At 43.2% G+C, this 144,179-nt stretch overlaps 1 protein-coding gene across 1 annotated transcript; it reads right to left on the minus strand.

Moving 5' to 3' along the window:
• Nucleotides 1–6,173: 6,173 nt before the first annotated feature.
• Nucleotides 6,174–108,698, minus strand: ptprsa (protein tyrosine phosphatase receptor type Sa). The gene is made up of 37 exons (XM_030791177.1): nucleotides 108,605–108,698; nucleotides 98,644–98,789; nucleotides 97,554–97,695; nucleotides 82,784–82,972; nucleotides 80,610–80,618; nucleotides 75,880–75,897; nucleotides 69,696–69,806; nucleotides 67,158–67,169; nucleotides 58,686–58,955; nucleotides 57,883–58,464; nucleotides 57,548–57,684; nucleotides 57,143–57,287; nucleotides 49,408–49,716; nucleotides 47,025–47,218; nucleotides 45,472–45,498; nucleotides 43,946–44,063; nucleotides 38,305–38,898; nucleotides 37,141–37,235; nucleotides 36,500–36,753; nucleotides 36,031–36,118; nucleotides 35,148–35,375; nucleotides 34,875–35,035; nucleotides 34,157–34,171; nucleotides 33,454–33,569; nucleotides 30,485–30,532; nucleotides 26,719–26,816; nucleotides 24,191–24,314; nucleotides 21,815–21,990; nucleotides 20,276–20,395; nucleotides 18,154–18,308; nucleotides 17,500–17,785; nucleotides 14,757–14,935; nucleotides 14,419–14,545; nucleotides 13,956–14,081; nucleotides 11,187–11,341; nucleotides 6,719–6,854; nucleotides 6,174–6,401 (listed from the first exon to the last, which is right to left on the minus strand). Exons 1-37 carry the CDS (start codon nucleotides 108,696–108,698, stop codon nucleotides 6,333–6,335), a joined length of 5,853 nt encoding a protein of 1,950 aa, XP_030647037.1. The 3' UTR covers nucleotides 6,174–6,332.
• Between the last annotated feature and the right edge of the window lie 35,481 nt (nucleotides 108,699–144,179).

A 144,179-nucleotide genomic window follows, 5' to 3' on the forward strand; every position in this document is an offset into this window, starting at 1 on the left:
GATTGTCAGCACTAATTTTAGGATTCCTGACGTGATATTAAATACCCAGGTGTGCGTTGCTTTGCTCCTCTGACACATTCAACAGCTCTTGGTCTGTCTCTCTAGACTGTCTGCCCACACCTTGGGCTGAAGCACAGGAGTCCAAACATGGGTAATTCAATAAGAAAAAAAAGACTTCCAGTTGGTAGCGGTAAAACTGTGGCCTTCCTTCCCTATCAGCCCTTGGATACTTGACAGCTGCAATAAAGCCAAGGGTGGAAAAGGGCCCATGTTCAAATAGCCTGAAATCAAAAGCATTATAAATAAATATCCTCCTTACCGCCCACCCCCCCCAAAAAAAGAGATTTTATGCCTTTTTTCTGGTATTAGTTTTCAGAGGCTTGATTCGATTGATTTGTCATTTGCAACACAGTCCAGCCAAAGGGCTGTGGAAAATCCAATTTATTGCTTTGCTATTTATTACGAATTTTCACTGGGTTTTGGAAACTTTGTCACAGCCATCCTCTGATCGTTTCCTTTTCTTTGGCCCTAACAAGCCGGCGACTGATTGGTGTGTAATTAGGTCCACAGACTCCCCTGTTTTCCTCTCTCCCCTCTTTTTTCTCTCACCTCTCTCTCAAACAACAACAACAACAACAACAACAAAAAGGTAGTTGGTAGTTAGATTATGATAGCTTTTTTTTGTCACATCTCTACTTCAAGACAAAGTGTGTGAAAATGTTATATGCTGTTTAGTGACAACAGAAGAAAACAAATGACAGAAAATGAGGATTGCTGAGATTTAACTGAACTTGTGCTTGGACCGGATAACTATTACACTTAGTGAATGAAAGAGCTGCATTCAGCAAGGCAGCGCGCCCGTTAAATCCCATAGAAAACGAACCAGATGCTAACAAAAAAAGGGAATCCTTTGCATGGGTCGTAGTTATTGTGGCAGTCCCCAAATCTAAAGCAGTACTGTTTGTCAACATTAAAAACAAAAGAGTTTCATTTAGCTTATCCAAGAATCATAAAGCTCTAAAAAAACTTTCTTTTTTTTTAGTGGATATCGTCTTTGTACTGAGTGTTTCAGCTTTAATGGTCCGTGTAATTGCATATAAAAACAATCACATGAACACTTTTTCTGCCTCTTGAACATTGTTTTTCTAACAAATAAAATGAACTTGGCTTTTAATGGGGGGGGTGGGTGGGGGGGGACTCATAAACAGTTTGGAACAGTTTCGGCCGGAGAACAGAAATTTAAAGTCCATTTATGTCTTTACTGAAACTTCACAAGTTTCCGTTAGAACAGAACGCTGACAACAAGCAAACATGAGACTATCGAAAAATTCAAAATACCCCATCAGCTGTTTGGACGACTGAACATATATTTCTCCGAGTATGTGTGTTTGTGTTGAATCCCACTCATAACTCGTAGTTTCATTACAATGTTTGACCACTCTAAGCTGTCTGTTTGCACTGGTAGACTGTTATGAGGTTCAACGCTTGAGTATTCTGATCCATGTGGTATATATGAATATGAAGAACGAAGAACACTCAATAACTGCTTGCAATAATTGCTTCAGATTAATTCTGCAAATTTCATTATCAGAACTGCTGATGTTTCACATGTTCAGTATGTATGCTCTTTCTCATTCGTTCCTTTTATAATTGGCTCTACACAGTTCAGGAATTTTCATCTTATCTTTGGGTTAATCTCAATATCATTTAAGTGGGTAAACTGGGTGTGAAAGAAAAATGTATAAAATGATCAATGAAGCACAGTTTCAGACAACATTTCTTTAATACAAAGTCAACATATCTACATACACAGTGGTTTTAAACCAATTATTGTCTCATTAGAAGTAACAGTTTGAAAGCGATAGCACTCGGCCCTCGTACAAAGAAAAACTATTTCGCGATTGGAGTTTGGATTTTTTTTTTTTAAACATTTTTTTTTTGTTGGCTGTTTTATTTATATATTCATTCTTTTGTATCTGTTTTGTTTTCCGCAACGGTAAAGTATTTCATAAGGTTCGACCGCAGTGGTCAAGGTCCGGCATCCTCATATAGAGTCCAAGGGTCAAACAATGTCAAACAAACTTCCACAGACTTCCATTATCATAATCATGTTGATATGGGTTTTTTTTTGTATTGATCCAGTCCAAAAAGCTTCATTGTTACCTCCAGTAAGTTCATATGAAATGTCTCCACAGTTCAAAAGGCAACACTGGAATTTCCAGATTCCAGATTCACTCCACTCCAATATTCGCTCTCTATCCCTTAACAAAATCCCAAAGTAATAGTAATAAAAATTGATACTGCATCCATACATATCAAAAACATGGTATATTAGGCTACAACTTAAAAAAAAGAAAAAAAAGAAGAAGAATGTTATATTGGGGAAGTGGTGAGAGAGAAGCCATGCATAATGTCAAAAAATATGGAGTCTAATGTTAACACCAAAAATCATCTGGCACATAACCATTCATGGAAATGTGGCACCATTCATGTAAAAATCTACATTTTGGCTTTATAGGCACTGGGCAAACTAGCCCTTGATGTTTTTGTTTTTTTTTTTTTTTTGGATCAAAGACAATGGTGAAAAATTTTGTTAGGAGAAGAATGCGAAATTGAAAGCCTCAGATGTGCAGATCAAGACAAGTGAGCCAAATCTTTTAGAGGACAGTATTAAATCTGGGATTAGTCAGTCCAATCCTTTAGGCTTGTTAAAAGCCGGGCTAAGGGCAGCATTGTGAACAGGTAACTATGGGAAAGAAAAGACCTTTGTGACTTCTCTCACCACTGTACTTGCAGTGGGCGGCTGTCAGAAAAAAAAATGGAAAGAGGGATCAGAGATGAACAGAGAGGTGTTACTGAGAGGTTAAACTCCTCCTTGAATGCCAGCAGGTTTTGTTGTTTAAAAGAAATATTTACTGATTTTTTTTTTTTCTTTTGAATATCAGTTTTGCTCAAAGACAGAAAACTTGAGGGTCAAATTATACAAATACATACAATATATATTTGTTTTATTTACAAGTATTATATTCAGGATCATAGCTGGTCCGTAACAAACGAATGATCTAACTGTGGCTGAAAGCTGAAATGACATAAATCAATAAAAAAAATTCAAAAAGAAAACAGCCAAACACAAAAACAGAAAAACAAAACAGCCTAAGACAGAAGAGGGCTCTAACATTCTGTACCATATCAAGATGTAAAGAAGTTGATTAGTCTATCAAATTTTTGGAGACAACAGATTATTTTATAGTTTTGTCTTAAAGTCAGCGTTTAGTAAACCAATTCTATGGCCTCTTTATCAAAAAAAAGTAACACTGGAATCCTAACGCTAATTCAGTACACTTGATGATAACGAATAATGCTCAAAATGGCATCCTATCTGCACGCATCTATTGGGTGGTAAAAAAAAAAAGAAAAAAGAAAAAAGAAAAAAGAAAGAAAGAGGCTGCGGTCCTGGCATTTGGACCCTACCTTTCCCCTGGCTGTTTTTTTTGTTTTAAAGAAACACACTACATTACCCCCAATTCATAATTATAAAAACAAGATTAAAAAAAAATCAGCATATTTTTTACACAAGCAATTACATGTTTATGGGTGGTATGAAAAAATGAGACAAAAAAAGAGGAATAAGGGGGGAAAAAAAGCCTATTTATCATACTAAGATTTTGGATACATCTTTATATTCTGCATTTAAATATATATGCGAGTGTGTATCTATATATATATACTGTACATATATATACATACACACAAACACATCTTACTCATCATTTCTACAGTGAAAAAATAGAATGTCTTTAAACATAATACGAACAAAGAAGCATATCTTTTTTCTCGCTAACTTAAAAAAAAAAAAAATGGCTAGGGTACTTCTGTTCAAAAATGAAACCAAGAAAATAAAAAGTCTGCCAACTAAAGTAAAATAACAAGAATTATAAGAATACAACACCAATGTTTCATAATGTTACAATAACAATAAGGCTTTTTTGGAAATAAGAAAGACCACACACATCTCCCTCTGTCACATGGGTTAGTGTGCCCGCTTAATAAGTGGTTCTTGGCAGAATCCATTGCTTGAGAATTCCACTGTTCAAGCATGCTCTGGTAAATCCCAAAAGCACTGACCTCTGGAGAGAACTGAGGATGAGAAACTGCTTCCTCATATACCTATACATTTTTTTTCATTTCATTTCATTTCATTTCATTTTTTTTTTTTTTTTTGGAGTGAATAGAGTAGTTCTGCCAACAACAGCGGAAACAGAGTTCCAAAATTGGTAATGGCCAAGTCAGTTTAATTTGTTGTTTTTTTTTATTTGTTGTTTTTTTTTTTTTTTTTAACTTGTATTTTTTTTTTTTTCACATCACAAAAATCCACATTGAACATGATTGCCTGCTCCTTGCTCATTCACAGCTCAGTACCTGCTGATGATGGGACTTAAAAAAAGAATTAGAAGAAGAGGAAAAAAAAAAGAAAAAGAAAAAAGAAACAAACAGAAGGTAAGAACATTTGAACACATTAAGGGTGAGGGTAGTGTTCCTGGAGCAGGTAGGCATGAAGAGGAACCGTTTTTTCCTCACCAAGAACCTTCCACAGCTGAAGGGAACAAAGACCTTCTAGAATGTTCCAGATTGTTCCTCCTTTTATCAGCCAGAGTGGGGTGTTAGTAGAAATGATACTAGAACCAGATAGGAGGTCAAAGAGGGAGGACTAGGACATCTTACGAGGGCTTGTAATCTCATTTACTGTCATATGGCCTTCGGCTAGCTCCGCTTCTGACTGTCCTTTCTGGCAAGATCATAATCTCATCACATTCGACCTACAGCGTGACGGAGATAAGCAGCATGTTTGGTATCGAAAGCAAAAAACAAAGACAAAAGTTGTGAAAGATGGTAATAAGTATGGGTCACTGTAAGACGGCACACAGCAGATGGCAGATGTTCCCTCCCTCCACTACCTGTTACAATCCACTCTGAGGCCCAAGTCGACTTGTATTACTGTTACTGGCAGCATTAAAAGTTCAAAAGTTATGAGTTTAACCATAAGAAAAGAACGACACTTTATTTGGATTTCCATATGAAAGGTGCTGATGTTGAAGCTGCCACAGTTCAGCAGAATGAAGGAAATGCTCCTGTTACCATGGAGATGAAAACAGTGCAACACTGAGGGGTAAAAAAAAAAAAAGAAAAAGAAAAAAAAGTTTGGGGCCTGTTCTCGAAAGCACTTCGGAAACTGTCCGTACCTCAACCGCTCAAGCAACTGTCACAGTAAGAGTAGATCTGATTGGTGTTTTTGGTAAACAACCCTTTTTCGGATGGGTTTCGCTCCCTCAAGACAATTTCACTTTCCCATGTCTTTGCCAAACTGCCAAGCATTCTTGTCAGCTCCAGGAGTGAAGAGTGGAGAGGAGCTGCCTTTTCAAATTGAGAAACACTTCACGGCTGCATTTCAAGTGATACCAAAAGTTTAAGTGGATCACAAGATGTCACAGGTTTGTGTGGGTTGGGGTGGGATCAAATGCAAATAGTCATTTCATTTCATCAGTCTCAGGACTTGCTGTCGTTTCAGTACAGACCTTGTTTTTGCTGTTGGCAAAGTATGTTGGGAGGACAGAGTTAGAGGACCAGTTGCATCACTATGTTGAAATCTTCAAACTCCCCTAAATCATAGGAGACAGCGAAGATCTTGGAACTCCCTCCACATCTCAGTGAGTTAAACTCGGAAAGATCTAAGTTACAGCCGACCCATACTCTTCTTCCTCTTTTTTTTTCTTCCACATTCAGGTCATCGCATCTACTCTTACTTCACAAAGGACGACTCGTGTCCCCCTCCGATTATGACCTTGACTTTTTGTCCGCTGGCTTTTCCTTCACTCCACTATACGTTCCGTTTTATGTTTTAACAGTTAGTTTGGAAACAAGACTCTCCACAAATGTTTCATACTGTAACATCCTCCACATCAGAACACTTGAGGTAAGGTTAGCAGTCTGACATATACACCATTTCCCGCCCCACAGCCTGAGCCGCTGCATTTGGTTGGTCTCATGAGTGAGAGTGTACATACGGTTACTTTGTATCTGGTGGAATCCTTCTCGCTCTCTTATCGAGCGCTTGTGTCGAATCGGAATTGCACGCTTGTTGGATTTTTTTTTTTTTTTTTTTTTGAATGACTTTGAGGGACGAAGATTGATTTCATATTCCCGTTGATGGTTTACATATAGATTTTCTTTTTCCTGTTGTTGATTTTAGATGTCATCGGCCCAATTTTTCAAGCTAGTTTGTATGGCTCAGTAGGCTGCTGAGGGGGTGCAGGGTAGGGGGAGGAGATGGCTTTTTACGTTGCATAGTGATCAAAGCTTCCTAGATATTCCAGAGCTGCCTGGTAGCAAAACTGGTATTCATCCTGGAAATGACAAAAAAAAAAAAAAAAAAAAAAAAGAATTTTAAAGTCATTATTTATCTTATATATCTTGTACTTATTTTTGGGGAAATGGACATTTACTTGTCCTAAAACTGTATAGGTAGCTCTGCTAATCCAGTGAAAGTTTCTGTAGCTTGGTTTAAAATAAATATAAGGGTGTTTGTGTGTGTGTACAAGTTAACATTTAATAGGAATTTAATAATTTTGTAAGAATGTGAGAGTGTGCTAAATCTTCAGTATGGGGGTGTGTAACAATACGTATTGGATGGAAGTAAATGTGAAGGAAAAGTCTGTCTCACCTCTGTCTGCACCATAGCAGGCCGCTGCGTTCGCAGCATTTTGACTGTTTGGAAAATGTCCACCACTCCCTCATAGCGCATTCTCTCCAACACAATGCTGAGGGTGATGAAGACTCCAGTCCGTCCTACTCCAGCACTGCAACATTGGAGAGAGAGAGAATTGACCAATCAGAGAGAGACAGAGAGAGAGAGAGAGAGAGAGAGAGAGTTAGAATTCTTTCAGAGCGCTGGAAGAGAGCTGGAGGTTACCATCTCTTAGCCCTAAAAATTCTTGCTTTATATAAGCCTCAGTTCTGGAGGTACCAGACACCGGATCATCATGAATTCCTGGTGTCTAGTCAGTGTCTGGCTTTAAAGTGGGACATTTTCTGTGGTGTAGCTCGGATCTTTAAAAAGGTAATTGTGCTGTACAAAATGTTGAGGATTCACAGGATCCATCAGGATTCACTTCCAAAAATAATCATAGTAATATTCACAGTAATACTCACTCTCTCTCTCTCTCTCTCTCTCACACGCACACACACACACTCACACACACTCACGCACATAAACACACACACTCTAAGCTCCTTGAAAACCCTTTCTCTGTGTGACAGTACCCAAAATAGGAGGAGTCTTAACTGGGCTCCTGCAATACTCCAGGGGCTGTCTCTGTAAGCAGCTTTGGTGTGAAATGACTCCCTCTTCACCAATGGAACAATAATTGATATGACAACAGATTTATTTTTCCCCGCTTACGCTTGGCAAGATTGAAAGTGAAGACAGGGCTTGCCAAAGTCAAGTCAAGTCTTTAAAGAAAAGAACGGACGAACTCATACAACAACTTGCCTGGTCCTCCATTTTCAAAAAAAAAAAAAAGAAAAAAAGAAATTTGTTGATTTGGTTACCGTGGTGCTGACAGGTTAAAATCCTTTTAATTTCTTTTTTATTGAAAGAAGAAGAAGCTGTTTGTGACCCTCCGAGGACAGATAGTGTCAGAAAATTTTGCTCTCCTGTCTTTATCCATCCCACAATCCTCTATTCGCAGCATGCGCACAGAGAATGTGGAGAAAGCTCTTTTCTGGAAGCTGGTCACAACCTGTCATATGGCTTTTAGACTTCATCACAAACCGTTTTAAATAGATAGACTTTCAAATCCGACAGCCATGGTGCCCCCACTGAATGAGAGGATTTACATTCTCATTCAGCGCAAGTAATGAGGCAATTAATGACAAAATCGTGTGTCTCTATTAGATATGAATTTGGGAAGAGATGGAGATAGAATGGTGGAGAGAAAGAAACACACAAAGACAGAGAGGGAGAAACAGAGGGAGAGTGAGAGAGAGAGAGAGAGGGAGAGAGAGAGAGAGAGAGAGGGAGAGTGAGTAAGAGATAGAGAGAGAGAGAGAGGGAGAGATAGGGAGAGTGAGAGAGATGGAGAGAGAGAGAGAGAGAGGGAGAGAGAGAGAGAGGGAGAGTGAGTAAGAGATAGAGAGAGAGAGAGAGAGAGGGAGAGATAGGGAGAGTGAGAGAGATGGAGAGAGAGAGAGAGAGAGGGAGAGTGAGTAAGAGATAGAGAGAGAGAGAGAGAGAGAGAGAGAGAGAGGGAGAGATAGGGAGAGTGAGAGAGATGGAGAGGGAGGGGGGGGGGGAGAGAGAGAGAGAGAGAGAGATACACAGTGGAGAAAAAGAGACAATAACAGACAGAAAAACAGGATGAAAGATGAGACGGGAGACACGGAGTCTAAAAGGGGGAGAGAACAGGAAAAAGGGAGAGTGGATGAAGAAGAAGAATGTGTGTGTGTGTGTTTGTGAGTGTGTGTGTGCGTGTTGGCTGTATTAACGTCGGCGTGTTGGAGTGGAGCTGCAGGGTTGGTGTGAAAGTGGAGTGATTAGAGAGATAACAGAGCTTCCAGCTGAGGAAACGTCACTTCTGTCCTCACAATCCTGCAGCACTATTCAGCCCATCAGGACTTGGGTGACTCAGGGTTTCTTTTTTTCTTTTTTTCTTTTCATCACAGACAAGAGGCCGTCAACACTGTCTCCTACACAAAGCTATACACTTCCATCTGGCTCCAGGGTCACTTTCCGTTCAACAGTCTACTCATAGGTGCTATTCAGCCCGGGGGCTGCTGGGAATGGAACTTTCTATTCCTTGTTTTTTTGTGAATCATAATGTTAGTGTTAAAACAAAACAAAACAAAACAAAACAAAACTAATATGCATGAGTCCACGGACCCAGAGTGTACTCTATACCGAGAGGCACTGTTTCTGTCAGCGACAAACACAAAAGTGACTCAGCTCAGTTACACGGAGTACAAAAAACCCCGACCGCATAAGTATTAAAGACGACAGACAAACTCACCTCAGCTAGTCTTTTATACCCTCCATATAAAAGCTTAACAAAGCCCTGACGCACTGCCATATCGTTTTTTTTTTAAATGAATATTTTATATTTGTTGTGGGTGATATAAAGTCCTTTATGTGAACTAGACTCCATAACTGCTGTGGTCAATGCATTTTTCGCACGCTTTCGTGCCGGTTGAGCCCATTACATGTGAGAAAGTAAATATGATACTGTTTCATCAACAATAACTCAGGCCAAAGACTTTCCCCTCCCAACAATATTTCCTACACCACTGAAATAAAACATATCTGGTCTGTTTTTGGTCCACTGTCCGCTAAGCAGCAGTGATGTTACGTCTGCATCATTATCCACTAACACAGCCTAGCCAATATGCCAAAGCCATGCAGGGACACTGGCTGTGAGCACCTGTGAGGCTGAGGAGATTAACTTAACCATCCAAGCCTCTCAGACAAGTGATTATTTTTCTTAAACTGGATGACATGTTCTTTTGAGGAATAATGATTTGCTTATTAAATGTGCTTCTCTCTCCCTCTTAAGGGGAGACACTGGACTGTCTGCTGTTATTTATAACGACAGAGACTGGCCAATGGAGCAGTAATGGAGCCACATGCATCATGCCTGCTAATGCCATTAGGCTGCGTTAAGGGTGCAGGCAGTGTCTTGGAGAGGGAAGCTTTCTCTTACTCAGGCCACACAAGTCCCTCTAATCAGAGTGGTTATTACTCCTCTTACGCTGGGCTGTGAGTTGTGTTCAAACACGGGACAGAGTACAAAGCTTTGGTCCTTAATATCACTAACATAGCCAAACCAGAGGGTTTAGAACTATGAAAATACGACCAAAAAAAAAAAAGAACTGAAATGAGCCCACATAGTTATACACATACTTTTAAATTAGAGGCTCATTAGATATATCTATCTATCTTGTTGCCAATACAGCAGGGCTCGTAAAACTTCTAAATCCCTGGTAGCCCTTCGGGCAGGCATTCTTCAGATTTTAGTAGCCTGAAATGAATTTTGACTAGCCCAAATAAAAAAGACCATTTTCATGCAGATATATTTGAGAAAGCAATAAAAGAAAAATTATTTACCAGGCACAAACTGCAGTAATCATCATACATAAATCAATCAACAATCAATCAACAATCATCAAAATAAATATTCATTTAGATCTAGAGATCTTAGATTTAGATTTAAAATCACTAAAATTAGATTTAGATCGTAGATTTATATTTAGAGCAGTACTAAAGTAACAAATAAAATGTTAGATGCAGCTTGCAAAGCACTTTTCCCTAGCTAGCATAGCTGGACACAAAAAAGTTCAGGCAAATGTTCATATAAACTATAGACTTTCCAACACTGCATCCAGAACTGTATTATTATTCATTTTTGCCAACATTGTCCTCCAAATCTGTTACGATATGCTTGTTATAACGTTATCTTGGGGCTGGGACTCACTGTAGTTTACAACTGGCGTCGTTCGATTGGATTGTAATCATCTTTGTGATTTAAAAAAACTGTTTCAAGCTTCAACCGCCCCCCCCCCCCCCCCCCCCCCCCCAAAAAGAAAATTCCACACACTCCCTCCCTACGTAGTGCACTACATCGTATTCACTATATAGTAAATAGTGAGTGAGTAGGTGAAGAAATGAGCGATACCGAACACAGCCTTCTTCTTTCTCAGACTAAATATGGTCGAGCACATTGCTGTCTTGCACTGGTATAGTTATATCATTGCCACTTTAGACCTGTGAGGACTCTACAGGTCAGAACGGTATAGTCAAAATCCATACCGAAGGACAAATTCATACCAGTGTACTTTCTATACTGTTTATACCGTTCAGCCCTACAAGGAGGGAATTTTATTTCACTTAAGGGATAATTTCTGATAGCCCGTTGGGCAGGGTGTTGTTTTTTTTTTTTTTGGCAGCCTGACGGGAAAACTTGATTGCGATTTTGCGAACCCTGAACAGATTCCTGCTATATAAAACAATACCTTCAGGCCATTAACATAATGATTACAGCATGTCAGTACATCAGATATGAGGAGTTGCAACGCTGTATGCTATTTGGTTGTGTGTGCGCGCGTGTGTGTGTGTGTGTGTGTGTGAAACGTGTGCTCACCTGCAGTGGACAGAAATGGGCCCATCTTGACCAAACTGCTCCTTGGTTTTGTGGACCTGCCCAATAAAGTCAATAAAGCCCTCCCCGGATTTGGGAACACCCTGTTCCGGCCAATCAGTAAACTGGAACTGTCGAACAGTTCGGGACTGCCCATCCTGATTGAGAGAGAGAGAGAGAGAGCGCGCGCGAGAGAGAGAGAGAGAGAGAGAGAGAGAGAGAGAGAGAGAGAGAGAGAGAAAGAAGTTTAGGTAATACTGCACCAGTAAATTTTATCAGCCATTGAACGAAAGTATGGTTGGTTTGACCTCAGCAGCAGAGGACTGTGATCTCAGTGGTTTGGTCTGAAAAGATATTTGAGATAATATTCCTTGGAGGTTTTATAATTTGTTGTTCCTAAAAAATCGCTGCCAGAGAGGGCAGGGACTGTCAAAAACAAAAAAAAGGTTTGAACTCCAGATTACTGTGAGCATGTAACGCACAAAAAAAGAGAAGCCATAAGTTCCACAGCTTTACTGTATGAAACAACAACAGTCTCCAGGTTAACCTGAGTCCAGATCCCAACAAACAGCAGGTACAAAAACACACCACTGCAATCTGTTTGTTTGGAAAGATACAACCTAAGCACCATGGAAGGTTTTTGCATTTCTCTGAACATATATTTGACTAGCAATCCTTTTTCTGTTTTTTTTTTCTTCCTTGTCTTTGTGCTTGTTTTAGCTCTGTAGATCATTCATTTATTTAATTCTTTTCGCTGGAATAACTCTTAGTTAAAGGAAATCAATGGTGCATCTGCCGTGACAAGCATCTTCTTCTGGAGACAGTGTTAAATGGGATAATCTTGGGGGCTTGATCAATGGGAGGACGTGGCTTTGGAGAACCCCAGTGGGATGGCTTGATGGATGAGTGAAGCGGGGGTGAGGGGAGGGTGAGGGGTGGGGTTGGGGGGGGGGGGCGGTAGCTGCTTGCCACAGAACTACAGAATATCTCTGTGGAATGCCTGAGAGAGTCATGCTGAGAAACCAAAGAAAAGCATAACAGACCACTGCCCAGAGAGAGAGAGAGAGAGAGAGAGAGAGAGAGGCTGAGAATGAAAGAGAGAAAGAGAGAGAGACAGAAAGAGAGAGAGAGGGGCAGAGAATGAAAGACAGAAGGAGAGAGAGTGAAAGAGAGAGGCAGATGAAGAGAGAGAGGTACAGAGAGAGAGAGAGAGGGAGGCTGAGAATGAAAGAGAGAAAGAGAGAGAGAGAAAGAGAGAGGCAGAGGAAGAGAGAGAGGTACAGAGAGAGAGAGAGAGAGAGAGAGAGAGAGAAAGAGAGAGAGAGAGAGAGAGAGAGAGAGAGAGAGAGAGAGAGGAGTAAAGAGTAAAGAGTAAAGAGGAAGTATTTTTAGCTTGGGCAGAAGAAGGCCCAATTAATGTTTCTGTGGGCAGAGAAGGGGAAGAGTGCACCATTCCCTCAGCCTCCCCAAATGAGAGCCTATGAACACGCTCCAGAGATCAAACAGAATTCGTTTCAGCTCCATCTCCTTTCCCCACAGCCAAAGCCTCTTATATCTCCCTCCAAACAGTGACCTCTCACCACCACAGTTTCCCAGCATTTACACCCAGAGCCTGCGTTTCTCCATGCTCTCTCTCTCTCTCTACTTCCACCCATTGACTTGGGAGGCAAACATTTTGCTTCGATGCAAATGATTAAAAATTAAAAGGAACCAGTAAATGAACCAAGGAGAGAGAGAGAGAGAAAAAAAAAAGAGACAGGAAATTATAAAGAGCAAATTTCGCACACAACCTGGAAGCTGTATGGTGTGTCGAATTGTGTGATTGAATACGTGACTGGCTCTCTCTCTCTATCTTTCTCTCTCAGTGAGGAAGTTGAGGCGAGTAGCTGTCATAACTACACACTCCTCTGGCAACCTCTCCTCATCTCTCTCTCTCGTTTTCCTTACTACACCTCACATATGTGCGCAAACACACACACACACACACACACGCACACACATTCCAGTCACTTCTGATTTTAGTTGCCTTTCATTTCTCAGGCAGTACTAGTTCTCCACTGTCTAACTGATTGTGGAAGGGAGATGGCGCTTTGATGATTCAATCAGAGTGAAGGTTTCTGGCTATCAAGTATGCAGCTTAGATGCCTTCACCTTTCCCACGTGCACCAAAGTGTATGTGTATGTGTATGTGTATGTGTATGTGTGTGTGTGTGTGTGTGTGTGTGTGGTGTGTGTGTGTGTTTTAAAGTGCGTGTGGTAACGGGCTGTGGCTAAAGGGAGTATTTACTCTTAATCCTTCCACAGGGGGGTCTAGACTGACTAACTAAAAGGATTTTATGAGGTCAGCCTGTCCTATGGAGAATTCTCGCGATGTCGATGCATATGTGAGCAGCTCTGCCCGCAGCACCTGACTCCGTTCGGCAGAGCCCGTGTTTCGGGTCATTCTCCTCATGCACGTGAAAACGTTTTGCACGTGACCGGTTCTGAGCCGCCCCGTCATGCGCAATCTTAGGTCGTCTCTTTACGTTTTCTCAATGAGAACCACCGGCAGGAGAGTCAATCATCAGCCACAGCTGCTTTAGAAGCTCAGGTAGACACCAAACAACTGAAGGGACTTTACATTTCACAGGCCGGATGGCTAACGCAGGCTTGACCTATGATGAATTAATCTATTTATCATTATCGTAGGTTCGGGGAGTAAAAGACTGAGCTGATGTCATGGGGTGAGGTTGAGTTTGTAGTGTGTGAGGAGGTGTGCTGATCTCTGCTCACCCTGGCGTCGGTGACTTTAAATTCTCTCAGGATGTACTGGGGCATGTTATATTCTGCCATGGGATCCACCACGAAGTACTGGTATCTGGCCGAGCGCTCCGCGGGCCAGTACTGGTGACACTTTTCCTGTGGGATGGGAGGGGCACACACATAGATAGGAGGGGGGGAAAGAAAAGAAAGAGGGTTGGGTTGGGGTATTGGAGGAATGTAGAGAGAGAGAGAGAGAGAGAGAGAGAGAGAAAAAAAAAAGAAAAACGCATTAATCCACTTCTTCAATTCACTGACCCGTGTCTATGACATGTTTTTTTAGCAGCTGCTGCAGACAGAGTATCAAAGTTCAAAAATGTTCAAAGCGCTGCATTTAACTTCAGCAGATAAAGGTCAAATGTAAGGCTGAGTAGTCGCCGGGGTCTGGAGAACGAACAAACAAACAAAAAAAAAACCCCATCTGCTTGACACTCACTCTACCCATCTCCCTCAGTTTGGTCAACATCACCACAATGGTGGAGTTATTCTCCCACAACATCCTCCAAAAGTCCTCTGTGGTCTCTGCTAGTGGGCCCTGTGTTGCGATGTAGGCCTTCTGTTGCCTGTGAAACAAGAAAAACAAAACACAGTCCGTAACTTCGCTGCTAAAAGAACGCCCAGAAAGAATGCTCTAGAAACGCTTGTTTTAAGAGAGCACATATACAGCACATATACAGACATGACTACTGTCAGTCATTGTCAGAGAAACCCACCCCAAAACCCCAAAAAACCTCAGTGATTGGTCTGAGGATAGAGTGGTGGGTGATAGCCTACCTGTAGCCATCGATGAAGCTGGCGTTGATGTAGTCGGAGCCCTCCAGACCTCGGATAGGCTGCAGACACACTCTTGTTGTCTCGTAGGGCATGATGTTAACAAGGCGGTTTTTAAACTTGTTACAGGGCAGGTTGGCACTTATGAACCTGGACGTGTGGGCTTTGGAGTTAGCCAGCCGCTGCAGCACAGAGGGGGACAATAAAATGAACAATGATTCTCGTGTATACTGGCCGAACGATACTTAAAACTCCTCAGTGATAGAATATAATCTTAATTAAAAAATATGATTCAAGTCACACATGAGATAACAAATATTAGTCCTTTAAATAGCTCCTTCTCTTCATTTGCCTCTTCTTTTTAAAATTGTCATTTGATATTACTTGTGACATTTTTTGATAAAACAACAACAACAACAACAACAACAACAACAACAACAACAACAAAACAGACAACGAATTGAAACTTCTTTGAAATACAATCAGCAGGTGCTCTAAATACAGCACAAATGTGTCAGGTTTTGAAAACTCTTCTTCCTAAATCTATTTGATACATTTTTCAAAAGCACCTTCTCGGCTGTGAGTTATTAGTGTAGGAGAAGACCTGGTGACCCAGTTTGTCCCTGTTAGCATGAAAACTGTCAGTGCGAGTCACTTTCATAATCACACACAATCCATCAATTATCCATTTCAGTGTTCCAAACACTGGTCCAAATTCCTCTGAAGGAGAACAAACTCTCGAAAAACTGGTTAAATAGGTCAGTGTCGTCTCTAATATTAGAAGGCCAGTGTATGCACTGCCTTGTCTACACACACTTACACGCAGACACACACACACACACACACACACACACACACACGTTCTCACACTGGGTGCTTGCCCTCGTGGCTCCCATGTCATGATCCAAATTAGAGCCTGTGCCCATCAATTAACATCAGAGCTGTTACAATAGCTGCCATTCATCTTGCTTTCTGGCTCAGATGCCTGAAAGGATTGTCTTCTGTTACCAGGCCAGTCCCAAACACACGCAGTCATACAAGAAGTGTGTCATGTTCAGCTTCACCCTCTCCTATCCAGCGAGCCGCCAGTTCAGCTACCCTTACCATGCTCTGTCTTTCTCTATTCTCTTATTCACTCCATTCCACCGAGCCCCGCCCCAATTCACACTCATTCTCATATAGGTCTACTGTCTCTTTATACTCTCTCTCTGTCTGTCTCTCTCTCTCTATCTTTCTGCATGCGTTAATGCCTGTCTGTCTGTCTCTCTGTCCGTCTCTCTCTATCTCTCTCTCGCTCTGCACCAGTGGCTCCACCTGTGCCGGCTGTTGGCTGCCTGCCTGCTCTCCCTTTTGACTCCCTTTTCAAAGCCGACGCTGGAAGAGCATGAAACAGACTGGTGGAGAGCACCAGCCGAGTGCCGAGCTGCTAGAATAATAATATATAAACACACGCGGTCAAGGCCAGTTGGCTGGCAGCCCTCAAGGTGGAGAGTGTGAGAGTGTGAGAGGGAGAGAAAGAGAGAGACAGAGAGAGAGAGAGAGAAAGCAAGAGTGAGAGAGAGAGAGAGAGGGAGAGAGGAGACGTTAAAAGGAGGGCACAGGCGTAGATATGTTCTGCTATAGACGAATGCCCGGCGCTCATCCTCTATCACCTCCATAATGCTTAGCTCCCGTCGGCTTGTCAGACTGTTAGCTTATGTGTGTGGCTGTGTGTGTACAGACAGATCTGGGCTAATGGACCCTCAGCGGTGTCGGGAGAGTATCACAGCTTAGCCCGGAGCCGGAGAATGAGGAAAAAATAGAGGCATAGAGAAAGGGACAGCAAAGTAGAAGGGTGGGGTAGAGAGAAAAGAGAGACAGATGGAGATCTGTGAGGAGGAGGGAATAGGAGACAGGATGAAAGACAGAGAAAGCAGGGGAAAAGGGGAGAGACACAGAGAAAGACAGTTCAACAGAGAGAAAGAGTTGGTAAGAAATGGTGAGATGTTAGACAGACAGACAGACAAATAGATAGATAGATAGATAGATAGATAGATAGATAGATAGATAGATAGATAGATAGATAGATAGCGAGTTTGGTCTGATTGAGTGCTGTGACAAGTCAGATGGTGGGTAAAATGGTTTTGTTAGATGGTGTAATCCCTTCCTGTTCATTAGCGAACACCCGTGTGTTTGGCCTCTTTGCTCCCGCCATTTGTCATCATCAAGAATTAATTACCGCTCCCCAGAGTTCGAACACATTACTGCTATTCTTGTTGTTATTAATTCTGTGGTAACTTTAGGGCTTAACCGATACTGGAGTCACACAGGCAGAGTTTACGATGGAAATATATTCTTCCCAAGAGATGATAACTGGTATTAGTTACTTTGCTTAGCAGATGCTCATCTCCAAGGCAACAAGCACTTTGCAAATGACTACATAGCATGATACAACACAATGGGAATACAGGTCAAATGCTTCTCTCTGATGAGAAAGGAATAGAAAAACTTTTAATCATTCTCAATTGTTCTCGTCTGGCACTCTTGAACACACACACACACACACACACACACACACACACACACACACGTACACACATTGTTACACACACAGTTAATCTTCGTGCTGCTTTGCTTTGTGCAATACAACAGTCACTCCTTATTCATCAACAAACACACTGTCCTTGGGTTTCATTCTCTGGAGACTCTTTCGTTGTGATTGTTGGCGCGTCAAGAACAACGAGGACGAATGTTGCGGTGGTTGTACCTTAAACTCGAGCTCCATCCCGGTGACGTGTTCTCCGCTCTCCACTTGTGATAGTTTCTGAATGTAGGAGTAGAGACTGCGGGCAGCCACCTCCGTGTTACCACAGGCGACCGCCTCTAGCAGAGCGTCATGGATGAAGCTGTACTGGTCCTCTGTCTGTACCATGTAGTTCCTCTGCGAACGCATGAGCGTCACGTGACCGTAGATATCCACTGTTTTCTCGTGCTTGATGCGCTCAAGCATAGCATCAATGACAATGAAACAACCTGTTCTGCCCACACCAGCACTGAGGTCAGAAAGAGAGAGAGAGAAAGAGAGAGAGAGAGAGAGAGAGAGGCAAAGAATAGACTTTGAATCACAGTTCCAAAAGCTTCACAATACTTCAATACACACCTTGTTTTGATTGACTGCGTGTGATTGTCTAAGCTAGTTCTGAGCATGACTCTAATGATGTAAAGCAAACAGCACAAAACCTAAGAAGTTCAATAAACCACGCTTTTTTAAAATGTTAGTCTGGAGGTGCTAGAAACAATAATTATTAATGATAAAACTAATAAAAACAAACACACCGTCAGGCATCATGGTGCTATTAGAAGCGAGCACCCTTAAGGACAGTAAGGGGATGGAATCCAGAAGAGGGAATCCAGCACTGACCTGCAGTGAGCAATGATAGGCCCTGCATCTGGAGGGTTACAAGTCTTCACCCTCCGCAGGAAAGCCAGGAATGGGGTCGGATACTCTGGAACGCCGTGATCTGGCCATGCCGTGAACTGGAATTGACGCACCTCTCGTTTTTCACTGGAGCCATTCTGGGAACACGACAGAAGAGACAAACATATGGGTCACCATCTAAATATGGACAGCACAGCCAGGGATCTGAGACTGGGTTTGAGTCTGAACTCCAACCTGACCCAGCCCGACTGCTACAATCATTAGTCACGCAAAAATAGTTCATAAATTTGTTGATGTTGGTGTTCGGCCATATTTTGTTAAGTTAATACCCATAAAAGGGCAGACGAACTGTCAGAGCAACATGGCTGTTGAGTTTTAGGGGGGCTAGACACTTCTGAAGACATTGAACTGAAAACTGAAAAAAGAATTTGTGAGAGAGAGAGGAGAAGCGGCGGGGGGGGGGGGGGGGCAATTGCAGTCAGTATGATCAGCCTGTAGCAGTGGTCTAGACGCACAGTAATGATTCTAATCAATGCGCGAATGAAATTGTCACGCTGACACAATTCAATGTTGATGACACAGTGCCGGCGAGGGAATACTGAGGCCTTATACGCTTGGTATTCCGACGCCTAGTTCTGTCACCGTGCCGACAGTCACTATGCAGCAACTGTGCAAAGACACACAGGAGACATAAACAGAACTCTGAAGATGGGTTTGAAGCCTGACACAGAGAAGAAGAAGAAGAAGAAGAAGAAGAAGAAGAAGAAGAAAAAAGACTTCTCTCAGCCTAAAAAAAAGAAAAAAAGAAAAAAAAACCTCACATTGTCCTGCCCTCTGGTTTTTTTTTTTCTCTTCATCCTGGAAGCTCTTTAGAGGAAGGTTTTTGCATTTCAATGCAGTGTTGCTGCTTTTCTGACAGAGGGTTCTTGGAATAAATGAATAAATAAACGACGTAATTAGGAATAAACTGACCTAGTTTCTGGGCGTTTTTTTTTTTTTTTTTCTCGTTTTTGAGTTTCTTTTGCAATCTGGTTTTCTCAGTGGATGATGTAGTTTGCAGGAAAATTTGGACCCAGATGATTTTTAAGAATTCATCACTACGGATGGGCTTGTGTCACCGTTAGACATGAACGCGTATGATTCCAGCTTCTTTGTTTCAACCAGGAATGTTACCGTGTGGTACATCGTTAAAATGAACAACATTGTGTAGTGTAACCTTTGTATTGTCTCAATGGATTTTCAAGACATCTGAAAATAAACCATTGGATGATTTACAATGAAAAAAGAAAAAATGGGAGGAAAGAAACTGTAATTTCCGCTATCTAAGATGTACGCTGTATCAGTGAACTAGCCCAGGGGAAATGAAATACTAGGAGGGATCTGCTAATTACATCAACTAGCATTCACAGTAAATCAATTTAAATCCAACAAAAGGGTGTTACAGGCAAGGCCGCTGAAACCAGACAACAGATATTTAAAATAGTATGACTGAAAAGATTCGTTCTTCTGCATGTTATACATTTAGAAACAAGATCAGAAGCAGCAAATGCTTCAACTGCAGTCGTCTCTTTGATAGCGACATCATTAGCAGAGTGTTAAGTTGACCAAGGGAAAGTCTTTCAGAAAGCAGTTTGCTGAAACTAAAACTCAATACATTATATTTCGACAGCGAAGGCAAACATAACTCCTTTCCTCCCACAGGTTTCTAACAGACTTGACCGTTAAGTGTCTGGCACACACAATCTGCCAATTATGCATGTAGCATTTCCTTTCCACTCACTTAGCTAAGTGCTTGTCTTTGGCAAAGCAATATTAAAAGATGATGGATTGGGATTACAGATGGCATGGTTAAAAGGGGAGAGGAAGATGGAGAAAGAAATCATCTTAAGAGAACAAGACTTAAGAAAATTGTCCACTTCCAAAAACTGCTCCAAATTGCTTGATTCTTTTTTTTCTCTATTAAAGGAGGTGGATCCATTGCGCTTTCTAAAAAAGAACCGTCAGAAGGGCTTGTAACTGAGCAATGGTTAACGGTTGTCATGGTGAAATACTGATTAATTAAGTCATTAGCCAACAGAAATACAGCTGTTTGGAGAAGAGCTACCTTGTGCAGGGAGAAGGTGCGGACACAGAAGGTGGCGAGCTCAATGGTGTCCAGCAGTGTAACCTGGGTCATCCCGTAAGTCTCTGTGCCGCGGCTTGGCCAGTACTGGTCGCACTTGATCTGAAGAGAGAGAAACAACATCATCATACAGTCCTCTCAGTCCCTCAGTACCCCTCTCCAAAAAGAATACGAGTTCCATCTGTAAAAAGGCTTTCTTGAAGAAATATGTGTCCTGCGGTCTAACAGAACAGAGTTGGACTTCAGTTAATCAGGGCAGTGGACAGCAGTGACTCCATATGGAGCACAGAGAGAGAGAGAGAGAGAGAGAGAGAGAGCGGGAGAAAGACAGAGAGAAGGAGAGAGAGGAAGAATCGACTCTGGCCTTGAGGGCTTCACCTACAATCACACGCTATAACCCCTGGACCCCCCGTTTTCAGTGCCTCCCTAGCCAGCTCGATCAATCAGCTCCAGCAAAATGTTTTCCTTCCCTCAGACCTCCAAGCATCCGTCAGGCCTCCTGCGCTGCGGCTGCCTAATAAAGATTCATTCAATACTGTTCACAGCGGCGTCAACCCCCGGCCGCACCCCCAAATGCTCTGATGCGATGTGACAGCCGGCGCTGGAAATGTGCAGGTTTAACGCTTTCTTTTGGCTTAACTGCAGTCGATGCTCGTCACTCTGATCACATCTGACAGGATCCTAATGCGCCATGTGGAACCAGCACAGACAGAGAGTAAGAGTGAGTGTAAGTGTGTGAGAGAGAGGAGGGGAGAGAGAGAGAGAGAGAGAGAGAGAGAGAGAGAGAGAGAGAGAGAGAGAGAGAAGCACCAGGAGGGAAAAATCTGGAATTACGGCAGTGCATTTTCAAAGTGCAGGGTATGACAGGCCTAAAGATTGCTGGATGCAGGTGAAAAGGAAGTTTCCAACTGTGGAATTCTCCATTCTCTCTCTCTCTCTCTCTTTCTCTCTCTGGCATCCCTGCTAAATGGGCCGTGCTGCCCAGATGGAGAGGGGAGATAATTGCAGCCTGCTATTGAAGAGTCTTCTTTCTTCCTCTCTGGTCTATCTTCATTTTTCTTCTTCACTCAGCCAGTAATGGTATTTCAACTGGAATAATGCCTATTTGTGAAGGGTGAGCCCTGGTCATCTTAGTTCTTTTTTTTATATAAAAGAAATCCTCTCTGTCATTCAAGGTTTTCACTTAAACTTTACTGGAGCAATTTAAACTGCACTGTACCTGGTCACTTAAACACATCCTGTGGAGAATGACTGTTACTTAGAAGCCAGTTATTTCCCTTGAAAACAAATGTATAGTCTGGATTTCAAACGACGTAAGCTGAATGTATGTTCAGAGATTTTACATTCTGGTCATGACTCGGCAAAACCCAACTTTTAAGAAAGGCTAACGGCCGCTGTTTTCACAAAAAAGAAACGACAGGTGAAACTGTTAAAACTACGCGACTCGACAGAATCACATCTTTAAAGTGCTCCGTGTGGTAACATTTGGAAGGCCCTGTTAACCCTGCCAGGGGTGCTCACCCTTGACTTCTCCTCCAAACGGGTCATCATCACCACAGTAGCAGCCCTCTGCTCCCACACCATCCTCCAGAAATCCCCGAATGTCTCGGGCAGTGGACCCTGTGTGGCAATGTAAGCGTTCTGCTTTCGGTAGCCATCGATGTAGTTGGCGTTAATGTAGTCGCTCCCTGCGATACCTGCAAGGGAATGCAAAGGAAAACACCAGTGAGAACAGAGAGCCAAAATGGTACGTGTAGTTACATATAAACACCATGTATTTCCTGGAAACAGCTAATGCCTGTGTTCTGCTTGGCTAATATGATACGTGGCTGAGCTTTTGTGAGGCCCTGTTGAAGGTCTGGTGATGGAAATCCATCACTGGAATAATCCCAGGGAAAGAAAATCACCAAGCCCCTGGTCTTTGCTTTCTCTCGCTCTCCTTTTCTTTTCGGTTCTGCAGGCTGGCGATAGCGAGCAGCCGACTGATTTAGTGGAGGCTGCCGAATGCGCTACAAGATGGAATTAGGCCGGGCGAGGCGTAAATCAGACGGTTGGCCAGCCTGCGGTCATCTCTCTCTGCCATCGCTCTGCGCCCTGACGACAGGCTGACAGCCCAACCCCTCACTAAATCTCCCTTAAAGTAGCCCTCTCCTCCCTCTGGGCTTCTGCAGTGCGTTGGACAATGCAAGAAAGTTGGCAAACCTTCCTCTTGAAAAGCTGCGCTCATACATAACGTTACTCCAGTCCCAATCCGACATACCCTCTGCTTCTCAGAGGATTCTTGCAACTGTGCAGATTAACAGGGAGGCCTTCACAGGGCGAGGCGAAAAAGCTAACATACGTTGTTTGTGGCTTTCAAGGAGTATGGCTGACCGCCCTTTTGTTTGGGGTCATCTCTTGCAACTCAAATGATCATGTACTCAAATATTTTGATGGTTCATAGTAACCAACCAAAGCTTTTCTCAGGTCCAGAGGAAGCTGTTTTGAACATTTGGGATGACGTTCTTCCCTGAAAAGGCCTTTCAGTGAAGGACTGGGGATGGTCTAGGTCAGTAAGACGGGGTTATAGTGTCGTTACGAAGATGAATTATTTTTAAAAGCTGTTTAAAAACACCTTCATAATATTTAGGGGCTAGACATTCCTCTAACAAACTTTGTAACAACTTTGAAACAGCCACTGGTTGTCAAGATTTTGCAAAGCCACTAGCATGGAAGACAACACTAAATGTTTGTTTTTGTGTTTTAACAAGTAATGAAACACTCAGTTTGTGCTCATACGATAAAGAGAAGGAGAAATTAGCAATCAGAGTGGAAGAAGAATGTCATTAAAACAACTTCCTCTTAGCGAAATTGCGACTGCGACTTTGGTTTTAGTCATAGCTAACTGCACAGAGAGAGAGAGAGAGACACAGACTGAGTGCATGAATTGTTCCACTGCTGTGACTAATGGCAAAAATCACTGCACTGTAAAATGGGAAATTTCCAACTTGATTAATTTATGTATTTATGTACGGTGTTTTACGATGATTTTTGTTAGGCATGTCATTGCTTTCCCAAAATTGACCTAGTGTGAACTATCAGGAGCATCAAGGTGAAATGAATGAAAGACAGAGAGAGAGAGGGAAAGAATCAAATCCTATAAATGAAAGGAAAAAAACCCTTACGCCACAACTATTGAAGGCAGCACTGCTGAGGGACGCAAGCCTTTTCTGTGCAGCAAACATTTTGAGGAGAAACATTTTGTCATTGTTAAGGCAACTGGGTTTTTGTTTTTTTGTTTTTTTACACCTGTGGTTCAGTCCACTAACAGCAAGACGTCAGTACAACAACAGAAAAAATAAGGAAAGTTCTAGACCAGGTTTCCTAAAGTCTGGTTCTTCGGGTCTAGAACATTGCTGGTTTTGACTTCAGTCAAACACTGTTACCTCCATTTGGCTGCAGAATGAACACAGCCAATTCCCTGGTAAAAAAAAAAAAAAACCCTCTAAATATAAGATGAGCGAGAAAAGATGCAGGGGGACCCTGAAACCTCCAGGAAGAACTTTCTTATAGACCTTCTTTCCATGTCTTCTTTCTTCTCTCCGTCAGCCAAATGGTCGGTTTTAAAAAAATCTCACTTAACCACTGCTTGGCTAATCTGGTTAGGTGGCTGAGGTTTTAATCATTGGTAATTTAGAGCATTCAGCAGCATATGTAGGATGAACATTGAAATGCATGTAAAAGTTTGAGCCAATCGTATTTTGCTGGATAAAAATGACAAAGAGATGTCTCATAGGTAGTATGGCCTGGCAATGTAAATTATGATAGGCTGTTGAAATATTTTGCTCTTTGAAATCTTACAACATGCTAAGCAAACAGCAAGGTGTAATCTGAGTTGGCTGTAGAAGAAGACCTGACCTTCGATGGGTGCCAGGATGACACGGGAGTGGTCGTAGGCAATGACGTTTGCATAGCGATTTTTTGGCTTATTGACCTCCAAGTTGGAATGCTCCCAAGTGAACTGCTGGCCAGGATCAATAGACTGTAGAGAGGGACAAAGAAAAAAAAAAACACTTATAGCAACCCAACAGGACAAGGCAATCAGCAAGAATACAAACTCAGAGCTAGCCTATGTATGTGTGTGAGTGTGAGACGGAGGGAGGTGGGGTGGAGAGAGATGTGGAAAGGGAGTGAGGACTGAAGGAGGAAAAGGAAAGAAAGGATATAAGGATATATATATATATATATATATATATATATATATATATATATATAAAATGAGAAGAAAAATACATAGAAAATGAAAGCTCAAGAGAGGAAAGAAGAAAGTAAGAGAGAGAGAGAGAGGGAGGGAGGGAGGGAGAGAGCACAACCACAGAACTATGTTAAAATGTAATTAAAATCTAGTAGGCTATCATTTCAAATATTTAAGAGCATACAGGTAGCAGTATGAAGACCATTACCACAGACAGTGAATAATGGCAATAAAAATATTGATAAAGGTGCCAGCTCTTTCCTACGGGGGATTAAAACGATCCCGGCCCGACGCTGCAAGATAAATGCCTCGGCAGCCCTGATATGAGAATTCTGAATAAATATTCAAGTTCCTTGTCAGGGTAATTTACTATTCCATTATAATATGGAGCCTGCTCTAAGGCAGTGGCTCTCGCCCAGCCCTGGCTTGAAGGATGTTTTCATTTAGGGCTGCAGCGTTTGCCTGTTGAAATTGGGGCTAAATAAGGCACAATAAGGGGTTTGATGTAACAGTTTACCCCTGCAATCATTATGGCGGAATAACGGAGCATGAATCCCTTTCAGATCGGCTCTGCTCCCTCCACCTACTCTCCCACTGTTCTCTGAGGCGAGGGAGTGGCTGAATACTGAGGTGAGTGATAGACCTCTACGATTAGAAATGGATTAGACGTGTTCTGCTGTGTGCTCTGCTGGTCCCCTGTGCTGCAACATTTAGGGCAGAAACTGTGTCTTTGCCTGTATCTACAACACAGTGTAAAACAGGAACCAAACAGCCAACGCTGAGCCAAAGTGCACAGCTTCAGCTCTCTCCTATGGTAGTGTGTATGCACGCACACACACGCACGCACACACACACACACACGCACACATGCACGCACGCACACACACACTCACACAAATATGCATACACACATACTATCCCTGCTCCTGTCCTTACAACCTCTTTTCTTTGTTCTATCTCCACCACTACCCTATCCCCCCCCTTTCTCTCTCTCTCTCTCTCTCTCTCTATGCCTCCTCTTCTGCTATTTCTCTCTTTGCCCCTCTCTCTCCCTCTCTCTCTCTCTCTTTGCCTCCTCCTCTTCTGCTTGCTGCTTGAACATAATCACTCAAAAACCAAAGGGCTCTGCATGGCGCAGTTAGGCACTTAGATGAGCCGCCATTCATCAAGAAAATAACAAAATTAAAATTACTCTTCAGTCATTTTTTTTTTTTTTTCCTGGAGAGATCGTAAGTATGTGCTAACGGCCTTTTTCTTCCCCTCCCCTTCTCCCTTCCTACACCAAGTAATTAGAAGTCTGGCCTGGGTGTTGACTCTAGCCTCACGTAAGACATGTCGATGAAATTACAAGCTTCAGCGCTGCTCTCTTGCTGCAGACCGCGTTTCCATCTCAACGACCATCATCAACGTAATTTATTCAAATAATATAGCATTACTAATTTTCTTTGCATCTCTTTGTACGTGTATGCTTTGTGGGTGCTCAGACGAGGTGCTCCGCTTTGGCTTCAAGCCCCTTTGATCTTCACCCGGGTGGTTCTGCTGCCATTTCGGTATGATTTAAGTGAGAGAGGAATGGGATATTGCTTTATGCAAACAAGGGCTGATTCAGCAATCCACATTTCTAATCAGTGGCTGCTTCATTTATAACCTCCAGCACTCAGTGCCCAGACAGCTGTGCCAGGGTGAAGCCCTCTAATTCAGAACCAACTCACCCAACCTCATCTAATTTTTTTTTTTTCGCATACAGAAACCTGTTCAACAACTGCTCGATTCATCAAAACTTTTAGCGGAGGACTAAGTCAGTTCCCTAGTGCTCGACAGAATCTAAACCCTAAACCTTGTTGCAGAAGGAACCTTTCCACCAACTGCCTATGTATGAAGCTTTTGTTGCAGGAACTCACACTGCCCTACTCAAACCTGCTTACTGACTGACCAATTGCTTTGCAGCCTCATGCCAAAGCAATAACCGTGACTTATCTCTCTATGAGCAATTCCCGAAAACCTCACTGTTCCAGCCCTGTGCTGGCAGACCTAACTCAATTCATCAAGACTTTAATGATTACGGCATCATAATGCTGGGCTGGAACAGAAATGTAAAAATGTTGAAGTCACACGGTAATGGAAAGACAGGAGGCACAGATCAGTGGAATGTGAACTGGACCCGAGTAGTCGGATTCAAACGGATTCTTACCTCGTACTCTTGGGAGAGCTTCAGGTTATCATTGGCCTTCAGCAGCTCCGTATGTTCAGCCAGCTCCGCAATAGGGATGGGGGGATGGTTCATCATGCCTGTTTTCCCAGAGGGCGCGGAGTCGGGAGAAAAAGAGGGGGCAAGGTAAGGGACATTATTAATGAGATATAATGAGGTATATATTAACATCATCATCATCGCCATCATTGTCGTCATCAGACCATTCAAATGGCTGAGCAGTCATAACAACACAGAAGGGTGCGGGATGGGGTGGGGAAAAGGGTTGGGATTTAGGGAATTGCTCAGACAAAGGTGGTAGGGAAAGTGGTGCACAAGTTCCCCTGTGTGTAAGTGGGCAACATCAGGATTGTGGGAACAATTACACACACACACACACACATACGCGCGCACACACACACACATACACACACACATACACACAGTCTGCATGGAATTCATGGGGTGATGTTAGGGACACGGTTGGACCAGGCCAGAGCTCCAATTTTCATTCTGGGCACTCGCGATTTTTCCCAACACACAGACCTAACGCCCAGCAACATTTAGACAGGGGAAATAATGAAAGGCCTATGGGTGATTGTTGAGGTGCAGTAGAAACCCCACATCAATTACCACTCAATTCTACTGGGACATATGTCTTTTTATAACTTTGCAACAGCCACCAAGCAAAGAAATTCCGTTTTAGACTCAATGATAAAAAAAAGAGTAATAACTGCCTTTTTGTGTGGCTAGCACCTTTTGCTAAGATGAATCATACGTCATTTCTCAATGGGTAAATGCTAGGTGAGCAATAGGTTCTCTCACCTCGAAACTGTTCTTTATTTAAACAAACGTTTAATACTGTCTTTGAGAAATATTACGCCATCTATTGAGGCTGATGTTACAAAAGACTAATCCATTATAAAACAGGTTTTTCAAGCAAACAGACAGATCTTTAAAGTGGTCTAAAATTCACAGTCTGATAGAAAACAACACCCTGACCTCTGTCAACTATCATCCCTCTTTTTCTAACAAAAGAAAAAATATTCTCAGTCCAAAAAAAGGACCAAAAAGTCTAAAACAACTGAGGTAATCAATACTCTAGCCCTAAACCTGAAATTAAAAACAGCCCCAGACAGACCTGGGGTCGTTCTTGGTGCGCGGTAGGCTGGGATGCAGCTGTTGAGCCCTGGCCTGGGGACAGGTGTGAGAGTGACAGTGAAAAGTGACAAGGTAAAAAGAGCTGCTCCACTTCAGTCAAGCCAAGGCCAAGCAAGCATGTTGACATCAGCAGACACCCATGTCCTCTGTCTTTTTGCAAGGCTTCACAGGCAAACACTAATACCTTTATCAGTCCTAACCTCACTGCATAACTGCCTTTGTCATTTAGCACAATTTTGGCTCAATGTCCTAGGTCATAAAGCCAACAGGGGGTACAGTAACATTTTGGAGCTGCTATATATTGGAAGCTAATCCTGTTACACGCATATTAATTGGGGATGCCATGTGGTGGAATATGAGAAACGAATGTATTGTATACTCCAGTAAGCCCAAACATGTTCCACGTAATCTCAGCGTTAACATATTTATAGAATGCTTTAGCATTTTTAGTGTGATGGGAGGTCAAGAGTTTCCAGAGCGTTGACATCATTTTCATAAAAGTTTTTTTTTTTTGGATTTAATTAACCATACATAATCTGACTAATCAGATTAGCCATGCTCAATTTCAGTTCCAGTTCACACTTACTTCCTCTAAATGTCACATAGTTCACTCACAGTTCAGTCTCTGCTGAACTGAAGATAAACCTATGATCTTTCCAATTTCATGGTTATTTATTTATTTAGTATTATGTTTCAAAGACAATATACTTGGGATTAACAAATACCTGTTGGTAAATACAACTTTGCAAGCGTCTCAGAAAGACAGTATTCAAGTTCAGCGGATTCATTTCAACATTGAAAATTCTGCATAAAGATAAATCTTGAAGAAGCAGAAATGGCTTAAAAACTCTAATACTCCCTAATACCCTTTGCAGTGTCTGAAAAGCAGAGAGACAAAACAACTGCAGTTTGACATAAAACCACTTAGGTACAAACAACAAACAAATGTTTAATGCTCTGTTTTCAGACCATCCCATATTTGTCTCCGGAGAGGTTTTTAATAATTTATACAAATTTCAGAAATAATGACATAAAACTTGCAAACTGTGCTGTTTTTCATGGATCCTCCTTCTAACAATTTCAAGAAACTTTAGAATATCAAAAGACATTTATCACTAAAGTTTTTGAACTATCACAAATACACTGTAACATAATCTACCCTAATTAGATTAAATACCAGAAAACCACAGAATGGTCAATGACACTGGCTAATTTATGATCATATATGTATCCCTAGGTGCTGATCTGAGATCAGCTATTACTTTTTTCTTTTCTTCAGACTAGTTAAGGGAGGAATTGGAAAGCTGATCCTAGCTCTATAGTTTTGGGCAAAAAGTATCTAGTAGCTGAGGTAAGAGGATCAGGGAGCCTGAGTTCGAGATGAGTTCTGTTAGAAAAAACAAAGACTTCAAATCTTCAATTCTTACCACCTTCTCTGCCTCTGAAAACTCCTTTTAAGTCCAACCAATTCCTCGATTTCAGCTTTCCTCTCCACAAACACTACACTGCGTGAATCCACCGTTTTATTGCTTTTTTTTTTTTTTCCTTGGTGGTGATTTTGACTGTTTATCTGTGTTTTTTTTCTTTTGCATCCCTGTGGAAACGTTGCGTTTTACCTCCGTTATCTCCATACTAACATTCATGTTCTTTGTTTGGTCTTGCACAAGCTAAACAAGTCGCCTATTCTTATTTAGATGCTGCAGGATAAGTTTATTTACTCAAAGGATATTCAGTATCAGAATTCCTTCAAGGACAAGATGTCATTTTTAACCACCATGAAGCCCCCTCCCTCTGCTCGACTTCCCAAATGCTTTTTCCTGTCTTTTTTTTTTTTTTTTCCCCGGCAATCAAGACGAGAGCAGTGAGAATGGGGAACAAGCTGTCCTCTAATTATACATTCCCAATCTCCAATTCACAGACAATGGGGAAAGGGGAATAATGATTCCTTTGGATATCCCTGCGAGGAGAAGAGCAGTTTTTTTTTTTTTTTTCACTGCATATTTATTTACATATAAAAGGGAAATGCTCTGTGAGTCTTGGTAAATTAAAAAAAAGAAAGAAAGAAAGAAAGAAAACCCTGTTTTTCTTGTTTCTCCTTTCACTGAGCAGGAGGTGATCAAATGTCGGACTGTTGTTTGCGGAGGGTTTAATTAATTCTGCTCGTTATCTCTGCCGGCAGAAAGACCCCATCAGTTGAGACTGGAATGGGAGCAGCAGGGGGAAGCAGGAAAGGGAGAAGTAGAGACAAGACCATGGTATAAAAAAAAAAAAAAACTCTTCTCTACTTCATCAGTGATTGCAAAGGTTACACTGTGAATTAATGAGCAGCCAACAGCTTGTGAGAATAGAGCGAGTGAAGGAGAAAAAAAATTATTAAAAAAACAAAAAAAACAAACAAACTTCAAACTGCGTGTTATAGAATATAAAAGGAAATTAGTGCTGACTTTGCAGCTCGTGGAAAAAAATGCAAATATACACAAAATAAAAAAAACAAAACAAAAAAACAACAAAAACAAAACACAGTATTTGGAAACGGGGCAGTGCGAACATGGAAAACTAAAAATATGCAAATTGACAGAGGAGCGCATTACTGTACACGGGAACTAACTTTCATAGTGAAAATCGTCTTCACTTAGAGGACTGCTCAGACCAGAATCTGTGAAAAAAACAGCAAAACATGAAAAGAAAGAAAGAAAAATAGAATCCTTTTATAATGCTGATGATTTAAATGGCAAAGCGAACCCTGAAATGCAGAAAAATGACAAGGCTGAAAAAAAACAAACGAATAGAAGGCCAGTAAAAAGGTGAGGTGTCACATCCATCGCATGGTGCACATAATCCTTCACTACTTTTCTTCATTCCTTCTCAAAGTCGTTGCATTTTTGATCAAGCAACACAGTGGACAACGCCCCCCCCCCCCCAACCTGAATAATTCAGACACCCCCTCCCTTTTTTTTTGATGGGTGGGGGCAGGCAGGGTGTTGAATTTGACGCCAGAGAGAGAGAGTCAGGCAGGCAGCAAAAGTAGGCCACTCATTTCAACACTGACCCTCCCACCCGTCGGCAAAATCCAATCAGAGTTGACTGTTTCGCCACGAGTGTTCAATGCTTCTGCTTGATTGAGAGAGCTCTTCTATTAAGTGTTTATACTCAGTAGTAATAACTGAGTGTAGAAAAAGACAAAAATAGATTCTGTTTCATGATTTCAGGAGGTGTTTTCTTATCGCGGTTGACAGTAAAGAGGTTGTGGAGAGGATGACTTGAGGATAGTCATCCCTTCCACATAAATAAGTAAATGAGAATAAATGAGTGGAGGGATAAATAAAATAAAAATATTGGGAAGAAGAAAAAAAAAATCAGTCAAAAAGGTTTAAGAGCCGACTGACTGTCAGGATGACGTGCAGCCGACAGTTTAAAGTGAAAACGTTGTCTAGCCCCTGACAGAACCAAAGGGGAAAGAGACCGTGAGATCTCTTACACTTCTGTTCAAGCAAATTGGACCATCTGTGATGCATGTGTCCAAGGGGCTCTTACACTCAAAGTAGTATAGTAAAAGATGCCAGTGACTTCAAACTAGAAGAAAACATACACAGAGTGCTAAGTCACTGAACGCCATACAACAAAATCACTGTCTTCTCTTAGATGGAAAATTACATGGAGCTGGTCCAGCACTAATGAGTGTGGATGAGTGTGGATGAGCTGATCAAATCAGCTCACGATGAGCATCCCTAGGAAGGCCCATGCTATCCTTACCCTTGTTTCAGTGTGACAAAGACTAATTAAACATAGAGGGAGGTCTATAAATCTTCTCTCTACAGCTGCTCTTCATCAGGAAGACAAGCAGAAAGCTGGAGGAGGTCTATGTGTGTGTTTGTGAGTCTGGAGAGACAGAACACGAGGAAGGCGGTGTATTTTCTTTAAGGTGGAGAGGAGGAGAAGAAAGATTGGAAGAATTAAGGGCTAATGGCTGTCGGGCAGAGCTTCAGCATCAGCCGATCAAATCCACGCGCCCAACACTGGCCGCAAATGAAGACAATGGCAGAGCCACGTTTTTCCCCTCGAGATGCGCACATATTAACTGACAGTAGTCGAGCGAGAACACACGCTCTCTCTCTCTCTCTCTCTCTCACACACACACACACGCACGCATGCTGCACATAAACAACAGAGCAAACCCAAGGCATGGCTCCACGCTCAAACAGTTAAAGCATATGCATGACTCAACCAGGCGAACTCAAGTGTCGTCATTTGAACAATGGCCACTATTAGCTGATGGAAATGTCGCGAAACATTCGTCGCCTCACTTAATTGGGCTAAAACGTCCGTTTAAATTAAATCCTCAAAGCAGAGAGATAATGACAAAGCCCAATTGAACAGAATGATGGCGCACGGCAAACGGAACAGCGCTCAATTAATAAGCTGGACGGGGCTGAAAGGGAAGATTTAAAGTTTTTTTTTTTGTTCTTCCTCTTCTTCATCTTCATGAGGCTGGAAGAATGTAGTGAGGTGAGAAAAATTGACAAATAAGATTTGAGCACATTTATGCTCATTTACAGACTAATAATAGAGGAATTGTGGAAACACTGCCCGCCAGTGGAGTGAGGACTACAAGGAATTATTCGGCTGTGGTGACCTGGTAACAGCTCATTGTTTCTTCCATTTTATCTGCCCTATTCTCTCAACATTCCTCTTTCTGTCTTTATATAACATACGGATAGGTGGCTCTTACGTGTGTGTGTGTGTGTGTGTCACACTTTTTCCCGCAGCGAGATTGAAGCCTTTGAAACAAAAGCCTTTTGATGGATGGAGGAAGAAGATGGACAAGGTGGAAAAAAAAAAGAGAGAGAGAGAGAGAGAGAGAGAGAGAGAAAGGAAAAGAGAGAGGGGACAGAGAGAGACACACTCACTCCACATCGCCAAACAGAACAGCGCAGAAATGTCAGGCCGGGTTTAGCGGCCAAAGTCGGAGAAAATGAGAACAGGATATAATGTTCTTTGAACAGGGGGATTTGGAGAAGACAAAAGCCTGTGTCTTGTTCTGGCTGAATTGCAGACTGTGAGCGAAAAGGAGGGGTTATGAAAAAAAAAAAAAAAAAAGCTCCAGTAGAACTGAGCTGAGCCTCCATACTTTTCCATGGTTTAGAGGAATGCTAGAACTGAACCCTCTTAACCAAATGTGTAAAAAAAAAAAAAAAAGTGTAACTGGTTTTGCTCCACACAAAGATGAATGGTAGTGGTAAGTAAACCACTAGAGTTGAGGCATTCCAGGAGTCGACACAAATGAAGAATGTAAGAATTGCACTCTTCTCTTTTTCCAGCATGGTAGGATAGAACGATGATCTTTAATCAGGACAGTGATTCTTGGATGACATCCTAGTCGATTTTACAGACAAGCAAGAAGGGGTGTGTGTATGCGTGTGTGTGTGTGTGTGTGCTTGCGTACGTGTGTGTGGGTGGGTGTGTGTGCGTGTAAATATTTGTGTTATTGTATATGTGTACTTGCTTTGAAAATAACTTTTCATATTCAAAAGAGTGTTTAGTGTTTCTTTGCAGAATGATGCACGTGTGTTTGTGTACCTGGAGTTTGGAAGTTGATGCGTCTCATTTCCACTGGGTCTGTTGGGTGGTGAGGGGTGATCTCTGCGTTGTTGAGCAGACATTTGGTCCGAGGCTCTGACTCCTTACGTTTGCTGCTTTGGGGGTACAGATAAAACAGAGAACTACCATAAAGAGACAAAACAAAACCAAATATCCAGCCTTAAGACAGAAGACAGAAACCTTATCCTGTGTATGGCTGTAAGCCAACACTCTCTAAAAAAAAAACCACTCTTAAATCTCCATTCCCAGTCTCACATTCTCTGTGAACACTTTCCTAAAGAGGGATGTGATGGGTAAACGCAGCAAATCTGTCTAGATCATTAATAATACCCTGTCTACGCAAACATCAGTGCCAACGATGAAAGTACAATTTCTGTAAAATCATCTTAAAAATTACACAAATAAATGGACAATACACAAATGCCCTTTCTGCCATGCTACATGGACTACACAGTCGCACACACACACACACCAAACAGTGAATGACAACAACTAAGAGGCATATTGGGAGAATGAAGGAGCACACACACACACACACACACACACACACACACACACACACTGCCCCCCCCCCCACCTCGCTTTTCTTTTCCTTCATCAAATTAAAAAACAGCTTTTATGCTGAGACAGGTTATTTTCTCCACCAGAAAAGCAACAGTAATGAAGTACAGCTAAGCCTTACCTGTCAGGCTTGCTGCTTCCAAAGAAAGCGATAGAGTGAAATAAATATATAACGAGTAAAAAAACACAACACAAAGAGAAATGAGAAAGAGGGAGAGAAAGAGAGAGTGAGAGAGAGAAAGAGAGAGAGAGAGAGAAAGAGAGAGAGAGAGAGAGGAGAAAGAAAATCAATAAAGAGCATTTAAAATTCACAGGGGTAGCAGAGCATTGCCGGCTAGATACATCTCATCTGCATCATGACACAGGCTGTTGAAGTGTCTTGTGAGAGTCAGCCAGCAAGGGAAACAGTTATGATTGCTAGGCCAGACAAAAGTCTAGACCAAGGACACAGCTAAAGGTAATATAATCTAGAGTGAAGGACAGTGGCTGGGAGAGCTTGTTAAAAGCATTCAGGCTGGAGTTGTTCTTTTCACTCTTTCAAAGACTCACAAACCAGCAGCAAAGATGTCTGTCATGTTCACCTATTGCCACATTCATTTTAGCTGTTATTAGCAAGCACCTGAGTTAGCCCATTCATTTTTAGAACTCCCTTGATTTCAGAAGGAACAAGCAAACTGTTACTTGTTTACTGTTACTGTTGTGAGAGGGCAAAACATGCTATGGGCGAAAAAACAATAAAAAAAAAAGCAAAAAAGCAAAAAAGCAAAAAAGCTTTAGCGGCGCACAGTGGCTCCTGTATATGAAACTTAGCAGCTGAGGCGTTCGTTCTCCTCACTCACTTCTTGTACAACAGGATGGCGATGACGATACAGATGATGAAGACCACGGCCAGTACAGGCCCCACCACCCAAATTAGCCCGTCTCCGGGCGTGTCCACAGGTACGGAATCCACGTACGGAGCCACAGCCACTTCTGTGTACGGGCTTGTCACAAACATTTTCTGCACAAACACAAATAGCCACAAACCGTAAGGAAAGTCTCTAGAAATGAAAAATGCTAACAGTATGCTGTAGCGATACAGTTTTTCAGACTGTGTGGTAACATTTGCTTACCCCATCAGTGCTGTTGAGCTCAGCCAGCAGGAAGAAGACATACTCTTGTTGGGGTTCCAAGGCATGGTTCATATAACCTCCATACACCATCTGGTTTCCCAGGGTGAAAGACGAGGGCATGGAAGTGGGCTTAAAGCTGGCAGCAATGTAGGGCTTGCTCAGGTCCACCTGCCTGAGCTGTCGTATAGTTCTCGTGTGCCGCTGTTTGAGATTAATGTCTCTCAGCAGCTGAGAAAAAGAGAAAAACAGTGGCATTCAGTATAGATGAGATGAAACGGAAAAATCTTTGAAAAAGGACAAAATCAGATGTTTTACAGAATCAGGGATCACACTCCAAATTGAGAGTGCTTTTTCAAGTTCTTGCTCGCTCTCTCTCTCTCTCTCTCTCTCTCTCTCTCTCTCTCTCTCTCTCTCTCTCTCTCAGTGTGATGCCTGTTGGCAAAGGACCCAGACTAAATGAATATTACTCCTAAACCTGAGGAAGAAAACAATACCAAACAAAAATGAAGGGCCGTGCTAAAGAAATGAAAAAACTACTAATCCCAAATCCGACCGCCGCTCAAGGACGAATGGATTGAGCTGGCACGTGTCTGAGAGCGAAGAGTCGAGGGAGACATGAATAAAATGTGATTTGAAGAAGAAAAAAAAAAACTGCCACCACTTCAGAAACTTGTAGTACTCAGTGTGGCACTCAGAAAACTCAAACACAACAATGCCACCAACATTCTTCTCTAACACACTTTCTGCAATAAAAGGTACACCCTCAAATCAGTCTTCACTGGGCGCTCCCTCAATGCTCAGTGTGGACGAACTACCATTTAGGTCTTTGAATTCAGAGGGGGCAAACATTCTGGAATGAGACTACTGTTGCCATGACACTCACCTCCTCCAGGTCCATCTCATCAGGGTTCTTATTCTGTCTGAATGCCACCCTGCCCTTCTTCAGTGGGACCACTACTACATACACAGCCCTGGAAACACACAGGCGATTCATTCATTTTGTCAATACCACATCAAACAAAAAATGTGCTAGAATTCTATAAAAGATATAAACTCTTTCACATGAGTCATGGCAAAATGTTTACAGAGTAATCTAGATCTACTATATAAAAGGTAATGGGACAGAGGAAACTGAAGGTAAAAATAGTTCACATATTTGTAAACAGAGGGACCAAACTCCATTCTAATGACATTCTAATGATCTCAAGGATCTGTTTTACAAGAACATTTAACTGAAGTAAATTCTGTGACTCAAGTGCTATCGGTTTGATACGATGGGCAAAAGTCCACAAAGGCCCTTGGAAATTTGACCCTGAGTGTGAAATTTGGAATCAAGAGAAACCAGTCCTCACCTGATCATTTCTTTGGTCTCCAGAGGGGGGAAGATGATGGTGAGGACGTTTTCTGGTTCCCGCTGTACGTCCAACTCTGGCTTCTTCACCAGGATGGCCGGAGCGGTTCGGGCCACCACCCGGTGCCGGGGCCCTCCATCTCCGCTCTCTAGGCAGCTGATGCGGAATTCGTAAGTGGTGTTGGGCTTCAGGTTGGTGATGAGAGTTTTGGTGGCCCGGGCATCAACGCTCACCTTCTGACCTTTGCTCTCAATCTTGGGGGTGAACACAGATACCAATGATACTCCCCATCTTTCGATTCACTTTCACTTCACCTCATTTCACGTTCAGTCTTTCAATTCAGTCAAGAAATTATTGTTATTCCAGCTGTAGGAACTCACTGTTAACTACTACTGGTTCCAGATAAATCCCGTTTAATTATATTTTTGTTCTTTCTCAGAACCATACACCTTTAAAAAGCCCAGTGCAGCTCTAAAGAGATACTGGTCTGCGGCAAAAAAAAAAATTACAGGGGAATATCAGGTTTTGAACTGCCGCCTTGTGTGGGTTAGCTGAGCTTAGAGTGAGTGGCAGTGATGTGTAATGGGCCTAACCGCTTCTCTATAGTGCTGTGGACTTTAATCTTACGCTACTTCACTCACCATACAGAGGTACGGCAGCCTACTCTCTGAAAACTTCCAGGTCAGAAGTACTGTTGTCTTGGTAACCAACTTCACCGTGAAGTTTTTAGGAACATCTGTTAGGTCGAGAAAATTGACAGAAAAAAAAAAAGACTCAGTAAGAGTAGCACAGAACGGGGACACAGAAAGACAGAAAAAGATGGAGAGAGAGAGAGGGAGAGAAAGAGAAAGAGAGAGAGAGAGAGAGAGAGAAAGTGGCTCTTGAGCTGTTATTCCCAGGGGCGGAGGGGGTCCCTCGGAGTGAGCGGTGTGTGGTGATCGCTGTGAAGGAGGGGGGGGGGGGGGCGAGGAAGGGGGACATGGGGCGCTTGGTTAAGACAAACAACACGCGACTGGTGGAGACAGACCCATGAAGTACAGGATTGCAACGCTGCCTTGCCCTGCTGGCAGTGCCATACCAGCTTAGTCCATTCAGCCACCCACACCAGACTCCAGTGTCTCAGCTCAGGGCTAAGTCTTCAGCTCTATACACAAGCCTTCAGTGCTGAATGGCATCACAGTCTGGACAGGCACTGCCAACAGAGGGCACCAACAGGGAACGAGGACAGAACCAAACACAACATGCCGACAGTCGTTAGCAGTGCATCATGGGATGCCATGCCGCAAACCATCCCGGTGGGGGGGAGGGAAAAAGGAGAAGAAAAGTTGGAGATTCATAACCAAAAAATAGAAGCAAATAGAAAAATAAATAAAAACAAAAACCAAAAAAAAAACCCCAAACAAACAAACAAAAAACCCCAAAGAATCAAAACCTGCTAAGAACTCGCTAAACCGATTCTAGAGTGGTGATTTCTCTCTTCTGAAAGCCTACCTTGGCATACTTGGGGGTATGTGACTGAAGGCGTGAGTGTGCTGGCAAGACATGTCTGACCAATCAGCACTTACCTTAAGAGCCTGAGGCTCCTCCCTTTTCAAACTGACTGACTGTAACTTACTGACTTGGTTACCTTTTGGGTTAGTGAAGTGAGTGTCCCCCGCAAAACATTCACTTTTGACTTTTGTAATTTTTTTAGTACTCTGGTCGTGGTGCAGGCAGTTTTTTTTTTTGGTAATTTTGTGTTTTCATAAGGGATTAACTGTTTTCCCCCAATGGAGGGGAGATGGGGAGAAACAAGCAAGCCCTACCTGTGTCGAGGGCCACTGTTCGATACTGGACCAGGGGGCTGTAGGGCCCCGCACCTACACTGGTGTGCGCACGTATTTTCACGTCGTACACGGAGTTGGGTTTGAGGCTGTTGAGCGTGTAACTTGACTGGCTTGCCGGTAGGCGGAGCTCAAGGGGAGTGCCAGTTGCTCCTGCCTCCTGGTACGCCAACGTGTATTCGGTGATGGCACCGTTTCGCTCGGCCAGGACAGGAGGTAACCAGGCGAACTGCACCGAGCAGCAAGTGATGTTTGAGCCCTCGACAATCTGAGGGTAGCCACGCGGGACCTCTTCAGGAACGTCAAGCTCCTGTGTAGCTTCCTCTCCGAAGCCCGAACGGCTTTTGGCTGACACTTTGAAGACGTACGTGGCGCCTCGGTGTATGTTGTTGACGCTGTACTCCTGCTCTTGAGGGCCGAACTCGAGCGTGGCCAGAGGGCTGATGTCCTTGCGACCAAACTGGAGCCGATAACCCTGGACCTCCAGGCCGGGGGGCAGAGACTCTGGGGCTTGCCAGCGCACAAACGCAGAGCTCTCTGAGTCCTGTCTCACAGTTAGAGAGGGAGGACCAGGTACTACAAGCACAAAAAGAGGAGAGAAATTTCGATTGACCTTAATTACATCCAGTTCACATTGACATTTTTCATTATCGCTCTCAGAAAATTCCACCTCCTAAAACACTATTTTACACATAACTGCCTTAACTGGATTCACAGAACTGAAAATTTCATTTGTAGCGATAATAGAAGTTACACACATGATTTGACAAATCAAGTGCTAGATAATTAGTTTCTAGTCATAATTAAAACGCTATTCATCGGATTAGTGTTTGAAGTGATTGATACAAAATGTCCGCATAAGCAGAAATCAGAAAGCTCACAGTAAAATCCCACTGATGAGACCGAACATCAAAAATGCCATGATTCAGATACTTCATAAATAAGAGTGCAATATATAATTTCACAATTTGAAACGGCATAGTTGCAAAATTGCACTTGAATATCTCAAAGAATCTTCATGCCATGCTTAGAGCCCTGGAGCTGTCGTATGTCTTTGTTTATTGGTCAATATTTGCAATTAACATTTTTCAAGTCACTCATATACAGTCTCCTTTACCAGCAGTGTGAAGCAGAACTAATTCTTTTGCTGTGCCTCAAAATTGAGGCTCCAGACAAATGCGTATTCCCTTCAAATTGGGCCTGGCCATAGCAGAGAAGCAGACTGTTCGAAGGGAACAGGAAATCCAAAAGATATACTGTAGGAGCAGAGGTGGGGGTGGACACACACAGACACACACACACACACACACACACACATGCACACACACACACACACACACACACACACACACGCACACACACACACACACGCACACACACACACACACGCACACACACACACAAGCTCAGACATCCTGATCTCATTTTATTGCTTGTGCTGTTTTTTATTTGTGCACGTAATGGGCATTTTCTGGGTGAAGGGAAATTGAATTGGAAGTAATGGAATTGCCACCCTCAAACAGAGTACATACAAATGCATGTACCATTACTTCCTAACAGACTGGTAATCAAGACCATAACAAGGCTTTCCACTGGTCCTGGGCTTAAATTATATGTAGACAGTGAGAATGTGGTAAGCAGGCAGAGAGGCAATGGCAGAGAAGACTCCAGTAAGAGTAAATCAGCAAGACAATAAACACAGAACAGTGTTACTAGAGAGTGAGTGAGAGACAGAGAAAGAGAGTGAGTGAGAGAGAGAGCGAGAAAAAGAGAAGGAAAGGAAGAGAGAATGAGAGAGAGTGAGAGTGCTTATGAAGGTGACACGGGATGCAGCGTAATCTCCCAGAAAGCAAGGACAGCTGGGGTCACTGCCACCTTGATTGTACCCCCCCCCCCCCCATCCCTAAACACCCTTCACCTGACTCTGCCCACCACTTCTCTCAATCCCTCATGCTGGAGCCACAGGCACGTTTCCCATCAGGCCCGGCATTAATGGCCACTGTTGACACATAGCCCCTGATTGAGAAAGGATTGTGTTTCACTCTCATTTCCTCTTTACCCCCCCTCCCCCTCCTCACCCCCGTCCCCTGTCTCTCTCTCTCTCTCTCTCTCTCCCCCTTCCTCTCTCTCTCTCTCCCCCTTCCTCTCTCTCTCTCTCTCTCTCTCTCTCTTCCCCTTCCTCTCTCTCTCTCTTTGTATGGCTTCTCATTTCCCCTCTCTCTGTCTGCCCTTCTCATCTTCAGAGCCAGAGATGGGAGGTGAACAGACTGAGCCAGCAAGCTTGGGGGAGAGAGAGAGAGAGAGAGAGACAGAGAAAAAATAACCTTCAACTATCTGGTGATTAACCTGCCGCTACAACGTACAGTGAGTTAGAGTGTGTAAAACACTTCAGCTAGCTGCAGTGGCAGCTAGCAATTCAAAAGTGCTCCACAGCATTTTGCCCGCAACTAATATCAGCAAAAGCCAAGAGGCTGAGTCTGGCACGCAATGGAGGGCAAATTTAATTGAAAATGTTTTCCATGCAGCTTATTTAGAAGCTATGATGAGAAATTGCATTTGTATGCTCGTAGACTCCTGGCATCTGACAGCCAAGGTCTTCAGTGAACCTGCAGCCCTTGCTCTTTTTTTTAATTGTTTTTCTTTTCTTTCTTTTGTAAGTAAAAAAAAAAAAAAAAAAAGGTCCATCATTCACACCGTTTGCGAACTGAGTGTGCTGTTTATGACTATTAAGCACAGGGCGCCACGTTTGGGAGACACAGGCATGGCCAAAGCATCATTATCTGTCACAAAAGAGAGAGAGAGAGTGAGAGAGAGAGAGAGAGAGAGAGTGAGAGAGAGAGAGAGAGAGAGAGAGAGAGAGAGAGAGAAAGAAAATGGAACAGCCTCATCCAAATGTGGCAATCTTGCCCCATGCAATCAGCAGGAGAGCCAGTGGGTCTACTAAAGAGCCCAATTAGGAGGAAGGAATAGCCCTGAGGTCTTGGGGGTGGGGGTGGGGGGGGGGGGGGGGGGGGGGGGGGGGGTTGAGAGACTTCCAGACGACATCCTCCTCGGCCGAGCCAGTCCAAACGCTCATTACTGGAACCTCCGGGCCTGCGCCCAGACGCAATCTGCTCTGACTCCCGTGAGTGCGGAGGGAGGATGGGAGGACGAGGAGAAGAGTGTTGTCTGTGTTTGGGTACGAGGAACAAGGTGCGTAAATGAAAACTCAGGTCCAGTGGGAGCTGAAGCCGGCCCAGGGTCGCGAGAAGTGAAGGACGATACTTTCTGATAAAGCAACTATGTTCATTTCGCGTGATAGTGTCGGCGAACAAAGCAGTTCAATTTGTTTGTTAGTCATGGTGAAAAAAGTATCTTTTTTTTATTCCCACAGAATATTCCGTAACTGAACTGTAGAGAGCAGGCACCCAGCTCAAAAGGGTGAGAGAGAGAGAGAGAGAGAGAGAGAGAGAGAGAGAGAGAGAGAGAGAGGTATATGATGGAGCAACAATCCATCTCGTCTAGGTTTTCCCTCTCAGACAACACAGCACAAATCAAAGGGAAATCAATAACAGGACATGGGCATGAGATCAAAGTGGTATGAAGTAGTAATATATTTTTCCAATCTGAATGCACTCCTTCTATCAATCAGCCATGTGCTGTGAAGATAACAGCTTGATTTATGGCTCCTTTTGAAATAACCCTTAACATATTGTTATATTAGGACAGTATTGCTCAATCCATTCCTACATGGAGCCCCTATTGCAAACAGCTCCCCCCACACACACACACCCACACACACATCCAAAAACACCTGAATCAACTCAGTGTTCTGGTTTTTACACTCTTGCTAATGCTCTTTCCAAACAACTTTAATCACATGAATACAAAAGCGTTTGGGACGTGTCACATTCCATTTCACCGAGAACCAGATACACTGCAGATACTGGCTACAAATCTACTTTAAAGGAATACATCCACTCGGTGTTTGGTGGAAGCTCTGAGGTCATAGGTAAACCATTCATTTATGGGGGGGGGGGGTGAAGAGAATCCTGAAGATTTGTCACCTTTGATGGTCAGAGAGGAAAGGAGCAAGGCTAGCACATACAGGCGACACTTAGCATGCAGCGCTAGACCCGTAAACGCTTGGAAAGGGGTTTGCGTCTTATCAATAGCGTGAAGCAGACAGGGCTTAAGTTGTCTGACAGCGCACTGCCCCTCCTCACCTCCCCATCCCAAAACGGTGCATGCCAGTGTCTGAAATATTTACTGAGCCCCATGGCCGAGCTCCTGGCACAACTGTCACATGAAAGGGCGTGAAGCTCTTTACCCACGTCTGGCTAAGCCAGTTTTCCCTGCTTATTTCTTTTTTTTTATTTGTTTACTCCTTTTTATTTATTTATTTAGCGAGCTTAAGCTGTTTCTCCACAGTTTCACAAAGAGAATATAAGAGAAAACTATCTTTGAGGGATGGAGTGTGTGGCCATCACAGATCAGTCAGTGCGTGTGTGCGAGTGTGTGTGTGTATGTGTGTGTCTGTGTGTGTGAGAGAGAGAGAGAGAGACAGAGAGAGAGAGAGAGAGAGAGAGAGAGACAGGTGACGAAAGTGACAAGCAGCCGCTGAGGCGTTGTCACACGTTGACACTCGCAACAGGCGCACCTGTCACGCTCGAGGTCTGTCAGAAGGGCTTCTGAAGGTGCCACAGCATCAGAAACAGAGCCCAGTGCCTCTGCCCGACCAGAGCACAGCTTATGCCTCCTTAAAGGAGCTTCAAGTGCCTCATTTCAGTCCTGGCTTTGTACTGACTCTATTCAACAGAGTTTAACCTGTACAAGACAGTCTGTGCAGAGGGAGAGTGACCTGAGGGTATTTTTTTTCTCTGCAGTTGGGTCTGGTCTCTGAATCTCTGTCTCTCTCCATAAAGGTGTTAGCCACAGCTCTCTCCCCTGGAGCGAGATGGCCATTTACACGGTGCAAAAGGGACTGCCTTCTCAACTAGAAGGCCATTGCCTGTCTAGACTAAGCTGAGTTATGGCAGGTTTACGGAGGAATCCTTACCGTAAAGTCTGTTACTCATCGGTTATTCTCTTGTGCATGTGCAAATACACACAAACACACATAAATTCGGTCTCTCTCTGATTTCTCTCTCATGCACACACATACAAACACATACACACACACACACACACACACACACAAAACCCCCCCCCCCCCCCCTCTCTGATCTCTCTCTTTCTCTCTCTCTCACACACACACACACACACACACACTCTCTCTCTCTCTGTCTCACTCTCTCTCTTTCTCATACATACACCCACACTCACATAAACTCTCTCTGTCTCTCTAACTCTTTCTCTCACAAACACAAACACACACACACGCACACACACAAACTCTCTCTCTCTCTCTCACACACGCACACACACACTCTCACACACGCACACACACACATAAACTCTCTCTCTCTCTCACACACACACACACACACACATCAGTCTGTCGTTGCGTCTCTCATGTGAGGGCTGTGTAAATGTGCAGTATGGTCTATTTGCTTCTCTCCCAAATTCCTTTATATCCTTCATTTTGCTCACACACCTGCCTGAGGACCCTGTCGATGGCAATGAGAACAGTGTGAGTACTGACCTGCTCCTTTGGTTACCACCAGTTTGGGCTTGCTGCGGGCACCGTCTCCTTTGGTGGTGTATGCGGCCACAGTGATGGAGTATGTTGTGTCAGGCTGCAGGCCTCCAATGACCATCTCCTGTGATTAATGGACAAGGGGAAAGATCAGCATTTCCCTTGTCTACACCCTTCCCAGCTCTGTGCAACCTCACCTGCAATGTCAAGGCTTCCATTTGAACCCCCCTGTTGTATTATGTTGACACTAGCTTAAATCTGAAAAAAAGCCCCTGGAGATGACACTATTTAGGTCTTACTGTCACACATGCCGTGAATTTAAACTGACGTCAGATCAGTTTCTGTTGAGCAAAATTCGGCTTATTGTAAACTATTTCCATTTAGGATTATTTACCAGTGACTGCTATTTCAGGCATTCTGGTCATTTTGCTATTTGGCCTTTTGCTCATTTGCCAAGCAAAAACAGAGTCCCTACGCTTTGGTATTTAGTATTCATTCATTATGGATTGCAGGCTGTGGGTAGCCTGGGTAAAAAACGTGAGAGTGAATTAATGCAGGGACGTTCTGTGCAAACAGTGCTTGCTAACATTCTCAGCTGAATAATTAATTCCATCGTGTCGGCTAGTAATCTGTGCACACACGCACACACACACACCACATGAAAGTGGATGCCTAGATCAATGCTGATGATGTTTTTTTTCTCCTAACAGAGGAGGGAAAATGAATGCTTCGTGTTTGCAGAGAAGTAGAGAGCTGTTTTCTCTTTCTTTCTTTCTTTCTTTCTTTTTTTTAGAAAGCAGCTGTCCATGGTTCTGAAATATAATGACAACACTGTCCATCACTTCCCCACCAATACAATCATGCAAATGTTTGGGTCACACAGGTTACAGCTGTGTCTAGCTGTAACCAAATGACAACAACAACAACAACAACAAAAAACCCAAAATGAAACAACAACAACAAAATAGAAATGTACAGAAAAAAAATAAAATAATGATTAAATCAACATGAAAAAGATGTGGTTGATCGTAGTTGGGATACAGCTTTTCCTAGGGATAAAATACAATTACAAACACAGCACACACACACACACACACACACACACATACAGAAACACATGGACACACACAGACAAACAACACTTCATGGCACCAGCACAATCCACCACAACACTATACAAATAAACACACACACTCGTACACACACGTGTACTTGCACTCACATGCACTCCATTAGTAGGTCTTAAGAGAGGTAGACATTGCATCCCATCTGTGCGTCATCAGGCGTGCTTATTAATTGGCCGTCACTGGACTGAAGTTGCTCTTTTAACTCTCACGGTGTGTCAAACGCTATATCATATTCTATGTCGTTAAATGACACGAATGAGTCATCTCCTGCAATTTGACTTCTCACCGCCGTTCTGGCGGATGGTGAAATGTCACTTTCTATTAACTGAAGACACACAGTAGCAAGAGAGATGCAACGGTTCCAACTCTCTGACTACGTCGAGCATTCGTCAATGCTATACTCACATATTCTGCAGTATCGTCCTTCTCCCACTAACCGCCCCCCCCCCACCCCGTAAGGAGAGTGAGGGAGAAAGCGATTTCAGAAAGACAGAGAAAAAAAAGAGACAGAAGGAGAGAGGGGAAAGAAAGAAAAGTATGAGAGAGGAAAGAAGTGGTGCAATACAGAAATGGAGGGAAACCAAGGAGTGTTCTTTTTTTTTTTTTTTTTTTTAAGTGGGTCAACATACTCCCACTGGAGACCAGGGAGAGAAGACAGCCAACGTCCCGAAAGTACAGTTGGAAAATTAGGAAAAAAAGCATGAGCTCCATAAAAGGATGTTTTTATTAAATTTCTCAATTTTGTGGCTCTTTCCCTCATTTTTGCTACATGATTGCAAAGAGCTACACTTATGTAAAATTATCAATGTAATAAATGAACCATGAAGGCTTTATAAATGCTTAATGAACTCTGCTTCCAATAATATACACTTTTTATGCCCAAGGCACATTTAGGTCCCAAGATCATAAAACCAATATTTTAGAGATGTGATAAGTTAATAAATCACAACATACCAATGAGCAAACCTACAAATGTAATAAATATTTTCAAACACTTTACCAACATCTTACAATTCAGTTGGTGTAGCTCTGTCGTGTAATGTGTCTCCGAGCAACTACCATTTTAGGGTAGAGACGCTTTCATCAACAGCGTAATGTCTCCTCGTGCATACTTTGAGGTTGCATGTTAAAGTAAAAAGGATTAATGTTATGCTCTTGGATAGAAGAAATTTTCTCCATCTTAGAAATAAGCCTCATTAAACAGAGACATTTTTCTTGGCTTTTGCATTGGAGAGAGCAGGTTGTGATTTAGTTAATGGAACAGGACATTTGAAGGATACAAATAGTGGGGCTTTTTCCTGTCGTTTCACACTATTTTTTGATGACATAATTATTGGATGAATCAAAATTTTACCATTCAGGGTTAGGAGTTCTTCTCTAAAAAAAAAAAAAAAAATCCATATCTATTTTGGTTTGATGAACTGAAAAGTCATTTTTGTGCACTGTACTCTGTGCTGGATCAACACAGCCAACAGCAGCTGGGATTTTACAAGAGAGTAATGGTCAACATTGTAAATGATTTTTTCTTTTTTTTTTTGTAAAACTGAACCCCTAAAAGGGCAGGTTATTGCCTACATAAAGATAAAAGGCTACTGCAATTTACATTAAGAGGCCTAATGCATCTATTTTTATATTACAACTTCCTAGATAATAACAGTGTAGCTTTTTTATACATGTGATTGTGCATGTCACAAACACAATGCATTTGTGATTAGAATGCCTTCACTTATAATTCCACACAGAGGCAGAGTTGGTTTTTGCATAAGTGCATAACAGCGTTGCACCAGAGGAATTCCTAGATGCATTTACAAGTACTTGGTCACTTAATATTATGGGCTGGTACAGAAGAGGTTTCAATGCAAATTTGCGTAACATGGCTTGTAAGACGGTTCTGAGCGGACTAGACCAAGATTGCTCTGTAAAGCCAAAAGACAAGAGGTGTTGGGGAATTAACCTACCTGAGCGTCAGCTAGCATGACATCCTTGATGAGAGGCAGCCCACGTGATTCGCCGTTCTCCACGCGAACGTAATGGACCTGATACCCGCGGATCTGCCCGTGCTGTTTCCCCGGCAACAGGGAACGCCACATCACTTTGAGAGCAGTAGAGTTCAGCACTTCCACCTCCACCCGCCGAGGGGGCGCCCCAGGCACTGTGAGGGGAAAGAATATGAATGTATAACAACTGAGACAAAAGCCTAATGCATGCCCTTTAACTGCTTGTACTAACATTGAAAAAACAATACATAATTAAGTATTATAAATTACTAACGCATCTACACACCCACAGTACACACATAGACATAATACGGGCTTTGAACTGATGTTTCTGAAGTCCATTCTGTACTCTGATGGATGTTACTATAACCTGAACACAGATGGAAGCTGAGTATGCAGCAGCTTTCTGTCTTCCTACTTGGTAATTATCATTGTGGCCAAGACCCCACAACTCTGTTGACTCACGCCAAAAAAATGCTCTAATATTTTATATAATCACGATCATAACTCCAGCTCTGTCAGCCCATCTGTCTGCAGTATCAACCAGAAATTACATTACAAAAAGGATATATTATTAGTAAAGAATGCTACTTTAATGAGATATAAAACATACTTATTTTCTACTTTTATTATGGTTGCATAACCATGTACCCAAGTGTTCACTTACATCAAAACAGAGCAAACTGTTTTAACCTGTAAACACTTAAGCGACTCAATCACAATTATCTGCAATAAATGACGCACTTCATTTAATTACACCTAAAAGAAGAAAAAGAAAAGGAAAGCAATCAAACATCAAAACCCTGACCAACCCATTACTTTTTTTTCATTCATCATTTCCCTCTCTCAGAACTGCAGACAGAATTGTCTGTTGTCCTTCACACTTGGCGTTTTAAATCTAATGAAAAACCTCTTTATGTGAAGCTTTGGCGTTTAAATCCTGTGTTTACTGTGTATTGCTTTTTTGTGTGTATTGTATGGCTCCAAGAGCAGTTAATACGAATGACCCTTTTGCTAATGGGGGTTGGAGGACTGGACAAAACTGACAACTTCCTGCAGACAGCCAACTTTTGAGTCTTTTAGAGCACCAGCCAAGATGTTGGGTGATTCCAACATAATGTCTTAACCTGAACTATAACCTCTTCTTGGGGTTTTTGCCACACACAGTGATTATTAAAATGATATTTCCCATGGGAGTGCTGAGAGGCCAGTCCTCAAATCTTGACTCTTCTGAATGACCTCGGCAACAACTGTTAACCAACATCACCCTCAACCCACAGCATAGATATCCATCACTGCACCAGTCCCTCTCACCAGCCCAGCACACACACCAAACCCCCCCCCCCAACAAAACAGAGGGAGGGGCCACCAGCATGTTAAGTGTGTTTGCCACTGATTAGTTGCTAGGCTCCTTAGCAAGGCCTGTCAGTCATTGAGAGAGAAAGAGAGTGAGTGAGAGAGAGAGAGAGAGAGAGAGAGAGAGAGAGAGAGAGTGCTGTCACTCGTAGAAGACGTGTGACTGATTTCTCACACTCGCTGGCCAGACGGACATAATCACCGCTCTCAAGTCCACAGCCACAATGTCCAAATTAAACGGATGTCGAGACCTTTTTTTCCCCCCTTTTTTCTTTTTTTTCTAAGGTGGGTGGCATTCTTCTAATGAGGGAGCTGTTTTGAACAACCCTTTTCTGCTCTGTTCTGTGTGATGTTAAACACCAAAGAGCCTAACCTGTGAGCTATGCATTAAACACTGTATAATGCTTGAATTCTTTTCCCAGAGTCTAGCTTGAGCACTTTCTGAGACAAGTGTGAATCCTGGTGGATCAATTGGAGCATTTTCAGTTCATGCTAGATCCCTCATAGACAGGGTTAGTACATGTTTTACTTGCTTTTTTTCTGACTGGTGATTCAGTTCTCATCAACAGATCCCCGCAGAACTTCTCCAGTCTTACATCATATTTTCATCATGTCTTGGCAACATCACAGCTAATCACCTAATGACCACAACATTGGCTCGTGCACACTGTCTGTGAATTATCCAATAATCCTTAGTCTCTGAGCACTGATGAGATGCCTTTAAAAATGAGACACCAGGGATAAAGTAGCTTAGCAAGTTAACAACAAAAAATGCTAAGATGGTGTTTGCAGTGTCCCCTTGAGTGTAATACTGGAATTACAGCCTAAAACATTACAAGCCAGGAATTATTCACTATTCTAGTTTGGTAGTAATCACCTCATATTTTCAGAATGTCAGGTCTTGAGGCTCTATGAAAGAAAGCTTATTTCTGAGACAATTTGCATTTTAAAAAAAGAGCTACATTTGTGATCCAAACGCAGAAGTTACCGTCTTCGTCTGTGCGGCAGAGCAGGGGCTCGCTCTCGGGTCCGGGCCCAACGGTGGTGGAGGCTGCGACCGTCACTCGGTACTGGGTCCATTTCTCCAGACGCTGTAGAAGGATTTGCTCGGATGTGGGTGGCACCGGGGGCTCCTCCAAGGGCTCTGCTCCGGACTCTGCTCCCACCACCTGGTAGCGCACTATGTACCCCACCAGGACGCCGTTTTGGCTCTCGGCAGGAGGGGGGCGCCAACTTACCAGCAGGGTGGTGGAGCTGGAGCTGCTGCACTTAATGTCTTGAGGGGGGGCGGAGGGCTCTGGTCAGGCAGCAGGAGTAGAGGGAAGAGGGAAAGGGGGGGGGGGGGGGGAGGGAGGAGGAGGAGGGGTGAAAAACAAAAAGAAGAACAAAAAAAATATGGGAGAGAAAAAGAAAATGATAAAAGGGAAAAAAACCAAATGAAAAAACAAGCCAAGACAGTACCAACGTAAAAAAGGAAAAAAAAAAAAAAAGAAAAAAAGAAAAAAAAAAAGAAAACCCTCAAAGACTCAAAGGGCAAATGCAAATGTAGAAAAGAAAGAATGCAACATGACATGCATAATAATGAAACAAGTGGGCCTTCCTCTTAAAAGCTGGGCTGTTTTGCAGTCTTCAAAAGCAGGCCACATGACATGAGCCAAAAATACATTAACAAACCTTAGAGCACTGCTTTTTTTTTTTTTTTTTTTTAAACAATGTCAAGGTTGTGATGAGCAATGCTTCCCTAATTAACTTTCATAGATTTGTATATAAAAGTCTACTTATCCTTTTCTCCCCCCCCCCCCCCCCCCCCCCCCCCCCCCCAAAATCCAACTCTCCTTAGTTGGCATATATATTTCTGGCAGTAGAGGTACCTTCAGTAAAACTAAGGATAACATCGTACCCTTTCATCTGTAAGTCTATGAAATCCATTTGGTTAAAGTGCTTGGGTTTTTTTTCTTGTGGAGCGCTCTACCAAAACATATTAGAAATTACACATGTGTGAACTCTTAAATCAATACAAAAGGCTGGTTTTAATCTTGTGAGAGCTCTCGAAGCAAGTACTCAACAAAAGCTTGTGAAAGGTGTGATAAAGCTACTTCTCACACTCTGCCACTTTAGGGATTTGGGTGTGTTTGCTACCGCATGTATTATTTCTCTATTTTTCCAGCAGAAATGGGGGAATTTCTTTTTTTTTTTTTATGGTGAATACTGAACAGACTCTTAAATATCCTTTGTCAAGCCCAGTTCATTATTAGAATGATCGCATATTTTTTTTTTTAAATTTCTGACAGCATGTTCAAATGATAGAAATAAATAGGAAGGGAATTTCACAGAAATCAAACCAAGAGAAACACAAATTAAAATTCAACAGAAATAAACAACACAACACTTATTCATTCAAAAAAATAACAAAGGCTGAAAAATCAAACGTTTCAGAACTCAGGGGTTAGGAAGAATGAAATTCTCTGCAAAACGAATGACTGAAAAAGAAACATTCAGATCCGAACGAAAACTCATAAGACGCATGGAATTCTATTAAAGCATCGAACAGAAAAAAATAAAGACCATTATAAAAAACAGCAAAACGCAAATACTTTCCACAATTATACGTACCTGGCTTCCATCAATCACTAACTTATAAAGACTTTCTTACCATAAGCACTTTCTCACCACGACCGCAAGGAGATTACCCTCCCTGGGTCTGTGGGCGTCAACGCTCTCCCTCCCCTCTCTGAGCTTTCTGTCAACACCGATGCCTTGATTGCCAAATTAAAATGCCCTACATGCAGGTTTTGTGACTTTGGTTAGTTTTGATCCCAGCTCGTGTTGAGCCATAAAGGCTTTGGGTGCATGCGTTGTGCTGTAGTCGGAGGGAGAGAGCTGAACCTGTGCTTTAGTTAGGTCTGCACTATACACTGCTTATCACGGCCCGAGGGTCCACAGGACTGGGAGAAAAACGGGAGCACAAAGTTCTCATCCACCCATATTTTCTCACATAAAAGGGCATAATCCCTTTCTTTTTGAAGGAAAATCCCATTCCATGGCCAATCCCGTTAGCCTCTGTGATGTGAAATGGAAGCGACACTAGCAGTCAGTTCCCCTCTAAATAGGCAAGCTTTTTCAGCGTGCTCTGAGGAGCTTCAGGGGACAGTGGCTCTGGTTTTAGAGATCAGTGTCACCATGCCGTTTATCCAGGGGTCAGCTCACAGTAAGCTCACAGGACGCCGGAGACCGAAACAGACAGTGAGGGAGACAGATGCCCACTTTTTGCTGCATTCATTAAGCTTAATATCACAACAACAAGTCCTCTGCCACTCGGTCTCTGAGAAGACATCAGTGAATGTCAGCGACACTTCCAGTGCGGCCCAGAGGTCAAATTCAAGGGCCATATTTATAGCAAAATGGGCTTATTTGTTTATGCTTTTACCGGATTTGGATTGCTGCCTCCTTATTTGCCTCAAATTGTGTTTGACAATGGCCACCACTCCATCTGAGTGTGGGGAAAAAGCCTTTATGTCTGACAGTGATGGACTTACATGAATCGATAGGTCCATCTAAAAAATTCCGGGAATGGACATTACCTCACTAATTTTTATCTGGTGTAAACAACTGGCTATATTGCTGTTGTTATGTGATTATGGATTTAAATAACTGAAATTTCACTGAATAGCCTCAAAAAACACTCTCCTTAACACCAAGATTCTTCTATGATTACTATTTATCTCATCAATTACTGCATGTGATATTTGGGCCTCTTGTAAGTGCTGCAACATTTATTTCCATTTTGTTAAAAAATGGAAAAAAGCACAAGCTGTTTTTTCTTTTCTTTTCTTTCCTTTTCTTTTTGCTATTTTTCAGATTCTGTCAATCACGGCATTCATTGTAATAATTAGGAATTAATTTAGCTCTGTGCTAAATAGCAGAGCTATTACAAACATCTCAGCGTATCACAAAACCTACTGCAATTACACAAAGTGAGCGATTAAACTGTTTGTTTGGCTAAATATGTGAGATTTAGAATCCGTCTCTTTAATTTTGGAGAAGAAGCTGTGCCATTTGGTTGCAGCTTCACTAAGCAAACAAAACAATTAGTCATCATCGTGTAACTCAGCAAAAAAAAAAATACGCAGAGTTAGGCGATGAAATGGGATTCTTTACTCTTGTTTCAGGCTGCACATGTTCTCCTCAGTGCTCCCGCTAGTCCTAGCCATCTGTCTGGGCAGCGCCAGAGGATGATGTAGGGCTCCTGCCCCCAGTGTGTGGACCCCCTGTCTGTAAGAGAGCATCTTTGTCTCAACTGCCACTGACTGGAGGGCATGTCTCAGCAGGCCACTGCTGCCCACCTGACCAGCGCCGGAGCGTCTATGTCTCCAAACCCTCAACCGGGTTGCTTAGCGACCAAACCCGCAAAGCAAGATGTGAAACTCGAAAGGTAAAACAGGTTTTCAGGCATCTTGTCTAGTACATTTTAAAACCTGTAACTAAGCATGAAACTGATTGTACGTGGGGTTTTTTTTGGTAAGAAAGGAGCTTGACTGATTGATGTTTTAGATTAAGGGATATTGAGGGTTTGGAGAGTACTCCATTGTCTGAGCTGCACGAGGTCTGTGATTTCTCAGTAGTGGGCAGAATGGACCAATAACAGTGGCCCCTGCAGGCACGCTGTGACTGCACACAAATAATCTAAAGACAACGTACTGTACCAGGAGGGGGGGAAAAAAAGGCATGAAGAAATCTACTTTACTTTTCTTTCCTTTTGTTCTCTAAGAAGTCCAGGCTGCCACTCAACGCTGGTACGAATCTGAGTTCGCATTTAGGCTGCTTCTTTTCCCATTCTAATGGTCATTTAGTCTAGCCTATTAGCATTTAAACACATCTGAGTTTCTGTGGAGCTGCAGTGCCAAGCTGCTGGTAAACAAGACACTCTCATTATGGGCTCCACATGCGTGTGCACACGCGGGCGACAATCCGACGCTGCTCCAACGAGGTGTTTGTGCGTATAATGAAGGTGGTTGGAAGTGCTACATAGAGGTAATTGGATTCATAGCTGGAGGGGACAAGGGAGAGACGGGACGGAGAGGACGCTTTTATTTCTTTAGATAGCTTGCTGCAAATCTTCCCGATTTGAGTCTGTTTGTTTTGTTTGTTTTGTTCGGTGTCGGGAAGCGCGTGATTTGGGACATTCGTCCCTCTCTTTCATTTTCTCCTCGCGCCTTCCACTCGGATCCATTACCGCCGAAAGCAGAGGGACACCGTTGTCTTCCACGACTGGTGCTTTGTGAATAACCATCTGTGAGGGTGTGTTTTGCACCTCAACACAGCAGACGTACGGAGCTTTCTCAGGCAGGAGTAACTCAGCTGCATCTGCAATCTCTTTCCTTTTGAAACTTAAACAAGCTACGGCACATTGAGGTGTGCTATGAGTTAAGCAGTTCACTGATGGCTTTGTAGTTTCACAGTTCTGAGCAAAGTTATCTGCTCATAACCTCAGTGTACGCAGCATGAATGTCTACACACACACGCACGCACGCATACATGCGCTCACACACACACACACACACACACACACACATACACATAAATAATAATAATATATAGATATGTGTGTGTTTATGTATACAACCTCTGTAGTTTCTTAAAGAGTTGTCCAAGTGTATTGGTAAGGCAAGGTGCAGAATTTAAAAAATATTGCTGAAGTAGATGCTGGAGACTTTAGCTGAAAGGAGACAAGACTGACTGGGTAGGACAGTGTGGCATGATGTGTTTTACCAACCGGAAGTGGCAGACTGGGCTTCTTAGGAGAATCAAGCACTTACCTTTTGTGAATCCATATTATGTTTTATTTTGTTTTGTGTACTGTATTGCTTTGTATTTGTACTGACTGTTTAAATCTGTCACATGACTTTCCTGTCCTCTTACTAAGCCTGGGGAATCCATTGCTGTTTTAACCTCTCGTTGAGGGAGCACTCTTAAGTAGGTTAAGAATAGGCAGAATGAAAAAAAAAAAGAAAAAAAAGCAACCACCGATGAAAAAAAAAAAAGCACCAGTCAAGGGATTACATGGAGCGGCCCATGAGGTCCACTTTTGAGGAGTTCCTCAGAGTCCAGTGCTCCGCCCATGCACAGAGCTAAAACAGGCCCCTTAAGGATACTTACTCTCACCTTTAGTTTAATGGATTTGCTTTAGCAATGCTTAGTGTTGCTTTGCTGCTGCTGCTGGTGTTGCTTCTGAGGGGCTGTGGCTGCAGCTGACTGTCACAGTTATTAACCCAACTGAGAGAGAGAGAGCGCATCAGAATGCTGCAAGCTGCCTTGTAATGTGATGTGAGCTGTACACATTTTCCCCAAAAAAACCAAACAAACAAAACCTCACCCCCAAAAAAGAAAAACAAATAAATAAATAAAAAGGAAAGAGAAACTCGGCAAAAGAAAGAAAGAAAGAAAGAAATAAAAACGAAATCTTGAAAATAAAAAGTCTTTCAAAGTCGTTCTGAAAGCAAAAAAGTAAAAAAAGTAAAAGCCAGGTGATGTCAAGCCATTCCGAGGAAAGCTTTTTGTTGGGGGAACAAGTGAGACAGAAAGAAATAGAGAGAGAGGAGAGAGAGAGAAAGAGAGAGAGAGAAAGAGAGAGGAGAGAGAGAGATGGAGCTATAAAGAGACAAGAGTGTATCTGTTCCAATCCGCTTGCAGCTCACCATTCCAGAAAACAATGCAAGAGACAAATTAAGGACAGACACACACGCACACATAAAACAGATGGACATAAACATGTGTGGGGGGGAGCATGCCCAGATCGGTCAGTGATAGGGGGATGCATTGATAGGGGTCTCCAGAGCGCCCCCAAGGGAGGGAGGGGGGCAGAAGAGGAGTGGTACATGCAGCTGGTGCCGGCTCACACTCAAGCCTGTTATTGTCTGTGTAACTGTGGTGAATCACCATCACCTCCCCAGAGAGAACACATCTAACCCACCCAGGCTGGGTATAAAGAGTCAACAAGTTGCACTGGTAGAAACAGAAAATGTGTTAAAAAGAGGTCTGCTCCCACTGCCATGGCTTTCCTTCTGCTGTTTCCTTTGAATCAATATGCATGTCATCCCATTGAATCCCTGGGAGAAAGGTCAGTACAGATACCCTCACCTGTACAAGAGACCTTGTCTTACTAGGCATACTCTGCATTGAATATAAACGTCCTATCAAAGGGGTGGCGATTCAGAAAAGGGAAATTCACTTTCTGAGTTACGACTTTTTTTTTTTTAAACAAGGTCAACACAACAAATGGGCAATCCAAAAGCAGGAGGATTTCTCCCGATCAAATCAATTTAGCGAACTGGAAGATTGCCAGGACGGCTAGATAAGCTTCGAATGTTCAATTTGCTCGGGCAACTGATCTGTATGGTGACGTCATCGGTGAACGGGTATTTTAGGACAAGGGCCACTGAATAATTCAGCCCCTGCTCCTAGCATTAGGGGGGCTAATCAGCAGGAGAGGCTTTCAGCGAGTAGGGGAGCTGCGCTGTCCTTTCACCAGCCTGCTTTAGGGCACTTCCCCTTGTGAGGCCTGGGGCTCGGTGGAAAGCCATGGCAGTCATCGGAGTCTATGACATTTTGTGCTTTTCATGTCGAAAGGGAGAAAGTGCACTTGCTGTTGATAAAACGAATAAAACAAACAAATAAACTAATAAATGTAAACAGAGGAAGAAAGGAAAGCGAAACACGCGCCTGTCTGGCAGGGAATTTTTTCCATATCGATTGGTAATGTATCACACATAATATACCTCAAAATACTAACTGAAACTGAGAAACCAATGTTGGGGAGACAAAAAGAACATCAGCTCAAAACAAAAGACAGAGAGAGTTGGTGTGGGTATCAACAGCCAGTGTTCACCCAGGGGGCTTTGAATCCATTAAACTAAACAAAACACTCACACCCCTTCCTAATTGTCAGCTGAAACCATTAACCTCACAGACAACAAATCATCTTTAGTGTCAACACTAGTAAAAATGAAGTTTATAAGCATGAAGAAGTCCTTATGTTGTTAAGGTTTGATCAGAAAGGTATCATAAGTCATTGTGTACCAGATAAATAAAACTTTTACGTGTAAACCCTTTTGACCAGCATATGTACAATGTTGGAATATGTGCATCATATTAAAAAAAGGAGTTATTCAAGTACATTTGAGAGGAGAAGAGTCATATTTGAACTCTGTGGAACACCAGTGTATGACTCAAAGGTGAGACTGATGCGCATGGAGGAGAGAGACAGATGCCCATGAGCACTGCCTGCTCTCTCTCTTTAAAATAGCAGTACCCTTGTCACAACACTGTTCTCCCACTTGTCATAACCTGGGGCCAAACAAAGTTCATGTCCTAGAAATGTATTTGATTCAATGGACCACTCCATACAAAAAAAGACAAACAAACAAAAAAATCCCTCCAAAACAAACTAAGAAATAAAAAAATCCCCATGTTGTCAAAGTTTTATAATAGCATTTTTAGAACCCCCCCTCTCAAAAAAGTAGTTGCTGTTGAAGACTGCGGTGATAGAAACATATTACACATCGATATACATAAAGCCTTGTTGTTTCCACATCTCTTCGGGATACATTTTGCCAACCACTGACCCCATGCATTGTTCTATCTACATACTGCAGAATCTTCTCTCCCTGAAACGTCAAGACAGGAGAAAGATATCAGGAGAATAAAAAAAAAAGAGGACTACATACTGGCTTGGGCCGTTCTTTGGGAGATTTCATTGGTGAAGGCTCCGATGCCTTTGTCGCTGATGGCGGCCAGAGAAAAGAAGTATTCTGTGTTGGCTCGAAGACCCTCCACTACATAGGAGGATGTGGGACCGAATGTTTTTGTTACCTGATTGGTAGGGAACAAAGTAGGAAGTAAAGTACAACCTTGAGACTGTACACAGAGTGCTGGAGAGTACCACTCAGCTTTGTTGATAGTGGTCTCTTCGTAACATGGTTTGCTCTGAGTTTCATTCTCAATACAGACTTTTTATATATTGATTTTTTTTTTTTTAAAAAATCTCTCTCTTCAGTTTAGCAAGATGTTAGTTGGGGATGTGACTGGTGCAATATTCTAAAGAAAGTGTTTCAGTGAGTTGTGTTTTGTACCTGGTTCCCCTGGTTTGCTTCTCTATATCGCAGCTCGTAGTTAATGATCCCCTCTTTCTCATGAGCTGCCTCCCAGGTCAGCTCGATGCTTGTGTCAGACACAGCACCAATCTGGAACTTTGTTGGCTGTCCAGGAACTAAAACAAGACAAAACAATGAACAAAATTTAGACTCAACTGTACAAGACAAAGATTAGCACATCCAAGGCCAATGCCACAACACCACTCTGTCAGTGAAGAAATCTACAGTTGAGAATGAGCTGATCTGAGAAGTCCATGTATTTAATCTTCTGTTTTGCTTCTTGCAGAGAACTACATCTTGGGGAAAACACTGACCTCCTTGAAGCACTTTGACGTGGATGGGGTCGGAAAAGGGACCGTCTCCCACCGAAGTGAAGGCAAGTACGCGTATGGTGTAGGTTTCAGAGGCCACCAAACTCGGTATGGTGGTGATGACGCTGTCCTGCACGTTGTGTATGTGCCACAGGCTCATGGGCTGAGATGGGTCCATGGTGTAGTATACCCGGTACCCCTTAATTTGCCCATTAGGCTCCTCTGGCTCATCCCACCTGACCATCATGGTGTTCAAGGAGATGATCCGTGCCTGGATGTTTCGGGGAGGGCTGGCCGGTGCCTGTTCCCCTGTCTGGGCCTCCACGGGCTCACTTGGTGGACCCTGGCCGATGGTGTTGACGGCTGATACGCGGATCTCGTACTCGGTGTTGGGGTATAGGCCGCCTATGCTATAGCGAGTGGTTGTAATGCCGTCCACTGTCTCAAACTTGCTTTCGGGGGACTTTGCACGATACTGGATGATGTAATAAGATACAGGCTCAGGGTTACCACTGTCCCAGGTTATGGTGACACTTGTGGCTGTGGTCTCAGTCACCACTGGGGTACCTGGAGGTTTGGGCAAGGCTGTGAAAGGAAAAAAAAAGGAGTAAAGAAGAAAGACAGAAGATTTAATACAAAAAAACTAATAATTTCATCATCAATCATTAGAAGATCATAGCAATTCAAATAGGTTTTTGCTGAAACAGAGAGATACAAACCATATCTTACCACTACATACCCCATCGTATATTTTACCACTCAGTCCCAAGTATCGATCAATTAGATGGAAAACCTATGTTCCTTACACTTGACGATGATTTGTGCCACTGCTTCGATGATGCCCAGGCTGCTCATGGCCACACAGGTGTAGTTGGCGGACTCACGCACGCTGTTGAGCTCCAGCACGTTGCGGCCCACTGGCATCTCGTCTTCGGGGGTCAGGTCCTCTGAGTTGAGCATCCACTTGACGTAAGGCATGGGTGACCCCACCGCCACGCAAGTGATATTGACGCTGCCCCCCGGCATAATCTCATGGCTGGTGGGCAAAATGGAGAAGCGAGGAGGCACACGGCGGACTGAAAGAGGGCGGGGGAGTAGAGGAAGGGATGAAAACAGAGAGAAAGAAAGAAAGAAAGGTAACAAAGACAGGCCGATGAAAATGAGTCCTTCTTTAGAATGCGCTAGTTGTCTAAAGAGAGGACAACAAATGATATATGAGACCAAAAAAACTAAATAAACTCTTAAGGTTTTTTTGGAAAATAAAAAGAAAACTTAAAAAAATGATAATAAAGAACTAAACTAACAAAACTGCTTCACCGACAATATAGATTGACATTAAAGCAACAGTTCATAGCAACAAGGTTCCATTGACCAAAATTTGACCCATCACAGCACATTTAATTACACAAAAATCTATTATGAGTTTCTCATCTTTCAAACTGAAGTTCTACATAATCTTTATCCATACCTCGATGTAATACCCTTCTGACATAACTATCTACAGTAAATGATTATGAGATGTTTGAAGATTACAGAAGGTCAAAACCCCAAGAACTGTTTGTTCTCCTTGCCATGCACAACACAGCAAGAGTCGCCTCATTTACACTTCTGTCCAAGTACTGAACCGATGTTGTTGTTGTCCCTTTCTTTTGTGCCTATTCTATTACTGCCCTTAAAGACAAAGATGTGATCTTGGTGAGTGTGTTGGTGAGCAGACATTCCCCCTATCTGCGACTGAAGATGAGAAACTTTAATCAGATTTTTGTGGTTCAGGGTAGATCAACTGGACAAAGCCTTTTTAAAATCTGAGACGGTTCCATTGATAGATGCAGCTATCATTTTCACGGACATCATGCATAAGTAAAGAGATAAATTAAAAAAGTAAACGATAATAACAGAACCAGATATAAACTTGAGATAAAATGCATAGAGGAATATAACTTAGGGGTCGCTAGCATGCCCAGACGAAGACGATTGTGGGGAGAAAAAAGGAGAAATATAAGAGATAGTGAAAGAAAGAAAGGAGAGAGCACGCGCACAGAGAGCAAGAAAAAAAGATAGAAGGGAAGGGGAGGGAGGAGGGAAGGGGGAGACCCACTTCAACGCTGTGTCAGCTTTTTTTTCTCTCTCTCCGGCCAATATGACTTAATGTGACAGGACCACGTTGTCACATTGCAGTCCTGGCCAGAGGTAACATAACATAAAGAAAGAAAGATAAATGGTAGTGTCTGTTAAACTAAAGTCAACAGATAACTATACTAGTTGAAGTTCTTAAGTAACTATTACAGATACTGAAAAGAAGAAAAAAAGGTCGGGAGGGGGGGGACAAACAGAATCAACAGACAGCAAGTAGAGAAAAAGCACATGAGAAGTAAGAAGTTAGTCTACAATGGACAGACTGATGCACCTCTAATGTAGAGCTGCCAAACCTACATACAAGAGTAAAGATGGTTGGGGGTAGGTGATGGATAAGGAGACTAGGGAAGGGTGGATGGCAGGCATGAGCTAAGGCCAAAGTGCCGAGGCTATGGACCTGGCTTTTGACTGAGCCTGCCAAATCCAGTCCATTCTTGGTAACCTTCATCATTTTTATCACAATTTTTTTTTTTATAATTACCAAGGATGGGTTTGCTTTCTAAAGCCTTGTACTTGTAAACATTATGTTTGATAAATACATTAACTTCTAACATAGCTTGGCACTAGTAATGTGGATACGGCTAGCAACAATGTTACTTCCTGGCTAGAAGAGAGCTTCATTCCTTTAAGAAGAACAGATGTTGGTAATCAAATAGATGGTAAACAAATATACATCAGTACTAAGTAGACATATAAATAACAAAGAACATTTTAGAGTCTTGAGGTCCTATTTTTATTAGGCAATGAAGTTTAGAGAGCTGCGGTAATTTCTAGAAACTTTAAAAGAATAAACTGAAACTAAGGCTGTGGAATTACCTTGGTTACCTTGTCAACTGCCAAAGCAACATTTTAGCTAATGAAGGCAATGACAGTAATGGGTTGGGATTTGAATGGATGTGACTGAGCGTGGAAATGATGTAAACCTTGTTTATAAGCGGTGGGAATCGTAAGAGAGTGAGAGACAGAGAGAGAGAGAGAGAGAAAGAGAGAGTGAGAGAGAGAGAGAGAGAGAGAGAAGGAACAGGCATGGTGACTGAGGTGTTAGGGCTGGTTGAGAGACACACAAAGCACACAGAGACAGACACAGAAGGGCAAAGACAGACAGGCAGACATAAGGCAGGAACAAGATACGAGCAGCAAGACAACAGAGTAGAGGGACAGACAGACACCGACAAACTAGAGGATAGACACCGGGGGATGGGGGGCAGGGCAGGTAAGGACGACGGCAGGTGGGGGGGGGGGGGGACAACGTGTAAGCAGAGTATGAAGACTGCCTCTCTGGTCCACTCTAAGAATTAGCATGGTTTTGTAGTGGATTTGATATCTCAAATGATAGGGGCTTGAAATCTGATATTGAACCTCCCTCTAGCAAGAGTAATGATGAAATGGCCATGCAGAACTGCATCCCAAACAAATGTGTCAATACAAAAGGGATCCAAACATCAAAGAACCTGGACATTTCCAATGAGGGAGAATGTGAATATATACACATATGCAGCATACAACATTTATTTCATTACCTGATTATTAACAATTATTAAGGCCAGCTCATCAAGGTGCCACTTGCATTCAAATCTGGATCCATATGATAAAGTGTGTGATAGCCTACCTTTAATAACATAGAGCTACTCCACAACGACTGGCTCACTGAAAACTAATCACTTTTAGGGTCACTGCACATTAGCTGCATAGAGGATATGGAATTGCTAGAATTTCCTGTCAGGCTACATTGTGATTAATAATAAACTCATTCAGTGACATTGGTCAAACACAAGATTCCCCAAATCAAGTCTGAGAAGGACAAAGCCCTGCTGCTTTCTATTGTCCTCCCTTGACAATCAAAGGTTAATGTTCACCTGGGAAACAGGTAAGTACATTCTGCAGCCAGTCAGAAATCCCAATAACTGGCTGATAAGAAAAAAGCAGATCTTCAGGCCCCCCCAGATCTGAATTTGGGGAACCTTTGTCTAAAAGACTGACCATGAATAACGGTCAACAATAAGGGCTAGCCATATTTCTAGCTTATCTTACATTAGTGTTCCGATCAAAAGTCTGTTAAAACCTCTGCTTCTTAAATGTTTTAAATTATCAGACCTCAAACATATTGCAGTTATTTGCTCAACATTCAAAATTCGTGCGTTAACATCTGTCAATCTCTAAAATGGTAATTAAGCAGGCCATTAGATCCAGATAGATGTAAATCTGTATCATCCATCGATTGGCAACAAAATCAAAGAGGCAATAAATAAAAACAATAGAAAGCTACGCCACACATGGAGGACCATTCACAGTAGTGTAAGCAACCCCCCCCCCCCCCAAAAAGTGCATATACAACAACAAAGGTGAAAGAGCAGCCCATTCTTTACAAAGTCATGCATGGTTATGACTGTCGTGAGAGGACCCAACCATCCACATTTTTTTTAGACTTAAAACATTATCAAACAAATTGCCCAAGCCCATCCAAGCATGCAATTCCCTTGTGCAAATCTAGCTTTATTTTTGAAATGGAACACACGAAATTAAAATGTAAAAATATCAAAATAAAGGTCCACGATGGAACGGTTTGTTCACAACACAGACATGAACCAGGTATGTTCTCGAAGGTTCTGACTCTGATCTAAAATGATGAGGAATTCAAAGCAATTTTTAGCATTTGGTTATATCAGCACATGGACATCATGTCCACAATGTTCTCCAAATCATTTATACACGAATTTTTTGACTATAATCATAGCAGCAGAGGCAGACGTTTAGGTGTTGACCAATGAGGTGACTTCTGATTCACATAAAGCATGTTTTACTCCAAACAGTGTTATTCTCTCCCTGGGGGGTTTGTCAGCTGGTGGACCTTGAGCTTTGGTGGTTGAGTGAATGAGGCTCAACAGTTGGGGCTGTGACCTTTCACCTTTGGGGTAACTGCACTGATTATGACCTCTAAGACAACAAATTACTACCAAAATGATCTCCGGTTGACAGAGGTGCACGTGACACCAAAACTACACTAAGTCATATTGATAGCACAAAGAGATCTTCCAAATGCATTTCAAGGGTCAGTTTAGCACAATAAATTCTATAAAGGAATTAAAGGTAGCACAAATTAGGATCTTTGGATAAAGGTCACCACTTGTGTCCCGGTCTAACATGACATCACTTTGAAATGTTACCACATTAAATAAGAGAAATATAGAAGAGAATGCAAGGACTTTAGCAGACAGCTTGCTTATGGTCACAGAGCTCACACACACACTAGTGTTTCATATGGTGAGGTGCTCTTTTGTGTGATGTTCATCTTTGGAGAAAAAAGAAGAAGGAGAAAGGGAGCAGGAGAGAGAGAGAGCGAAAGAGAGAGAGAGAGACAGAGAGAGAGAGAGAGAGAGAGAGAGAGAGAGAAAGAAAGAAAGACAGAAAGGGGTAAAGGGAGAAAGAGACAATCCCATAGTATGGACATGCTCCTCATTCACTAAAACCAGGAGCCCAGCAGGCCCAGAGAGTACAATAGAAATAGAAATAGAAATAGAAACAGAATGGGAAAAAAATAAAATAGCTTTGGGGTGCAAGTCCAATCTGATTTCAAGCCCCGGTGTGGAGAGAAAGGCAACTCAAAGGTCTTACAGTGGACGAGGTGGAGAGGCAGTCAAGAGAGAACGCCAGAGTGCTGCACTCGTTTAACAAGGACGTGAAAAAAAAGAGGGGAGTGCACCAGACCGGTTCGAAGGCGGACATTATCGGCCATTTTGGTGCGACAGTCCAAGAGCCAGTCTGTCCAGCCCCAAAATGAAGGGGGGAGGGAGAAGCCAAAATAATGTGCAGCCTTTACTTTCACCTTGAAGCTGAGATTACACCCTGCTTATGCCTGATAGCTCAAAACTTTGGTTATTTGGATGGAAAGATGTACAGGGCATTTAAAGATAGGCCGCAGGGATTTCTCACATTAAAACACACCTCCACTGCAGTCTTGTAAACCAGTCCCAGGGGAACTTGGTGGAATGAGCTTCTGTAACTTAAGTTAGTACTGGAACAAAATGGTCATGACGCCCCCCGCCCCCCTCAGCTGATCTAATTATGGGATAATGAACACTAATGGAGTTATTTCTTTTAGGCAAGACAGTTATGCTTTAGTAGAATTTGGACTGCATACAATACACGACTTAGTGAAAACATTCTAGCCTTGAAAGTTTTGGTTCATTAGAAAAGAGCAATAATATTTGGATATATCTTTTTTCGACTGGGAGTACGTGGACACAAACTGTCACTGGCTAAGCCTCCATCTAAGTGAATCAGAGATAAAGGTGTAATCTAGCTTCTTTTCCCAACCTTACATCAAAATGCACACTCAGACATGCAAGCAGATGCATACCAATGCAAGCAGAAGTTGAGGTCATGCAGGCATGCGCAAACATTCACAGAACACTGTACAGCACAACACAGTCTTCCTGTATCTTTAAATAGGTAAGTGAGTTCTTCATCTAATAATATCAGGAAGTAATTATGCCAATATGCTCACAATTCATGAGAAATGTTCAAAGGTGAACTGAAAATTTGCTTAATTTGTATGGCTGTCACAATTTAATTGAGTGAAATGACAGAGTGGCTTGAGAGCCCTATTGTCATAGGGCAACAATAAGAGATTATCAATCCCGCAGAAATTTGCACAACTGTAATTTCTCTTGTCAGCCAGTCCGAGGTTGAGTGGAGACTAGCTGACATTATATACCGAATGATCTTGGCTCTGGGCTCTGATAGAAGTCAAGGCTCGGGGGGGGATTACTTTACATGGTGAAGCAATTAGCTTTCCTGCTAATTACTACTCGGGCGAAGGGCTGTAATGGGGTCTATAGCTCCATCGGCTCAAAAGACTCGGCCTCAGCAAAGAGCAGGGAACACCCAAGCTGAGAGAGCACAGGCCTAAGGAGTGAAGGATCACTGGGTAAAACACCTAACAGCACAGTACTTTACTGCTGAGCCCGCATTTCACGAGTAGAGTCACACAGCCCCTGGATCCTGGTGCCACGTGAGATGAGAAGATTTAGCTGATAGAAGTTGCCCACAGGGCAGGAGGAAGGATGCGGCTCGAGCTAGAATAGGTTTATCGTAGGCTGGGGGTAAGCGCTCGTAAGCGTTCGCGGTAGTTGGGGAGCGGTGGGTCGGGGGCGGGGGAGGCGGGGTGTTTTCGGCAGTGGGCATGGCTGAATATGAAAAATACAGCTCTACTAATAAATGCCAGCTCCTGAGGGACGGAGCTGCAGCGCAGCACTCTTAATTATTTATACCCTGTTCCCGCTGGGCGCGGCCGTGGCGACAGCACACACAGGGAGGTGGTTACTCTATCCAGAACCCCTCACCCCGCCACCCTCGCACCCCCCCCCACATACCGACATGACCGCCACTGCCCATGAATTATGCAGGAGGCCATTTTGTTTCGGTGCAGATGTTACGAGATGCCTGGTGTGCTTCTGCACGAAGCCAGGAGGTGTGCTCGCCTCGGGCGCAATTATGCCTTGTCATCCCCCAGCCAACCAACCAAAAAAAAAAAAAAAAAAAAAAAAAAAGGACAAACGCTATGGCTAAAATGTCATCATGGGTCATGAAAGAGAACTGAGGAAAGTTCTGGAAGCCTGGCGAGTCTCTTCCACTTCATTGAGTGACACGCCTGATCAGGCAAACTTGTCGGACCTAATATGATTTGCTAGCCTGATATTCAGTTCTCTAATGCATTCATATGAAGTGCAAAGCTGTAAAAAAAAGTGCCAGCTTTACTACGCTCCACAGAATGAGATTTAATGTAGACCTGCCAATGGCTCAGGTATCTCTAAGACACACACACAAAAAAAAGAATCAGTCTACAGACAGTAATGTTTAATGCTGCGTATCTTAAAACTGATGGGGAACAAAATTCAGGGACTCAATTTGCAATGATAGTTGCCAGCAGATTGATCTGGAATGAGGCCTCAATTACTCTGGCACTGTCCTCTCTCTGCATTAGGAAAGGATTATCAGAATACTGAGACTCAAAACAAACAATTTTTTTTTTATTATTTTTTTGGTCCAATTTGTGAGCTTAATCACTCACCTCACATCAATCTGAAAAGCAATTCAGATGGAATGAATAATAAATCGGAGTTTGATGGAGCTGGCTGATGGCTAAAGAACAAGTGGCAGTCAGTCAACAGGCAAAAATAATCCTGTTTAGTTTATTGCCATTGCGAAAAGCCAAGCCCTGTCCCTGTGAGGGACGGTTTGGGTTGCAGAGGTCATTATGGTTGCTATTGATCCATGTGGCACGGTAAAAACGATCCAAGTTGCTGTGCAAAATTGCCATTGAGGCTAGTCATGCCCAATCAGGTCTTGTTTGTTGTAATGGCTTTACATTAAGCAGATGACAGGAAAACTGGCTTTGCTTGACCACACATAATTTCTTTCGGCAGTAATTCTAGGTTGAAACTATACAAGTAGCAGTGTTACAAGGGAAAAAAAATACACACACGCACAAAAATACAAACCACATCTAACAAACGGATACTTTAAACATAAAGGCTACTGGGAAGCAGAGGGAACTAAAATCACACCAACACTAAAGCCACAACACAAGAAACTAAATAAGGAGTTAACAAAGACTTAACTATGTAAATAGTTGTTGGGAAACAGAGAGAAAATGAGACATATTCACAAAAACACAAGAGTGCAATAAATAAAACACTCAACGACCAAAGGAATTGTGTTCAGGCATGCAAGCGTAGTTACATTCTCCCATCATGCATCAAGCTGTTATTTTCAAGTGCTGGGTTTCCATGACAACAAGTGCAAGAAAGCTTTTTGAGCAGAAGCAATATCAAAGGATGCAAACGAGAAAAAGGCCCCACAATGCAAACTTAAAACTTAAACAAAAACAAATAAACCCGAACTTGGCGGGTTTCTGTTATTATTTCTTTCTTTTCTTTTCTTTTCTTTTAAGCAAATTAACTTTTTTTTTTACTTAAATAATTCCTTTGCAGGTCTGAATATTTGTTTAGGCTCTTTCAATCTTTTTTTTTTAAATGAATTGAGCTTTGCAAATAGATAAATATAGTTTTTTTTTTTAATTTAAACATGTTTTCTTTTATTTCATGTGGGTAAAAAAAGTAAAAAAGAAAAAACACACCAACCTTCTCGAAGCTCTGAGGGATGTAAAGGGGGTTGATGCAGAACACAATGACATGAGGAGAAGAGAAAAATAGGGGAAACACAGAGAGAGTAAAAAAGGCCACCTCAAGGCTTTTAGGTGCTACATTTCTTTCTTTTTTTTTTTTCCTTGGTTTGTTTTTTTCCCCCCTCTGCTCTCTGACACAGAAAGCAGCGAGTATCGCCTGTTAGAAAACTTGCCTGTCCCTTTAATCTACTTTGACCCAAAACAATTAGATCCACCCCAGTGTTTGTTCCACAGCCTGCTAGAAGAAAGGTCCACCATTGGAGTAAATTCCACCATGTTATAACAATATGTATATATATATGTATATATATATAAAAAAATAAAATAAAATCACAAGATCTGTAGCCACCAAAAGTTCTCCCACAGTGGACGATTTGCTTTTAATTAGAGAAAGAAACAAAACAAAGAGAAAATAAAGGAAACCAATGAAACAACCCAAAACGGAAATGAAAACAAACCAAAACAGCCAATAAAAAAGACATAATTTGTGTTAAAAGTTAGCAGCTACAATTGCGGATACTGATTTTTAAAAGTCACGCCATCATAAATCCCCAGTGTTCCAATTCAATAGCAGTTATCTGTATACAGACCTGCATCTGCAGTCTCATTCAGTTTAGTTTTGCAAAAGTGGTACTGGTTAATCTCTCACTGTAGCTGCTAATTTCATGTGCAGTTTTTTTTTTTTTGAGAACAAAACACATCTGTTTACACCAAATACCAGAATCAGGCTTTGAAAACAACAAAAAAATGTGACATGATAGAATCTTGATACAATATATAAGCACAACAGAAGCTGATTTCTAAATGGCTAAAAAATACATGGCAATTGGAGCATTTAAAACCTCCTCTACAGTCATCTGAGGGACTAAGGTAATAGTCTATGAACTTTCCCTGCTGTTCCAAGTTTCAAAAATGCTCTCTGATCATTTCATAAAAATTTTTTAGAACTCCTTAGGAATTCATAGTGGGATGTTGTCTCATGCTGAGGGCTGATGCTGATTTATTGTATTAGTAACACCAAAGGCCAATGCAGACTTAAAGTATTCCCTGACTGACTGGTACAACACTAAGGCTGTAATTGGAGAAAAGGGAAGCATCACCAGAGAGGGTGACAGTGTTGCATCACTGTTATTTGTACTTGCTGATAAGGAGTCTATTCAGCTGATGTAATAATAAAAAACTACAAAGAAGAGACAGCCTCCTGACCCATTTTATAATGAAAAGCAACTAAATAATTTATTGGGAACAAAGTTATTTAGTGCACAGTGGGTACAAACTCAGCAGATATAGGAAGTCCTTCTCTTTCTCTCTCTTTTTTTAAGTATTACACAAAATAAATATTACATGTCTAAAATGCATCTGTCTCAATGTATTAATGTCAACTTGTAGGGAAATCATTGTCTTTTACAGTTAGACATGAAGAACTACACAGTACTCATAAAACTCTATAGGCCTTGTATGATATTAGATGATCAATCATATTATTGTCATCTACTTTCTGTATTACATTATTTGTACCTTAAAATATTTCTGCAATTCATTTTAAGATGGAAACATTCTATCTTAAGAAGTATTTGCATATGCGAATTTAAACCGAAAGCACAAGTCATAAATATGAAAACACCGTCTTTGTGTATGGGATCTGAAATATGATATACACGCAGAGTTGCTGGTAAATCAAAACATTCTAATTTTTGTGTTCAGGTTTTACCTTTTTGATTTTTTCACACAAAGCGGTTTGAATATTTTGATTGGTTTGTATGATCAGCCAATCAAAATCAGACTTACCATCATCTTCCCATACCTGAAAACTTTATTGATGAGAGAAAACTCCGGGAGTTTTTTTTTTTTTTTTTTTTTTTGGGTGGGGGGGATTTAAAAATGACCTTTATATGACCTCTGTTTCTCTGGATACGCTTGGGAGACACCACATTCATTATACTTGTATCACTGAAAGCTTTGAGAAGGAATTCTGAGGCATAAGTGAATCTTGGATAGAAACACTCCAGTTTGCTTAGCCTTTACATGGGTACTTTGGTGTGCTGTTATTGGGGCAACTTCTGTACATATTCAATCCCATGTCTCTTCATTGTGTAACTATGAAACACTCACCTATTTTCAAGGGCAAGTCCTTTATGAAAAATAATAATCATATCAGTATCACAGAACGCTAATCATGCTGAGTGTTCTTCTCTTTCTGACAGAAGAATAGTTAGTTATTATTGTCTATTGCATTGTCTCCGACAGACAGCACTCTGAACTGAAATGGCTCAGAGGTAGTGCTAATATATCTTATATATTACCAGCGACAGTAAGACATATTATATGCTATATTATATGCTATATTACGCTATATTATAATTTGCATTTATCTGAATGGACATTATTTGGATATTTAGAGACACAGAATTTGGAGAAACTGGAACTAGTGTGTGGGTTTTAATAGTGAAAATCTGGCAGTTTTACTGGGTTCCCGGACCGCGTGGCTCCCTACCTCTCACATACAGGTTGGCAGAGGAAGAGTAGCGGACGCCTTCCACATTAGACGCCACACACTCATACTTCCCTTGGTCTGTCTCCTCAGTGTTCTCAATCTGCAGGGCACCTGTGAGAGAAAACGCCCCAAACAGATGGAGGGAGAAGGACAGAGAGAGAGAGAGAGAGAGAAAGAGAGAAAAGGAGATGATGAGAAATATGAGCGATCTGATTGTGACAAGACTGTCAGAATCATTTTTTTTTCCGTCTGAAAGCAGGTTCAAAAATTGTGGTCAAAGAGTAACAACTCCAGGACGGGGTCTATCCATCACAGCACACGCAGTTCACTGAGGAAACATCTGGGCTAAATATGTCCCACTATGTCTTCAATCATATGTGAGTGGAAGGAAACTGCTAGCAGCGTGCTCCTCTGCACTATTCCCATTAAATTCCATCAATCAGCTCTACTAGTCACTATGTAAAAGTGTGGGTAGATGTTTGACTGAGGGAGAACCAGCCCGCAGTCCCAGAGGGAGAGTGGGGTTAAGGCCAGGCTGGAAGCCAGCAGGCTATTAGTTCATATCCAAATGTGGCAAGACACTTAGATCCCACGGCATGAATTATTTGAAATTCTGAGACTGAAAACTGAGAAAAAAAAAAGAAAAAAAAAAGAAATTCTAGTTTATGTCATCAGGGAGATCATTCACAGCCATGGCCTATATGCATAAAGAATGAAAGAAGTTGCCGGAATCTAAAACACTGCCTATCCGTGAACAGGTCAGTGTGTGAGGCTTAGAAACGGAGCACGACCAGCTCAAAGCACAACAATTGCTCTACGAGTCTTTCCTCCCTAACCCTGCTCATTGCACACACTCAGTGTATGATAATATCATTAGGATTTGTGCCATGGTCGGACATACGGGCAGAGCGCTGTCTCTCCCCGACCAGAAGACAGATGGCAGCAATTCCACTCCAGGCCAGACACATTAGTACACTGTTTCTGTATGAACCCCCCCCCCCCCCCCAAACACCACCCAAAACCGCTACCAGTCATTTCACTTTTGCACCAACCTAAACACCAACACATTCAATCTAAGTCAGGTCTCCACACAAGCCCTATAGCGTCATTACAAACCAGAGCTCAGACAGGTGGCGCTGGAGGTACGGAACTATATGTTGAATGTCGCATTGAAGTCTGATTCAAAATTCCTAATCTGGAACTAGTTTCAGAACTACTCTTATCTGGAGAAGAACTCTCCCTCCAAAAAATGATTCATCCTCCTTTTTCTGTCTCTCCCTGTCACGGCTTTAATCATTCCAGCCTACCGTTGGGGTGTCGGACCCCAATTGCGTCTCAGCGCTACAATTAGAAACGTGGGCCTGCAGGTGGGCAGGTGGGTTGCTAGATGCTTGTGGAGAACGGGTGCAGCTTTGGCTTTTTTTGATGTGTGCTTCGAAAAGTGCCCTCATGGGAGGATTGGAGCATGTTTTGAAGTCTCCTCTGGTGCAGGGTGTGTGTGTGTGTAGGTGTGTGTCTGTGTGTGTGTCTGACAGGGTTGGAGAGGGGGTCTGGAGCTAGCGTTATAAAACCCAAGACATGCAGCTCAAGCGAGAAAATCTATTTTTTTTACTTCTTTTCTCAGCTGATCTCATCCTTATGGCCAGCCTAAGAAAATTGAAAAAAAAAAAAATCTTATCCACCCTTAATCAACTGCATGCCAGCCAGTGTGTCAGAAGCCATATTGATCGTGAAGGGGAAAAAAAAAATGAAACCTTTTCAGGACTCACCAATGATAAAGCCAAATTAATTAAATGCCAGTTAATTAAAATCCCACCAACAGCTGCTGAATACAGGATAATTTTTGATGAGGACTTTGACCATTTTCCCCCTCCTTTCTCTTACACTATTTTAGGTGAATTTCTACTAAAAGCGTTACCAACTGGCAAGTGAGTCTCCTCTGACTTCATTACGCATTAGCATATCCACCCCGCCCCCTCCCAAAAGAGTAGATCTAAAGTACATAGAGAATCTCTGAGTTTGGAAAATGGGGTTGATCTTCCTATTTCATTTCATTTTATTTCATTTCACGTTGTCTTCTCTATCTGTCAGCCTCTTTATCATCATCGTGTGGCAGAACAGAAACGGAACAGCACCCACAAAGTTAATTAAGGTCTTGGGCGGCTGACTTTTTTCATATATCTTACTAGCTTTTCTTTCTCCGGGCTAAACGTTGTGTGCCACTCAAGTCAGAGGACTTTGGTATTGGACACAATGAGCATGATTTTCATTCAAATGAGTTGCCGTTCACTTCTGCCCGCCCACTCCCCCCCCCCCCCCCAAACATTCCCATGTCTTTTGTCTACTTTAAATATATATCTAACAAAGTCACTGGCCCCAGTTGAAAGTATTTAATGACTACAGCCTCTAAACACTGTTGACCATGTTGGAACCTAAATAAACAGTTTTTATGGACACCCAAAAAGTTTTCTTTTTCTTTTTTTTTTTTTTTATAATTATTATTCGTTATGTATGAATGTAATTGCGTTTTGAAATCCCATGGTTCTGGCTGCCTGTGGCTTCTCAGAGACTTTGTGGCCAATGGCATTGCACGCTGCCTTCCACTGAGAGAGAAATAATGAAAGCAAGAAAATTATCTTGCTCCAGTGAGTGGCAATCTGCTCAAAGTCCTGTGTTGCCACATAGCGTGCCACACGATAAAAAAGGCATGTGGTATTTCTTTGAGATAAACTTTAATGCTTGTACTATACTCATAGCAAGCACACACACACACACACACACACACACACACACACACACCCACAAATATTCTAAGCAGACGAAGAGACACAGACCCTCCAGCTGTGTGCCATTATCACAAACAGAACAATAACAAAGATAATAAAAGATTCTGATTGCATTCGAAGAGAGAGAGAGACAGAGAGAGAGAGAGAGAGAGAGAGAGAGAGTGAGAGAAAGCGAGAAAGAGAGAGAGAGAGAGAGAGAGAGAGAGAGAGGGAGAGAGACGTGCTTTAAATATATATTTGTGTGGCAGCGTTATGATAATGTAGTCATTAGGACAAGAACACTGCTGGTAGCAGATTGAGGCAGTGTCAAAGGCAATGGCCTCCACATGATCCAGACAACACAACACAAAACTGAAAGGGAGAACTTTTTTTCAGAAATAATACAGTAAAAAACACCCCCAAAAACCCCACACATCTTGGATACGTCTGCCCACGAAGAGAGCAAAAGTGCTCTTTGCGGTCGGAAACGAACTGTGTTCTTTTCACTTGAGTCTGTAATCATGGCTCTAGGTGGGTAAGCAGCCGCTTTGCGTCCCCAGGCGTTTTGAAGAGCGTTTGAGGAGGAGTGGGTGTCAGAGGGCATACAGAACTGGCTGTCTGCTTCGGTGGCACCTGGAAGTGGGCCTAACGGAGCGTGGAGTCTGACAGCCCAGGTGTGAAACTGCACGAGGGTGGCAAGGCACGCCCGGGAGCAAACACGCAGCTGTCTGTTCGGGTTTGCGACTGATGGCAGTATACAAGAAGGGGCTACGGGAGGGAAAATTGGAGGACGTTGGCACACGCTTGATTAATCCTAGACACAACCCATGGCCAAAGGCAACCCATCCATGCTTGGCCATGCACCTCCAGTCCCCGTCAGTGTAATTCAATTAGCGGGATGCTTGCAGAAGCTGATTGATTAGGTTTACAGAATCAACTGCGCGACTATTTTTTCGTCTCTTAGGCAAAAGGCAGAACTGATTAGAGAACGCGGGGGGAGGATGGGGGGGGGGGTGGATGGTTCATTTTATTTCTCTCTTATTTCCACCTCCTAGTTTTCCTCACCCTTCTCTAAAAAAAAAATCCAGCTCAATGCGACCAGTTTAAAGAAGGAGGGATTTTTCCTTCAAAAAAAAAAAGGAAAAGAAAAGAAACTGAGAGTTGAGGAGAAATAACAGTCAAGGTAAGAGCTGGCGTCCTCTCTCTGCTGTCAAAGGGGGACGCGTGGACTTGGCGCCAAGGTCGTTTAATGTGATAGAACCAGCATGGGTCCCCAGACGTAACGCAATTGTTGTCAACTTCCATCTGTTAGCTTGTAATGCTCTCATAAGGACGGCAATGATCCGTGCCCTGAGCCCGTGGCTTAACCTAAGGCCGGTCAGCGTTGTCGGACAGCGCTGTACACCGCAACACCCTCAAGCCGTGGTCTCGGCTATGGAGCCGCCTTATATTCCATATTCAGATCTCTGAATGCATAAGCACAGTGAGAACTAGCATTACCATATGTCAAAACACTGAACACTCTCCCCAAGCATAATTAGTTGCATGGCAAAAATATACTGTGTAGAAACCTTGTCCCGCGATTTATATAGTAATTGCAGCGTGGTACGCAAAGTTTACAATTCTGCAAATCCAAAACTTCGGAAACTACTCCCCAAAATGCAACACTGGCCCATAGCGTCAGCAGCTAGAAAATGTGTGACCTATAAAAATCCCTCTATTCATATATAAATGATGGAGAGTGTATATTTTGCTCTCCAGTTGAGTTTCAGTCTACTGTTTGCCATTTTGAAAACCCTTTTTGAAAAGCGGAGTTTGATCTGCCTTCTCAGGTGTGTCCCTGCCCTCGCGCTTCTCCGCCTGTTCCCGAGCACCTCCTCAGAGGGAGCGGCTCACACACACCACTGATGTTCCGGCCCCACAGTGTCTGCCACAGCCTGGACTTCTCTCTACCCACTGGAAGCTGGAAGGAAATCTCCCCTCTGGGTTGCTAATCTCATTATGCAGATGTGAAGTTCATAAGTCACGCTCACTTTTGTGTGCAACAATATGATTTACGGGCAGTCTCTTTTTTTCCCCGGATAAAAAAACTCTTATTATTGCATGCAAACTAAAAAACGAGAGAGTGCTGTTAGGGTGTAAGGGCTTTACTGCCTTCTCTATGCCATTAATACTCCTCTTTGAATTCACAAGGTCAATAAAGGATTAGATATACATATAATATATGTTTATGTAGTATTAATCACGGTAGATAAATCATTCAACTGAACCAATGCTAAATATTGTACAATCCAAGAAACATAACACAGAATAATTAACAAAGACAAAATCATTCAATAGATTTATGAACAGATTGGGATTCAACAGATTCCACTCCTTTCCCTATTCAATCCCCTAACCCCCACCCTCCTTAGCTTGAAAATATAATATGGTTATAACAACAGTTTATTCACCTACCTGATCAACCTGGGGAAAAAAAGACACTTTTATACAATTACATATCATACATTTGACTCTCCTGTTCTGTTCTGGGTACATTTCAATGCATATGCTAATGCTGGTGGAAAAATATGCAGTTTAGGAATCTCACAAATGAAATAACCTTTTCTGGTTAGGTCCACATTAATGGTTTAAAAAAACAAAACAAAACAAAACAAAAAAACTGTTTTAAACCATTGTTTCTTCGTACTCCATTCAGCCTTGATATCCTCTCTAATGTTGTCATTTATTTTCGGAGCAAAACCTTATGATGGGGCAAAGACCATCTTGGAAACGCCGCAGTGGACTGATACTATTCTTAAATCTTTTAAAGTGGCACTGAGATTTAAAAAAAGAAACTAGGATGAGATTAAATGCCATTTAACCAAGCTCTCCTGTGTGTGTCTCTTACTGGCCCTCACGGGGCCTTAGCATAGCACATTAGCATATGGGAAAAGGCCATAAGACTGGTGTACAGAGAGGAGATTAAGGCTGACGCAGGAACCGTTTGGCTGAACTGTTTACCCAGCAACTCATTAGTCTGGCGAAAGCATCTCTGATCGAATACAAAAACGCTCCACTCTCTAAATGTGGGAAATGTCACAGACGAAACACAAACACTACCACACCCTACACATTCTGTCAGGTCTTATCACATGATAATTCACACGCTGTAGACACACACACACACACACACACACAAACACATACACAGACACATCCACGCACATTTAACACGTATGGAACAGAACAGAACAGAACAGAACATACACACGAACACGAGACAGAGAAAGGAGGGTTAAACAGGGAGAAGAGAGAGAAGCTGATTTGGCTGCACTGGGGAAAGAGCTGAGTTGTCCACTGGTGTCATTAGTTAGCAGTAGCTGATTACAATTGGTTAGAGAGATGTTATGATCATGTTTGTCATATTTGTACCTTACCTTTGATAGGGGTGCCCTCTGTAAGAGACACAAATGAAACACACACAACAGTTTAGTTTTAGGTTAAATGCGGTCAAGGTTAGTTCAGTAGAGCCTCAAATGGATATTAGTTATCAGTTTATCAGAGTCAACTCACTGATTAAAATTTAAAGACCTCCCACTGCTGGTTTGGAGAAGGACCAGTGGACATATTAGAGACTGGCAGTCCTGTTTCTCCTCTTATCCCTCCCTCTCTGTGCTCACATATTAAGGGCATGAAGCTTATGGGTCTAGTAGGCAGCCTGCACTTTTGGCTCTATTTATGGTGCTAACTGACTGCAGTGAGGATAAGCAGGAGGGGGGGGCTAAAGTCATGCAGGCTAAGCTTTCTCCTGTTGACTTGACTTGACTGGGGGGGGCGGGGGGGGGGGTCACTGCAGAGAGTCAGTGTTTGTCCAGTAAGTCTGGGCATCGGTACAGCAAGGGGCCCAGAGACGGACGTCTCCTAAATAGCTGAATCCCAAAACTGCATATTTAAATGAGCCTCTAACCATTAACGCTTCAGTTATTCTGCCTCGTCTCAATTCAGTACTCCGGAGACTGAGAGTGGGCAAGAGTTGCTAACATCCCCTCCCTTGACCCCCCCTCCTCTCTCTCTCCATCTCTCCCTCAAACTTGCTGTAGACTGACAGGGATCTACCCAGAGGTCATGTCCATAGAGAGTACCACAGGGTAATGACAGCCCAGTGGAGAAGCCCCATTTTACAGCACAAAGCTCCAGATCAGGGGTCAATGTAGTCAGTTCAACAGTGCTTGACACGACAGTCCTGGCCTTCCCTATAGTGAATAACTAGGCTGGACCCTCATTTACATATGCGCATAATAACATTAATTCGTATTTACATATGTAAATTGTACACAGCAGAAAAACAGAGTACTGTATCTGCTTAAGCCCAAAGCCCCATTCATATAGCGACAAGATGGCTGTTTTATTCTCTTGCTGGAGACAGAGGGCTACTTTGTTCACCAGCAGTGGGTAGGTCATAGCTGTGGTCAGAAAGATGTTTTGCCTGCTTCTGAACCTGCTGTGTTGTAGCCTTTCTTAGCATTTCCACTGTCTATTGTCTTTTCATAATGCACGTCTCTGAATAGCGGACGTGTTTTGAATGGGGGGGGGGGCACAGCTTCATTTATGAAGAAGCAGGAAAAGGATATATGCAACAGCAAAGAGCTGTATGTTACCAACAAAGGCTTACAACTAGAGAGCTGTGTTTCATGAACTATTCATATTTGTCCTGCTCTCTAAACATCAGGCAATACAGATGCATGACCAGTTCAGAGTTGTCCTCTAAATTATGCAGAGGCTGGTCAAACACTGACTGAGAACTTTCTGATCCCATAGCGAGGTTTTTCAGTAACCAGGCAAAACATTTAGAGTTCTTTTTTTTATTATCTCGTTTTAGAAAGTCTAGAGGAAGCAAAAGAAGAGGAAGAGGGATCAGGACTGTTAAGTATTAGAGTTGGGTTAGAGTTACGAGTTTTTTTTTTTTTGGCTGCAAAAGATTTAGTTGTAATTTTATTTAATTGTTTCACCTGAGTGTTAAGGTTAGGGTTAGGGTTAAGGTTAAGGTGGAGGTGAAGGTGAAGGTTAAGGTTAAGGTTAAGGTTAAGGTTAAGGTTAGGAAGGACTAGTTAGGGTTAGGTGAAGTTAGATTAAGGTAAGAGGTTTCAGTTTAAAGGTTAATAAAGCAGGTTTGTAAAGTGAGAATCTTTTGTGTAGCTTTTATTTCCTCTATCAGAAAGTGGTGTGGAAAGGACAGAAGAGGAATGTAGTTAAAGAAAAAGTGCAACAACTTGTAGTTGAAAATTTCCATCAGAAAGCAACGATTACTTTGAAAAAAGCCTGAGAGGTGAGATGAACACTGAGCTGCCACAGAATCCAAAGCAGAGGAGAAAAGGATTCTTTTCATAAGCCTGAGAGCGACAGTGCCAGAAAGACAATGTCTCTTTTCTCAGACAATACAGGACATATTCTGTGGGCAACTGGTGCCCAAGGTCAGGGACAATGAAAAATATCAGGCTCACGTATTATTCTTCTCCATCAATACTGGCCATAAACTCATGCCCTGTGCAAAGGTGACATGGTCGGATTGGAGAGTAAAGAGATTTGTGAGGATCACCCTGACCCAGAGTTGCCTGGGTCTCTTATGGCTTTGGGCATTTTGGAGAGCAGCGATTTGTTATTTGTTGTGAGTGGCATGTCTGTCTGAAAATCCTCATAGATGAGGAGGAGGAGGAGGGTGAGAGGGAGGGAGGGGGTAAGGGGACAATCTGGCCGGAGCTGCTGCCCATCTGCATGGGACAGACTGGGCCTTCTGCCATGTCTTTAGCCCCAGCAAGGCCGCATTGACCTCACTACAGAGTCTCCATAGAAACCTCATCTTTACTCCCAACCCAGCACATATCCGCCATGAACACACCAACGTTATCGTGTATGTACGTTATTGTGTATGTATGTGTGTATGTGGTTGTGTGTGTATGTGTGTGAGAGAGAGAGAGAGAGACAGAAAGAGTCACAAAAACTATCTGTCATTCTATGCATATTTGTCTTTAAAAGATTGAATCTCTGTGCGGTATACAAGCATTAAGAGAAAGGCGGGCTGAAAGACTTTCTCCTATCATGGCCACTAGGGCCTGAGGATTGAGACCATGGAAACTGAGGAGAAAATGTCAACCCCCGCCCCCCCTCCCCTCCGTACCTGGAGGACTGCTCACCTCGGGGACAGGCAGAGTAAATAGCACGCCTCCGACGGCGAGGCGCACAACGCACCTGCCGCTGCTCCTCTGCCAATATTGTCTTTATACGACACAGTGTGGCCCCTCAAGACTCCGCTCTCCCCTTCAAAGACATTACTGAAACCATTTTGTGTAACTTTTTCTGCAGTGTTGCGTGATATTACTTGTACATATGCTCTTGGCTTTGTGTGGTGTACCGTGCTTTGATGTAAAAAGGAGGAGGAGGAGGCGGGGGGGTGGGGGGGTGGGGTGAACTATTGAACTCCACCCTTCTCCATCCTCTCACTCTACCTCTCTGAAGCCAGCAGAGCCATCAATCAAAGAGGCACCTCTGGGCCAACTCTGCCCACAGCCAAAACAAGAAGCCAGTGCCATAGAGAAAGCCAATCAAGAGAAGGCAGTCTCTCTAAGGAAGTGTAACCAAGGCAGGGACTTTTCCCCCATTCGTCTCCCCCCTTTCTTCTGACTGTGTTTCTCTCAGGGCATTGCCTGAAGGTTTGGAGAGTTGGTTACCGACACAAAACCTGAACAAGGTCCATATATCACCGAGTTTAATACGCCTCGCTCGAAATGAAAAGCTAACGACTGTAGTCACAGCTTCAAACTACGGAAAAAACAACAACAACAACAACAACAACGTGGTTTATTTGAGAAAAGAAAACCACTACCTGCATGCCAGAAAGTGAAAGAAAAAAAAAGGAAGATCCTAAAATCTTGTTTTCCTCTCAAGAGAGGAACAGGCAATATTGAACTTTCGTCTCTACCTTACTTGCAAATTTGCTGCCTGCTCTCTGTTCTTGGAATAGAGATTAAAACTTAGCAGCTTGACTGGAAATGATAGCAGCAGAAGGAGGATTGGTACAGACCTTTTTCTCATCAGTATAAATCCCAGTGCCTGCTGGGATAGGCTCCGATCAACAGACAGCTTCTCTTTGAAAGGTACAGAGCCTCCCCAAAGCAAATATCATGTTTTTCCTTTCTTTTTTTTTTTTAATTCTCCTTGACTCCTCCTTTTACAAAATGAGGGAGTACACAACTCTGTTCTCAGAATGTTTCACAGAAACATCTGTTAAACAGAAAAAAAACGTTCTGTCAACTATATTTAAGAAAGAAAAAAAAAAACAAGACATGAAATGTGGACGATGCAGAAACACATCGACCCATGACTGAGACTGAGTGTTAAAGGAATTTTATCTCAGTGTTGAATGAGGTGCACCAAGGTGCAACTCCAGCTCTGTAATAATATTTGCTTAGAACAAGATGTTCTAGCTCAGGTCACTACAGAAGTGACCAGCAGGTTCTGCCAAAAAGCAGTTCTCTTCGTCTTTCCTGTCTGGGACGAGGAACTATGCAGGTCTTTGACACCAGTCTGTCTGATGTTGTAATTGACCCTCATGTTAGGCCAAAGATGAACGCCATGCTCTATGGTATGTGGTCCCATAGAGGCTGTGTAGGTGTGTTTTGCAAAGAGTAGTGTGGAGAGGGCAGCCCGACGTGTGCCTGCCAGTTATTATTACGCAACTAGAGGATTTGTGAGGCCAGAACTTAAAGCCAAGTCCGTGGAGGAATCTAGTTCTGGCACACAGACCAAGACAACAGTAGGCATAATGTGTGTTTCAATGTGTGAACTAACACACACACACACGCACACGCGCGCACACACATATAAACACACGCACACACACACACAAACAAACAAACACACACACACGCGCGCGCGCGCACACACACACACACACACACTCACTGTACACTCTCCCAAAGCCAGGACTTCTCTTGAGAAAATGAAGGGCTTTTCAATGATTCATGTTAGTGGGATAAGAAGAGAAAAACAAAGAAGAGAGGGAAGGAGAGAGATAGGAGGAATACAAGGACAGGCATGCATTTTAGAAGTAGTTAAAATGCCATCTGCTTTGGGGAGAGAGGGTAGCTTGTGAACTCATTCTGGCACTTACCAAAGGCTTCTGAAAATGGTTTAAAAAAAAAAAACAATAAAAAGAAAAGATAAGAAAAAAAAGGGAAAACAGAACAGCGGACTTTAGGGTTGCTTTCATGTCACTGTCGTTACACCTTGAGACCAGGAGGGTTTAGAAAGGGTATCCAAAGGTACAGAGTGTCTCAAAATTTTCTTTAACAAAAATTAGTCACAAGGCAAGACGCTAAATATTTTCATTCAACATTTTCCAATCAAATTCGTTTCAAAGGGTCATTTTTGCATTAGACAAATAAACCTTAGTGCATTTGCCTGTGTGATACACAGAAAGCATCAGGTGTTAGATTTTTAAAAAGGCCTTTATTCCTAACAGTCTGGCCAGCTTAGTCTCCCTGTCCTGCTCCTGGAAACCCACAGCTCTGCACCTCTGCCGTCCCTTCCTGCTGTAACATATCTGCTCCAGTGAATCAAGGGCTTGATATTTAACCTTTATGATGAGTTGGATCAGGTGACGCTGGAGATCTAAAATGCACCGTGCTGTGGGCCTCCACAGGCAGGATTGGGAAAGACAGATTTATTCCATTCAATGCAAGAACTGACTGGGCCTTAAGGGGTGATACAGGGGTAGATGTTCCATGGAACAAAGTTATTACAGAAGGTTCAAATGTTAAAGCACATATTCTGAGAATTTTGGGTTATGGTTAAGTGATAATTAATACAGTCTAGGTGCAAATTGCTAAGCAAAGCACTTCATTGACTACTTTAAACATTGCTGTTTTTTTATACAATCAAATTAGTACATATTATATATTGCCCAGTTGGGTTCACAGAGTCTGTTAATTAGCTGTAGTTCAAGAGATGACTGACAGAGGAGAGGAATATTAAAAACTGAGGTATGGACTTATCGCTCTCCTGGCAGTGTGTGTGTGAACGTATGCGTCATCAAGAGACAGACATTGAACATAATAAAACAGAACCAGATACTTCAGAAGCAGACACACACATTTGAATTAGGACAAAAGAGTTGTGACGGAAGACAAAGGACACACACAAATGGTGGACAGTCAGACCAACAATCAGCGGACAGCTAAAAGACAATATCACAGTCTCGCTCTAACCTGAGTTCCATGTCTGAATCAATAGATTCACAATTCAACAGAAAAGCTAGATACTTGTTCTAGCTCACAGGCAATTAATGGGACGCTTTTGTGTTAACATTCTGGCTCGGTCTGGAAAAAAACCCAAAAAAACAAAAATTTCAATTTCAAAACTCCATCAGATGCCCTAGGACTCTGCTGACAATAGAGCTCCGTGGCAGTGTATTACTTATGAAGGTTGACGGAGGCTCCAGAGGCTTGAACAAATGGAGAAGCTCAACATTTTCTACACGGAATCCCTCCATCGTGCTCACTTCCTGTCCTCGGCTGGGGAAGTCAAGCATTTACGCACAGGCACAACACGCCGAAGTACTACACGGCGACGTGATACCCCCACTGGGCCCAGCCTGTCCATTAACACTGGGAAATGGTGCACTCAGGTTTTACATCATTCAAATGCAGGAGCCACTAAGTATCAAACCCCAAGTGAAAGGGCGGGGGGATTTTCTGGCTTCTGTGATACTTTATTTACACTGAATTGTATGCGACAAAATGTCTAAATGGTAAGCACTAGGAGGACAAGAGGCTGATGGGTGTTCGTGGCTAGCAGAAGCTGCACGTTTAAAGCAAATATCACAGAACAAACTGTTCACTCCAGTTCACATAAAAAAAAAAAAAAATTCAAATTCAAACCACTATTTATTGGATTCCTTTTTTTTTTTTCTGGTGGTAACAAATCATTGACCAAAAACATCAGTCTGCAGCAGCTAGATGCCTGGAATTAATGAGGTATATAATTAGGCTAGGTCCTCCTAGGTCTTTCAATAACACTTCATCGGCTTGAAACAGACATTTACAGAAGCTTAAACTACCAATTTTGGACTAAGCTCTTCCTCTGACACAGCGTCAATATGTCTGTACAATATCAACCGAGTTAAAACTGAAGTTTGGATTTTTTTGCAAGCAAGCAAGAGCATAGAAAACTAACATGTGTGTGTGTTCGAGCTGAAACCTGGAAAGCAAAAGTAAAAAAAAAAAGAAAAAAAAATCAGTGAGAGGTTATGAGCAGTATGGCCGACACGGTGACGGAGTTTCTTACCTGATCGCAGCTGTTTGATTCGTCCGTTACTTGTGCCGGGGTCTATGGGCAGGAAGTCTTTGAACCAGGTGATTTCTGGGTCAGGGTTGCCACTAGCGGCACAGAGCATGGTGGCCGTACGAGTGCGCTCCACTACCTTCAGCTGAGGACCCATGTCAATGTTGGGAAAGCCTGGGGGAAGCAGGTCCTCTGTGGGAGGAAAAGAAGCAAAGACTCAGTTAGTTTGCGTCCTGCGCGGAACGTGACAGGGTGTAGTTGGATACAGCAGAGAAGAACAAAGAGAGGGCAAAACACTGAACAAAACCATTCAAAGGGGTTTAAACACGAGAATCTGCTTTTTTGCTCTGTGAAAATCACAGGTCACCACATGTTCACCTCTCTTCTATAGTCAGGATTTCACTAATTAGACAAAAAAGTAATTAGTGCGTCTATAGGTAATTATTTAGCGGTGTGCCAACACAATGAGCCATGTTTAACGCCGTGCCAACAAGCCAGCGATTCATCCATTGCTGAAATGCACCAACTCCGCCGAAGCCAGACACTGTTTGACTGCATCAGACACTGAACCCAAATGTTTAACAACAGTAGTCACCATCCATCTGCCTCTGGCTTGGCTTTGTGAATGGCCGAGGTGTACAATGGAATCGCTGCCTTGTTCTGCGTCTGGGTCGCCTAATCTACGCATCTCTCAAAGGATACTCCTCTCCTTCAACAGCAGAGAGCTCTACCTCACCATGGTTTGGATTACATGAGGCTTGGGAAGATGGATAATCTCGATAAACCAATCAGACCTCTTTGGGATCATCTTGATAAGCCAGTAAAATGCTCCCTGAGCTGGAGCAGTCAGACTCCTCGTGTTTTAGGGATGGACAACAACAATCGCATGACGATTAGCATCAGGAAAAAGCAGCTGACATTTAACTCTGATTCCTCTTCAAATCTAAGTGGCTTACAGACCTGAGCCTATCCAAAGAGACCATCGAAAACACACAAACACAAACAAACATTCAAACAGGCTAGGAAATCTCACCACCAGAATTTAAAAGACTTCAGAGGAGTAGTAACAAGACATCTGATAACCTTTCTCTTTAATGTAGTGGAACTTAAGTTAGCAAAGGCTCCAATTAAAAAGCGCTTTCTCTCTCTCTCTTTTGTCGCTTTAGTAAACAAAGGCAAACAGGACCATGTTGGGGGGGGGGGGGGGGTCCTTTGGTGTTCTTGTTGCCCTGTTGACCTCACTTTCTTTGGTGCAGGCACGAGTCACACCCCTGCTGACAACCTGTGGGCACTACACAATGGGACCAGAACCCTGCGGCCTTGACCCGGGGGCACGCACTTGGCCAATCTGGGCAAGTGAAGGTCGCCTTTGACCTCACGTGCACTGGCATAATTTCTGGGCCTGGGTATGACTCAGAGATGTTGTATATTGAATGGAAAGTCGATAAGAGAGAGAGCGAGAGCGAGAGAGAGAGAGAGAGAGAGAGAACGAGAGAGAGAGAGAGAGAGAGAGAACGAGAGAGAGAGAGTGAGAGAGAGCAAGACTGAGGCTGGGCCAAACATGTTTGGCTCCTTCATGAGATAAATATTTCGTTGCTGAATGAGGGCATTGCTGTTTAAGCTTTATGCTCAAAATTCCCTATCGATTTTTAACCAATGCTGCTGTTTCATCTCTGTGCAGTTAATCCCTGTGGGACCTCTCATGAATTTATGACTACACATCCTGCATTCTCCCCTTCTTTTCTCCTCTCTCTACTTCAGTCTTTTTCTACAACTGAAGCATTCACCATGGTACACGGCTGTAAAAATGCAATGTAACAATTTGACTTGTGTGCTTTGTTAACACATTACTTTTTGCGAATGCATCTTTAAATATACTCATGATTTACGTACAATTCACACAAATAAGCACAACTCTAAGTTTGGAATTTTAGTGATGTAACTCTCATTTATTTTAGCAGTCCAGTGGTAAACGTCAATATACCATCTAAGCTTTGAAAGCACTACCAATCCATGGTGCCTTCATACTCGAAGGGCTATTTTCACATAGGATTACTCTCTCAGCCTTGCATGTATGTTTGTATTTCATTTTTGCCTTCATATAGTAATTATGTTAAAGGTCATCTTTTTCTTGGAACCACTGCACATATACTTTACCTCACTCTGTTTGGAATTCACATCTCTATGTCAAAGCTCCAGATAGGCCCGAATTCGACCTGATACTGAACAGTGCCAGCCTGTGCTTCCCTTCAATCCACAGACCTTTCGAATGGTACCGTTCTCCACACCTTCGGCAAGCCTCCCCCGACTTACTGCTCTCAACTGTGATTCAGACCAGATAATCTTCACCGTCGCTGAGAATGATCTCTCATAACCACACACGATAAGCCTCAAACACACTATGAGTAATTCCATTTGAGTTTAATTAAAGCTGGCAAATGGCAGGATCAGGGAGAGATGTACGTGTGGAGGAGTCTAGAGTCGAGGCATACAAGGAGCACAAGTGTGAACGTGTCAGGGCAATTAAAACACCATAACTGACACATATTAAGCACTGGGCAAATATGGGTTGAACGAGGGGAGTGAGGTAGAGAATTAGAGTAATAACAATGTCATTACTGACAGGAGGAACGGTAGCACAAAAGCTCTAATAAAGGAACTGAGAACCAAGCACTGGTGACATTATGAATAATACAGCAAGCACCAGAGACGGCCCTGCACGAACATTATGACGCGTGTATGCGTTTTCCTGAAGGTACAGCATCAATAAGAATTTCCCTTGCAGATGTGGACAGAACCTGTGAGGCAAAGCTAAAGATGTGTAGAGTTGGTAGAGGGTCAGCGAGCGCGACGGAAGAAAGGACAGGAAGCAGCCAATCAGAAAGCTTGGCTTCGCACTGCGGCCCCTGCAGGCACCTCCCCTCAGGCTCTGCCAGCAATTCCATTTGTGTTCGTGCTGGCGAGATGCTCGAGCTTTCCGTTATGGCAAATCCTCAGAGCTAATCAAATCAACTCTGATCGCTCAATTGCACGGCTCAATGTTTCTCTCTCTCTCTCTCTCTCTCTCTCTCTCTCTCTCTCTCTCCGGAGGGGCCTCTCAGTGTCTTGATGCGAGAGGATCACTATTGGCTGGCCTGTCTGGGCCTGCTCTAGTGAAGTTGGCAGAATGAGACGTTGCCCTTGCCCACGGTTGAGACTTCGAAAAAAAAAAAAAAACACTGTAATGCATTGCTCAGCACGAACAGACTTAATTGGAGGGCTTTCAAACGAAACATATATTAGCCTAAAAATACCTCACCATCCCTCAGCTGCTAAACGAGATCGTTTTGGTTTGGAAAGTGCATCCCTGCTGCCTATTTGGAGTACCATTCTGATTCTCCTCACTTGTCTCGACTCCATTTTTTTTTTTTTTTTTGAAAAAAAAAAAACCATTTTGCATGTCCCCATCCCTACTTCAATAACACACGCTGAAGTGCAATTACAGTATGGTGCTTTGTTGAGGTTTGACATCTGGGCAGCTGCAATGGTTGACCCCTAGCTTGGCAGAGAGACTGTTAAACTGTTCTGATAATAATGCTGTTAAGATGATAAGAACTGGAGAGAGGGTGACGGTTTTGCATGTGGCAACCGCTTTCGGTTGACAGCTGGGTCTGTATTTAAATGTCCAGCAGCCTGTGGCGGACTGTACTTGCTGTTCCCACACCTGCCCTCCATATCTGGCTGGCTGATTTTGACAAAAAAAAAAAAAAAAGGGGGGAAGAATGGGGGCAAAGGGGGGGGGGGGGTCAGTCATTAATGGTAATTGTCTTTAATAGTGGTTTGCCATTTAATGCCATTACACAAGCAACAGGTGCAAAGCCTTTAATCTGGTCAGTGGATTTTGAGGCACACCCAAACGGACCCGTACACCTGTGGTTCATGTGGTTACAGTCCTACGACGCTGCCAGCAGCACTGACTTATCTCTCGTGTATTGATGTCATCGTTAACGTAGATCAAACAGCAATACTGATTTTTATCGTTAACCGCATCAACCAGATGGTCAGAAACTTCAGATCCTCAAGTACAGCTGTCTAAAAGCAAACACGGGACCAACGGACCAACAGGCCCATCAGAAGTATGTTTTCAGGAGCGTGTCAGATCTGCTCACAGAGTCACGGTAAAGTGGCAGTGCCTTTTATTACGACTCTATCGTAGAACGCTGTCACAGAGAGGACTCAGCTACAGCTGAGGCTGTAACAGTTATCATGAGTATATCCTCCCCTCTTATCACTCATCTTATTATTTTCACTTACTGAAATGATTTAATTTCATCAGCCGCATAATCAGGTTAACTGATTACCCCTCGCCACGGCCAGAGACGGGGCTTTAGAAAACACAGCATATTAATGTTACAGGAAACTCTGAGGGCCAGGGGGGTGGACAGAGAGAGAGAGTGAGAAAGAGAGAGAGAGAGAGAGAGAGAGAGAGAGAGAGAGAGAGAGAGAGAGAGAGAGAGAGAGAGAGAGACATATCCTTTGAATAAATAGACATTTAACTAATCTGCAGGCCCAGCTGTTTGGACTCCAGAGATGGTCAATTTCATTTACTGTGCTCCCAGTTCAAGAGCGACTCAATTAACATAATCGACAGACCAGAGACAGAAAGAGAGTGTGAGACTCTGTGTGTGTGTGTGTGTGTGTGTGGGTGTGTATAAGGGGCAGCAGTCACACTGGGGAGCATCAGGGTCGGTTGTGATGTCACTTCAAATGGTGCGGTGTCAGCATGCTCAGTCTCTCAGTCGATGGGGATACGAGTTTCGGAAAACTAATCACAGCCTAAGCTCGGGAAGAGCTACATAATACCTGTCATGCACCACAGTTTCCACTCCAGCACACGCCCCCCAAAAAAGGTCACACTTTCACCTAACATAAGGGATACAAATAGCTCCTGCAGTCACACAGTGATTGTTATCTTTGTGCTTTCCATAAGAACCAGGATCCTTTTTCTGATCAAATGAAGTTAAAAAAAAGTCTGAATTCCAAAAAACAAGGTGTGTGAAACATAAAGCCATGGAGGGGACTTCATTTCCTAAGTGGGTTTGGGCTCAATACAAAATCTGCAAGCAGCTGCCCAAAGTTTAAAACTCAAGTCTCTGGCTCCATAGGCAGTAACTCAGTAACTCATGTCTGAGGCTTCAGTGTGCAGCAGTTTTCAAGTTCACTTGTGCAAATCCTTCGGTTCTCAGAGTCTGTCCTAAAAAAAAAAAGAAAAAAAAAAAAGGCAAAAAAAACAAAATAATTCCCTCTCTGTACCCTATCTCCCTCTTCCCTGAAAAATGAAGGATGTTCAGCGACGTTTCTGAGAACCCTTACAGTTAGTGTCTGGAATACCAATCAGAGCGCAGACGGTCCAGCAGTTTGAGCAACCGCTGCAAAGAGTCCGCATTCTCGGCACACCCACCTACTGGCTTTTGATAAAGTGACAATAGTGCCACACACACACACACACACACACACACGCACACACACACACAGAGGCCTCATCAGGTGCCAAGCAATTACCAAGCGACGTCTGTTTGCCCAACACATCTAGCCGACAATCAGGGGCAGCTGTTTCTGCCATGTTCTCCTGTCCTGTTGACTTATCAGCTCCTGGACGGGCGGGATTGCCGCCATTCGAGAGAGCGGGGCTTGTGGGAGACTTGCTTCTATGCGTTGAGCTTAGGGGAGGAGGGTGGGGGGGGTGGGTGGGTGTCCCTTAGGGTCTGGTCGGGTGCTGTCATCCCCATAAACGCTCGGCTGAAACGCTAATGCGATGATGGAGCCAACGGCTATGACGAGTGATTTGACTCCTCCATTGTGACAGAGATGAATGTGTGCAGGGGCGACTGACAGTCAAGAGTGCTAAAAGGCTCCCAGCCAGAGATCTGGTCGCTGTGTTTACTACAACCACGTTCCGTCGAGGGCCAGGTCCCTAGGACAAGGACTCTTTAATGGCGGCGCTTGAACCGCCGTCTTCAAGGACGCTGAGCAGCCGAACTTGTAATGTCCTTCACGATTTGTGTCTGTCAGGGAGCTGAGCTTCCAGAATACCATGTACCGCCTCACTGTAAGGTACACTGTCTTCTCATCCAGTCGCATGAAGAGAGAGCGACACAGAAAGGAAATGCAATTGTCCCAGACAGCTCAGCTCTATTCTCAGCCTAAGCTAAAGTGAGTTAGTGTGTGTGTGTGTGTCTATGAGTGTGTGTGTGTGTGTGTGTGTGTGTCTGTGTCAGTGTGGGGGAGACAGAGAGAAAGAGAGAGAGTGAGAGAAACCACCTGTTTCAATTTATTTATTTGAGCTACTGAGGTTTCCTCAATTAATTTAACTGGTCTCTAAGTAGCCTGAGGACAGGCAGTTGAACTACAGGAGTGAGTGGAGATGTAGCCAGACCATTATGTGTCCACGACTGGACAATGACCGGAGAGCATTCCATCAACCAGATCTGCTTCATTCCAGCACTGTTCCTTCCACCCTGTTCCCTTTAGTAACAACCGTAAAAACAGTATAGCCAGCTCACATGTGAACAGCATGTCCCGTTTTCCCTTAATGTAATGAATGGCTTGTATCTAACAGACTCAAGCAGGTGTTTACAAAGATGTGATCCTAGTGCAAAAGAGAGAGAGAAATAAGATCGTGAGGCCTTCTGAGGTTACCCTAGTTATTAATGCTGTTTGCACATAGCGCATACTAGAGGAGACACAGGATGTATGAGAAGACTCAGTTTACCTGGAAAGACAAAAAAAAAACAAAACCCAAAACTACGTCCTCATCAGAACGAAACCATCTGGCTTCCTGGCCCACAAAAAAGAGGAAGAAGAAGAAGAAGAAGAAGAAAATAAAAAGCAGTTTGAGCCAAAACTATGGCGATTCAAACAGAAATGTTTCATCGCATCGCAGCTTCCCCGAGCCGAGCGAAATGAAAATTGGTCGCCCTAGCCTGTAATATTTGGTACGCTGATGGACGCAAGCACAAAAGAACACAACCGAGCCCAAATCCACTGAATCCAGACGAATGGCTGATGGCTCCTTTATAATGGGAGCTTTTAGACCGGTTCCTATTAAGCCTCTAATAACAGGGTTTCCTCTGCATGCTCAGCAAGGAACAAGTAAGGAGCCCTTTTTTCCGAGGGTAAATGGAAAAACGGCCAAATGGCCAAACGCTCTGTAATTGCTTATTGGCGCTAATTGCGACATGGACATCAGGCAAGCAGCGAAGAGGTCAGAGGGGTCGGGTTCCCATCAGGGAGCCTGAATAAACACATCGTTCCCCTCCTCTTGTGTTTTTTTTTTTTTTTTTTTTGCTACAGAAACGAAAACACGCAAATGTTCACAGAATGATGAGCATCCCCCCCCCCCCCCAAAAAGGCTTTGGATGAGTCATACGTTTTGTCCAAAAAAACAAACAAAAAAAAAAACGAGCAAAAGAATGGCATCCAAGCATGGCGTTTAATTCGGTCTCTTACGGATATCGTGACAGTTCTCAGTGAGTCACATGTGGCGGTAGCATGGCTCTCTCCGCACTTTGCGGTTACATGCCACCATGTTCTTGACGTAAACTTTGTGATGAAAAAGACGAGTGGAGGGAGGCAGAAAGGAAAATTGTGCAGAGGGAACATCTGTTCGTTCTGCAGGGTCCGGTGCCAAGGCCGCCTGCACCGGTAAGTGCCAGTGTGAAGGCAGGCAGAAGAAAAAACACGCAGGGTTTGCGTGCAACATGCCCTTTAAGGGCTGTGAAGCTGCCTGCTCTTTAAATATTTACAGCTGTCACCTAAGCCAGTGAAGCCAAAAGAGCCCAGCCAGAACAGAAGTTCTGAAATCAAGGAAAAACATGACACCCCTCCCCCCCCCAAAAAAAGAAAGAAATGAAAAAACAAAACAAAACAAAACATCCACGTAATGTCCCTCAATTCACGCCATCCTTGTGAGAACAGGACCATGTGATGAACTTCTCCTGATGCGCCAACGTGACGACAGGGTTGGATCTGCCTCTGCGGTAGTGGTTTTACTGGACGCGAGAGCAACCATTAAACCAGTCTGAGATTTGACATCTTCTTTTACGCCGTGGCAGGAGAAGACATCACGTCACATGGGACAAACAGCCAATCAAGGCGCTGGGCTCTTAACCTGACCTCTGTGTTTTATGGTGAGCTCCAGTCACCTGAGAGCAGCTCATGTTTATGCATGAGGACAGAGGAGCAGCCTCCTGCAGCTCTTGTTTATTCATAGGTGCAGACCTGTCACTCCAGCCAATTCCACACAAGGCTTCACATCCATCTCCTACCTCTGATCCCAGATGCAGCACCCCCCACCCCCCCTCCTTTCAAAGCGATGTTGTGGTCCTCTACACTACATATTTGGATTTATAATAGTGTTGCAAAAGACAATAAAATACTTCACATTGTCCATTAGGTGAGAGGGACTAAATGACAGAACTGTTTTGTTTTTGTTTTCTTTTTTTTTTGGGGGGGGGGGGGCGGGGGGGGGCACGGTGGAGGCAATCAACCACTTATGTCCCCACAAATAGCTCTGAGAGCGTGTGATCGTTCAGTTTAGTCTGTGGCGTCCAATGGACAGGCAATCCATTCATCTTAACTTTCCACCAAGTAATAAAACAATCAAGCCCTCTTAGCCGACGCTAAAGCTTCCCATTTACCCAGGCCCGTCTCTGCCTCCTTGCTCACAGCGGCCTGGGCCAAGGAGCCATAAGGTCGCCCTATTCGAACAGGCATTACATGAATTGATGGCAAAAGTTGGGAAGTGGAGAGTGCCCCCAGAGAAGCCGGCTGCAGCCACTTTTCCCCGCACTGCTCCCCATGCCCAATCACGCTTGATTACTGCTCTCCAGGTTCGGCGGATCAAAGGATTGGAGGGCTGTAAACTCGTCTCGGCAAATTTCCTCTGGGCAGCTCTTCCCAAGGAGCCGCAGAGACGAGGGAGTGTGTGTGCGGCGTGAGAATTCAGAGATGTCTCTCACTCTCCCCTGTCTCTTTTCTCTTCCCCATCCCTCTCTCTCTCTCTCTCTCTCTCTTTCTCTCTGGGAGAACATGAGTGGAGAACGAGATGAAGTGAGGTAAAGAGAGAGCAAGAGGGAAAACCTGTCTGTTTGTTTTGTTTGCCTATGGAAAATGGTGTATCCTAACTAGGAGACTGGTACAAATGCTCTTATGAATGACATGTTTCATTTGTCTTCACTTTGTCCTGTGAGCATTCCTGGAAGCGAACTCGCTCCTGAAGATGTCGCAGGAACACGTTTTAGCACTGTTAGTAAATGGCCAAAAGACAAAGAAATAAAATTTAAAAAAAACCCAACAAGTGCCAGACTCCATCAAATTGACAGAAATGTTGTAAGATTAAAAAAACATCTGAGGATGCACTGTGCTCCAAGCGTGGAATGAAGCTGACAAAGAAAAAAAAAAACCACGAGACATGGCATTGGTTATAGCAAAAGCTCCCTGGAATATACGTTGGCCCAGTGGTCGCATCCCTTAGCTACAAGACAATTTAAACAGACGTGAAATACAGAGGAAAGAAAAAAATAGTACGTCTCTTATTTCGAAATGGGCTTTCGAATAATGGATTGCACAAATATGCCAGCGACAGAGTCCATACATTTTGCCAGATCTTAACGGTGCTAAACAAATGAATTACGCAGAGGGGGAGCAGCTGAGACTATGGGGATGAGAATTGGCTTGTTTATGAGAGCAGGATGCAGATAATACACTGGGCAAATACAGCTGTGTGCGTGTTAATATTGGCTCGGATCAGCCCTAATCAAATCCGGCCCGTTGTGGTTTCCTCCTCAGAGGATCATCTCTCTCTATTTCTCTCTCTCTCTCTTTTGTTCTTTCTCCCTGTCTCTTGGTCGTGCTTTCCTACCTGTATTTTTTTTCCATCTCTCTCTCTCCATCACCTAAATTGTCTTTCATCATTCTGTCTAATTCTCCCTCTTTCATTTGGGACCTTGTTGTAAGACTGAAGAGGTGAAAAGCAGCAGGTGGAGAAGAAATAGATGTGGTGGGTGTGTGTGTGTTTGGTGGGGGTTGGGGGTTCCTTCATAGGGTTTCTAAGCATCTCCTGTCTTTTTCTCTCTACCGGGGAGGTAATCCACTCATAGATGCTACTCGTTAAATCCATCTGACTCAAGGGTGCGTCTTCTGAGCCACTTATGACAGCCAATTAGGGTCATGATTAATTCATTTGTTGGGGTGTGGTGACCTGTGGCTCCCCCCAGCAGGGGCTAAATTATCCATTCAACTGTAGAGGCACATAGAGCAGGTTGGGAGGGGTGGGGTGAAGGGGGGGGGGGGGATTTATGCAAGCAAAACCGGAAAACATGGTTTGAATTCACAAAGTTTGATGATTGTCATTAAAAAAAACCCCTCTAACACGGATGTGTTAGGCCTGAGGAAATCATAATTTTTTTTCTAATCGCTGTTAGTCGCAAACAGTGCTCTCTATTGAAGTCAAAATGCATTCTCGAGATGGAAGCTCGGTGAATTCTCTCTGTGCCCCTGTGACACGGGCCAGTGCTAATTACAGGGCAGTATTGACAAAGCCAGGATCAGCAACAGACCGAGAGATTATTTGGAGGGAATTTGAGCGTAGGATCGATGGTGGTGAGAGAAGAAGAGGTTGGAGCTGTTGGACAATAGTGGATAACAGTGCTTCACAGAGACAGGTGTAGGAGAACCTGCTGGAGAGTGTGTTTTCTATTGTGGGGTTATAAACTTGTTCGTTCCGTTAAAATGCGAGCTTCTATTTGAAGACGCCATCCACGACCCTCACCAGCATCCCCCTTTCTGTACCAGCGGGCTCTGTGATCTGGTCAGCAGACTTATGGTCATTTGGAAAGTTAACCGCTTTCATTGAGAACACTCCGGGTCTGGTGTATTTGAGCCTTTTGCACCCAAGCTGTTAATGAAACCAGGTATTTGCAAACATAAGGGTCTTCCTAACTTATATATAATACGCTCAAATAATATTAATGTATGCAAATCTGACCCTAATCATATTTTTAGTCCCATTTCTGCATGGTTCTGCACAGATGGAGCAGGTGAGGGGATGTCCATATTAAATCAGTAAACTATGTTAGCCTCCATCCTCTATCTTCCAACCCCACTATCCTATTAGTCAGGCGAGGGCTTCGGACCCCTCCCCCCTCCTGCTTCTTCCACGCCGTGGAACCTTCCGGAGCACTAATGCATGATAATGCACTCTCTTCCACTGCGACCGGCCTCTTTTTCGCAGGAATACAGTGGGAATGCTAATCAGCCATGCTCCTTTACTCCAAATCATTCACGGCAGGCTTTGAGAACACACATCACTACTAATACCCAGCAACCCCTAGGGCTCTGCATCCCCTGCATTTGTTCCTAGGTCGGTGTGTGTGGAAAGAGAGAGAGAGAGAGAGAGAGAGAGAGTGAGAGACAGAGATAGAGAGAGAGAGAGAGAGAGAGGGAAAGGTGGGAGGTTGAGGGTTAGGGAGAAAGAAAGCGTGAGAAAGAGTTAAGGAGGAAGGGAAAGAGAGGGAGAGAGAGAGAGAGAGAGAGAGAAATAGAGAGAGAGAGGGAGGGAGAAAACAGTGGAGAGCAAAAAAAAAAAAAAAAAAGCCCACGGCTTGGCTCCCAACCAAAAAAGCGGAATAATTCTCCCGCTCTTATCTAAATCTTTTGATATTTGCTGTTTGAGGCCGTGTGAGGAGCAGCTCATGCATACAGTAGTGAATGTCCATTTCAAACGCTCCTGGGTGGTTCTGTGATTTCTGTTCCAGTGTATACTGGTCCCGGGACTTGAAAGAGGAGGAGGGCAGGTGGTTGGCTGCCTCTGAAAGCCACATTCTGACTCTCGTCTCCAATCTGTGACAAGGACAGATGACAGGGGGTGTATGATTTTTAGGAGGGACAGGCCACTGGGTAGGATGGCCTGTTTGACACCACAGAAGAGAACTTCTGTTTTTTGTCTGATCAGAAGGGGAAAAAAGGACACACCACATTCGAAAGGAGAGGAAGGCAGACGAAAGGATTTAGAAAGAAATCTCACTTTTTAGAGAGGAAACGATTGACGGGGTTGATTTAAAGAACTGTGAGAATGTCTAAGATTAGACCAAGGTGATAAGCACCCTAATAAAAGGGTTTTGCAGTCAGCAGAGGGGGTGTGGGAGTGTCAGAACAGTCCAATTAAAACGGTTCGAGGACAAGCCGAACAAACACATCTCATCTTCCAGGAAAGCAGCCAATTAAAAAGCGTGTCTGATCAAACGGGGCATGGGCGGCAGCCAGTTCACTACGCTTGTCCTCTCAAGCACACTGTGGCACTAACGAGATCCCTGTGCACAGGGGAGCAGAGGAGGCAAAGTCTCCAACGCACACGAGCATGCACACGCTTCACAGAGAGGGAGAGAGGGAGAGAGAGGGAGAGAGAAACACAATATTCAGAAAGGAAGATTAGTGAAGGGAAAGGCAGGACACATCCAGAGGGTTTGGATTTGGGGGTGTAGGCTGCCAAGTAGCCAAGCTGTTTGGTCCACAGTCCTTTCTTTGATCTTCGACTGGCCAGTATCACGCTCCAGCAGAGAGCAGGCAGAGTTTACTCAGCATGATTAGGGGCAGGCTGAGACCAAAACTGTGTAAGAGTGTGTGTGTGTGTGTGTGTGTGTGTGTGTGTGTACGCATGTGTATCTGTGTGTGAGTGAGCGAGTGTGAGCGAGTGTGCACGTGTATTTGTAAGCGAGAGCAAGGAGAGAGCGAGAGAGTGAGAGAGTATATTTGTGAGTGAGAAGGAGAGAGAGAGAGAGAGATAGTGAGAGTGTGTGTCTGTGTGCACGCAAGACTGCGTGTGTGTGTGTGTGTGCATGTGTGATGACTGAGGCAAGATGGGGCATCAGTTGTGCGTCTGACACTGTGTGTGAGCGGGCAGATGGTGATACCTGGGCTGCTGTTTGTTTTGGAACGTATCGAGTGTTAGCTCCAGGTCAGCGGGCTACAAGAGCGCTAGCAAGGGGCTCATTGCCAGGGTCAAAAAAAAAAAAAAAAAACAAGAAAAAAAAAAAGCGAGAGAGAGAGAAAGCGAGACAAAGACAGAAAAAAGACGGCAACGTAGCGGGAGAGGAACGGGACAAAGAAAAGGAGGAGGAGAGGAGCGTGCAGGTGTCTCACTCTTCGTTTCTTCTGACTCCTCCAAGGACTCTCAGAGGACTCTGCAACACCATGACACAGCAGATGGCAGATCTTAGGCATTCCGCTCACTGTTCTGTAGGCAGCCAGAAGGCAGCTAAAAAACAACACTAGGCTCTGGAAACGGAGCGGACAGATCTCGAGTGAAGCAGGCTGGCTCGCTCTTAGGCTGGCTGTAGGAATGCAGAGTTTATCTGGACACACCTTCCACCCGGAGTAGAGAAGGTGAGGGAGCATTTAATGAAGCCGCGCTGCTGTCGTAGTCTAGGGGTGATGAAGTAAAACCTTGCCTTGCCATCCTGATGCCGTCAACGTCCTTACCTTACAGAACACTCAGGTATTCATCTGGATGTGTACTATCTATACGCAGTTGTGGTCTCGTGGGCGTGTGTGTTCGTGTCTAAAAAGGAGAAATATGAAGAAGAAGGAAGAAGAAGTGTGCGTGCGTGCGTGCGTGTGTGTGTGTGTGTGTGTGTGTGTGCGCGTGCGTAGGCTTCGGCTCTGGTCCCAGTCTGTTGTGCAGATAAGGCTCTGCAAATAGCTGGGCCTGGAGCAGATGGAAGGCAGGCCAGTCGTTTGTCCCCAGTGCCGGCAGCCTGCATGCCTCACTCGGCCTGCCTGGGTCCCACTCAAGCCTGGATTTTCATGTAAAACTGGGCTGCCTACAATAACCCTCTACTTGGGCTGTGGCCCAGACAGAAGCCTGAGAGCTGCCAGGTCCAGTTCTCAGCGGTAACGAGGTGGATAGCAGGAGTTTGGGAAGAAGGGAAGGAATAAATAATTAAAAAGGACAGAGAGAGAGAGAGGAAAGCAAGGCAGAGAGAAGAAAGAGAGAGAGAGAGAGAGAGAGAGAAAAGCAACCAAATCTGTCTCCAGGTTGGGTGCACTCGATGGAGTGACAAAGGCAAAGACATGTCTAAACCAGCACCCCTCAGGACTTTTTCTAAGTCACTGATGATCATGCATGGCCAGTGCATGAATTCAGAACAGTACTTCAAAATGGAATCCCTACATAGAAAGGTATCATTCCACCACTGTACCAGAAAAAAAAAAAACATAAAATCCAGAAACCATCTTCAAGTTCAACTTGAAAATTCATTCAGGTTTCAAGGAGAGAAAAACGTCACATGGCATCAATAAAATTACTCTGATATGTGGCTGAACTTGAGTGAGTAAGAGCCCAGTTACAACTTAGCTCCCTTGTTACATCCTTCATGCCGCATGCGTCTCACTAGTTCACTGGATCCTGTCTGTACTTACTGCCTGTCTTCCAGTCTCTCAGTCCTGCTTCAAGACCTGTCTGCATGCATGTGTCACTTCCTCAGTGTGTCACAGCAAACTGTTCATCCCATTCCTTCAGTGACACCAGTCCACCCCCCCCCCCCACCCCTTTCTTATCGAAATCAGATGTTTGTCTGAATCCTGAAAAGCACCCCGTTACCCATCATCAAAAGTGTTTAACACTCTTTTCTTCTGAATGCTGATGAAGTCTTTAGATGGCAAGACATACTTGTGTGAGGACAACCAGTGACAGATGATTTAAGTGTGATTAGTAGCGCATGGTTTGGACACACACCTCTGATGATGGACAGTTTGGCCTGGACGCTGATTTCGCCCTCGCTGTTCTCAGCCACGCACTCATAGGTGTTTTCGTCTCGGGGCGCCCTCAAAGGCTGAATGCGCAAAACCGCTCCTGCGCCTTCGTCAAACTCGATCGTCTGCGTGGACAGAAAAGTTACGAGGTTTTAACACTGACCAGAGTACTGCCAGATCTTTTTCTGGATGGATCTGACCTTCAAAAAAAAAAAAGAAAAGAAAAGAAAGGAAAACTCAACTGAATCAGATGCAACCAAGCTATTCCCAAAGGCCTTCAGCTCAACATGAAAATCAAAAAATTGTTTCACATTAAACATTTTCCTGCTTCTGGAAACCGCCAAAGACAGTGATATGAGTTGAGAGGCGATACTAATTAGTCTTACGTCACACCATTACATAACGCAATCCGTGTATGAATCAATGCAAACCGATGAGGAGGAATCAAGGGTCTTTACTAGCCAGTGGCTGAAACTTCATTTTTTTTTTGAATTTCAAGGGTACACTAATGAGAATCAGTCCAGTGAGTGCTTGTTGGTCTATGAGTGTAGATCAATATCAAAGCAAATGCTGCAGGGAAAATCAAATTAGTTCAAACTCGAGCAAAATTACTTTTAAACGCAAGGGAAGATGGTAATTTAAGTCAGAGTTCAGTATACCCTTGGGTTTTTGATGTGTGGTGGAGGAGAAACGCCAAGATAAGATCTGTTTTTTTTTTTTGTTTTGGTCCACTGTTGCAATACTGTTTTTGTTAGCATTGTTTAAATGGAGTCTTCTGTCTTTGCTGTATGTCAGCAGCGTCGGTTTCATGTGTACGACTTGTAATTAAGGCAGGCTGAGCATCAATCAAGACTTTACAGCTGCCATCTGGACTCTGACAGTGGAACACAGCAAACAAACATCATAAATAATAAGCCAGTGAGGAGATTTAGATATCAGGAGGGACTGGATTTCAATATTGTAAGCTCTCTCTTCGATTATTGTATAATACTAACTTCAGTTCAGGATTAACTACCAGTCTGAGGTGTTGGTCTGTAAACAGCTTCATTCGGGGGTGATGTTCCATCTCTCACCTCAATGCGCTGTGAGTTGACCCTCTTTCCTTTTTTGTTCCATGTTACTCTTGGTTTGGGGTCTCCCATAGCTTGGCACACGAAGGACACTGCACCCCCGGAGACACCAATCATGTCACCAGGAACTTTTGTGAACCTGGGTGGTGCTACAGAGGGGGGAGGGGGGGGGGGGAGAGAGATAGATTATTATTATTATTCAGTTACGTTACGTCAGAGCAGGTACAAGAAGCAAACCCGATTCATTAAAAGTCAATTGTGGCAGCAAATCAATGTAATTAAATGACTGGGTGCTTGTGCGCGCACCCACCCACCCACACACACATACACACACACACATCCACACACACACACACACACACACACACACACACACACACACACACACACACACACACACACACACACACACACACACACACACTCTAAGCACTTTGGCAGCGGACTCGCCCATCACCCATAAAATAGCAACAGTGGAGGCAGTAAGGGAGTAGACCCACAAATCCCTCATCTGAGTAATGGAAAGGGATGTACACTGAATTTGAAAGGCCCTCTGGACAGCAGTGTGGGTGCTGGGTTCCAGCGGCCTATACAAATGGGAGGCGCCCATGTATCAACATGCTGGTAATTACACTACAGACAATGTGCACACTGACATGCTGACGCCAACATGAATAATTTAATGGAGCAATGAATAATAAAGTGCAAGCGCCTCTGTCTTGATTTTAATGCCGCCATCACTGAGCGCATCCAAAAAAAAACCCACCCACATCCTTCAACGGTCCCCCATGGCTGCGAGCAAATGCCATCAGAGAGAAGTCAGAGCCGACGCTGGCCATCCATTTTCGCGGGAGCGCCGAGCGTGAACGGGTTACTTTAACTTATGGTGCCGAACTCTCTGCTCCGTCGCCGTGAAAGCTAATCCGGTCACCATTAAAACTCGTTTTTTTTTCTTCCTTTTTTTCTGAGGAATGAACCTACTTTTGAAAGATATCCCCTCTGATTTATCATTCGGCTCGACCTCCTCGGCATATAAAATAATCATAGCCAAACTCTCCCTCCCACCACCCCCACCAAACCTTTGCGGTGCGTTTGCTTTTAGCTCGTCTTTTATTGGGCGGAAGGTCAACCCCAACACAACAAAATAGGAGCAGTAGCTCTCGTGGGGAACTTGTTAAATCTAAAATGCACAGATAAGAGGAGATGATCAAACATCCAGCGTGCACATCAGATTAATTATTAACAGTTCGTGGGTAGCGCAGATTCTCCGGGCAGTGATAAACATACATGAAGGAGAGTTCCTGCATTTATTAGGGACAAGGAGTGGGAAAGAGAGGGAAAGAGAGACAGAAAGAGAGGTGGAGAATGTAAGAGCCTGAGGATAATTTGGCTTTGCACTGAAAGTTAAACTTCTACCTTACCACACACTCCCAATGCGCATGAGTTGTGAGTCATAATTCCAGTAAAGGCATCAAAATGACATCATAAATCTTTGATCTCCGTTTTTTTATTTATTTTTTTTTTTATTTTTGGTCAAATAGGTCCCTCTTAGGATTTCCAATAACTTTGCATGGTAATCAGTTCTGTGCTAAACTAATGTTACACAATGCTGACCTTGACAACACTCAAACAGAAACATATCAGTTGCAAGAGAGTATCACGTGCTTAACTGTCTCGTATTCCTGTACTATTACAGAAAATTAAGACTTTCGCTAGTAAGTAACATTTTATCTTTGTGATATCAGGACCTTATGAATCACAGCGAGATATTTTGATGACTGTATGCTCTTTAATACTTTCCCTTAATAAGGAGACCAGAGAGCTGTCTGTAACTCTCCCTCCTACCTAACATGGCTGGTCATTTGAATCTTTATCTTTTCTCAGGCTGGGCAGATAAAAAGAAGGAAAGCTACAGCTCTGACTCACACTAGTTTTCTTGGCTCACGGCACTGTTGACCTGGGAGTCCTAGCTCTCAAAGCAGAGAAATCCCAGCATGCCGTACCCTTTAATGACCCATCCCTCCACCTGGGCTTTCTGTCCAATTTCCAAAACTACTCATACCCAGAGTGATGAATTAAACAGAGGATAAACTTCAGGCAGTGCACATGTGTATAAGAAAGAGAAAGAGAGAGAGAGAGAGAGAGAGAGAGAGAGAGAAAGAGAGGCATTTCTTGTCTTGTTGTAAGTTAAACAGGTGTTCTTGAGCAGCTTGTGAGTGGTCTCTCTGTGCCTCAGGCGGTGTTCTGCCCCTTGCTGAGTTCAGAGGCTCTGGCCATGACTGCTGAGGACCACCTCAGAGGCATAAAGCATGGCCATTACCGGCAGGTGGAGAGCACAGAGCGCAACAAAGTTGGCCATAGATTTTCAGACTGTCATTTCTGATGAGAAAGGGAGGTGAAAGGGAAAGATGGTCTTTGGCCATTTAAGGTTCTTCAGGTGACAAAGTGTAATAGCTGTCACAGACAGACACACACACACACACACACACACACACACACGCCGAGTTGCCTTTTACAGTATGTAACAACAGCTGAATCTAGGTAAGAAGGTAAAGAAAAGGAAATGCTTTTATACTGAGTAATTCCTCTAAGTAAGGAGAACATTTTTACTGACTACATAAAATTCTATTCTATTCTATTCTATTCTAATTAATGCAGGTAATTTTGGGTGCTGTCCTGCTCTGTGAAACTATATTGCATAAAAAGCTCTTAACTGAAATAAATCTTAACTGAAATGTGCTTAACTCTGATTAATTTGACAAATTTGCTCTAATCAGCTCTGTCTAGACTAACGGCACCATCCGAGAGGTGATTTGGGTTAAGAGCCAGAGGCTTATGCTCTATCTCTGCCTAGATGGACATGTGGAGGACAGAACCGATTTTACCTCTGCATTCCTCCTGTCTGCCTCTGTCCACATTGAAAAGGAGAAATTTACAGTGTTTTCCCGATAAGCTGAGATATGGGTTTTTATCAGGCAAGCTGGGTATGGGGGCCAGACCGAGAGAACGGGGTAAGCTATCTTCACAGAGAGAAAGAGAGATGGAGAGAGTGAGTGAGTGAGAGAGAGAGAGAGAGAGAGAGAGAGAGAGAGAACATCTATGAACACAGCACAGCAAACATGCTTGTGGTAGGGAGGGTGGGCCACGCAGTGCGAGAAGGCACTTGTTTTGCAAATGCACCACATCCCGTTTGTGACGGTCCGTCTGGTCCCATTCGATAAGAGAGACGGGACCATCTATCTGAGACATCCCGTGGCTGTATTTCAGCCCACTCCATTTGCAGACCTTTAACACATGCTCTTTATAATGGAAGTGTAGGGGTGACATAGGCAGTTAGATGACTAATACTATAATCGATGGAAACCTTTTGAGGTTTAAAAAAAAGAGACCTCCATTATGAGGGAAATCAGGAGAGCGGAGACACAAAATGGTCTCCTATCATACCATTTGCTTGTGTGCTTCACAGAGAGAGCGAAAGAAAGCCACTTGTCATCCATCTTGTTCAAAATAGCCACCTTTCACAATTGAATGAGGGGTGAAAAAGAACATTTGGTGTATTATGGGTGTCATTCTCCAGCGTATTTTCCTTTCCCTAACACATAATATGAAGGCCAATTACAGAGGACAGAGAATTAGAGTGCTTTTCCTGGCCAAGATAATGCACTAAGTGTCTTGATTAGAAAAAATTACACCAAGCACGTTATTTGAGGAACGCTCAATCTCTGTGATTGCTTAATCTGTGCAAAAATACTCATATGCATCACAAAGACAGCTGTAAAATACTGATTAAATGATTAAACGCGATTTATGTATTAGTGTGAGCGCTCGACAACCCCTTGATGCACTCTGTCAGCCAGCCAGCGACTCAGGGTGGAGAAGAGGTGTAGAGAGTAGCTGTTGAACGCCCAGTTCTCAAGTCATTTGGCTTAACTTGCTCTGGTACAAAAGTTTCTGGTTCTGAATTTGTCTGAGCTTGTCCTGCATTCTCAGTGCGAAGCCTTCTTTGTTATGGCAGCCATGTTCTGCTTGTGGCACATCTACTGGAGTGGATCTTGGATTGTCCCTTCATCTGTCTACCTCCACCCAATCCTCCAACCACATCCATCAGGCCGCAGGTCTCACAGGCTGTTCTAGACAGGACAAAGCCATTCATATGGAATCCAGGCATGGGCTCTCTCTCTCGCTCTCTCTCCCTCTCTCTCTCTCTTATGACTGGGACCAGGTAATCCACTCTCGTGAAGCACTAACTCAGACAAGAACTGAGTTCTTGTCTGAGGCAGAAAAAACAAATCAAATAAGGTCTCCAGTGAGACATTATGAATGCATGCTGAAAGGACACTGGAATTCTTCCTGGGGACAATTGAAAACAGATTCCTTGTAACTCAGATCCTTACTGTCAGTATCATTGTAATGTAAATTGTGATGCGGAGGCAATCAGACAGAGGCGGGATGGTTTCAGATAACGCCCTCCCCTGCTCTTCTGTGTTGTTTGGTAAATCGATGGAGTAAGCGAAACAATTTCATTTCTAATAGAGTCAGTCGCAGAGGTTAATTGTGGCCCTGCACTTGGAACAGATGATGCGTGAGGTCATGTTGGATACAGTAATTCACCGCCAGTACAACCTGATTGGATCTTTAAGGCAAATATCAGAGCAAGAGAGAGAGAGAGAGAGAGAGAGAGAGAGAGAGAGAGAGAGAGAGAGAGACAAAGACATAGATAAAGAAAAAAAGAAAGAAGAGAGTGACAAAGCCTGTTCTTAGACAGTCACATTCTCTTGGGGAACCAAACTGTGCTGACTCTCTGTCTTAGCAGGATAATGACGTGCCCCCTGTCCTCCTACTTATTCTCTCTTTCAAGCCCAGCTGCATTGGGCATCTGCGCTGTCCACCCATAAAGCACTTTGCCCAAGGTAAATGTTCGATAATGGGGCACCGACGAAGAGGAGGAGCTCAACCTTCGGGGGTGATCCTATTTTAGTGTCCCTCTTTTCCCATACACCTCAGTGTCACACTTCTAACCACTGTAAGTAGCGCACTCGTAATAGTTTCAAATTGGTCCCATTGAGACCTCTGTCTCTAGTATCGGCACAGTCAGTAACGCCTACAGAAGAAGAAAAAAAATCACCTTTACAGGTTGAAAATAAATAAAGTTGAGAGAAAAAAAAAAAAAACAGGGGAGGATGTTGAGGGAGGCAGGCAAAAAGGTTTAAGAGAGAGCCGTCAATTTTAGAATGCCCGATTGCATCGAGAAGCCGGAATCGGAGTGAAAGGAACAATCTAATGTCATTTTCCAGTCTCTTTAAGAAATTGACTCCACTGCCTCCCTCCATAATAGACATACCTGTGACTCCTGCTCAGTGAGGATGTTTCAGGCCTCATTTTATGGCATAGTATGAAGAGAAGCAAACAAAAAAGGGCAGAAGGAACAACATTAGGTGTCGTTTGCTCTCTTTGTACATCATACAGTAGATTAAGGCACTAAAATGCATACAGCAAAACATGCCTATCTCTCCATTGATACACTTACACGTTTAACCAAACAGCTAAATTGTAAATGAACTTACTGTCTAATTTAAAAAAAAACAAGACATGATGCCTTGACTATTCTGACAATGTGATGTAGCTGGATATCCGTAATCCAGGTCCTGTGCTATTTGAAACAGCACGGTTTATATCAGCGGTCGTTAAACTTTGACCTTCAAATCTCATATAGAAAACTAGAAACAGAATGCATCTCCAATGCGAACAATGAGGCTAAGTATGTGGATGATACCTGAAGGACTCTGGAAAACTCAATTAAAGAAACTTTGAAAGATCTTCTCTAACAGTAAACAGAGGTCAGAAATGTAGGCTTTATCTGTAGAACCACTGATTTCATGTTTGATTGTTTGTTTGTGGTGTTTGTCCATAATTATGAACAGTATTACACAAAGAGACAGCCTCTGGGTAAAAGAAAGCATTCAAAGCAATTTATAATATCCAGTTTACAAAAGAACCTGCCAGCTACATGCCATTTCACTGTTTTTTTAAATGCATAGGTGCAATTTACTGCAATCATTTCAAAATATATGCCGACAATCTTATTAGGAAAGATAAATCAAAACATATTTATGAAGACTGAATTGTAAAAAGATTATCAGTAGCAAGGTTAAAAAAAGGGAAGATAAAAATGAAAGTGTTTTTCCCCACTTCATAAGAATGAGCGTCCCTGAGATGCTTTATTTGAATCACCAGACTTCAAAATTGTCCTAATATCAAAACCCAAATAAAGATAGTCTATCTTTCTGCCCTTCTGAGTCAGAGAACATCAAACATGTGAAAATATTACTTGTTGAAAAGCATTCTTCTAAGCACTCAACACATTTCAATTTCAAAGGACATCTGCCTTTGAGAGGTGAAGTCTTCATTGGAAGGGAAAAAAAATGGAGCCCCCCCTCCTATTTTTGGTCACTGACCGATAGTTCTGACAAGATGTGACCAACTTCACCTTCCGTTGCGACAAAAATGACGAAAGAAGGCTACACTACAGCAGCAATGATGTCCACAGCAGTCAGGTTTTAACAGACGGCAGAGGCTACACACTGCTAATGTGTTTTATGATTCATTCTAAGACTCAAACGGTAATCGAGGCTCACACAGCAAATGAGAGGAAGATGAACAGGTATGACCCCGTCATCTACTGAAATGACATCTGCCCGTGACAACCTGAACCACAGAGCTGGAGAAGGGCATCAAAACAAAACATCTCAAACCCCAATCAAAAAGTCCAAGAGCTAAGACCGACCGACGCGTGTAAAACTTAAAACCAAAGCCTGAAGCATTAAAACAATGTCGTGATGTACGGCAAGGTCAGTCATAAACTAAAATAACCTTTCTCACCTCATCCCAAATGCACAGACAGTCACTAACTGCCACAAAGGGAGGCAAAAACGAGCTTGGGGGAAAATCTCTGAAGGCAGGCTACAAGGTGCAATGGGTTGAATATCGAACACGTTACGGGAGGAAAACTTTAAAAGCACCTTTCAGCAGACGCGCATAAAGAGACAGGACAGGGACGATAAGAGGGAGAGAAGAAAGATTCCTCTCGAGGGCAGTGAAATGTTCACTTGGCAGCTTCAAAGAGAAATAAATGACTGAAATTGCTCGCGTCACTTTCAGCTGAAGTCAATCACAATTAGGGGGAGCTTCCAGGACACCGGCAGGACACGCGCTCGTATAGGAGAATGCGCTTTGCATGAATCGCATAATCGAGTAACATTAAATGAATATTACGGCATTCTTTTGTCGCGCGCTTCTTGGAAATCTCATTAAACCACAAACGCTGAGGAGAATCAGTGTTCAATATTCAAAATATTCGATATTCAAATCATCAGACCAAAAGTCTCGGATTGTAGAGAAGAAACAGACACAGAACATTACTGTGATTTTCCAGGTATTTGCGGACTCGATAAAACACCAAAAGCCATGTTCAATCGTTCCTACAGTTATTGCTCAATGTTGTGTGTCGAGGCGACCAAAAACATCAGTGAGCCTTCTAAACGGGGCAGGACAGACCACAGAATAACAAACTGAACCGTTCTGTTAGGTTTTTAGAGGGGGATATTTTGGGCGACAGTCTCTTGTCGGCCGTGGTGTCTGGTGGTTGGAGGTTTTGGGGACAGACAGCAGAGCAAAGTCAGCCCTGGGTGCCGCGGTCAGACACACAGACACGCCTTGGTTGGCTAGGGAAGATGTTTTTAGTGTGTACCCCGGAATGGATCAGTTAGTGTGGGAAAATTTACCCTCAGTGGACGCTTGGACAGGAAGACGGCAAAGATACAGACTGATTATCTTTCTAATGACTTCCTGTCACGACATTTTATGCTACAAGGCAATCTAGAACATTGCATATTCTAAGAACACTGTGTGATTACAGAAAACCTGTCAAAATGTATATTCTTAGTTCAGCATTACAAAGATTCTGAGCTTTACACACATAGCTGCGTTCCACACTCCATACACAATAAAAGTAGAGATTTCAAAGATATACCCATTCTCTGTGAGTGGAAATTACAGTGCTTTGAACACCTGTGCTAAGGATGGTGTGTCTGTGTGTGTGTGCGTATTTAAACACCCTAATAATGGTCTGGTGTAATTGTGTGTCTGTGTGTGTGTGTTTCTGCCCTCTCCCCCATGCAGCTAATCCAGTTAATGTGATGTCACTGGGCTACTGTCTGTGGTGCTCCTCTGTACTCACACACACACACACAAACAGGCCCTTGGCTTTATTACTGCAGGCAAGATTCATTCAGAGCACTCATTTTTTTCTTTTTGATTAAAAACGTCTCCTCCCTGTCATGATTTATGAGAGTGAGGGGAAAGGGAGAGGAAGGAGAGAGCAGGAGAGAGAGAGAGAGAGAGAGAGGGAAGGCAGGAAAAACAGAGGGAGAGAGGATGACATCATGGTTTTGGCAACCTCTCCAAGAGAGAGGTGACATCCACACTTTGTGCACCTAAGGAAGAGCGTGTGAGGGAAAGGGAGAGAGAATATGAGAGAGAGGGTGTGAGAGATGGACGAGTGCAGATGTCTTCACCCACCAACTGAGGAAAAAAAAAAGAGTGTGAGTGGTTGTCCCACCTGCACACTGTGTGTGTGAGTGTGTGTGTGTGTGTGTGTGTGTTGGTGGCAGCCTCCCACGAAACCGACAGGTGTTCGGAAATCAAGAAAGGTCGAGGTTGAAGGAAGGGGGGGGTTAGGGCTGTGTCAGAGTATCAGGGAAAAAACAAACAAGAAACAGGAGCACAGCCAATCTACCAGCTGAGTCCGACAGATCCGAAACCAGGGAACAATTAGTGCTTAATGGCTGGAGAGAGAAAATGAGGGCTACAACAGCCAATCAGAGGGGTGGGCGAAAAGGCTGGGTTATCTGGGCACCTGGGAAAAGAGTGACTGAGGCAGTGGGGCAGAGGAAAGTGGCGTCTACCGCCTACTAAATGACCAAAGTACATGATACGGTAGCTCTCATAGAAAAAAGAAAAGGAAAATAAATCAGTCTGTTTGTAGAGGTGAGTGGTTGCTAGCAAACTAAGGAAGAAATAGACAAGGATGTACTGACAAAAAAAAAAAACTATTGTGTGAGTCTTCAGGGATGGCAAGCACAGGGTGAAGGAGAATAAGAGGAAGGAACAGAGAGGAGCAGAGTGTGTAAACAGAGGGAGAAAGAGCGGTAAAAAGATAGAGGGAGAGATACAGAAGTAGGTGAATGCACAAAGAGAGGGGGAGAGGGGGAGAGAGAGAGAGAGAGAGAGAGAGAGAGATTGAAAGAAAAACTCAACAGGGATACATGCACAGAGAGGTTAGGACCTGTTTTTGTTTCTCAGGCAGTGCGATGACAGATATAGGCGGACCATTTTAGGACAACCAGAGATAAACATCAGTCATGCACAACAGCTCACGTCTCCAAGATCTTACCAGTGACGGAAAAAAAAAAGAAGAGAGTAAGAATGCGAGACACAGAAAACAGATACAGATCCAAAGCAACCCTGTACCACTCTCCTCCCTCTCTCCCTCTCTCTCTCTCTCTGACAGGAATGCCGGGCCTTTGGGGCCGCAGTCTAAACCCTTCTGCTCCCTCAGTGAGCTACCGCCCCAGTTATCCCTATTTAAGACTGCAGGGGAGCCTCTCCTCCTTTCTCATCACTCTCTGGCTCCTCTTTATCGCCCTGCCTCTTTGTTTTGTTTTCTTAATGCGTCTCTAAACCCATCTTAGGGGAGAAATGGTGCAGAACAAATCCTAACTGGGAGCCTCAAAATTAAAGAGTAAGCGTTCACGCCTGTTGATGGCAAGATAGATTGGAGGATGAGGGAAAGAAAGGGAAAAAAAAAACCAAAACACAGAGACAGACAAAACAAACAGATAAACACCTTAGATCCACCCTGCTCTATATGAGAGATTAAGTATGGTGGAGTTTGAGGTGAACTCACATAAGGCGAAGGAACAGCTGAGGAGCAGAGAGAGCAGCAGGGCTGCCAGCGACAGCAGGGTGGGCAGGCAAGGCAGGCGGCCGGCGGGCATCATTCTGGAGGTGACCTTTGAACTGGCTGGAGAGCCACGGCTCCGCAAGAAGGACACAGGGGTCTTCACACTGGATGTTTGGCACTCTGAAAGGGAGAAAAAAGAAAGAAAGAAAAAAATGAAACGACAGAAATGTTAACCTTTTTTTTTTTTCCAAAATCATCTGTACGGTGAACTGTAGTCTTTATTTACATTATACACACATGGACACACGTCTGCATTTTCCAAGCTCTTTGAGAATGGGGTTTCAGACTGTTTTCCACATCTTCTCTCTACTGATAGGTGCGGGTTTTCCTCTAGATCTAAAGGGCACAGAGCTTGGTCCCTACGTAAGCATGACTAGGTCATCCTCCTCTAGCATGGTTTTCTCTCCAACCATTCCCAAACACAACTGATTTAAGTAACCAAATGTCCCAGGGAGGCCCCGAAATCATGGTATCAGGTGTTTCGGATTAACATTGGAGCAGTGAATCTTGTGAAAGTGTAATTCTCCAAGACAAGGGTTGCCAACCTCTGCCGTAGATATGGGAGAACATCCCCTGAGCTTCCTCAACACAGCTTCCTTTGGACTTGTAATTAACTACTTTTCACATTTCATAATTAGTTTGGGGGTTTTTTTTATCACTGGATCTTGTCATTATTTGCTTATCTGCTCATCTTGTAATTATGTACCAACCCAATGATGTTTCAGCCGGTGTCTCTTTGTTTTAGTCAAATTGCCATTAATCCCTCTGTACACGCCGTCCTTACCAGCAGCTTCATTGATATGTCGGCAACGTACTGAGGGAAGAATAATAGCACCTAGTCATACACGCTTTTAATTAAAGCCAGACACTGAAGGAGGCATACATATACGCTTGATTTTTTTTTTTTTCACGTTAGTTGTGTATGATTCGGTCAGTGTACAAGACGCGTTAATGAGAGAATCAAATCCGAAGGAGCAGGGAAACAGTCGTCTGGTGGGAAATCATTAAGGTGCCGCACAAAGATGGCAGCCCGAAACCACAGGTGGCGGAGAGGCTGTCGTAGATGCCACATGCGTCTCGTTGGAGCAGGAGGTGGTGTTTTTTTTTTTTTTGAGGGAACTGACTCAGATTTTGGAGCAGGGTTTTGGAGGGAGGTTTAAATAGGCAGAAAGTGAGGGGTAGGCAGCTGACGCTGCTCTACCAAAGAACTGTTTCAAAGGCCAACTCTCTTCCACCAAAGTTACGAGCCTGTTGTTTATCTTTTTTTTTTTTTCACTCCCTCTGGGTATGTAACATCAACTTAGAACTCCACAATAGTCTTTTGTGCTCTCCCCTGAGATCTCCACCCACCACAAGAACACACACACACACACACACACAAACACAGATACATACATGCACACACACTGTCAATCTGCTCCTTTGTTTACTCAGCAACAGTGCAGTCGCCACAGCGTTTCCTGAGGGCAGGTATTCACAACGAGAGACAGAGAGAGAAAGACACAGAGAGAGAGAGAGAGAGAGAGTGGAGCCCCAGTGACAGCAAATGTGTCAGCTGAGAATTCCCTGTCAGCCGTCATGACGACAACAACATCGTTCCCTGCTTTAAACACAAACGTGTGTCGGCAGGCCAGCCTTGTTCCTAGACTTCTTTGTCTTTCACCAAACGAGGGCACAAAGTGGGCACGAGGAAACCCACAGGAAGAGGCTCTGTGTCTGCGGATTATGATTTATAGCTTTTCTTCTCCCTAGACTGTCACTGTCATAGCTCCGCTTTGGCAAAGCAGCAGACTAAAAGAGAGACTTGGGGGAAAAGCTTGCACCCAGCTTGGTGACGATGACAGTTCCCTCCTTCAAAGAGGATTATGGAAACCTCAGCGCCTGGGAATGAACGCACTTCTACAGAGTGCACTCACACATGCAACCATACCTAAACAACCATTTGAATGCTAAAAGCTTAAGGCTACCTGTTATTACTTCAGATTGAGGGGATGAGTTCTGCACAGGGCTGAGCAGGTTCCCCCTGGGGTGTGTGCCGTTTATGTAGGAGGGTTCAGACAGTATTTCCTCAAACTAAGCCATTCATTATATCTGAGCTGACTGATGATGGAAACCTCTGGCACTCACCATTGGTTGATTAATTATTGCATTCTTATCACCAGGTGAAAGAAACACAAGCTGAAAATCTGAACGCGACGGCAGATGATGTAGCGTCACTTGCCTTCCCTATACACTCTTAAAGAAAGTGGAAGCAATTCTTGTCTTCCTGTAAAATGACAAAGAGATAAGCCCGCATGCCGCATTGAATTACCCCGAGAGTTCACTGACTTGGACAACTTTGGGTCCAATGTTAGCAGGAAAAAAAAAATTGAGTTGGACGTTGGCGTGTTCAAAACGATTAATTCTTGCGCTCCAATCAGCTGTGGCCCAGAGGCTGGGATCCGGCCAACTTCTCAGCTTCCGTGCTGCAGCACTGCAAAATGTAGGAGGCCCATGTGCATGAATTATTAAGTCATGAGCACAGGCGGAATGTTCCAACCCCGCTTTTCACTCAGATGTTATGGGGGGGGGGGGGGTGGCTCAAGACAGTGATGTTGCAACAAGTGACTGATGGCTTGGACAACTCGTCACACATATTCATAACCGCTCCAAGCTTTTGTCAAACTCTCCCTGCATCCTCTGCCTGGTCCTCTGCCCTTGTCCTCTGTGCCAAGATGGCAGTTTTTATTGCAAATTCCAGCAGTCAGATGTAATCAGTGCTGTTCTCTCTGACACGCTGAGGCCCTAATCCTGCACACTTCCATGCAATATTGATGCTAACATGTTTGATTCTCCGCCGTAAGAGGCCGAGTAAAGGGTAGGCAAGGCCCTGACGAGGAGCACAAAGGCAGAATCCTCAAGAAACTGAAAAGGCCACATACCGTGGCTTTTCCACACCATCTACAGCCTTGAACCAAAGATTTTTATTCATTCATAAACAAAAGACTGCACAGTCTAGATATTACATCTGATAAGTTACAACCGACGTCAAGCTTTTAAACACAACAGGACTCTAAACTGGACTCTAAAGCAGTCAGACGGTGCTCACCCACATGGGTATTGTCCACGGTTTTAGTGGAGCGAACCTCCTCCTCCGTTTAAGGCTATAAGGCTAATGTGAGTGATGATTACAGAACGCTTTTTAATCCTGGGGTGGGTGGGGGGGGGGGGGGGTGTTGACAACAGAGAGCAAGAGAGTGAGAAATGAGGTAACTGGCTCGATGCAGCATTCCTATGTGCCAACCTACAGGGCCAAGGGATACAAAGCGACTGTACAGCCCAGAAAAGTCGTGTGTGTGTGTATGTGTGTGTGTGTGTGTGAGGATGTGTGTGTTTACTTGAGTATAGCAGTCTGCCAAGGCAGCTGTGCTGGGCTGCTGGGGCAAGAGGAGAGGAACTACATCCTAGTAATAACACAAAGGCTGAGAACATGAAAAAGAAATACTCGGTTGGAAAAATAAAAAAAAACAGAGGGCAAAAAAGAAGAGGAGGATGTAACAGTAAGACAAACAAGAGCGTAATACAGAGCGCGTGCCCGGATTCTGAGAGCCAGTTAATCAGCGGCGGAAACGAGCTTGCGGTCCCATGTGGCTCCTAACTGGAGAAACAGGAGGAGGAAGCCATGGCGAACGTCCAATTAAAACTCCCAATTGATAATTCTCTCCTCAATATAGACCTCAAATTTCTGATAAGTCTTACGTCGCGATGGCCCGCCGCCGAAAACAGCGGGGAGAGCACGTGGCCATCTCATTTCGCATTGGATTAACACCCCAAAAAACAGGAAACTAAAAACATACGCCGTATGACTTCCCCGCCGTCTTGGCGTTATGAATAAACCAAGTCACCTTTCAAGACTCATTATCTAACACTGTCAGTGCATCAAATTGGTCCAACAAAGCAGACAGCACTAACTCTGCCTCTCTGAGAAATAAAGGAGCCATAACCATTAAATGAAGTGATGCAAACCTGTCTAATTGTGCATGAAGCGAGTGTTGATTGTGCCTAATGTGACATGTGCGTGGCACAACCAATTACTTCAGCCCGTCATGCTCTTTGGTTAATCACTTCCCGGGTCACACCCTGGCCTGAGGACTGGGACGCACTGTATACATTAGGCCTGAAAAAACGGAGGCACAGGACGGACGAAAGCGAACACGGTGGCTGCTCCGTCGAAGCGGCTCGTGGCCAGCCAGGTCTTGCGAAGGCCGGTGAATGGTCTCGAGTTTTCATTAAAATCCAACGTGGCCTCTATTTCCAAGCTTGACCAGACAATAATATCAAATTCTTTAAAATCTTTTTTTTTTTCGTTTTTTTTTTTCCTCAAACCCTGCTGATACAGTGACAGTCTAAAATCAAATTAAAGCAAAATGCCCAAGGCACCATTTAATAGTAGTCTCGTAAAATAACCCAGTTCTCATTTCTGTTTATGATTAAATGTAAAACTCTTCCAAAGAGTCACGGTAACTCTGAAGCTGATATATTTTCATGCCAGTGGTGCTGCTCTAAAAAAAAAAAAAAAAAAAAAAAAATCCTTTTTAGGGCCTAATTTATTAAAGCCTTTTAGCTTCTGAAATATTTTTAGCTTGAGGAAAACCAGTAACATAGTCATGACTGGACAACATATTTGAAGTGCTCCAATAAGTGGTTTTACACATCCATGAAATACTAGAAGATGCTAGCAACGTCAGGAAACCTATCCCTAAATGGCTTATTTGATTTTGTCTGGTTATCAAGGACACGTTTACTCCTTCTGCGACCACCGCGCATTCACGTCTCTCCGACCGCTGTTAGAAAGCGAGTGAGCTGGAACAGTCACGCATCTGTCTTTGATCCAGAGAGCCAGCTTCTGTCCTTTAATTTCAGGTGGTTTAAGCCGCCGTCCTTTCTCACAGCACTGCCCGCGCTGCCATTTTCAAAAAGGCAGTCTGAGAGCTGCACCTCGGCAGCAGGCTGTCTAAGCGTTATGGGACATTATCAGTCCCCAAGATGTAGAGAATGGCACGGCGTTCAATTGCCAAACAGACACAGAGTCGTTTTTTTTTTCTCTCTCTCTCGTTGATTTTTGTCTTTCTCACTGGCAGCCATTTTCAGTAATGAAAGGAATAGATGGATAAAAGCAACCCATCAGGCAAAAGTTGTCAGCTTGAGCGTCAAGTTTAGAGTGTTGTTTTGAGTAGTCGCCAGTGCTAACTCAATGTAAATCTTACTAATAAATTTCAGCATTTGCGTACACTTACAAATCAGAGGGATGTCATATTCACCGTTGACTGCGTCTCATTCAATGAATAATCTACATAGAATCACTGTTGATGTACATTGAACGTGACACTGAAACTGCATCTTTCTGCTCTGCATGAAGGCTTGTATTATCATTCAGTGCTGCCCTTCGACACACACACACACACCCCCTCTCTTTCTCTCTATATCAACACACACACACGCGCATGCACGCGCACACACACACACACACACACACACACACACATCCTTTAAAAGTTAGCTTGCATTGCAGATGTTTGGTGAAGGAATTGCATGAATTTGCATCTCTACACAGAAACATTATGCTAATGTGGAGGATGTCTGCCATGTCCCCTGCCTTCTGCTCACCTCATCCTCATTCTCAAACCCACTCTCGAGGGAAAGCATTACCAGCTGATTTACACTCCCACCGCACGGCACACACACCGGCCGCGCCAGTTTCGACACACGGCGGGCACGTGAGAGCTAAACACAGATCATACACATCACGCCGTCTTTAAGCAATTGTCTTGTGTGACCAAACCCTCCTTTTCTTTGTGTGTTTGTTTACAATGCTGCTGAAATGATCTACGGCAAATCCCTGCGTCGCATATGTGCTGAGGAGCCAGACAGAGAGGGTTTGATGAATCACAAATGCAGGCGTCTTCCAGTCTCCTCACTAGATGAGGATCTGTTGTATGAGCTGAAAAGACAGACAAATTGGGAGTCGGAGGGGGGAGGGGTGTCCTGAAATTCTTGGCTGTCTGAGGTGTCTAAATGTCTGAGGGACCAGAGTGTGGTACTGGCAATATACACGTCTACATCAGACTCCGGAGAGCACCAATTCGCAGTTCCACGTCACTCAAAGCAGATCCAACTGCACTTTTGATCTGCGTTTTCTACAGCAGGAGGGTAAGGCCAGGGTTTAGTTTGCTTGTGAGGAAAAGATGTTTATTACACCGGGCTCAATGGGGATGTGCTAAAAGCAGACACAACTGTGAACCAGACCTTCTCACACCACATTATGAAACGATCGGCTAATGCTTCAACAGCGAACGTTCCGCCTCACCCCTGAATAATAGCATCGTTTTGCCTTGTTTTGTTCGACCGGGCGAGGACACACTGTCCACAGACAGACAGACTCAGCGAGGAGTGGTTGTGCTGGCAGACAACGAGATGTTTTTGATGGTCCCTTCCTCCGACCAGAGGCCCCAGGTCGCAGATGCCCTTCCGACGGTCTCGCTAGTGCTATTAATAAGAAAGGACGGGCCAAAAATGCCCGTCATTAGGCTCCAAATCCGTTCAAACATAATACACCAGAATGCATTAGTCTTCGACAAAAAAACTTTGACGTCAAATCTTGGCCTCATTCCAAGACAGACAGACATCGGTAGGACTGTTGGATGAGAGCATCAGCTGCCCTTTAAAGCCACACTGTGAGCATTTTGGAAGGTAACTTAGAGGTAGGGTTATTGGCTCCCAGTCACGAAGATGGAAAAGCTTAGAGGGATGAAATTCCCGTTAAAAGCTAAAAAAAAAAGAAAGAAAGAAAGTCTCTGAGGAAAATTACAATCCATATCACACACACTGGTATAAATTAGAGGGAGCCAAAAAAGAAGTGACGTTTTAGGATATTGAAATCGTTCGAATAAAAAGGGGTAAATAAATTGATGCCCGAGCAACGATTGAGGCTGGCAACCTGTCCAGGAGGAGAGCTCTGGGGAGAGTGAGATTGCTCCTTTCAAACCCAGACAATTACACTGCCAGTCACTGTTACTGACAGCAGAGCAAGGGGAATCTTATTAACATTCCAGCCTGGTGCATCTATTTACTTTACGCAAAGTATTACTAGGCCACCAAAGGGAGTGTATCACTAAGCATCCTCCCAATCACAAGTCCCGCCCTCGATCTTACGCATGAGTAAAGGACATTCAGATCCATTTTGGGAGAAGAAGAACTTTATTGAATGCTGAACAGATCTATCCAGGAACTTACTTCAGTTTGCTTTTTAATTGATGTCCTCTTGGTCTATTCAATTATTTTCATACATTTTTCAAAGAGTACTATTGTTTACCTGTGAACCACTTGATTCTGGCAATTGCAGGATTAATTTTGAGTAAATGTCCAGTGCTCATATTGCCACCGTTTTATATCAGTCTTGAATTTAACAGCTCTGGAGAAGAAAACGCGATGAAAAAGAATGAGAGCGCTTTCCTCAAGGACGTCTGAGCGCGTTAACTGAAATAACTTTTTAATTGATGTCCTCTTGGTCTATTCAATTATTATCATACATTTTTCAAAGAGTACTATTGTTTACCTGTGCAGCACTTCACAGCCCAGTGATATATATATATATATATATATATATATATATATACATATATATATATATACATACATACATATTTTTTTGTATTTGGGGCAGGACTTGAGAATTTCGGGGAGATTTTTCCTTTTAACATAGCTGCAACGTCACGTTGCTCCTCTCCATCTGACTCCTCCCTCAAACTCCTCCTCCACCTCCTGTGCTCAGAAGTGCAGAGGACAGAAAACAGATGGCTGGGTTAAGGGCAAAGGATCCCTGCCTGTCACTCTTTTTTCCGACTCACCTATTTCAGGAAAACAACTGGTTACTTTTACGACAGTTGTAAAACAGGGAAGAGTCAGGAAAAGACAGTGCCATGTGTCCAGATCTTGAGTTTTGGGTTTTGAGTTGTTCCCTGTTTAGTTTCTCACATTGCCGATCCTGGGGCACTCACTGATCACTCCTCTGGGCAACACAAGAGAGGGATTGTGGAACCAGGACTGGAAGGGGTCAAGGGTGACGTGACCTGTGAGCTCATGTGAATGCGCCGGGGACAGAGTGGCCGTCAGTCAGGGGGTAGTGAACTGGTGCAATTCTGAGCCTAATGTATTCCTGAACCGCCCCAGACAAGACCTTGGGAAAACAGTGGTTGTGCTGTGTGTTCTCCCTCCTCCTCCTCTGTGATAAAGGACACTCATAAACAGGCTCAAACACAAGGTTATTGTGATGCCCAGGGCCACGTGGGCTGGCTATGAAGACGAACAGTGTTTCCAAAATCTCGAACACTGGCACTAAAGCAAGGGTGAGCTCAGTGCTTATTTACCAGTCTTTCCAAGGCCTCTCAGTCCATCCCGCTAAGACTCCCTTTCTCCTTGGGAGTGAGAAAAAAAAAAAATCCTCCCCCAGTACCCGTAACCAACTGAAAGGTTTCTGAAAGGGTCAAAGTTGAGGAGTCAAGCAGCTGGTAAAGCTCTATAAAGTGCCTTTTTTTACTATACGACATTCCTTCACAGCATGGCTCTTGTCTCCTTACCAAGTGTGCGGGAAAAGGCCTTGCTGGCTCTAGGGTGTTTTTTTAGAGTTCTGTATTACACGATCTAACCAGAGTCGTTTGGTGTGTTTTGGTTTGTTTAAACACAGTAATCAGCAGCAATAGTTAACAAGTCAACACTGCGTGTGCAGACCACCGTGAGTATTTTCTCCACTATGCTAGCCCATGCTGTGCCGCTGGCCTTTTGTACCGTTATAGTGCGAAAGATTGTGAGTGTATGAGGTACAGCACACACGAATATGAAGGAGCCATTTTGCCTCTTCATTTCTAAGGGAATCTGACATGTTCTCCCAGCCAGGCGAGAGAGTCAACTCATACGAACTCATCACCGTGCTGCTGAACCTTCGGTGCTTCAGGCTCTGCAAGCCACCAGGCTCGCAATAGTCAAAGAAACAAGAAACGTGTATGGACGTGACTAGGTGAGAGACACAGGACTGCTCTGAGATAACCTTGATCTACTCTATCTGTGTCGGCCACACTCAATTGGCTAGCGTTTCTAAAAAACAACACAGTCACGAAAAGAGAGAGAGAGAGAAAAAAAAACGAGAAGCAGACAGATTGTGTGAAACCACATTCAGGTCAATCAGATGAATCGACCAGTGCTGATATCCCAATGAACACAGGGAAATGACAGATGTGGACACGAGTATTCCTGCAGGCAAGATAGACTGATTACACATTGATCAATTTTTCATTACTGTTACAATTGGTCTGGCTGACCAAAGACCATCTATACAAATCGTTCAGAGCCAGTTCACTGCTATGTGTCCATCAGTGGGGCCTAACCATTTTATGCAGCACTGTATAACTCTATTGATAGGAGGGTTAGCATACCTCCTCTAGGTTTTTAAGATAATAATAACCGTATGAGCTACTGTACTCGCTCCAACAGAGAAAAAACCCCACCAATTGGCCATTTAGGAATGAGTGTGTCTAGAAAGGTCTGATCCGGAATCTAGTGTAAGTGCTTCCCCTCTACAGTGGCTGAAGAGCCTAATGTGCTGTCCCTTAAGATGGATGACCATACTGCGTCTCACAAATTTCTAACGATGGATGTAAGGGCAGTCATTTTCTCTTGGAATCTCATATCAGTGTTTTTCCAACAGGTCTTCCGTGAAGATCTCTGGGTTTTGTCAGCCGCTGGTACTTTGAGAAAACAGTAAAACTGCTTTGTCAAAGCAGGTTCAGTGTATTTCTCCAGAAAATCCACCCACCTCACACCACCTAAAGCCTAGTTAGTACCCACTGAGAATGAATGAGAATGTGTGGGCTGGCTTAATCAAAATCACTCGCAGGAGTTTGAAAACCTTAAATTAAAAAGGACTCATTGATCTCTCCCTGGTCTCTCTGACAAGCTGAAGTACTGTGTCAGTCTGTTACGGAGAGAGAGAGAGAGAGAGAGAGAGAGAGAGAGAGAGAGAGAGAAAGAAATGACTGTTAAAATAATACATACTTACAGGAGAGGGAAAAACCCTAACCAGTGTGAGGCCTTCTCTCGCATGTATTTTTGTTGTCTTGGCATTATGGCGGAAGCTGGCTCAAAGCAGTGGCTCCCTCAGAGAGTATAAATGCTACGTAGACCATGTCTGTGGCATGCCATACTGAAAGGTGCACTTTGACCATTTCAATTTTCTATTCCTCGGAGAGAAGCAAATGACAAATTCTCTTGTCCCCAAAATATATATAGGAGAGGTTCCAAACCTTAAACACCACTCCAGAACAATGCTGAATACAGTTATGTGGCATCAATCAAGGGGCTTTTGCATGATTCCAATAGTTAAAAGTCAAAACTGAGTTGTCAAGAGCGAACTGAATTCGCTTAGTAAACACGTGATGCAAGGCCCGTCTCTTTCCATCTGTTTGGTCGTGGGACGAATCTCAGAATAAAGAGGCAGTTTTTGAAAAAACCTGGTGAAGTAAGTGAAGCCTGCCACTTCAGTGGAACCCAAGCTGTTCAGCTGTCGTCAAGCACGCTCAGCAAGATGCAACTCAGTCCATATGGCCAATTCAGATCTGCCATCTCATGGGATGTACTACATCCACGTGTATACGTGCGTGTGACTGAAGTGTGTGTGTGTGAGTGTGTGTGTGTGTGCGTGTGGGTGGGTGTACGTGTTTGAAACGTTCAGGTAGGGTACAGAGGTGACAAGGTTTATTTTAAAGCAAGAGTACAGGGGGGCCTGGGGGGGGTTTCCTTGTGCTTCTCCAGTTGTGTCTATTATAGCAACAACAGAAGGACAGATAATAATAAAGTGCCTGATGCCAAAAGCAACTCTCTGGCAGCCCTGCTGGGCTCCAGCACTCTGGAATTTTACTGGCTTTTCTATTTCTAGCATGTGCACTATGAAGGAGGGAGCAGTGCAATATCCCTCACAGTCAGAGGTGTAGCGCTAGAAAACGCTAAGGCCCTAGCACGGCAACACAGAAGGTTCTCCTTTGCTCAGACGAGATGGATCCAAAGAAGGTCAATAACAGTGCATGCACATGCAGTTTCACTCCACTTGGAAAATTATAAGTCAAAGCTCACCAATCAGGCAGGGACAGCTGAACTTTGTGGTAGTGTGTGAGCAAGTGCATCATGAGCAAGCAAGTACAAATGGTAACAAGCCCCAAAGGGGAGAGAGAGAGAGAGAGAGAGAGAGAGAGAGAGAGAAAAGACGTTGGGGATTGCAGCAGAGGGGTCTAACTATTTTTTTGAAATAAGCTAAAATATAAACGGGACATTCCAGTATTGGAGGATATTTTCTGTCCCACCCATGTCATTTCAAATAATCCATGCACAAAATACTAAAACATGCACTTGTCATGTAAATTATACTTGTCTTGAGAGAAAATGTAAATACAGTTTCAAAATATTTAAAATACAAAATAGCTCTTGAGCACCCCCTAAAATGGATTTTTTTTTCTTGTCCCACCTTCCTGATGACCAACTTGTAAATCAAATATAACAGTTAAAATAAGTTTTAAATCTACTTTTTGGGTATGATTTTGTTGATACATGTCTCTTGTAATGAACAAATGAATTTTGTTCATTTATATAACTGAGTTTGTCCTTGACCTTGATAGTAACATTACATTCCACAGCTAGCATCTATCCCTGAGAAAAAGCTATCATTAGCACTGATTTTCAGCCTTGTTACATGCAACCCTGTTACTGTAATTAGAGTAACAAGGTTGCATTCCTACTCATCCTGCTGATCCTTCATCGAAAAAATATATAAAACATATTAAACAATGTTCCTATGGTCCTGAGTACTTATTTGTCACATTTATGTCATGATCTACAACCAAAAGTAATGTATCCATTCAACCCTGTTTCTTTGCATGACCACTTTACTTTAATTTCAACCCTGTTACCATATCACCATATCATATCAAAGTTGCTTCAATTAATATAAGTTAAGTCTTATCTGAAATGAAATGAGTGTTCAATGTGAATGTGACTTTCTTTACTTAGTGGTAAAGGATTTATTAAACAATATTTTAAAATATACTTTTTTTCAGGCTCCTAAATATTCATAACATTTTTCTTAAATACATAACCGAAAATGATCAAATAGAGGGTCAATTTTTCAAAAGTGTTGATGCCTAAATTGTCTTCCAATTCTGGAATGACCCACATGTGCATACAAAGAACACTGCTTGCAGATACTAACCTCAATGCTAACTACTGTAAATGCCACAATACCCCACAGCACATGCTGACTCCAGATCAGTGGTGTTTGGAAGAGGACTTTAAGCTACAGTAGCAGGAGTAGGTCACAGGGAAAAGTAAGTAAGTGAAAGAGAAACATAAACATCGGAAAGGTGACAAAGGCACCACTAACCTAAGGCAAATGATTTGTGCTGTAACGGCCAGTTTCCCATGCGAATGCTTTTCTGGGCTAACAGTACCTTTAGCTCACGTGAAGTGTTTCTGTGGATATGCAAACAGCAGTGTGGAAGCCTCATGAAACTGAATTATGCTGCCCTCCCCACTGCAATAACCAGTGAAAAGAAAAAAAAAACCAGTACACAGAAATGTTACGTACTTTTGATCTCTCAAACATTTGTCTTGCTAAGATGAGCTTTTGGAGCACTGATAAAATCCTGCTCTAAACGTGGTTTGATCTTAAAATATACTCTCTGACAATTCTGCCAAAATGCAGTTCAGAGTAGCTGCACAAGGAGCACAAGGTACGTTTGCGAGTTAGTGTGTGTGTGTCTATGCAGACTGACAGGGAGGGAGGGGGAGGGACGGGGGGTGTCAGGAGGAGGAGGAGGTTTGCAGCTGGCCGCCATCTCTCCCTGTGGAAATGTGAACCAGCTGTGGCATTCTGGGGTCTGATCCATGAGGCCTGATAACACTGGCCTTTTTGTCTGACCATTCCCCTTGCTTTGACATTCTCCCGCTCTCCTTCATTCCTCATCCTCCACTTTCTCATTCCTCTCCTCTCTGCCCCTCTCCAGCCCCTCCATCTCTCACCCCATTGCCACTCAGCCAGAGAAAACAAGCACTGTTCAGTAAAGTGGGGTCTTTCCCTCTCTCAGACAAATTAAAAGTCAGACAGACGCAAACACACTCAACAAACAAACTGAGGAGCAGATGCAATCACATAAAACAAGTATAAAAAGCTGTCCAAAGCCGCTCTATGTGACACAGAGTTGTTAACGGCAAGACATTTCTTATTTGTCTGAAAGTATATACTGCAGTCATTCCAACACTTGGAACTCTTTTGTTAAAACGCTGAGTCAAGGTACTCATATAACACTAAAGTGTAACCTACAAAGCTTAGAGAACAGAGAAAAACAGAATTTTATCTTCTTTTCAAGACTGCATATCTCAAGACATTCAGAGAGGTGGAATCAATACACCAGCCCCCCCCCCCCCCCCCCCCCCAATATCCATTCACTCCATTTCAGTACATACATTTTTTTCAACTAGCTCTCTTTCCTATATACAACAGTATCACCTCCGCATTCCACAACTAAAATAAATGCTTCAGTCTCAGGGTGGAATTTTAATGAACATCTATGTACGTAGGATACTTAAGTGAAAGTATGTGAGGGATAATCCATCAGGAGCATGTCAGTTTTTAGAGAATAATTGCACAAGATGAGGGTGAGACATAGCCAAGCAAGTGTGTTATATATTTTTTTTCCAGTAACTAGAATGCTCACAGGGCATTAACCTGCTTTTACTGTGGACAACATGCCAAAGCAATTCATGCACTATGACTCAGATGTTCAGAAACATTGTTTTTCACTTATAACATAACCATGGTTCTCCATGGAGAAAACAATAACAGTGCATGCTGCAAGACAGCGTATTCTGTAGCACTAACAAGTCGAATAGAATTATAAGCAGCATCCTGACTATAGAACATTTCTACGGTTGGGAAAAATTTAAATTCAAGCAGGTCGGTGTGGTAATACAGAATCAGTGCAGACCTACGCGACACTGCCTGACCAATCAGAATGAAGTATTTGCTTTGTGGCGTGCATGATACTTTTAGTGCTGTCCACTAAGACTGTCCATATAAAACTTGCAATCAGTCATCACAAATAAGCTTGCTCTGGGATTGATAAATACATTTCAAAACATAAGTGCAATACAGCCAGCTAGCCTGCTCCAGCTGCAGGATGTTCCACACGTGGTAGTTAACCATCTCTACTTAACCTTAGAGAATCTGCTTATATTAACCTTTAAAGAGCAGGTTAACACATGGAAAGAGCTTTCATAGCCAGGGGTGAATTAATTACTGGGGTGTTCTGAGTGAAGGCGCATTTGATTGACTGTTTGATTCAGCTAAAGAAGAGTGAACATTCAATATCCGTGCACTCGTAATTATGAAACCCTTCTCATCCGCACTGGTTTTGACCTTAATATAACCTCCTCTGTGGTGGAAATAGCCTGAATATACGATGTACAGCGTAGGGCTCAATGTCACACCCAATGGTTCAATCACCAAGAGTACATTTCAGCAAACGTTGCACACAAACACGGGGGTCCTGACACTGGGATAGACAGGGGATCTTCACACAGGCTTGTGAATTCGTTTCTATGATTTCATTATGTTTGTCAGAAACCTGAGGTGTAAGCTCAGTGAGCTCAAAGTATCCCCGTCTCCCGGTCACCTGACTTGTGTTTATTGTGAGTAAAGCTCTGGTGACAAAGCTGGGACGCGGGGAGGAAAAGAAGGAAGATTTGTGATGCCATTAGCTCCTGCCGTGTCTCTCCTGGCGCTCCCGCTCCGGCGCCTCTGGAAACGGACCAGGCTGAATTTATAGGGATGTTCCTTGTCAGTGGGCCGCATTTTAACTAAACGACTCCCTGTGCCGGCGAGGCAATTAAAGTGACTGTTGAGAGCACTGTAACAGCCACTGTACCATGAATGGCAAGTTTCTGGATCATACCACCATTTACTGGGTGTGTAATTTCTCACTTGAGTTCTTTTTCGGTTTGCACTTTCACTAGCTCATATGCAAACATGCAGACAAACATGTAAAAAAAGGTCATTAATTTATTCTATGTAGAGGGACAGAGGAATGCATTTTTTTTTTTGGTGAGCGTGCACCATCGATAATTCCCCCACCAGTCACCCGTGTGGTACAAACCAGTCACATTCCCCTGCATTTGCAAGTCAAGTGGCTCACTTCACATTCTGAACAGACAGTTGTGGCAGATAGCATCGCTCCCACCACCAAATAACACTACCTGATAAAAAGTAAATGAAGACATGAAAAACATCTGTGTTTTAGACCTTGTTATGGAGATGCTGTAAACATGGCATGGATACCAAGGGGCAGGGGAGCAAACAGACTTGGCTCTTGCTGAACAGAGACGGGGGGAGGGAGAGAGGGAGAGAGAGAGAGAGAGAGAGAGAGAAAGGGAGAGAGAGAGAGACAGAAAGGAAAAGACCTTCTGGAAGCAGTACTCAATCTTGTCTTTGAGCACACACAACTAACGATGTGCTTTCAATTTCATCTGTGGGCTGCTACGCACTCGGGTGCCGTGAAACTAAGTAAATTTTCCATATACAATGCCCCCATAGATGACAAGACCTTAGAAAAAACATGTTGTTCTGGAATATTTTTTTCTTTTGAACAGAAATCTTGATCCGATTGTCCGAACACCCTCATTCCGGGGAATTCCCTAACAAAGGAGTTGAAATGACATTTAAGTGACTCCTGTAGTTAAGACAATAGGCAAGTGTGCTTGGCAGATAAAAGCAGAAAAGCAAATTAAGGCTTTTTTAAAAACCTCAAAAATTCCTCCTGTTTGTACAGCTCCATTTCACTGTCACCCGAGGCAGCTCTAAAAATAGTTTGACTGAGAAAACATTTTTTTTTTCAGTTTGAGTGCTGTGGAGAACTTGAGTTGACATTGAGCCGACGAGAGAAAATCCAAAAGGAGGAGAACAAAGGAGCCCTGCATTATTTTCCATATCATTTGCTGATATTCAGCGCTACAGAAGAGGGAGACACTACAGTAGGAGCTCAAGGTATATTCATCTATCTCAGATGTGTATCTCATGGAAAACCAGCTGAAGTAAATTGGGGAACTGGGAAAAGAGACACACAGCACACTAGAGAGAGAGAGAGAGAGAGAGAGAGAGAGAGAGATACAGAGCAGAGACATAACCACAAATGGAGCTAACTTCCCGATCCTCCCTTTGGATGTCTCTTACAGCGCCTGGGAAAGATTCCAGTGTTCCCTCCCCCCTCACCACACACTGAACAATCTGGATGGAGAGGGGTGCCGAACAACTTCCTGTCTGCCCGTTGCTCTGAAAGCAGGAAAACGGAAAGGAGCACCAGGCCAACTTCAAAGCATCTCAGGAGAGGTGCATGTATATATTAATAGCATAGGCTGATGAGGTGCTAGCCCTAGATCTACAGTGGCTCCTACAATAGATGGTTTTCTTGATAAGACTTTTGGGGATAATGAAGAATAAAAACAGGTAACTAACTAAATAACCAGAGAGCCAGTCAGGTTTAATGCTGATTAACGCGTACAAGTACACACTGTGTCACAGAAAACAGTGTTAGAATTCTTAGTATCTGGGAGTTAACAAGGGAGAGTATGTTTCAGGTTTGATGATTAGTTAATGATTATTGAATCAGCTGTGCCTCCACAAGACCACAGTGCAAATGTGGACAATAAAGTTTTTGCTGTGTGTGTGTGTGTGTGTGTATGTGAGAGACAGAGAGAGAGAGAGAGAGAGAGAGGGGCAGAGAGTGTGTGTGTGTGTGTGTGTGTGTGTGTGTGTGTGTGTGTGTGTGTGTGTGCATGCACATGCTTAAGTATGTGGTGGACTGTCCGTGCAGTGCTCTGTTGTCACATGCCGTGTTGCCCAGAAGGCAGAGTGGAGGGGATGTAAGTAACTGTAACCTGTGCAGAGGGAGTAATTGGCTGGTTGAGTTTTGCTTGACATTGTGTATGTTCAGCAGGGCTCAGAGGCCGTTTGGTGGCTGGGCTGCATTGTCCGTAGTTGCTTCCCAGCAGGATGCCATGACTGAGTTTAAACCTAGTGCCTTGTCGCTGCCTTTCATTCACACGTGCGTGCACACACACACACACACACACACACACACACACCACGTGCACACGAAGAGGCAGGCTCTCAATATGTGGTTTGAAAGGGCTATTAAACAGATTTCAGTTCAGAACAGATTGATTCCAATTCCTGACTTAACAGTCCCCAAAAAGATTTAAGCGAAAAAAAAAAAAGAATAGGTATCACTGAAACACATTCATGAAGTCTACAAAAACTAAATACCAGTTCTCTGATGGGGAATCCAAAAATGGAAGAGTAAAATGAACAACAAGACAAAGACTGAAATTCCTGTGCTCTTAATCAGTGAGACCAAGACTGTTCGCTATTCACCAGTTTGAAAGAGGTGATTTTATTCTAACCACAGTAAGTCAGTTAAAAGACACAGAGATTTGACTCATAACCACACGAGTTAAGTCGTCCATCATTCTGTGTGCATCACTCTAATGTGCATCAAAGGAGTTCTAGTCCATAATGGTGCGGGTGTTTATCTGTGTGCTTGTGGGAACTGACAAACGTGTGTTTCCGTGTGCCTTGAAATACTGGAGAGCAATCATATGAAGAAAATTTGTGAGAAAAACAACCTAATTGTACAGTGGCACTTCATCAGATAAAGAGAGCATGGCTGTTACTAACATTCCACACTTAAAAAAAAGAAAAAGAGAAAGAAAGAGAGAATGAAAGAAAAACAGTTGTGATAAATAAACACATAAATACAGCCCTTGCCCTACTGGTGTGAGCCAAACCAGAACTCTGACAACCAAGGGCACTTCTTAGAATGTGAGTGTTATCTGTGAACAAGGAAACCCATTGATGGTAGTTGGTTTCATGCTTTTTAGGTGAGTAACATTTTGTGTCGCTGTAATCGAATTTCACTTGTGTTACTATTTTTCCACTTGAATAGCATCCAAGGATCAGGAGGGAGAATGGGAGAGAATTGAGCAAGAGCAAACCGCAATGATGGAATTCAAAAGCAAAATAAAAACCTGGGAAAAAGAAAAAAAGAAGGGGAAAGAGAGAGAGAGAAAATCAATACCTATCCTCAACGACGATTACAGAAAAAAAAGTGCAATTATGCTAAATGCATTTTGTTGATGTGGTGCTGGCCACTGTAATTTACAACTCACTCAGTCTCGGGGCACAGGCCAATTAAATCATTACAACTTCCTGGAGGGGGGGGGGGGGGGGGGGGGGGGGGGGGATATTTCCACATCACCTGCATTCATCAAATCGTCAAACCGACTGCCACCTCTGCTTTGTACAACGCTACAAATGCCATGTTACCAAAACACTCTATACTGAGATGACCAAAGGGACTATAAAGGACTGCCACCCCCCCAACCAACACATGCATACATGCGCACACACACACACACACACACACACACACACACAGACACACACACACATTTCAAGCAGACCAGCCACTTCTATGTAAGGTTTTTTTTTTTTTTTTTAACATGGCTCCACAAAACTTAGAAAATGTATTTTATTTCATACGTGGAATGACTGTCAACAGTTATGAGCAATTATCAACAAGTTATACGCAACCTTAGAAACGACCAGAAAGACTACAGACCACTGTGGTTAAAACAACGAGCCCTGTTGGTGGCCCGACAACCAAAAGGGACTGAGGGAGGTTCTCACAAATCAGCGTGGCAATCTAGATAAAAAACAAAAAAAACAAAATTCAAAAGTGGTCGGAACAGCTGGGGTAGGGAAATGAACAAGGACCACATGAAACATGGTCCAGGAATGAAAAAATTTTTTTGGAAAGGCTCTTAGGAATGCTGAGGAGTGCCACAAATCTCAGACGATGTGGTACATCCACGTCCAAGAAGGCCGAGGGTGTTGACTACATAGGCTAACTCACTAACAAAGTTAGAAAGAGAAAATTACATGCACATTGTCCTTAGCTGTTCTCAAGGCCTCTGCGGTTTTATTGAACAGTGCCACCTACCAAAAGTAATTCATTCATCTTTTATGAAAGCCTTTTTTTTTTTTAAATGAAAATATGGTCTGAGAATTTCTCAGAAATTGGTAGGCACTTCTGAAGGAACGCCTTCGAAACAAAATGTTAAAGGATTCACTTAAAGTGCATTCATGACCATTCACTGTAGGTATAGCAGCTGATTTCATGAGAATGCAAAGATAGTGGAAAGATAAGGGACGATTTGTAGCAAATGCTGAAAATTCTGGGACAGTGCATCACTTTTGTCTAGCTGACTTTGAACAGCAAGGAGGACGAAAATCCGCAGAAACCACTGCTCAACTTCTCCACTCAAATTAATGAGCGCTCTTCACACTAGTGCTGCCGCTGAAGAGAGCCAAACATTTACCTAACGCCAAAGGTTACGTCAAGACGGCCAACGTTTTTCGCTCCTAACCACATCTTCAAACAGAGGACCGTATGGACACAGACCCAGTACCATTATTTGATTGTCTGCTCTCTACTTTTGTGTACAATGATGCGATAAAAACTGCATATATTTCAGATGCACCGTGAATCTATTTCAAAACATATTTGAGTAAATCATCATTCGTTAGGAAAAAGTGAATAAATTAGACTGAGAATGAATCCACAGGCCAAAAGGTTAGTCATTAAGCATTCAGTTTAATGCATTACAGCTAGTCTTTTATGCTAAATGGGAGTGTGGAGTGAGTGATTATTCTGCTAGGAAGTCTTGGTGATCTGCTGATGTTCACATTGCGTTTGTTTTTGGGGTTTTTTGCCTTATTTCTAAAGCCAAAATGGGTGACTTGGTGTGGAGGCAGCGGTTGTTTGTTTGTTATTTTATTGAAGCCTCAAGACATTTCCTGCCACACAGGGTGCCGAGCAGAACCCGTAGAAACAACATAACTTATTGCAAGCATGTGATACGTGTTAAAAAAAAACAAACCTTGAAAGTTCCAGTCCCACTTAAAGGGAAACTCCACCAGACACCAGACCATCTCTCACTCAAGTTTTTCGCTTTTTTCTCCACCTCGTTCTCCTTCTATCGCTTCCATTCTTTGCCTCTGTCCTTCTCTCCTCTTTTGCTATCCATTCTTAAGCTGCGTTGGCAGTCTCTCAGCACCCTGGTACTTACAGTATGCCACCTCGCTGCCTCTTCTCAGCTCCACGCACCAGGGTCTTCCTGCCCGCTCAGCTCTAACAAACACGGAGACTCCGCTGCCCACGCAACCCTTCAAATAGGTCAAGCGCATGCAATCGAGTACACGGGCGACCTCAACAAAGCTGGTAGCAACTGACATCGTTGCCTCCCATGAACAAGAGGGCGCGTTGGAACGCCACGAAAAGCGGGGGGGGGGGGGGGGGGGGGGGCAACAACATTAAGAACAACAACAACAAAAAAAAGTTCTCTTTTATTTGCTCCTGGTGAAACGCAGCAATAGTAAGTAGCAAACACGTAGGCCTTGAAATATTTACACTAAATGAATTATTTCAGGAGCAGAGTTGAAGAGTGTTGCTCTATTTCCTCTGGTATTGGGGGCACTGACATTAGCCGGTAGAGCTAGAGCGAGAGGGTACTGTGAAACACTACATACGGAGCGCTGGATTTAGAGCTTCTATAATTAAGAGGTGAGAGGGGAGAGGACAGGGTGCTGTGTCACTGATAGGAATGTGGTAATAGAATTGAACGGCATATGACATGATAGTAGTGCGACCCCTCCCCTCCTATTTCGGCTATGGGTGGGCCTTGGTTTAGCTGATGAAGTGTCCAGCCATGGACTGGAACTGTGTAGATAGTTAGAGCACCTAACTCCACTGTTCATTAGTTAACACTATCTAACGCACAGTATACCCAAAGGACTCCAACAGATTTCCATCTATCCTTATAGGCCTGTATATTTGAACGTGTGACTCTTTCGTAATTTAAGGGCTGCGCTTCTGGGGAGTGCAAACGGACTTGCTGGGAGAACATTTCGACGTGCCCGTAAATAAAGCTCACGGAAAGAAGAGAAATTAAGCTAAGCGCTCTAACAAACTACTGCCACAGGGTCTGTGGAGTTATTCCCTGTTACTCACACAACATAGCTAGCTAGCACAACAACCACAATAAATACCCCCCCCCTTGTAAACTGCAGGGGTCAAATCAACAGCACTATGACTCCACACACTTCAATCCCTGCCTCTCCTTTTTCCTCCTCTCCTCCAAAATTCCATCTCATTACCGAGGCACACCCGTGCCAACGCTCCCGCTCTGGTTGTCCAATGCACCGCGGGCGCACAGACACAAAGTAAGAGGCATCCCTCAGATCTCACGTTGCGCGTCGTGTTTTTTCTATCGACGGCTGCCAAGAACTCCTACTTGTGTGTTGCATGTTTGGCACGGGGGCTAAACAGACAAAAAAATCGATACATAACACACAGCATGACATTCCACCTTTGAAGTTTCTTTTTTTTTTTTTTTTCCTGAGATGTGTTTGGAAGATAACTAACTGCTATTTAAAAGAAAAAAAAAAAAGCTTTTGTCCTGGTTTTCTACCATTTCTTACAACTGTTATTTCAGTTTGGATGGCTATGTCTTCATAGATGGTATAAAATGTGTTGAACTGTTCAGAGAGTCATGTACAACATCCTTATCAAAAGCCCCATGAAAATGAAAATGGTTTACATGATTCACCACTTAGTTCAACCATGTTTACAGCGACAGATGACCGATGGAAATTTCAATGTATGATTAAAAAACTTAAATTATGTTAATTATATCAGGAACTGAAAATGACTGGGATGATTTTGACTCGATATCTGAGGCAGTGGTGTGGACATGTTGTTTTCTTTTCCCAGACAGTTATTAAAAAAATAGCTAACATACGTTCGTGTTCCATTAGGCTTAATAAAACACAGCACCGCCGTCATATAATCCCCTATATGTCTCAATATGGGCAAAACAAATCCCACTTCAAAATATTGAATAAATGAGCAACAAAGTCGACCCATATAAAACAGTAATAAAAATCACAACATTTTCCATCAGCTCTGTGATCAAAAGCATGCAGTGTGGCTCTCTACCTCTCTCTCTCTCTCTCTCTCTCTCTCCAGCTCTCTCCTTACAATTCAGATATCTTTGGAGATAAACAAAGGGAAAGGCCACCATCGATCACTTTTAGAGCTCTTGTTTCTTTCTCTCTCAGTGCAGAAAACAAGGCTGTTCTACGCGGCAAATGTGTTCCCGCATCATTCCCTACACAGACCCTACCAAACAACACCCTGCTGTGATTTACAATGGAAATGCCCACTTGATTATTAACAAGACGGTCTTGTTAATGACATAGTGAGCATTTTACCTACATAGAAATTATTGCCACCTCTCAAAGGAACTGACAGTGCATGTGTTCTGTTATAATATGTGTGTGTGTGTGTGTGTGTGTGGTGGGGGTTGGGGGGGGGGGGGGGGGTGTAAGCATGCATAGTAAAGCTCAGTTATACTGGTAAGGACCTGTAGGTCTGACAAATAGCCCTGCTGGCTGCACAGTGGTCTCAAGTTCAAGCCAGGTCACTGTGGAGAAAGAGGATTGTAAACACAAACGCGCGCGCGCGCACACACACGCGCGTGCGTGCACACACACACAAAAGGGGCTAAATGCACTGCCGCATCTCTAACTGTGCATAAATACTTTATTTATCAACTTTTCGGTTAAAATATACAGGAAACACCCCCCAACCCACCCCCTCCCCCTCCCCACACACGTACATCCTTCCCCTCCCTGTGGAAACTGAAAAAATCAGCACGGAGATCTACGTCACACGCCTCCATCAGCATTCTCTCCCTACTCTCATCCCAGATGGAGAACGTCTCTTGGAGAACTCTGTCAGCTCCTTCACAGCAGGAAACCCGCCAGAGAAACATCACACCACCGGGCAGAGCTGCATTTGAGACGTGGGTGAGACGAGGAATGCTTCTATTATGGGCTCTTTCTCTCCTTCTCACTCTCTCTCACTCTCTCTCTTTCCTCTCTCTCTCTCTCTCTCTCTCTCTCTCCTCTCTCGCTAGGCGCGTTTCTCTCCTGTAAGGATCCATACATTTATGGCTTATCTCCGAAGTCCATCTCTCCAACTCTGGGTCTGTCTCGTGATCAGCTTAATCCACCCATGCTGGCAACACCCCTCTGTTTGTTTGGCGCTATCATCCTCCAATCAAACTCTGAACAGACAGGAGAGAGATAACATGCAATGCATCTCTCCATTCTCTCCTCCCTCCAGTATGTCTCAGTCTCTTCCCAAAATCCGCCACCTCCAACGGGCAGATAACGGGCTACGTTATTGTGCCTGTCAATGGCAAAACAAGGTCAAGACACAGAGAAGAGTTAAAGAACCCAAATAAAGGCAAAGAGAGCGAAGGTGTCATTAGACTTGCGCGTAATCTTGAAAAAGACGGCCTTCATCCTGTACAAATCCCCCACATTAGTACAAAAGCCGAACATAGCTTTATGCTTCAGTTACAATCTTACCCCATTACAGAAACTGCCAGAGGGAATATATTTAAAAAAAAAAAAAACAGACATACAAAGCCCCCCTATTCTAGGTTTAATAAACAAGTAAGAGGGTCACCCCACCCTCATGCCATCTAATCTCCGCATCACAATATCTCTCTGATTGCTAGACTGTCTTTCTCCTGAGGCCATATCACTTTTAATCAGGATTATCTCCGCAGACGCAGAGACACGGGAGTTAATTTATTTATTTAGATTACTTCACTTTCCAATTATATTTACTGAGGCACGGTTTTGGATGTATTCAAAACCCACCAGTCAAAAAAAAAAAAAAAAAAAGAGGGGAAAACAAAAGGGTGAAAACGAGGACTCTGCAAAAGCCATTGTTGGGTCTGGACATGTCGCTAGCAGGTATAACGGCTAAAGATGACTTTTTTTTTTGTGTGTGTGTGTGTGTGTGTGCGCCCACCTGACGGGTGTTTCACGTAACAAATACTCGAGGGGGTTGGATTTTCAATATGCTAATTGAATCAGAGCTAATGAGATCAAGGGTCGTTACCTGCTCAGATATGTCGTCATTGTAGGGGTTTCTGTATTTACATACATAAATGTCGACAGCTACGTAGGCAGCTGAGAGGGTGTAAGGTTTCTAATGCCACACACAGTGCAAATACTCCCTCTCTTCTCCGTTGAAAGATGAGCTTGTGATTTCACAGCAAAAGAGACAAAGAGAGAGAATGCCGTCACACTCCCTCCGATGCACTATTGACCCAGTGTCATTCTCTCTGACTCAAACACGTGGCCGGATTCCCAAAGTGTAACTGTAATTACCAGGTACGCTGTTATGGTGGTTTTGATGGGGAGGCACTTATACCGAAAAAAGACTTCTCAAATTTGAATGACTGCAGGGTCAAAGATGAAGTAATCTTTTAATATAGAACCTAATGCAACACACATTACTAGATTTAGAATGAAGCTGTGTGAGATATTTGATGGTTTTGTGAGAGATATCATGTTCAAGTATTTAAAAGGGCCCGTACAAAAAAAAAAAAGTATTCCAAAAAAAATTAATTATTGTGTGATAAAATAATTAGACATAATGTTTTGTCATACTGGCTTTAAAATCAGATGAGACAAAATACGCTTATCTCAGTGAATAAAACACAAGTGATCTTTTGTTTAGAAAACATTAGTTGGATTAAAGAAAATCAGTGTTTAATCAGATGTTGACATTTGCTCTAGTTAGCTGTAGCATGCAGTGGGATCTTCAGCCTAACAGTTTAGTCATTCATAATTAAAAGAACATGCCTTGCATTAAAGGGCAGGTTTTTAGTCTTGTGTTTAACCCTGTCCAGATTTGAGTGATGCTCCATAACTACAGCTACCCCCCCCCCCCCCCCTCCTTTGCCCAGATCCCGAAGGCTCATGTTTTCATGCTTGCATTACAAACAATTACTCACATCCATCACTGAACCCCCATTTCCCATTGGTCCTCCCTTCTCCATAACAACAAAACTGCCCCCCCCCCCCCCCCGCTCCCAGACCCCGTCAGCTGGAATGGAGAATGGAGACCCTCCCCCAATTCCTAACAGATGTCTCCCTGATTTGAGTAAAATGACAACAAAAGGACAAGCCTCTGAGAGAACTCTGGCCTAGCCATCTTGCCCCGAAGCTTTCTGTTCGCATACAAAAGCCGAAGGATTAGCAGCTTTTAGTTAGCACATGAAAACCCCATTCTCTGCCTAACCACCTCTAGCCTCCCCCCTTTCCTCCCTCTCTCCTGTAACTACCCTCCGTTAGGCTTTAAGAAGTGTATAGACCAACTCTCCACCATCCCCCGACACAAAACCCATTTTCTACCCTGTTCATCCTTCCAAGCTCAAGCTTCATCCACCTCATCGAGTCAAGCCACCAGTTAACAACATTGTCCTCAGCTAACATAACACCACCACCACCAAACTGAAGTTACTCAAATTGGATTTTCATATTAAAAATTGGTGATTATAGCCATACAAAACACCTCTAAAGAGAGTGCTAGGCAAAATGCCAACGCCATGAAAGAATAACCTGTGATTTGTGGTCTTTGTTGCCTGATTTTATTTTTTTTTCCATCGCGATTTACCATCCAAAACAGTAATATACAAAAACACAACAGCAACTGTTCCCTCGCTGTTGAGCGAGTAATTTTACAAGTAATTGTTCATTGGGGAGGCAAAACAAAGCGTGCTTTGTGTGAGCCAAAGCCGACTTCTCAATACACTTATCGAGAAAACAGGAGCATCCTGCTCTTCCTCTCTATGCCTTACATAGCTCTATAAACCATCTGTGGTTGGATCCAAAGTGCAAAATAAATGAACCGGTCACATACTGCTACCATGACCTCCAGCTATGCAATGGGGTAGTGGCAGATCTCACCCAAATCTCAGGGGGGGTTATAACTCAAACCCGTGGAGGGGGTCTGATCGGGGGTGTGTTTATGACAGACACACATTGGCAGGACGTCCCGAGGGGAAAACGCATCAATCAGAGACACACCAGCTGGTTATCAGACTTAAAAAGCAGAACACTCGCGTGGCACACGAGAAATGAAAAACAACAAGTGTCCACTAGTACGTTCATTACAGCGTACATCCCTGACTCAGAGTGCGGCTTTGAAGATAAGGGTTTGGTATAGGGCTCTGAAACAGGTTGGCTTCCTTTGATAATGAAACACATTATCAAAGCACCATCAAAATAAGCGAAGCATATCATTGGCTGGTAATCCAGTTTCTTGCAAGTGGCTTAAGCTTAGGTGTGCAGATAGACTGGTGCAGTGAACCTGGATACCAAGGGCTGAGCTTTATCAGCATGCCTCCAGGTTTACGGAAGTCCAACAGTGAGAGAAAAAGAAAGAGAGAGTGAATGAGAGAGAGTGAGTGAGAGAGAGAGAGAGAGAGAGAGAGAGAGAGAGTGAGTGAGTGAGAGAGAGAGAGAGAGAGAGAGAGAGAGAGAGACACATGCGTCGGCCCCCTCATCCCTTGCACAGGCAAGCAGCCAAGCATGAGATGAAATTAAACTTGGGAGAGAAGGATGGATCAATCCTTTCGTCTCTGTGGCTACTGTTACCGTGTTTCTTATCACTGCCGAGCCTCTAACCTGCTGAACCCCCATAGTAAGTACGCTTCTTTCAGACCAACCTTTGGATCGGAGGCCATTGTGTAAATATGATTTTTTTTTTCTTTTTTCTTTTTTTTTTTATGGAGTGCCCCAAAGCTTAGGTTATTTTTCACCTTTAGCAAGATCTGTCCGGAACCTATCTACCAATTTTGGTGCGGTTACTTTGAACAAACCTGAAAAAGCAGTCGATAATTCCATTGGACTAATCGCATGCCTCCCAACCGCTTGTCTCAATTCAGTCATGGTATGAAAATCAAAAAACATGAAAAAAAAAAAAGATGTTCTCACTGTTCCCTTCGTCACTATTTCAGTTTAAATGGGAGTCATGATCCTAACACTTTTGTGCGTGAACAGAACTTGAACAAAGAAGTTCAGATTCTCTCAATGCCGCTTTTATCAGTGATTCCAACTTGAGCACCCATCCCCGTCTGATTCCTCCCCGGCTGTGGTTTCCTCGCCATGGAGATGCTTGTTATGACATCAAAAGGATACAAGCCAATTTCAAACACACACCCCCGGTTCCTTTTATTACCGCCACACAAATTGCGAACAACGTTAGCTGAAGCACCGATTTAGCACTCACGACAAATTAAGAGGAATAAACACAATTAGCAGAGTGAAGGCAGTGCACTCCACCCCCCACATCCACCACCTACCCCCATCAGATAAAGCACGGGGCCCTTGTACAGCTGCCATTAATGATTCTTGCCGTCATTGCGTCTGCCACTCGAGAGTAATACTGGTAATTGCAAAGCTCTAACTGTTACACAGAGTGTTCTAATTTTGGTCTACAAATATGGAAAAAGTAAGTGCCTGCAAGTGAGAAAAATATATCTCCCACCGTAAACAGCTGGATGCTTTTTAAATGACTTGTTTAGAACAGTCTGATTGAGACCCACACAATATAACCATTGATAACCACTGATACCCACACAACATTACCACGGTCTCAAGGTAACTTCTGATGAAGACAGGAAATTCTCGATGAGGTTTCCGCACACCAGCTATTCCCCCTGACAAGGAAAACCTTATAAAGATAACAGGCATCACACTCTTTCATTATAGCCTCTACAAACCATTTGTGAGCGTGTGAGAGAAATGGAGAGACTGTGTACATTTGTGTGCGTAAGAGAAAGAAAGGAGAGAGAGATAGAGAGAGAAAGAAAGAGAACTAAATCCTCATCTACAAAGCAAACAGTACTGGATCACAGACATTTTGGTACACAAATAAGGCTTTTCCCTTCATTTGCAACGAATAAACATTGCACAAAAATAAAGAGGATCTGTTCTTTTCCCCTCATATCCAAAATAAATCTAATCTTAAATCACTGAAATAACTAGGAAACTGGCACGTCATATTCTCTGTGGTCATCTACACCTTCAAATTCTGTATTCTGTGCACAGCAAGCCACAAATGTGAGCAGCTGCACCTTATACAGATGACAGAAAGACTGAGGCAAACTCTAAACTTTTTTTTTCCTCCTATTTCTCCTGAGTGGAGAGAATATTTATGTTGGCACAATTTGCCCAGAGACATAAAGTCTACTCTTTTGATCCTTCTTTAAAATCAGGATGAAAAAGTCATGCTGATAAGTGAAGGGAAATAAGAAAATAGCACCAAAAGTCATAATTGCCTGGAAATGAATTTTAAAACCCAAGGGCAGACACCTACAAAGACCTTTCAACAGAAATCATATCCAGTGCCACAATTCAATTAACTTTCTCTTCGTGTAAGAAGAGGTGCTTATGGGAAATCAAAGTTTGTTCAATAAACAAAGCTATGGATGAAATGTTTTCTCCGTTGTGAAAGCTCTTTTCAGAGTCAGACTCAACGCCATTGATTTCTACAAATGTCTTGTTTATCCAGGAGAAAAAAAAAAACCCTACGAGGGTCCCTAGTCACAGTCAACAGCTTCTGCTTGGCGAGGTTCCCAAGTGTTCTCCTACTTTTTTCCTTGAGCATCTGACAGTGATCAGCCTTGATAGATTGTTCAATTAAACTGACATTTAGAATCCTCTCCACACTTGGCATGGGCCTCACACTGTTTGCTTTGTGTTGGCTAGTTAAATTATTTTAAAGGACAAGACATCATTTGACACGGACAACAAACATGTGCCTCTCATTATTACAAATAACGATTATATTCAGAACGTCCTTGGAAAAATGTGTGTGTGTGTGTGTTTACTAAAGCTTGTGTTTTGGTGTATTCAAAGGAACCCCATGTTAAGGTTAAATATAGTACAATTCAGGGAAATAAATTTGTCTTTTTGTCCCTTTTTAAACTTGTATGCCTTCTTGAAACACCTGTATATGATTCATTTATGTTGAAAACAATTGCCTTAGCGTCCGTTTTCGGGCCATTCGCTTACTTTATATGTTGAAAAGCTTATGATCATACTCAAAAGAACAGGAGCAAGAGAAGCCAGTCCGACGCTTGTTTTGATGTTGGGCCCCTCTAAGTCACATTACAGTGATTAATTACCTCACATTATCTGTGACTAAATGAAGCCTGAAAATGCCAATGCGGCGCGTTTGCTTCCCTTGGTTATAGCATAAGAACGTGCGTACCATCTCGCACATTTACGAATTACAGCACATCGCAGTAAAATAGCCTTTTCGAAGCACAACGCGTTTTCATGGGTTTTAACACTATAGTTTAATTAAGCAATGACGAAATACCTTCACAAGGTCGATCAACTTTTTTGTGAAACGGTGCAACTGCTGCCCAAAGAACATGTTAGACGCAAAAGTGAAATGAACTTGCTTTCACCGGGAAAACAGAGTCGTTCAGAGTACAGGAAACATTTCATAAGAACAATTTAATAAAAAGAAGAGGACAAGTCAGCTTCTCATAGGATATCCACTGGAGACAAAATCCGCACAAAACATCCATTTCACAGGGCTTGCTACGGGAGAAAGTGCAGTGTTGCGAACAGTAGACTACAATCTTGAAATCCACCGTTCTGTCGACTGTACAAAATTAAAACGCAAAGTACATTTCTAATTGTATTGGGTGCTATAAAAAACAGAGTGTATTTATTTAAAACTTAATAACCAGCAATTACACTTAAAGCAGTTCACTAGACTATACAAAATAAATAGTATGCAGCGTTCAAATAGAGCCTCCGTCATTTCAGTACTCCGCGAGTTCACAACAGTTTAAGTTCGTAAATTAATGAAGAACTTATGTTAATCAGGGTGTAGTTCTGATAATAAAATTAAAAATGAATAGGTTGTTCAGCTGTTACTCCAACTCTTTGGATTCACTCTACTGAAAAGGCGATTTTCAGAACATCTGTGGCAGCCGATAACTTAGTGGATTCTATTCTATAATGTGCTTCTAACGGTACACGCACCGGGTGGTTGACTTCGCTACGATCATTTAAACATTCAGAAGACGCGCAATTCAAAAGGGCAATAAACAATAAACAAAGACAAGAGCATAAACCTTACTTATATGATGTGTCTTCTTTTTTTCTTCGCCTTTCCAAGTCAGTGATTAATGGGGGCAAATGCAGGACGAACATAAAATTCCTTGTAGAAACGCTTAAGTTGCATCCATGAAAATACAGAACACCGAATATATCCTTAGTTTTCCAAGAATTCCAATCGGAGGCGAGCAGGCTTCTTTTTATTTCGGCAGTAGACGGACATGCTGTTCAGTGAGTTTGTATAGTATTCGCGAGAGTGTCCAAAACGAAAACAATATATTATATATAAAACTTGCAAACTCAGATATTTGGTCTGACATAAACATATACGTATTCTTCACGGCTCGGATAAGCTACGTTCCAGGTCTGAATTCTTTTCTTCCAGGTCTACCTCGTACCGCTGGGGGTTGGGAGACGGGTGTTGGGTGCCCCCCTTGTCGAGTTACCCACAAAAAAAAAAAAAGAAGAAGAAGAAGTACGGCCTCTTTACGCTCACGTGACCACTCTCTTGTGAATGACACCACAGAGTGGAAACAGATGAGAGTTTGGGGTCGTGCGTTATTTGAAACCTTCACGCCCCCCCTATGGTGAATCGGGGAAAGCTAGGTCAGAGACTGAGTGGGGAGAGTAGGAGTTTACGAATGGCTGTCTACTTCTGCTTTAGATGCGCTTCATATTTCAAAATCTATTTCTCAACTACTTTTCTCATTGATTGCTGGTTTCTGAAATTTTGAGGGGAACAAAGCTTGACTATGCAGTCTTTGTAATGTGAAACCTGAAAAATAAATAAGTAAAATCTTTCACAGTTGTCTGATGGGTTTGATATTCGCAGTTAAACCTTCAGAAGCTACAGAATTATTATCATTTTCTCTCAGTCAACACAAGCTCTTACACGGTTCTTTACGGAATTCAGATGAGTTACAAATGCACTATAAAGATAAAAACCATCATGTTTACAAAGGTAATATCACATTAAGATGCAGTGAAAAATTAGGTGGTCTATACGTTTTAAGGAGCCTATTTGATATCAGATACATCTATGTCTTTGTGAATACGTTTTCAAACATTAGCGTTATTAATTATAATAACTTTGCAGTTTCACAGTGCAAAGGGTTTACAGCTCCAGTGTGAAATCCTCAGTTATGTGGCTGTCTTTTTTTGTTTTGTTTCCATTAAACTTAGCAAATCTTGCTAAAAAATTAATAGAGGAAAGCAATATAGCTCACAATAAATGCACTCTACTTTCCCCATTGAGTACTGGAAACTTCACATTCAATAATTAAACTATCAATATTGGTGCCTGTTCAAGCAATTATCACACATTATTTTACTGTGTTGCCTAATAGCAAATAAATATTGGGAGAAGTACAACAAATATTTAAAGCTTATGATGAAATTATTAGCAATCAAAGACAGAACCAAAACAGTCTCTGGTCTTTTTGCAATTCTAGAGGCTTTCAGAGGCTCTGAGTTTAACAGAACTCAACAGTGACACTTAGAGACACCCTTGGGGTGTACTGCAAGCATTCTGAGGAAGGAGAATCGTGGGAGAATTCTGCTGTCACAAATGTGCAAATCTGGTCTGTAGCTCAGTGCACACAGCTTAGCATCACAATTGGAAATATCAGACATGAAAGTCAAAGACAGCATTTATGTAGTAATTGAAAATCTATGTTTGCGGGTAAATGAGAATTATGATAAACAATTCTTCTCCTCTCTTTGCTCTGATGTGCACTGTGAGTGATGAGCTTTGATGTACACATTAAAACACCATTAAAAAAAAGGGAGAGCTGCTTACAGAAAAAAATCCACCAAAGAATATATTGTGATGTCATGACTACCTTTAAGATACCATAAATATATTACTGAACTAACCTTAAATCTTCAAATTCAATTAATTTATGATTAATGTTATAATTACATCAATAATATAATTATAATTGCCATATATGAAAACAAAGGATAATTGGCCAACACAACAATGCAGAAGGAAAAGCTGTTAGAGGTTCTATAGAGCATCAAGCACACATATGCTGTCACACACTACATAAGTACGAATCAGTTTGTGGATCCACTGCTGAATGACTCCTGCCTCACATTTACACGCAGTTTTTTGGTCTTGATTAAAAAAAAAAAAAAGCCCCGTGGTGATGAACATAACCATAAACGGTTAAAAGAAAAGTTCTAATTAGTGCATGCATAAAACATGGTGCGTGGTTCCACACCATTCTGTCTCTTGTTCACAGTTGCCTCCTTTAATCAGGACCAATAAATCTGCAGCCCCATGATACTCTTTCCCAAGAGGTGTGGAGTGTTAGCGTGGTAAATTCAACTGGGCAAGAGAGATGTACTCCGCAGTCTAGGCTACTAGGGCGAGATGATGAAGTAGCACTTATAGCCTGACATAAGCTAGCCATAAGGTCGCCACGGGAACAGTAGACTGGGAGTTTTTAGTCCTTACACCACTGTTGTTTTCGTGGTGTCCTCAAACAAATACAAAAACTATATTAAAATAGAAAAATGGTTGTCTGTTAGTATAGAGGCTGTTTCTTAACAACACCTGTAGCAGCACCTGTTAGCGATTAACAACAGATAGATTTAAATGTGATACTTTTTGTAACTGAAGATTAGAAGGCAAGGTCAGGCAATACCCTTTGTACATAAAGAAATGTCTAGTAACTGCAATTCATATGACAGACAATCCTGTACAGATTGAATTGCTTACTTTTACAGCCCAAAAGACTGTATAAAAAGGCTAAAATTTGCAGCTGTGACATGATTTGGTGTAACATAATCATTGTCTAAACTGTAAGGACATAACTCAGAGTGTCCCTGGAGGGGACAACAGGTACTTACAGTGAGGAGATAATGGGAGGCATCGCTTTACCTTCCCACAGAAAAAAAAATACATTTTTTTAAAAGGTCCTGTGAAAGAAGACGCCTGAAGAGGCACCATTAAAGAACTTTAGGTTGACCTGATGGAGTGTTTGTCAGACTGTGGATTAAATCCTGGTGCCCTAAGTTTTTTTTTTTAAGAGGGAAAAATGTATTAATTCTGAGGCGTCAGTCGCCCCCGAAGGGGGGCAAGACTACACTCAGCGCTTACCACTCAAATGTATTCTCTCTACTGACAGAAATTCAACGCTTTTCATCTCATGAACCTGCCGTGCAGATAACACAGCTTTGCCTACACAGAGCTTTCCTCTGTCTTTCTGTGGCAAGAACCCGGCTGGGGTTTCAACACAGAGCGGTGAGCCAGCCAGATACAGGAAGAAAAGCAGACTGACAGCTATTAGAGTGCAACCATGCTGTCTTATCTCACACTGATAAGGATCTACAAAGGCCTCTGCAGAGATTATGAATTCATTATGGTGATACACACACACACACACACACACACACACACACACAGTGTAGGATAGGGTAAGTGGAGGTCATTAATGTTCATCTGCATTAATATTAAAAGTGGCCCTCCCTTTATCTCTAAATGGAAAATGAGTTCACTTGTTTTTCTTTAAAAGTTGAAAAGACAAGGCCACCTTGTTTTAGTTCAGCACCTCCCTGTTACTCGGCAACACTGGCCCGGGAGCACGATCAACGGCTAAAACGGCCACACAGCATTAGTGCCCTCTACATTAACAAACAGCTAACGTTCAGAAGGGGAGGGGAGGTCGGGGGTTTCTGTGGGCTGTGGGGGGGTTGGTCTGAGCCCAGGAAATGTGACACCCCATGAGGTTATGGATGGTTGATGGTAATCAACAGACATTTTGTGGTACACAGGAAGCTCTTAAGAGTGGAATAAAACTGCGCGCATTTTGTAAGCAAACACACCCCCCACCTTCTGTCATTACGATGCATGTGAGAACAGTAGAAACAGAGAGAGAAAGAGAGGGAGAGAGGGGGGGGGGGCATGAGAGTGAGACACAGAAAGAAAATTGAGTAAATGGGAGGAGAGCACAGAGAAAGAGAGTAGGAGAGAGAGAGACAGAAAGGGAGTGACTGATGAAGTGAGTGAATGTGTATAAAAGTTGTAGAACGAGAAAGAAAGAAAGAAAGAAAGAGAGAAGGAGAGAGTGGAGGAGGTCAGCATTTCCCACATCTTTGCACCTCTCCGGCACCTAGTGAAGGATGGCAGACTGTGGCTGTTGAATATGGTGGCTGTGCTGCCCTTATTTGGTGGGAGAACAGTGGAGTCTGAGACTCCTCCTTTTCTGTTTACCCAGCAGGTCATAGGTCCAGCACAGCACAGAGCTGCAGAGCAAATACAAACCTCAGCCACTGAGAGATACTCAATCAGGATGCCTCTCTCCCACCGTCCTAAGCCCTTCATCTCTGCCTCTCAGTCTCTAAACACGCAATTTCACTACCATACCAACATTTCAAATGTTCCTGAACTCTTCATATCACTCAGTTCATATCACCAAATAGTGAACTGCTGGAATACATTCAAACGACGGAGGTTACTGTGGATGATCTTAAATACGTTCCAGAGTTAGTTTTCTAGCTTATTTGGTCAGTTTCCAATGTTAGGACACACTCCTTTCCCCCTCACCTTTTAAAATTCCCTTTGGTTTATATGGTTTAGATCCCTGTTGGTTTATAGTTTATGTGGTTCATCCAAACATTGGTGGTTTCCATGCTAAACATGTTTTACAAATCTAATACCACTTTCTTTTTCCAGCCGGCTTACGCACACACACACACACACACACACACACACACCAGCGCATTGTGAATAGATCGAGGCTTGCGTTTACACAACGGTGGGGAAAGGACAAATGAAACAGGACCGGAGTACGGCTGGTTTGGAGCGGCGGGACGGACCCTGCCCAGAGAAAAGAGTTTCGCCCACACAGCATTGTGTCCTCAACCAGCTCTAAGTGAGACTGGCAGGCCAGAGCTATGCCATTCAAAGCCACGGCTTCAGGGATTACGCAGTGCCCCAAAGCACACCCCACGAAGATTATTAATAGCACCTCATAGCATTCTCTCCGACAGCTTTTATTACTGCCATTGATTTTTGTCTGTCAACTGCTCAAACTTCTGAAATGGCCGCAGGAACCCTAGGAAAGGACTGATATGAGGGATTTCTGAATTTTCATTAAATGAAAATCAAAAAGATATTTGATATTTACAGGTTCAGAAAGTTAGTGTTTGGCTGTAATTGAGGCCTCTGAAGTAGAGCTGGGCGATATGGACTATAAATAATATCGTGATATTTTTAAGCTATATCGCGATACACGATACATATCTTGATATTTTGAAATCTTCTCTACAGCACGTCATAAATGCTCAATTTAACCCTTTGATGCATGCAATCAC

This window comes from Chanos chanos, chromosome 14, assembly GCF_902362185.1.
Source record: "Chanos chanos chromosome 14, fChaCha1.1, whole genome shotgun sequence".
Lineage (NCBI taxonomy): Eukaryota > Metazoa > Chordata > Actinopteri > Gonorynchiformes > Chanidae > Chanos > Chanos chanos.

Coding starts and splice junctions, on each gene's coding strand:
- ptprsa (XM_030791177.1), bottom strand. CDS start 108,698: ATGATGCCCGCCGGCCGCCTGCCTTGCCTGCCCACCCTGCTGTCGCTG. Junction 35,036..35,147: donor AGCTCAACAGCACTGATGGG/GTAAGCAAATGT, acceptor GTGTTTGTGCAG/AAAATGTTTGTGACAAGCCC. Junction 20,396..21,814: donor GTTTGGAGGAGAAGTCAAGG/GTGAGCACCCCT, acceptor CTCTCTCTTCAG/ATCAAGTGCGACCAGTACTG.